Raw genomic sequence first — 144179 nt, 5'->3', positions numbered from 1 at the left:
TTTCAACTGCATGTGAGGACAAATAGCAATTTCAGTTAACATCAGCCTCTCCTTCCTCCCTGGTTAACATTGCCCCCTGCTGGAGTGTCTCTGAAGTTGCCATATTATGATTCTGAGGTGAAGTAGCTTCATCCCTGCAAAAAGGACAAAAGCAAAACTGCAAATTAAAAAACACCATTGAATATATTTTTTCTATCAAATACCCAGAGCCCAACATTCCATTTCCCATAGGTAAATGTGACATATTAGGTTGTTTGAATCATATGGAAAAGCTAAAAGTGTTTACATTGAGGTTATAAACATGACTTATATAGTCTAAGATTTTGGTGAGAATTAATACTAGCCAAGAAAAAAAGAAAAATGAGAAAAAGGCTTCTGTTCTAATGCTTACATATCAATTTACAATGACTGTTCTCTCTGGTATATCTTGAACTGAATCATTCCATGAAATCAGTGATCAAACTTGCTACTTGCATGAAAACATGTTACCATCAATAAAATAGCAAAACGTTTAACAGCAAAGTTAATCAGTGTCACTGCTGAATGTCAAAAGTTAAAGGTCTTATGGAGAAAAATTGATACTAAGCACTCTGAAGCTTAAAAACGTATACAATATTGATTTTATTAATAGGTGGGCAGATAGGTGCAAGTAGTTAAAGATGCTGTATTGGAAATGTTTTTTAGATTAATACATTTAGGAAAAAAATTAACTTTTTAAGAATTATTGACTTAAAGAGGGACAGAGTAAACCTTGCCGTCAGAAATGGTTGTTAACTGATTAAAATGAAATACAAAACAAATCAAATATTTAAAAGCAATTACTTATGATGAGATGTAACCTGCTCAAATTTCCACAGCATATAGAAAATACATTTTTGATTTGATTTTATAAAGGATTTTTGGACTTAAGCAGCTTTTATTAGAAAGTGTCGTGGAAGTTTTTCCTTTTACTTCTGAATGAAACAGAAACTTCTCCTGCCAGCCGACAAAGTTTTATTTTCTCTGCAAAGAAAAGAATCTACACATTTATAGGTGAGAAACGCCCCTTAGGAGGCAAGGAATGGGCTTTGATCTTGGGTCTTTGTTTGACTGTCACCTCACACTGGTCTGGAATTGGAAGTTGGAGGTTGCTTTTGGGCTCATTCAGAATGGTTTAGACTGATATCAATATATGATTTTTTGTAATACCTTGTAGGCTACACTCTGTTGTATATCTCAGTGTCCTTGGGTATCAAAAAAAGGCGATTACAAATAAAATGTATTATAATTATTATTATCATTAGTTCACATGACTGGCAACAAGGCTGTTAAATTTATATGAAAACTAAGTTCAAAATAGCATAACTACTTCACTTTTCTATTTCTTTATGTCTGAATGTAACCTAATAATATAGCTTTTATCTCTTTTGTCACTGATGTTGGCACTGCTGAAAAAGAGCAGACCACCCATAATAAGTAGGGAAAATGGCTTGAAAAGCATAACTAAGCATTCATTTTATATGCTTTTAAAGAATGTCCCCAGTACAACTCTTCCTGTTTGGCCTGCATGCTGAAGTGAATGTGCTGAGGGAAAAAATAAAAAAGCAATGGTGCCAGCATATTAATGTCTTCAGTGTGCATAAATAGCAAAGCTCTATCATCAAAGTGCTGAATATTCATTTCCCAGGATGCAGCATGGGCAAAATAAAACAGCTGACCTCATCTGTTGGATTGATTGATATCTGTCAAAAGTGGAAACGCAGCCAGATGGAGCACAGATTCACCTGACAGTGTTTAAAACACTCAAACCTCAACTCAAATTAGAAACCAACTCAACATTATGCAAACAGAAATGTGGTATGAGACCTTTCGCAATATTTTGTTATAATGTTGTAGGTTTTTTTCCAATACATGTCAGTTTGAGTTTGAAAATGACAAGTTTTCTTTGATAAAACTCCATGTTAAACAAAGGCTGAGATTCCTGACCTACATGTGTGTTGGTGCATGATTAATTGAAAGCCAGTTAGGGATGCATTAATTAGTCCAGAGTTCTTCCCTCCTCTGCCATTTGCTGCCATTATGAACATATCCTTCACAAAGTTCTTCATGTAATTGATATTGTGAAAAAAGATAATAAAATCTACCTAAATCAAGTAGAAAATAGTTAATTGGCCAACTTATTACATTTCATAGTGCATTATGAAGAATTACATGATATTCCTTTTCTCAAGGAGGTAATTGAATTTCTAATAGAACATTTAGTTTTTTAAATGACCTTTTTCAATTAAAAGTCTTTAATTGAATCTTTTTCAATCACCTAATGTCATTTAATTAAACCATATCATGGATATATAGGGCACTTTGGTTATCAAAGTGTTCATTGTTTTACATTTAAGTTTTTCTGAATATTTGTGACTTTAGCAAAGTGACACCTTAGAAAATAATATTCATATAATCTTGTCACTGATATTTACAGTAATAAAAATTATTTCACAGAAAATTCCTAAATGCACTTAAATATTTTTTTAGCTTATCAGACATTTTGACTGGACACAAGAAGAGCCAATGCCCCATCAACATTTGAACCCAGAGCAAACAAAAGGAAAGAAAATAACTGAATTACACCTCAGTCAAAGCTAACTTAAAAGTGTTGAAATAATGCAATGAACTACAGTCCTTAGCCAAACATAGATGACTGTCATAAATTCTTGCTTGCTTGTCAAATGAGAGCATCAAATCTGAATCCAAAAGTCATTATACTAGTGAAACAACAGTATTGGGATTCCAGGAGAAAAGTTGTCCTGTTGTGAATCATCAGCATAAGCTTGTTTGTGAAATGTGTGTACCAGCAGAAAACACAAAGTTGGCAGGTTATCATTCTTTTGGTTCCCGGGGACAGGAGTACGTTGTTAGGACCTTTCTGACCCCCAATTCACACTGATCAGCCACAACATAAAAACTACTGACAGGAGATGTGAACACTGATTTTATCATTACAATGTAGTGTTCTGCTGGGAAAACTGGTGTCCTAATGTGCATGTTGACGTTACTTTAATATGTGCCACCCAGTTAAACTTTATTGCAGAACATGGTGCCCTTTCCTCCTGTGACAGGGACATTCCCAAATAATCACTTTCAAGCTTTTCAGATTGCTGTTTCACAGCACTCAGCCATGGGCTACAGTAACATTGCTGATTATTGTGTGACTAATATCTGACATTATCAAAGCTGTGTGGACATGACGTCCACTCAACTCAGATTTTTAAATCTTACTTTTTACACTTTTGAATTGAAATTGGGTGTATATCTGATATTTGATAGAAATCTAGATTCCATGCTACCTTTTGCTTAAATGCTTGTGCTGCACATGCATATAAGGTGGCAACGGCAGGCAGTAAGGCAGCAATAGCTGTCTAGCTTTTCTTGGCTTTCTTAATTCTTCTTTGTGTCTTCCACAAATTGACTGTGAGTTCTATGACTTCTATCTCAGAATTGTTTGTGTGTCTCAGTCTAATTTTGCTAGGGCTCTCACAAATATGATGTCCTCTGTTGTTGTTGATAGAATCCCAACTGCAGAAAAGCACATGTTTTATTCACAATAGAACATCATAAGCATATCAAATATTGAAAGTGTTACATTTCGCTATTTCATTAAGAATATCTTATCTTGAGTTTGATAGCAGCAGCTCACACCAACATAAAAGTTGGGATGGGCCCAGCAAAAGGGTGGAAAAGTAAATGGTTCTGAAAAGAAACAGCTAGAGGAACTAATTAGGTTTATTGGTAACAGGTCAGTGACATGATTATGTAAAAAAAGAGATGTTTAGCATTGTGTAAAAGAAAAAAAAACATCTACAAATTGAAGAGCAATTTCACAATGAGGTCCCTCAACATAAAATTGAGAAAGCTCCATCATCTACCGAGTGTTATATCGTCAAAGATAGAGAATCTGGAGACATCTGTGTGCCGGTGACACAACCAAGAATCCATATTAGATGCCAGTGATCTTCAGGCCCACAGGTGCACTACGTTAAAAATAGGCATTCTGTCACAGAAATCACTGCACAGGTTCTGGAACACTTCCAGAGCTTATCGTCTATGAACACAGTTAATTGTGACAGCCCCAAATGCAGGTTAAAGCTCTATTATGCAAAGAAGGCATTTGTGAAGATGATTCAGTAATGCAACAATCTTCTCTGCAACAAAGTTCATTTAAAATGCTCTGAGGCATGGTTACTTTCACCAAAATGAACAAACTTGAATTTTGAAAAACAGAAAATTGTCCTGTCCTCGTGATTAGAATAGAATGAACAAAGTACCTCTGTCAAATGAAAAATCCAAATTAGAGAGTAAATAACAGAATGATATTTTACTGAACCTTTTGTAAATATTCCCAGTGGAACTGCTGCATATATTTTAGTAAAAAAACAAACAGCCACCGTTGGCTTGTTGCTTTCACTAAAAAAACAAGGTATACTTGCAAAAAAAATAAATAAATAAATAAATCAATCTGGCTCAATTAACTGAATTCTTTGAAAATATTCACAACAGAAAACAAATTCAGGTCCTCTATCTTCTGGTTTCAGAGGCAATCTACCGCAACTATTTTAGTTTAGACACACCACATTTAATTTAATTTTATCAAACTGCTTATCTTTTTTTTGTGTCATTAATTCACTAACTTCTACCAGCAACTATTTCATTATCTATTAGTCTGATTATTACTTAATCAGTTTGTCGTGAGTTGATTTGTTTGTCAGAAAATGTCAGAAAATTAAAGAACAAAAAATAGAAATACTTTAATTTTCCTTTTATGCCCAGGTTGCATTATTTCTTTGTATGTTTTTAGTACAAAACAATAAGGAGCAAACTGTCCTTATTGATGTGTTTGTGTGGGCTGTCCCACAATTTATATGATGAAAGGATGAAATTTGATATGAAGAGAGAAAACCAAGAAGGTGAAGTGAGAAATCCATCAACAGCAACAACATCTGACAAAGTGAACACCTTGCCCCATGGTGCTGTTACCCTGCAACATTTGTGTATTTTTGTGTCATCTTTCAGTGTTGCTCTGACATGCTCCATCCCTGTCGACTTCTCTTTCTTGCTGCAGCTGCTGTTGTTGCTCCCCGTGCCCCCCTCCTTCCTTTATTTTCTACCCAACCCCTTCAAAATCACCTTTTCTTTTCAAATCAAATTCAACATCTGAGGGAGGAGGAAGTCCCTGTTTTGGCTTTTGTTCTTTGTGTCAGCACAAATTTCAGGTGGTTAGGCATAATAATAACAACCTACTATGGAAGATAAATTCCATAGTAGAAATTTAGATTTAGGATACAGATTTAGGATATTTCCCTGAAACATGAGAATATTCAAATCTTATTCCTATTGAGTGGGACACTTATCTGAAGTATGTCACAGTGGTACTTGGTTGTCTCATTAAAACATTTGTCCATACCTCCTTGACAGACTAAAAAATTCTGACTGCAAAGAATATTTAATGATATATGAGTTGGTACAGTAATCTAGTGGCATATTCACTCTCTCCATAAAGGGACCTAATAATAGGGTCCTCAGTGGATTATGTCAACTTGAAGCCAAAACTCAACTGCAAGCAGTGCAGATCTTTGACAGAATCTGACCAAAAGGGACTAATAACTAGGGGAAAGAAACAAACATCAGGGTTCCACAGCCGAGCGGCAATTGTTTGTTTCTACTGTGTATCACCCCTGAGAATTCTGGATTCTTGTACATGCAATGTGACAAGACTTCCTCTATTCTTAACCTCTGCTTCTGTGCCTGCTGGGGAGGAGGAGAGCAGGGTTGGGGCTGGGGGTTAGCAAGCTCCTGGCTATGAAACGTCTGACACAGCCTCAGCCTCTCTGTTCCACGACTGTGTGCCTGCAAGACAGCACACAGCCATCTGCTGCATGCCCCCCTCCACCACCATATCCAACCACCTCACTCCAAATCCACCACTCACATCCGGATGCTGTTACAACCACTGATAACATAACAAGCTAATTAGGACACTTACTGTGCTAATTACACAAGCACAGAAGTGTTGTTGGAGATCTTTCTATTTGTGGCTCAGCTATACGCATGATTTCCCCTCGATTAAAGGCAAATGTAGCATGTAAAACTGTTTGATTCTCCTTTACACCCCTGCTTGATGCTGATTTTCAGTGACACCCGACAGACAGCTGGAATGGCTGAGGGCCACCTGACTTCTGAGAGCTGTAAGAAGAAGATGAGCTCCAAGCCCCTGCAACCAATGTGAGAAATGAGTTGTGTGGTGCGCTGAGGGGATGGTAGACTTGGGATAACTCCCACAATCCATAACAATGTGGTCTTCAATTAATAGACAACAATATTACTGCAAAGGCCAAAACAAGCCCACAGAATGGAATGCCTAACCAACAGAACCACTATTTTTCTTCAATTCAATTTTAGTGCAGAGTTCTTCAAAAGTTGCACAAAGTCCTAAAGGTGAAAAAAATATATATTGTAATTAAATGCATTCTCAAGCAACTGAGATGGCAGTGGTATTTTGAGAGCCCTTAACACAATAATGTATCATTTAAAATAGTGCAAAGTATAAATATATTTCACAGTGTATCTCCCACCTCTCTGACCCTGCTTTAATTAAAGTGAACCTACTCAAAGAGTTTCAAACAAGCAAGTGCTTATTTACACTCAGCAGATACAGTTGTATGTAAAATCCAAACCCAAGTGTCAGTACCAGAGAGGGATTCAGGACGCAGATGCAGGGTCGTGGTTTCAAGAGGGTTTTATTATAATAACACAAGACAAGATCGCGGCACTGCAGGGCGCTCTCCCGGCAGTGCAAACGAAAAGGCTAAAAAACTCCTAAGCGCTCTCCTCTGTAACTAAAGGGGAGGAGGAGCGCGGCTATGAAAATTAACAAACGTAAAATCTCTCCACAACGGGAGGAAAACCAAAAGCTATGAACTCTTAACAAAACAAAGTCACGCTCTCAAAGTGAGGCGGAATAAAACAAAGGCGCACTCTTTCAAAACAGAGGCTCTATGAAACTTTAACTTTAACTGAAAGCTCTCCTTTAACGGAGGCGACTTTGAATGGTTACAACGAAAAATCACTCCGTGAAAATGGAGGAAAAACAAAGCTATGAAACTTACCGTTCAATAAATAACTAAGGTTATAGTACAAGGATAAATTACGAAACAAGACCGCACTGCAGGAGAGTCGCTCGCTGCAGGCTCGAGGAAACTGTGGATTCTTGACAAGACAAGGACAGTGGCTGGTAATGAAGCTCGAACAGAGACAACATACTGGCACAAGACAAGGGAAACGCAGACTATTTGAACACACGAGGGACCAAGGGGAACAGGTGAAAACACTTGGAATCAGGGAAGACAATCAGACGCTTGACACGGGAGGAAGGGCAAGTCACCTGAAACGAGAGGACAAGGTTGCAAGACGTAAAACGTAAAATAAACCGTGACACTGTTAGCCCGATTTTTTCATTGGAAGCCCAAGAACAAGCTGGAGAAATCGTTTATTAAAAAAGTATTCATTAGTGGTCACAGGTAGAGTATATTGCAGCGCTGGACTCGGAGTGCCAGAGCTCCCGCAGGAAATCCGTCAGGCCGAGCCCCGTTATCCGGAACCATGTCATATTTATATTCAGCTTTATCTCAGTTGTATTCACACTTGTCAGAGTATAATTGGCCAGTTTTGAGTGGCATGATCAGGCCAGCTGCTGTCCTTGTTGTGTTCTTTGGATGTGATAAACAATGTGTGTGTATGTGTGAGTGCTGTTTTAGGCGTGGATCTAATGTACCAGACCTATCTGCCCTAATAGAGATGTTTTGTCTGACCCAGTTGTTTATGTCCTTCTAAGGTCTTGGACCATTTAAGGTCATCTGTTGTGCAGTATGAGCAAAGTGGAAAAGTACCAGCTAGGAACATAGCTTATTTAGGAAAATACAGAATATGAATTTATAATGTCTAAGATCAAAGCCAATTATAACAACACCAAGATTCTCTCTAAGTATTATGTACTCTCTAATAAGTCTATCAAATAAAGACCTAGACCAAAGCTGCCAACTTTCATGCACTGAGAATGAGACTCACAGAATAGGAGAATGACAGCTTTGACATTTCGATACTCAAAAGCTCCTTATTCGGTATCAGTTCCTTTTAGAATTTATAAATAATAATGTTATTAGCTGGCCCTATCATGTGACATGACTGCTGGTCTGTGTCACATAACTGTGAGAACTGAGTGCACAGTTGCACACTCTTACACGCTTCCTAATTAAAACTTGAGAGAGACAATGAGAGGTGGAGAATAGCAGAGAAGAACTGTAAAATGGTGTTGTGCTCATTTTCACCTGAAAATATAAATATGCAGCAAACTGTTTCAAAAGTTGACAAACATGGCACATTCAAGAGTTCAATCTAATGAATGAATGTTGCCCTGTCTTGCTTTTTTCTTAAAAATGATCAATAATTGTTTCTTTAGTGGTTGTTGTAAGGCATGCATGTTTTTGGGCAGTGTGAGGAAGCCAGAGTGCACTATCATTACAAGGGCTGCATGATGGTGTGGTGAGAACCATCCATCCATTTCCTATACCGTCAATCCGTCAGTCGGGTAGTGGGTGGGCTGGAGCCTATCCCAGCAGTCAGTGGGCGAAAGGCAGGGTACACCCTGGACAGGTCGTGGTGAGAACCAGAGATGGGAAAAAAAAAATCACTGTTTTGCAAGGTACAAGTAAGATTCAAATCTTTCCAATCAAGTGTCAAGTCAAATCACAAGTAAATTCAATTCAATTCAATTCAACTCCATTTATTTATATAACGCCAAATTACATTAAATGTCATCTTGTGACGGCTGCACCTACAGCTGCACAGCTAAATAGTCGGTAAACCCATGCACCGACACTTTCAGTTATGTTATGTGTATTTCTTGATATCATTTTGTTTACATATGTTTAAACTAAGTTGAAATGCATTATTTCTGTTTGTAAGCACGCACATTTAGATCTAATTGTATTTTCAACTTTGTTAAACTTGTTTTATGTTAAACCCATTTTCTTTTCTTCTATCGGTGTTGGGAGGAGCCATATGAGAGCTGGGAGGCAAAAGTGAGCACAAGCTGCAGGCAAAACCACATGCACAGGAAGTGCAATGAGCCTGTACCAAGGCAGCTTCATCAGGGGGGGACACGGTGTAGTTTACATCCTTTAGATGTTAAGATGTATTCCTTTAGATTTACAAGTAATTTGTTTATTTAGTTGTTGTTAATTCTTTGTTTGAGTAATTAAATTAACTGTTAGGTTCTGTTTCTTTATTTGTTAGTATGTGTTACCCCCTTTTGTGTTCAAAATTGGTCTGATCAGCCAGTATTTAAGTTCTCCTTTGTTTCCTGTTTGGGAGGTCAGTTTGGTTCTTTGTTAAGTTAGTATGGTTTCTGTGTTAAGTTACTTATCATTTGAACAGTTGGTTTGAAGTTATGACTTTACTTTGTTTTGTTCATTTGACCTCTTTTAGGGGCCCTGATGTTATGTTCTTTGGGTAAATAAAAACCCGTTTCTTTTTGAATTTATCTGCGTCCTCGTGCTTGACCAGCTCGGTCCCTCACACATCTCAAGGCACTTCAATAATATTGTCAAATTCAAGCCAGTTGGGATTAAATTAATTGTAATCAAATCCATCCATCATCTGCCGCTTCTCCGGGGATCAGGTTGCGGGGGCAGCAGCTTGAGCAGAGAAGCTCAGACGTCCCTGTCCCCAGCCACTTCCTGCAGCTCTTCTGCGGGGACCCCAAGGGGTTCCCAGGTCAGCCGAGAGATGTAGTTTCTCCAACATGTCCTCGGTCTTCCCATCTTCTTGTACGTGCAATGTGACAAGACTGTTTCTGTTTTTTATGTAGCCCCAAATGTCAAAGTTGGATGTTGTTGCCTCCTTATCTGTAATTTTCGACCTGCACATTTTGTATACTGCAGTTCGCTTCTTGTTAATCACTTGGTAATTTAGGTAAACAATCACCTTAGGTATCATTTTTCCCAACTGGGACCCAGTAACGTCACAATCTTCGTACCTTTCCTCTGTGACTCTGGGTAGTTAGTGTAAACGTACTGAATTTTGAGTTAGTTGAATTGAATAAGGGCTAAAAAGAAACACTGTGACATATCAAATATTTTCAAGTCAAAAGGCTCAAGTCTAAGTGAAGCCACTGATGTAAAAATCTGAGTCGGGTTCAGAGTCCTCCATGAGTCTGTCAAGTCAGAAGTCATTAGAATTGTGACTCAGGTCTGACTCGAGTCCATACCGCTGAACATGCAAACATGAATATGCAAACTCCACACAGAAAGGCCCCAGCCGAGATTTGAACCAGCAACCCTCTTGCTGGAAGCGACGGTGCTAACCACACTACTTGGCAGCCTTTTATCTTTTATGTGTAGTTCTACAATTCATGTCTGGACTTTGTGCTTTTTTCAGGCCTAATAATAAGGGTACTGAGACTTAATGTATTTTAAAATGTACTTTTTATGAGCCCATTAATTTATTATAGCTTCACAGCTTTGTGACTATTACAGTGATAAAATGTTTTATTTTGTTGCTGTTTATATATAGATATACTAGATATACACTTAACAAGAATAACTTGTTAAGTGAATTGATTTTTGTTGTTGTTTGTATTGAAAAACAAAACATTTTGAAATAATAAAGTGCAAAAAAGGAGAAAATTTTGAAGTATAAGTAAGCATATTAAAAAAAATTGTAACAAAAATATTGATAACATATCAAATTAAAAAAACACTGGTGTTGTCTATGTCTACTCAGGCAGGAGAGTAAGCAAGTTACCATGGTAATGCTACCCTGAAATATTATCTTACAGCTTTTCATATCACTTTTACAAGTTATTGGTTGTTTCAAACACATTTTTTAGATACCCAAATTAGATACCCAAACTATAGCGGACATTATTGTGTTGGCAAATAACTCACCAGTGTTGTTTATCATCAGACTTTTGAGGTTGTTGTGTTCAATACATGTAATGTTTATGTTTATGCACTTGGCAGATGCTTTTATTCAAAGTGACTTACACTCATATTCCAGGTAGGCAGGTAGCATAAGGAGGTCTTGCCTAAGGACCCCTACTGGAGATAATACCTTTCATGCAGATTGAAACCCCAGTCACCCACATGAAAAGCAGCAATCTTACCACTACACTGTCACTCTATTCTATTTGTGGATAAATTCATAACTCAAGGATAAAATACCTTCCGTAGTCTCATTAGTGGAATTTAGCTCTATTCAAGTCCCATATGTCAAGTCATTGTAGGGAGTTGTGCCAGGTTTTAGTAATGAGTACTAATACATGTATTTCCACAACTGAGCACGAATTTGCTGATGCTGACATTAAAATTAAACACATGCTGCTTACTTTATACACAGTGAGCAACAGTTATTAAGGAAGCAAAACATACATGCCATGAATAGTATATTTAATATAAATCTGTATAACTTGCAGCTTCTGTCACAAGTGAACCTGAAAAAGCTCCAGCAGAATGACATAACCTGGAGCGACTTTGTTAACCTTGATATAGGAAAACTCACCAACAATCAACTCCCAGATTTAATTATACTGGTTTAGCAACAAATTGTCATCAGGGGAAATGTTTGCAGAAAATAAAACCAACGATACCCATTATCTCCACTACCAATATCATGAAAATAAACAGAATCATAAATATCATCAGAAATCCTTTAAATCCTTGGGTATGAGGCCAAGAATGCAAAGAAAAAGATTCTTGAAAGCTGACTGAACAAACATACAAAAGAATGAACAAGCAGCTATCAACTGAGGACATTCTTTTTAGAAGCTCCACTGGCACAATGATCAGTTAATACAGATACTAACTCCACCAGTTGTTGTGGTAATGATTTATTGTCTTTGTGTTTAATTACAGAAGCAGACATTTTTTAAATTGGATCCTGTTGGAGCCAACATTGAGCTGTGGGGTTGGACTTTAAGACACTTCCACAGTGATTTACATCTAATAGCAAATAGTGTTGCACAATTTTTTTCTACAGGCTATGCATGAAGCCAAGTTAAGGATTAATTCAGTAAAGATGATCCATCCATTGTGGTGAGATGAGCAGTGTTGCTCACCTTTAGCTGTGACTAGTTTTGATGTTGTAGTTGATCGATAGAAACACACTCACTGTGAGTTCATCAGGTTAATGTCTCAGACAGAGACTGACCAACTGTCTCCTTCATGGTTATCTCCTTTAAGTTAAACTAACCAATTCCTGCCTGTGGTTACAAATTTATCAAACTGGTCAATTATTGACTTTTATATCTTTCTGTTGCTTGGAAAAAGTAAATCTGCTACCACAAATGTCAAACTATCCCAGTCACACAGAAATTTGCCAAACACACAGCCACAGTCCAGCTTTAACAAGCACAGTCAGGACAAAAATCACTTTGTGTACAGTAATCTTACCTCTAACCAGAGGTAAATGCTGAATCATTTTAAACACTGCAGGGCCAGCATAGCTGTCTGCACATTTCCACCTTATCACAGGCAGAAAAGAGTGGCAGGAAATGTTTGGAAGCCTACAGAGTCTCTAAATAAGAATGAACTTCTCCCTCGCATGGGAATGAAGGGAGCATCTCCGTTTCTTTTTCTCCCCTGTATTATGCTGGTTTGTTTTTTCAAAGAGTGTGTTTTTGAAAAATGAGCTGTAGCCAATTGCCTCTGGCACCAGGAAGAGGCATTTCCTCTTTTATATCTCAATGCCAGAATTCCTGGCATTGAGATATAAAAGCTGGCTGACAGAGTCCTGAGACCTGTTAGAAAAGTGTGTTGTTTTCAGCCCTGCACACCTCATTATCTGCCATATTTTTCTATACCTCTTTTGAATATTTTAGATTTAGATGTGTAAAGGTGGACAGCAAAGTTAGTTACAGAATACATTTTCAAGCAGTTGTTTAATATTTAGTCTCATGTTTATGCTTCTTAATGATGTATTTTGTCTTTAATGTAAAGCACTTTGAAATAACCTCTTGCCTAATTTACCAGGACTACATTTTAAGAAGTGTAGTGTCTGACACTTAACAGGGTTCAGAAAGGTATCAGGTTCGTGTGTCCAGACAGGAGATAAAGAATTTACCATTCTTATTCTGTTCAACATGAACATTTGGAGAAACACCCCATGCTTAACTCGCTCAGTTAAAAATGTCCAGGACAGCCACAACAGGGATATATAGATATACATATATCTTTCAGTCAGACTATTGAGCCCACCCAGGCTCACCAAATAGGGGATGGTTTTACCCTACATAAGGGGAGAAGCACCCCCAGTGAGGGAGAGATGACACAGACTTTTTGGCTTTGAGGATCTCTCCAAATTTGATGCATCATTCTGTAATTCTGATATGGACTTGGTTGACAATAGAATACTATTGTGTTCGACCAAGCTGTGTCAGCAGAGTTCTTCCTTTACCTTATACACATAGGCTGTTTGAAAGCGACCATCCCTTATACACCACAGAAGCAACACATAAAAATATTAAATTGACAAATGAAATAGCACATTACCGTCATGAAGCAACTTAAATATCTGTAAATGATATGTGGATGACACACAGAGATATCAGATAAGTTAATCTCTTTCATGACAATAACATGAGGAAACACGACTTCCATGACTCTCTTTGTCAGCTTCCATTTTCTTTTAGTCCAATTCACTTCAAGGCCCAACATATATGAGCCTAAGCAGCAGTTTAAGATGATAGTAGACACAGAGCTTTCTCTCTTTTTTTCCCATTTCCAGTATATAATAGTGACAGGTTAGTGGAGAATCTGACCACACTGGAATCCTTGTTTTAATTGCTTTTTAGCAGCAGTACCAAAGGAGTAATTTAGACCACATACAATAGTATTCTCAGCTGACCTGCCCTAGTTATTCCAGAACGAAACTTTTAATTCAAAGTGCTGTGTAGATTAATTTCCTGATGTGTTAAACATTGTTCTGCATACTAATTGACATTGTATTTTTTATTTTTTACTGTGCAATGCCAGTCTTTTCATGGAGGCATAATTAAAAAGGCTGTTGAGGCTTTTATGGCACACGTTAGATAAGATATTTGCCAATAATCATTTCTGTTTGAGTACTGAATGACCATCACTGCACCTTTTTTATGCACCCCTTTTTTAAAAATGGCTTTTAACCCATCCACTTAAATATTTAACATGACAAGGAAAAGTGACAGTGGAGAATAAATAACCAAACCGATCTGAACACAATCATGAACTACTATTAAAATCAACCATTGGAGAATAAATATGATCTTTTTTCCAAAATTTGGATGTTATTGCTACATTACTGGATTTATGTTCTTACTGATAGACTCTACAGAAAATCACATTCAATATACTTTCCGCCCTCCACAACCACAACATGACACTTTAAACTTTAAAATCAAGTCAAATCTAATTATTATTTGTCTATGACATTAATCCTTTTTCGAGAATCAAACTTAATACATGTTTTATTTTTCCATCAGTTCTTCTGTGCAATAATAATCTGCTATTAGATAGAATGATGCCTTTCGCCCGATGACTGCTGGGATAGGCTCCAGCCCACCCGCTACCCGATTAATGGATTGACGGTATAGAAAATGGATGGACGGATAGATAGAATGATAGTGTCACCTGGTGGTTGCATTTAATATAACAGATAAAAAAAAGATCCTATTTCAATCAAAATCAGTGATTCCTTTCTTTACCGGTAGGTCAAAGTGATATCTTTAATGCCATTCTTCACATCATGGGTACTAACTATACCAAACATACTGTATTTAACAGACCTAATACTACATTTAGGTGGTCTTTATAGTTTGTAATACACTACATGGTCCTTAAAACCATTCTCCATCACAAGTAGACATGGAATGAATGTGTCCAGAAAAGCATTCAAAGGATGGATAATCAAGATAAAAAGTTATAGACTGATGAGAAATATGTTCGATTTGGATGCCATGCACCCACTTACACCATGCACAAATAAAACACCTTCAACTAGTTGTTGTGAAAAAGAAGAACTAGGAAGTTTCCACTCGTAAGCATATGTAAGTGCTGATGAATCATACTGCACTACTGTGAAAACTTTGTCAGGCTGCAACATAACCGTAACACCCTCTGGTGTAGAAGTTAAAATAATACCTAATTTACACATGAGATCACGGCCCATCAGGTTAATGGGACACAACTTTGATAACAAAAATGAGTGTGTGAAGGAGAGCCCATCAGGAGTGATACACGCAATGGGCGTTATCATTTTCTCCTTCACAACCTGGCCTGATGCAGACTTAACTTTGGAAGACAATCAAACTCCCCTAACTGCACTACTGATGATGTAGCCCCAGAGTCAACCATAAATGTCACTTTTTCCCCCTTAACAATAAGTTGAAAAGTTGGAAAAGCTTTGTTGGCTTGTCAGAAAAATTCTCTCAAAATTAGGCTCAGAGTCGCTGGATACGATTAACACAAAACATTAATTTCTTGCAAGAAAGAGACAAGTCCGCACAACCTGTCAGGAAGCTGGCTCAGAGTTGTCTGACTAACAAAATGGTGCTATTTATATTGTTTATGCTTGCTGGCCACACAATGTTATGGGAAAGGGACATTCAATGTTATGGGAAAAGACATTACTAGCCATTTAATGTTATGGGAAGACGAGTTCAGACAGTCAAAACACTTTTGCTTGCTACAAAGTATTATGAGAACCAAAAGACAGGAGGAGCCCCCCCCCCCCATCACAGAAACTGTTATTCTTGCAGCTTTTCTCATAGTATAACTATATAATTTTTCTAACATGGCTTCAGATGTTAAATGAACATAAGTTCCTATCACCTGGGGTAAATATCTTTGCTCTAGGACGGAAATAGCATGCAAAACTTTACTACGTGAATCGCAGTCAGCAAGCGTTTCTTCACTGCACAGAGCAGGAAAATGTGTGTGTTAGAAAGGCTCCAGATTTCAATGATTAATATTGTTTGTTATCCGTCTTGGTAGTTCCACCTTAAGGGTTAACATTGAACAAGTAGTCCGCACTACCTTAAGAATGCAAGGTATTCTGGTTATTGTAGCGGTACCAGAGAAGTGAGCGCCCGTTAAGTTTAGTTTAGTCATCATTATATGCTGTTCAGCACCGACGTGCCAGTATGCGTCATTGTTGATTGTAAGTGCATTATTTCAATTCGGTAATATGTGTTTACTCATGTTGAGGTTTACTTCATTTACCGTTTCCAGTCATGGTTGTATGTGTTCACGTGAGTTCCTCATTGCGTGCCTTAAGCACCGCCTTCGATACTTCTCACTTGGAATTTAATGCGTTGTGAGAATTTGTCTAGGTTGATGTGCACATTTATAAACATGAAGCATTTATGCTGTTTCACATTGTGTTTTGTGTAGACGTGTGTTCGTGGGCGCCGCCCTTATGTCGCGCTGGTTAGATCTATCGCGGCGGGCCCTTTGATCGCTCGTTAAGCTTGTTAACGCCATTTAAGGCTATCGAGACCTTTATTTGATAACGGTTTATTGCTTACTTTATTTGTGGTCTATATAAGAGCTGGTATGGTAAATTGAGAGTGGTGAAGTTATTGCACTAATCAAGATTATTCCTCATATCTGATCTTATACTGTGACAACCTGTATAGTGTAAATGCTACACTATCAAATACTATATTATTGCAATTATGTAATATATTATGGTATTTGTGTTTATGCTCATAATGGTTTCCTTTTCTGTTTGTATTCTGCAGAACCACACACACTCACACACATTCAGACATCTATTCAGTGTTAGCACCGTCTCCTGCCATGTAAAGAGTCTCATGCCTGTAACTCACCTGTGCCTGCCTCTCATCAGTAAAACTGCCTAAACTGGATTCCAATCTCCTCTGTTTGTGTCCTGACCGACGCCCTGGGAGCGAATTTAGCTTAAACTCAGAACGTACCAACCCTATACAGTCCTTTATTCTAGTCTCACCAACAGTGTGTGTATGTTGTGCTATCACCCATTAGTGGAGGCTCCACTGGCGCATGACATCCAGAACCTGCCTCCCACCCTCAGTCAGCCTTTTGCCCAATTTCATCACTTTTCAGCTGTGGACAGTCCTTCTTCCAGTGTCCAGTCTGGCCACAGTAAAAGCAAATATTCGGGTCATAGCTCTGGCGTGGCCCATTTCGACCTCCTCGCCCACATCCATGTCCTCGACCTCGGCCTCGTCCTCTGTTAACACCAACTGCGTAATACATGGTCATGGCTGCCAAATGCAACTCCTTTTCACACTTGTCCCTTTTGGTTGTCTTACGTGTCTCAACTTGGTTCTGAGCATGGCGAGCATATCAGCGAACATCAGCCAAACGAGGACCCTCACACCAACCTACGTAAATGTTCTTTACTTCATTGGCGACATCTGGCATGAGGCCTTTAATTATTGCATTGCATGCAATACTCTCCCATGGTCCTGGTTCATTACCCAAATCCGTTAGTCTCTCGCTGTGCTTGCTGACTTCCTCAAGGATGCGGTGTACAAAATCATCAGTCCCTTCACCGGGTTTCTGTTCGCATTTTAGTTGGAAATTGAGTGGTGATGGCTTGACACAGTCTTTGGATGGCTGCTTCATATTGAACGTTGTCATTATGTCCTCGTTCACTGTTGGTAGGTCGCAAATCCATTCCGTCGGGCGGAATTGTGCGCAGAAATCTCGCAACTCGTCAGCGAAACGGGGTCCAGAATTCTCTGGATCTGGTAAGCATTGTGATGCTTCCATGATGTCAGTCTCAGTCCAGGGTCTATAAAACAGTAATGGTCCAGTGGGACCTGCAACTTAGGCATGGTTTGGATCTGGTTTTTGTTTTTTCTCACGTTTGGATCTCCGAAGTCCAGATTGTGGGGAAAGGATTTTTGTCACTTGCGTTAAAAGTTCTTGGGCGGGTACGCTGGTGAACCAAATGTCTTCCTTTTCCTCATCATCAGACTGATGTAACTGATGTTGTGAGGATGATGGAATTTCTCCCCAAGGGAGGACTGAAGAAGTCCCTTGTGGCAGGGCTGGCTGTTGTTGCTGCAGGCGTCGTGGAGGGCAGGAGTCCAGGTCTGGATCCGGCACAACAAGAGCGCTCAGGGTGGGATAAAGAGGTGCAGAAGGAGAAGAAGTGTTATCAGTGGAATATGGTGGTGGTTTAAATGAAGATTCAGTCTTAATCAGAGCTGAATTATCTTTTCGTCCACATACTAAATTATCATCATCATTCCGTCCTGGCATTTGTTTAGCATTTTTCTTTCTTTCTCTTAACACAATTTCTTTTTTCCAACATTCTATACCTTTCTTACATTCCAGCAACTGTTCCCAATCTTTAAACTTCATTTTCTTTTTTTTGCTTCATCTCTTTCTCATATTTGCAAAGCTTTTCTTCTAATTTTCTTATTTCTAACATACTAAAAGAACCTTCAGGTGGACACCCCAATTTTCTATCCAATATCTAGTCCATTTTACACTCTCTGGACCATATTTATTTTTCATTTCATCATGCTTAGGTCCCCCGGTAGGGTCAAAAGTCTGAGACACTGTTTCCCATTCTCGGACTTGGAATGGGGGAATATATTCCTTCACTCAAAGGATATCTCCAATGAGAACCTTAATCTGTACTCACACTTCTTCGGACCGCTTCAAAAGTTTCACTTACCCGTGAAATCTCTGTCTCACCAATGACACAACCGGGAAACCCTCTTTTATTCAAATAAAAACTGAAGAGCAATCTTATCGCCTGAGCCTATCATATTTAAAAAATGATCCCAGTGCTAGTATTCAGGAAATGGACCTGCCAGTCCTCTCTCTCCGAAAAGGCCCTGGAGGAATTAGGCATTAGGCTGGAACAGCTACTTCAGTCCAGGCTGGCCATGCACTGCGGTCCAGTCCAGAGACACCAGTCGAGGGATCCTGTTCGTGATGCCAAAATTGTAGTGTAAATTTAGTAACGCACAGAGTGAGTTATTTTCTTTTGAGGAGATAAGAGGCTTTAATAATAATATCTTGCAAGAGAGAACAACACAGTACAGAATACAGTACAATACGGTCATTTGCAGGTCATACACATTAACACTCAATACAATGCATATAAGAATTAATTTTCCATTACAACAGCTATCAGTTGGTTTCTATGCGCCCAGAGAGTTCCCATATACAGTCGTCATCGTTGTTTACATTCCACCGAGGGTAGCACTGACAACGGCATGTGACGTCATCCATGACGCCGTTGCCAGGATACAGACCCAGCGTCCTGAGGCTTTCATTGCGATCACAGGGGATTTCAACCACGTCTCTCTATCTTCCTGCCTGACTGGCTTTGTACAGTATGTGGACTGTCCAACACATGGATAAATGACATTAGATCTGTTTTATGCTAATGTGAAGGAGGCTTACAGGGCAGTGTCTCTTTCACCACCGCGGAACCGAGAGAGAGACCCAGTGGGACCCGCTGGCGATCACCTGTGGTTCGGAGCTGACCTAACCATAAGATCTGCCCCGTTCTTACATTTCAGACGGTATGCGGTGGGTGTCGAGAGAATTTGCTGTTAAAATGATAAACTAACCCAAGTTGATAGCCTTTGAATTCAAATAGTGTCATGGTTCATGTCTTTGGTCATATCATTTTAATAAATGGTTCATATATATATAAATATATAAAATCAACCGGCTTTTGTGTATGTGTTCTTTTACGTATGTGTGAGTCCAACAAAACGAGAATTCACGAGTAGCGACTATATGAGACTGAAATGTATTAGTTATTAATTAATAATTGATTATTAATTTAACATACCAGAATTGTAAGATTCTGTCTTTTTCCTTCGATTGAAGGTGGTGCCCTAAAACGAGGTTAAATAAGGCTTATTCAGATAGTGAGAACTTTTGGATAAATCCTTATATCTTATCACATCATGCTACGTGTGTCCGCTATAAATATATATTGTTGGTGCCTTGTCTGCCGGCGATATATCATTTGGCTACAACTGCTTTGATGTCACAGACTGGGCCGTACTGCTGGAGGAAGAAGAAATGGACATTGATGTGGATAGGAGGGTCAGCACCATCACTGACTACATTAACTTCTGTAAGGACACTGTGATTCCAGTGAGGACTGTAAGGTGCTATCCAAATAATAAACCATGGATCACCAGTGACATCAAAGACGTCCTGAACCAGAAAAAGATGGCATTCCAGAATGGGAATGGAGAAAGGCGGAGGAATGTACAACGGGAAGGTGATGATGACAGAGCCAATACTTTTAACCAATATTTCAACAGGTTTGATTGTGTGGCTTTTTCCACCGCTGCTGCTGCTCCCTCCACCCCCACAGCTGCTTCCTCTATACTGCTTCCACTGCACAGCTGTACTTCCACCTCAATGGCAACTCGCATCGCCAAACCTCCTCCTCCGCCTAACTGCACCTCCACCTCTGCAGCAACTCTCACCAACAGGCTTCTTCTTCTGTCCAGCTGTACCTCCACCTCTTTGGCAGCTTTCATCACCAGGTCTCCTGAGTCAAGCTGCACATCCACCTCTGCAGCAGTTTTCACCGCCAGACCTCCTGAACCGAGCCACACCGCCACCTCTGTTAGAGCCATGTGAGCTGAGCTGTTCTGCCTGTAAAGTGGATCAGAACAGGTCCCAGCAGCAGAGTCTAACAGTGGAAAGCTGAGAGTTTTAATGGAACATCACTAAACAGGGCTGTACGTTAACTTTTTCAGCACATAGCACTAGCGCTACAGAGGCTGACAGCTTTTTAGCACAGGACCAGAGAGTTGTAGCACACCCTGAAAATTCCTTTGTAACACCGGGTTAAATAATAGAACCAGTTATTAATGTAAAATAAATAAAATTGAAACTTAGATGTGTTATTCAAAAGATTAGATTCACTCTGGAGAAATGGGTGTGACTCATTAAAAAAAGTAAAAATGTAATTTATTTTAATATGAATTGATTATCTTCTATACAATAATAACACATAAGACAAAATCAGAAATACACAAACTATTCCCTCTTTTCCTTTATAAATCCACCTGTCAGGTAAGTATCTAAATTTGATGTCTAATTCTTAGTTTAGTGCTAATTTAGTTATTATTCTAATGGTCTAATTTAATTATAATTCTGTATTTTTAATCCTATTTTAGTGTATATCTTACTGACATCTTACATGTGGTTTCTTTAACTTATGCCTCTCTCAGTCAAAACAATAAACAAAGATAAATAAAAATACTAAATATATAAGAATAAAATAAAAATAATAGTATTTTGCGCACTATAAGGCTCACCTGATTATAAAGCGCACCTTCAATTATGGGGTCCATTTCTGTACTTAACCCATACATAAAGCGCACCTGATTATAAGGCATACGTATTACCTAATGTTTTCTGATTGGTTTATCGCTGCCAGCACACGTAGTGTATGTATTATGTCCCTGTGTCAGCGGGAAATGGTCCGACGGTCAAGGACAACATCGTCGGACGTTTTTACACTTATAAACTGCACGGTCTGCATCACCCATCTCAGACTGAAGAACAGGCACTCACTGGGACATGGGCAAAAGCATTAATGATGACACGATTCAATCGCTAAGTACAAGCTCCATACAATCTTTGTCCCATTCAGAGTGAATTTCTGGGATCCGCCTAACCCTGGATTCACACCGAACGCAAAGCAAGCAATGGAAGTGGCCAGTTGCCATTCTTTTCCAATGTACAGAGCGAAGAGGCGCAGCAAAAGTGAACGTTACAGTGGCGCGAAGGGAGAGCGGTGAGTGATGCGAGGGGGCTTAATGCCCCCGATAAATGCTTGAAAGCACAAGCCAGGAAAATAATCAATATCAATCTAAAACACACCTTCTAAATTATGTTATGTTATCATTAGATTACAATATTGTTTATGTTATTAATATAGAGTAAAAAAAACAAAAACAAAACACAGCTACCTATAATTACAAACCGGATCAGCTGACTATCACCTGATCCCAGCCAACAATGCTAACACTTTAGCCGTTAACATTTAACATTAGCCGTTGCTTGCTTGCCAACGTTTTTTTTGTATTTTTTCCTTGACAATCACTAAGCTACTTTTTCTTTTCAGTCACAGGGCTACTTTGTGACGGAATTAAAGGAACTGCCTTAGGCTGGTTTAAATCTTATTTATCTGATAGATTCCAGTTTGTTCTTGTAAATGAAGAATCTACCTCACACATTGGAGTAAGTCGTGGAGTTCCTTGGGGTTCTGTGCATACATTTCCATTGTTATGCTGATGATTCTCAGCTGTACTTATCTATGAAACCAATAGGTTGGTCAGACTACAAGCCTGTCTTAAAGACATAAAGACCTGGATGACTCAGAACTGTCTGCTTTTAAATTCAGACAAAACTGAAGTTGTTCTCTTTGGACCTGAGCGCTTCAGGGAGAAATTGTCTAGTTATATAGTTACTCTAGATGGTATTTCCTTGGCTTCTAGTTCTACAGTGAGGAACCTTGGAATTATTTTTGACCAGAATTTATCACATATATAACTTGTTTCTAGGACTGCCTTCTTTCACCTTCGTAATATTGCTAAAATCAGGAACATCCTGTCTCAAAGTGATGCAAAGAAACTAGTTCATGCATTTGTTACTTCAAGATTGGACTACTGTAATTCCTTATTATTGGGCTGTCCCACATATTCTCTGAAAAGCCTGCAGCTGATCCAAAATGCTGCAGTCAGGAGTTCTTATGAGAACTCAACTCTCAGTTGAGATCATGTTTCTCCAGTTTTAGCTTCTCTTCATTGGCTCCCTGTTAAATTCAGAATAGAATTTAAGATTCTTCTCCTCACATATAAAGCTCTTAATGACCAAGCTCCATCATATCTTAAAGATCTCATTGTAATATATTTTCATAACAGAGCACTTTGCTTACAAACTGCAGGTTTACTTGTTGTTCCCAGAGTTTCTAAAAGTAGAATGGGAGGTAGAGCCTTCAGTTATCAGGCCCTTCTCTTGTGGAATAAGCTGCCAGTAAATGTCCGGGAAGCAGACACCCTTTCCACTTTTAAGATTAGGCTTAAAACTTTCCTTTTTGATAAAGCTTATAGTTAGGGATGGCTCAGGTAAACCTGAAACATCCCATAGTTAAGCTGCTATAGGCTTAGACTGCTGGGGGACCTCATCTGTCACACCTTTCCTCACTTTGCTCTATTTTTTCCCCGTTTAATTTCTCAAATGATTTTATGTAGATGTGACATTCTCGTGGTTATTAACTTGTGGTCGAGGCGGATGGCCACCCTTCCTGAGTCTGGTTCTGCAAGAGGTTTCTTCCTGTTAAAAGGGAGTCGTTCCTTTCCACAGGCATGCTCAGGACGGGAGATTGGACTGAAGAATCTGTTGGTTTCCTTAGCTAGGATATTATTTTTTTGAATTGGCTCTATATGAATGAATTGGATTATTATTACAATTAATTGAATTCCAATTGGCTTGAATTGGACTATATCATTTAAGTGCCTTGAGATGACAATTGTAATTTGGCACTATAGAAATTGAATTGAATTGAATCTCCTGTAAACTGACAAAGTTTAAGAGGAAAAAACTGAAGAGGAAACTAATGATGACAGAAAAACCTAGACTAAGTAAAGAGAATCAAAAAAGGAAAGAAAGGGAAAAGTATGCTTCAGATGATATTTTTGGAGCAAAGAAAAGATCAAACGTGACATATCAAAATAATCTTGATTTTAGACAGAAGAAAATCCTGCACAATATCAATAACTATAAACACAACTCTGAATTAAGGGAAAAACACAGGAAAAATCTGAAAGTAACAGAGGAAAAAGAGAGAGATGAGGAATTCCTACAGGGAAAATGCTGAATTTAGACAGAAACGAAAACAGTATCTGAAGCAGTATGTTTCTAATGATTATAGTACAAACAAAGTGTTTCGAAATAGAAAAAAGATGAACAGGAGAAACCATTACAGACAAAGAGAAGCTTTTCGACAGAAACAGATAATCTACATGAGAAACCGATACAGTCAAAGTGAAGCTTTTCGACAGAGGCAGAGATCTTATATCACTCATCATTATGCAAATGACAGAGTATTCAAGCTCAGACACAGACAGCTGATGAAACAACGAATGAGAAAACGATATAACAATCGTTCATTTAGGATGATACATAACATCAGATGTACAGTGAGCATCAAAAGAAAATACAGACGGATGAACAGAAACACTCGGCGTGAAACAGAGACCAGAGAAACGCAGAGTCTGCAACATAAGACAGTTGAGAACAGTTTGATCAATGAAGCCATATCTGCATTCAGATCAAATATTAAGGCTGGTTCCACTTATGTCTGCACTGTGTGTCATAAGACCTCGTTTCCCAACCAGGTACGAACCTGCACAAGGTCAAATTATAACAAAAATCCAAATGTGGTTTCACAATGTCTGACAGGAAAATATGTTAATGTTTGTGATGAAGCCTGTAGAAATTAACCATGCACAGTTCCTGATGAGAGAAGGACACACATGCCACAATCATCTCAAGAAAGGATGCATGCCAAACCTCACGGCAGCTAATAAACTTAAGTTGTCTGAAATTCCCAGCGAATATCAGGACGTTACTATCAGAGATGAAGCGGTACTATGTGACCCAACACTTCCCTGATGAGGATGATGTTCACATAGGGGATGATGAGTGTGAGGAAGCAGATTTGATGCAAATTGACGTGTGAGAGAAATGCACTGTTTGACGCAGAAAATTAGCCTGAAAATGATCAGAACTGTGAATGTGAGCAACCACAGCAGCAGAGATATGATCAGAGAAGAAGGTGAAATGCCAAATGGAGGGTTTGCTTTAGAATCATGCCTTCAGCCTCTTGACATATCAGAAGAGATCCTTTGTTACAGTGATAATACTTGTTGTGTGGCTCCTGCACAAACAAACAGTCCAGTTAGCTTCTCCAGGTCTCCAAATTTGGGATCAATGTCATTCCCCGTACAATTTCCTACGGGTGAGAACACATTGGACCAAATGAAACACATTCAAGTCACCCCAAGTGACTATTTCAAGTCAAGGCTTTTTAATGAGCATGATCATTTTGACAGAGACCCAAACTACTTGTTATTTGCACAGATTGTGATGATATACACTTGGCTAATCACAGCATGATGATACAGCTGAGAAAAGCTAAAACTATGACCAGAGATGGACGCATGATAACCTCAGGCATGTTACAAGACAAATGAGAGGTTGAGAGACTGGTGAGAAATAAAGATGCAGTCAGATTCATGCAGGCACTGAGAGGGACTCCAGTATACTAGTAGAAAACCACTAAAGATCTGTTTGCCATGATTAGACAGTTGGGATCTCCAACGTTCTTCTTCACATAGTCAGCTGCTGAATTCAGATGAAGACAGATACATCTCAGCACAACTACCTGACCCAGAAAAACAACCTGAACTATTCCAGAAAGTCTCTGAAGTAAGTAAGAACCACACTAAGAGTTGCTTCAAGAGAGTGAACTCTCGTTGTCGGTTTGGTTTTCCAAAGCCACCTTGCACAAACACAATGATCACAAGTCTTGGTGAGGATGATAACACTGGAACTGCAAAGAGCAAACTTGACGCTGGCAGAGTATGAAAGGTACCTTCAGCGTGTGAACAGAAAGACTGCAATCTACCTGAAGCGTGATCTCAAAGACTGCTGGATAAACGGGTACAACCCACATCTGCTTAAAGCCTGGGACAGTAGCATTGATTTGTCCTTCATTCTGAATGCTTATCTCGTGTAGACAGTATCTGACAAAATACATCACAAAGAAGGAAAGTGGTCTGTCAGAGTACCTGAAAACAGTCATGAAGAATTCCAACATGGACAGAGTTAATGAGTGTGATGAGATGAGAGCTGTCATGCAGGCTTATTAAAAAAAAGAGAGAGATCAGTGCAGTGTGACTAGTGCATGTGGAATAAATGTGAAAAAGTGTTCACACAGTGTTGTGTTCATTCCTACTAATGACAATCCAGTGAAAATGAGTTGCCCCATGTCATTCCTGAAGGACACCCCGTCAAAGACTTGTAATGCCTGGATGACGAGTTTGAGTGACAAATACAAAGTCAAACCTGAGACACCAGAGTATGAGGAGATGTGTTTGGCTGATTTTGCTGCTACCTCAGGTTTGTCAGTGCAGACCACTCAAAGTGTGATGGTGTTTTCCCACTTCTGACTGAGGAGGAAAAATAATAAGCCCTCTGTCATTAGATATTACCACTGTTCAAAGGAGAAACACCCTGAGCAAAACAAACAGAAACAAATATGAGAAAAACACTGAGGAGATTGAGAATGCACTTGTAGAGTTTGAGGAGAGCAGAGACCATGTGATTGATGTAATCTTGCTCCTGAATTTTAAGTTGTGAGGTTGCCGTGTGATGATGAATTGCAGGAAAGAGAGCCACACCATGAACAGGAAAATGTGCCCGACTATTGTCCTCAGTCTGCTGCTGTAACAGAAATGAGAGCCGTCAGAGAACCCCCAGCTATGGATCCAGCTGTGCTACGACAGATGTATCAGAACCTGAACCAGAACCAGGACTTCTTCTTTCGCTCTCAACGAAGGCGGTCGCATTTCTACTCTCTCCTGATTCTGCCCTCTCCCATATCTCTCCTGCTTCTCTTGTCTTGTCCTGTCTCAACTTCAGTGCCTCTCACTGCATTGCTCTCAAACTAAATCATGGAATTGATCGGCTGGTCTCTAAACGCAATTGACAAAATCTTTGCTACAAGAAGCTCGGGTCCAGGGGACCCGCCTGTCCCCCTCCCTATGACGTACCCCAGGAAGGAGACGGAGAGAACGTGGAACTCACATTTCTCAGCCTTGACGAAGAGTGGATTCTCCAGCAGGCGTTGGAGAACTCTCTGGACCTGGTGAATTTGTTCATCCTTGGATCGGGAGAAGATCAGGATGTCATCGAGGTAGACGAAAACAAACTTGGTAAGCATGTCCCTGAGTACATCATTAACAAAGGCCTGGAAGACGGCAGGAGCATTGGAGAGGCCAAAAGGCATCACCAGGTACTCTGGCCTGTGGGGGTGTTAAACGCCGTCTTCCATTTGTCTCCCTCTCGGATCCGGACCAGGTGGTAGGCATTGCGTAGATAGAGTTTGGTGAAGATTGTGGCTCCCTCCAGGAGCTCGAATGCTGAGGCGATGAGGGGCAGGGGATAACGGTTCTTCACCATGTCATTTAGTCCTCGATAATATATACAAGGGCGGAGCGTCTTGTCCTTCTTTGCCACAAAGAAGAAGCCCGCCCCTGCCGGAGATGACGACGGTCGAATGATGCCTGCAGCCAAAGAGTCGTTAATGTAGGTGTCCATGGACTCTCTCTCAGAGGTGGAGTACAGGCGGCCTCTGGGTGGAGCAGAACCGGGCTGGAGATCGATAGCACAGTTGTAGGGTCTATGCAGGGGAAGAGAGGTTGCTTTGGCTTTGCTGAAGACCTCTCGGAAGTCTAGGTATTCTGCGGGGACCCCCGACATATCTGGAGCAGAACTGGAACAGGTAGATGACTGGGAAACGGTGGCTTGCTTAAGACAGACCTGATGACAAGTTGGGCTCCAACCCAGGATCGCCCCCATAGTCCAGTCTATGTGTGGGTTATGACGTCGGAGCCAGGAGAATCCCAGGAGGAGTGGGTGACGAGGACAGGGCAGGATGTGAAACTGGATAGTCTCGTGGTGGTTGCCAGACAGGAGCATGTGGATGGGCACCGTCTGGTGGGTGACAGTCCCCAGGTGGTGACCGTCCGGGGCATTGGCGGGAACAGGAACTGGTAGGCGAATCCGACCGACGCCCAGCTGAAGTGCTAGGTCATTGTCAATGATGTTAGCGTCTGAACCAGAGTCTATGAGTGTGGCGACAGTCTGAGAGCCTTGGGGTAGCAGTAGTCGGGCCTGACACAGGAGACGTGAGATGGAGGAGGGTTTTGATGTTTGCCTCACCAGGACCTCCCTCCTCACTGGTGGGGCTGACCTTTTGCCGGACACCTGGAAATGAAGCTGACCACAGTAGAGGCAGAGGTTCCTTCTGCGACGTCTCTCTCTCTCTTGTGGGGTTAGACTGGCCCGGCCAATCTGTGTGGGCTCAGAATCCCTCCTCGTTGTGCTGGTGGGCAGAGTTAATGATCTGGGAGGGGCTGGAGAAGCAGGAAGACGTTCCCCTCGTCCCTGCTGTTTCTCTCGGTGTCTAGCTTGAATCCGTCTGTCCACACGGGAAGCCAGCTCGATGATATCGTCGAGAGAGGCAGGAAGGTCGTAGGACACCAGCTCGTCCACCTGAGCCGCCTGGTTCCACTCGCTCCGGATGCGGAAGTCAATGGCGTAGTCAGTGACAGAGCAGGATCCCTGTCTGAGACCCAAGAGACCCCCGGAAGTGTCCGGACCTCTGGATGCTACACCGAACACTTTGCGGAGTTTGGTGGTGAAGGCGTTGAAAGTGAAGCAGGCTGGCGTGTGGCGTTCCCACTCGGCTGTTCCCCATAGCCGAGCATGACCCGTCAGGTCATTAATCGTGAACGCCACCTTAGCTTCCTCGGAGCCAAAAGTGTGGGGTTGCAGAGCAAAGAGGATTGAACAGTTTGTGATGAATGGATTGCAACCCTCCGGGTCCCCGGCGTAGCGTTCCAGGACTCCCACTCGAGCCTCTAGGATGGGACCAGGAGGTGTAGACAGAGGAGGATGACTCGGAGGACCTGGCAGAGAGATGGACTGGGTGAGGGTCGCGGTGAGTTGTTGAACCTGGGTGGATAACGTGGCTAGCGCTTGTTCCTGGTTAGCTGCTGCTAACTGAATGTCAGTGCCGTGGTGGAGGCTAACATCGCCTCTTGGTGCTGGAGCTGGGTCTCCACCCGGTGTAGGCGAGCCAGCGGATCAGAGCTGTGTGCTGGGTCCATTCTTTGGCCAGACTGTACTGTAACGGGTGTGGTTTGGACCCAATAGCAGCACAACGACAGGCAGGTATAGTTGGTCACAAACTTTATTATCACACGTCCAGGAAACAATGGCTGCAGGCAAAACAGTCTGTCTTCTGGCCGCTGGCCTTTAACAGTCTCTAGAGAGGTTTGGAGGTTAGGCCCAGCCGACCCAGACCAGGACACTGGTGAGTAATGTCTGTGAAACTCTGTCTTGTACTCACTCAGTGAAGAAATAATCAGAGTCACTGAACTGCAGGAAGCCACAGAGGAGAGAGGAGTAACACTCATTCTGTAGAGCTGAATCAGGTAATCACCGGATAGCCAAGGGAGCAGACAGGCAGAATCCAGAAAGGGACAGACGAGGATCGTGGTCGGGGACGGAAGGCTGAGGTTATTTCCAGGAGATTCGTGAGGCAGGGTAGTCAGAGGCAAGCAAGGTCGAAACCGGGAGATCAGGCAGAGAAACGCTGGAGAGTCTGGCGCAAGCATCGAGAACAATCTGGCAATGAGCGAGTGTGGAGCTGGGGCTTAAATACAGCCAGAGCAGAGCAAAGAGCACAGGTGAGTGGAGTTGGCTTGATGAGAGGGGTGTGTCTGATTGGCTGATTGAAGCAGGCAGGTGCAGAGTGGTGAGGCAGAGATGAACTGTGACACCTACTTAGTTAAAGGCCTCTTGGTTCTAACAATTGTTAGTTAAATAATCACAAATTTTTCCTAAAAATCACACTATTGCTCGCCAACAATAGAAACACAAAGGGTTCCTTACCATAAATCTACTGGTAAATCCAACAACGAAGAATCCAGCGAGTCTGGCCACTGATTCAAAAATAGATCCTGTCACCCTTCCTCCAGCCAGTGGCAGCCGGCCTCCATCAGAAACTCTGCTGAGAGGACTTCAGTTAGGAGTCCTGGACTCCCCCGTGCATGGTTTCAGCTCCGATCCTGGGAGGTGGAAAGGATTTTAGGATCCGGCTCGAAGGACCATTATGTCAGAAAAATTCTCTCAAAATTAGGCTCAGAGTCGCTGGATATGATTAACACAAAACATTTATTTCTTGCAAGAAAGAGACAAGTCCGCACAACCTGTCAGGAAGCTGGCTCAGAGTTGTCTCACTAACAAAATGATACTATTGCTATGTATATTGTTTATGTTTGCTGGCCACATAATGTTATGGGAAAGGGACATTCAATATTATGGGAAAAGGCATTACTAGCCATTTAATGTTATGGGAAGACGAGTTCAGACAGTCAAAACAATTTTGCTTGCTACATAGTATTATGAGAACCAAAAGACAGGAGGAGGCCTCCCCCCATCACAGAAAATTTTTCTAACAATCACTCTTTGCTGCTGGAATTTGTGTTCCTGTTGCAACTTGCAGTAAAGCGTATTGGTGATAATTAGGCCTATTGGTATAGAATAGGTAGACTGCAGACGCATCCAAACAGTTTCATATTTTTAATAATAAATAGCCTACCTGTGGCATTTCTGTGCCAAGACACAGTTTCATCATTGAATGCTCAAGATGTGCTGGGGCCATCAAACTGCAAACAAAGAAACACTGTAATTGTTGAAGAAGAAAATCACAGGGATGCATGAGATTCATAGTATTTCCATCGAAAGAAAATTAAATTGAATAAAACTACTCACACATGGGTTAGGGATGTCCTCTGTGGTCTGGGGATCAAGCAGACAGATGGTGTCTCCCACCACTGACAGATATAGGCACAACATCATTATAATTGAGAGACTGAGAATTTGAGAGAAAGTGATCAATACCCCACACTTTTGGGAACATATCCCGAGGAAGTCCCTAATTCTATTCCTTCCACCAGTGGCCGCCCTCGATTGCTGGTTAGAGCAAGTTCCTCTGCTGGTGTGAGATTTTCGGTTGGAAGACCCCCACCAGTGGCAGAGGCCTGTATTTTTTTGGTAGCTACAGTAAAACATATTTACAGCTCAACACATCTTTAGGACAAACTCATTTATTCAAAGGCTCCTCGCTCTATGTTCTTGTACTTTACTTTCACCTGCTGCCAGGTATGCTTTTGGCTGTTAAGATTGCTCCTGTTGAGATGTAACAGTGAAGAATTAATATGTGGGTCACACACTCACCATAATATTGTCACAAAGTATGATGGTGCGTGTTGATTATTGGGTTATTAATCAACTGAGCAGGGCCACTATATTTGTGCAGTACATCTCATACAGAGATAATTCAGCATGCTTCATGTAAAAAATGTAAAACCCAAAGAGGAGAGCATAAATACCTGAGGACAGTGAAATAAATATGTAACAATTGACCCTTCGCTAAGCCCCTCCCACAAACAGCTTCTGTCCAATCCTACGTTAGCAACCGTAAGTGTGCACAAAAGGCCAGTCAAGCTTTAGGCAGAAAGCAAGTGCCGTGCATACGGGACTTACAAGTTGTTATCAAAGAAGTTTGGTGGTGGTTGAATTATTTGCCTTCTCCAAGCCCACGACGCAACAAGAAAGATGCCGGGTGTGGATAAAGCAGTGTGGAATACCACACGAACAGCTGAATCCCTCCAAAATCAATAAGAGCACCTACGTTTGTTCTAAGGTAAAGTGCTAGTGTTAGCTAGCTAACCATAGCTTTGTGTGAGAACTTCAACAAAGATGTCTCTGTTAAACCTTGAGCCACTGTGTAATATGTGAGCAAAATAAATACTAATAGATAGAGACAAGTTCTGACATAGTGATATCTGTAGCAGCAATCTACGGGTCTCCGCTTGCGCTTTAAATTTAAAGAATAAATATTGAGTTATCAAGAACATTGTTGTTCTTGTATGTGCTGGTTTTTTATTCGAAGTGTCAACACATGTGGTGCCTGGCGCTTACATTGAGAGCTGTGTACTTTTCCCTCTATTTTGAGTTTCTCTTCGTTTGAACTTCGCCAACATTTAATCTGGTGAACTATCTTTCAAACGCATATTGGAGACCTTTTTGTCTGCTTCTCTGTGACACCTCTGAAGAATTTTGCCAGAAAATTTCAGATAATTCCTGAGGAATATGACTTAAGGTACCGGTAAAAACACTTCTCAATTTCTCGCTCAAGGAGGGAAAGCTTGACTGGCGTAGCAACAGCAACCGAGCGGGTGGGGCTTAGTGAAGGGTCAATTAACAATGGTATGAAACTTGTATAACTTACGCATTTAGTATGTCGGCAATTGTTTGCGGTCGTTTCCCTTATTTGTCATAGCTGTATTACCTTTTCTGTTGATCAGACTTTTAAAGTCATCATACAGCTCCATCAGCATTTTTTGTTCAGCTGACGAGAAGCTCTTGTCTTGCTCTCTTTTTCTGCCATTTCCTTTTTTCCACTATCCACTGTCAGGGCTTCTTACATTCTCGCACATAGCCAGTCTATGTAAGCCTCGCTTGAATTAGCCTAGATTATTTGCAGCTGAAATGTCTTAGTGGAACGACTTGAGGCTTTATTGGGACATAGCGTTAGTTTAAGCGAGGCTTTCCTGATACAGCCTGGCTTTCTTTAGCTACGTTCGTGGCACACCCCTCTGATAAGAAAGAGAAACACCAGTTCATGACAACAACAACGTCATATACACGGAGAAGAAAGAACAGAGTTAGGAGAGGTGCATCATGGGTGGTCCCCCAGCAGTCCAGGCCAATTCATCAGGACCATGACCATAGATATATACACTAGATGCCGCATCCGGGCTTGTCAGGCACGTCAACACGGCCGCCATCTTGGGACGGGGTTTCCGACAGCAGTCAGACTGTCAGAGCGGGTCTGACAACTGTGCATCTGGCAACATGCCAGCCTTTTGTGCCACTTTCGGATGTTCCTGTGAAAGAAACACATAAACAAATAAACTTGGAATAACATTTCGCAAATATAAGTTGTTTTATATTATTTAACTGTTATGAATGTGTTGAATTTGATGTATCTCTTGAGATAACATAAATGAAACGAGCTTATTACTAGCTTATGTCAGGACAAGAAAACAAAAGATGTTTTTGTTTGTAAGACATCAGTAAGATGATGAAAGTGACATTTGGCAATCAGCCTCTGTACATAATTGTGCTAAGTAGGCCATGTTATTACTAAATTATCTATTAAATCAGTTTCAGTTTGTAGGTACATAAGCACGGAGAAGTTAGCGTTGTTCAGAGGAAGTTGTTTTGTGTGTAGGTTTCCAAAAGATAAATGGAAGAGGCAGACATGTGCAGCAGCACTCAGGAGGAGAAGTTTTATCCCAAAGGAACGTTCAGTCGTCTGCAGCTGTCACTTTAAACCACAAGACTTTGACAGGACTGGACAGTCAACTCGTTTAAAGGAAGGAGTGAAACCATCACTTTTGAATTTTCCTGACCATCTTTGCAAAGTTAGTGTCATGACAAATTCTCATATAATCTTAATATTTCACTAACACAACGCAGTGCCCACTAAATGATAATAAAATACACTATTAGAAATTGTTCCTATTGAATGAACCCTTATATAAACCTTTAAAAACATCAGTGTCACCTCCCTGATGTTAAAATGCACAATTCTATTAACATAGAAGACATACTGTTTTTTTAAAACAACAACACATGATTGAGTTATCCTAAAATATCTGAAATATTTGTGTAAATAATCACATTTCTAATGTATGATATAATTAAAATCGTATAAAAATTTATCTATGTTGTATCACAAATATATGTCTGAAATTTATATCAAACCAAACGGCTTGAAAATCGGTTGAAAATTCAGTGAGTTATGGTGACTTTAATCGTTGATAGACCTCTGGCTCTGTTGACTAATGCAGTAAGTAGACATGGCTTCCCCCGTCCCAAGATGGCGGTCGCGTTGATGTTTAGTTCCAATGGACAGCAGCGTCTACGTGTATATATCTATGGACCATGACCATGTGGCGCACTGGAACAGTGATTTCGTGTGTGTTATGATTGGAGTGTGGAGATGGTTTGCTTAGTATGTGTTGCAGTTAATTCATATGGTGGTTATTGTTTCAGGATTGAATGTTGTTTGCCTGAATTTCTGCGTATGTTGAGTATTGGCAGTGTTTGTGCTGATCCTTTGGAGGGGGGTACTGTCTCTTTAAGAGGACGAGTAAAGTGGGTTGGTGTGAACTCATGCTAAAAAAAACGTATGCTTGTGTTGAACCGTGGACCGTTTCGATGGATTAAAAAGTTGCAAAAACTAAGATGGACGTGGTTTTTGGCTGTTCATTTTGAGGGTGCAACAACCACATGAAGTCACTGTATTTTTGCGCTGCCATATTTGCACTCAGGTCATATTGTCATGTTACCAGAACAAGTAGAGTAGGAGGAAAATCAGCCAGAGACCGAAAATTGACGTTATTTGAAAGATGCCAGGAATATGTTGGGCTGTTGACTGTGATAGCAGTCGACAAAGAAACCCTGAAATGCAGCTTTATTCCATCCGAAAGGACGTAGACCGGCGGAATAAGTGGTTGGCTGCAATAAGAAGAGACCACTGGCATGATCTGAATTAACCACAAACAGTTTACATTAAAAGTCGCACATACGTTTTCCTGCATGGATGTCAGCTGGCAACAAGCTAAAGTGGGAATGTAAACAAACATTACCCTTGTTAGCTAGCGAGTTTTTAGTTCCGGCGCTAGCAACTCGCTAGCTAACAAGGGTAATGTTAACGGCAAACTACTACCAAAACCACACGTTTAAATACGGTTATTGAATTATTTACATGTGCTGTGATGACATATCATTTCTTTGACTCCAGGTGCCATATGTTATGTTATGTTTATGTATTTAGCAGACACTTTTGTCCAAAGCAACTTACAGGTAGGGTAAGGGGGCTTTGCCTAAGGACCCCTACTGGAGGTAGTAGTACCTTTCATGCAGGGGATGAACCCAGGTCACCCACATGAAAGGTGGCAATCTTACCACTACACTACCCAGTCCCAAGTCCCATATATGTTGTCTCGACTAGGGGGAGGGATTGTGGATAAAAAAGAAAGAAATATCCAGGAACATGAGTTGGGGCAGGTGTTTAGCAGAGGTAAGCAGACAAAATCGTTGTCAACGTGACGTCAGTGGTACCCATGAATAGCAGCTTAACTATGGAATGTTTTAGGGTCACCTGAGCCACCCTTAACTAGGCTTTATCAAAAAGGAACGTTTTAAGCCTAATCCTAAAGTTAGAGAGGCTGTCTCCTTCCCAGACATATACTGGCAGCTGGTTCCACATGAGAGGGGCCTGATAACTGAAGGCTCTGACTCCCATTCTACTTTTAGAAAATCTGGGAACAACAAGTTGACCTGCAGTCTGAGAGCAAAGTGCTCTGTTTGGAAAATATTGCACTAAGAGAGTATGTATGACGGAGCTTGGTATTAAGAGCTTTATATGTCGGAAGAAGAATGTTTAATTATATTCTGAATTTAACAGGGAGCCAGTGAAGAGAAGCTAAAACTAGAGAAATATGATCTTTCCTGTTAGATCTCATCAGAACTCTGGCTGCAGCATTTTGGATCACTTGGACACATTTGGATTTTGGACAACCCAATAATAAAGAATTGCAATAGTCCAGTAACAAAGGCATGGAGCAGTTTTCAAACGGTATCAGCTCAAAAGTTGTCATTTAAAACGGCTTCAGCTCAAAAGTTGTAATTTAAAACGGTATCAGCTCAAAAGTTGTAATTTAAAACGGCATCAGCTCAAAAGTTGTCACACTAAACGGCTTCAGCTCAAAAGTTGTCATTTAAAACGGCATCAGCTCAAACGTTGTCATTTAAAACGGCATCAGCTCAAATGTTGTAATTTAAAACGGCATCAGCTCAAAAGTTGTTAATTAAAACGGCTTCAGCTCAAAAGTTCTCATTTAAAATGGCATCAGCTCAAGAGTTGTCATATAAAACGGCATCAGCTCAAAAGTTCTCATTTATAACGGCTTCAGCTCAAGAGTTGTAATTTAAAACAGCTTCAGCTCAAAAGTTCTCATTTAAAATGGCATCAGCTCAAGAGTTGTCATTTAAAACGGCATCAGCTCAAAAGTTGTCACACTAAACGGCATCAGCTCAAACGTTGTCATTTAAAACGGCATCAGCTCAAACGTTGTCATTTAAAACGGCATCGGCTCAAAAGTTTTCAATTAAAATGGCTTCAGCTCAAAAGTTCTCATTTAAAACGGCATCAGCTCAAGAGTTGTCATATAAAACGGCTTCAGCTCAAAAGTTGTCATTTAAAACGGCATCAGCTCACACGTTGTCATTTCAAACGGCATCAGCTCAAACGTCATTTAAAACGGCATCAGCTCAAAAGTTTTCAATTAAAATGGCTTCAGCTCAAAAGTTCTCATTTAAAACGGCATCAGCTCAAGAGTTCTCATATAAAACGGCTTCAGCTCAAAAGTTCTCATATATAACGGCTTCAGCTCAAAAGTTGTCATTTAAAACGGCATCAGCTCAAAAGTTGTCATTTAAAACGGCTTCAGCTCAAAAGTTCTCATATATAACGGCTTCAGCTCAAAAGTTGTCATTTAAAACGGCATCAGCTCAAAAGTTGTCATTTAAAACGGCTTCAGCTCAAAAGTTGTCATAAAACGGCATCAGCTCAAAAGTTCTCATATAAAACGGCTTCAGCTCAAAAGTTCTCATATAAAACAGCTTCAGCTCAAAAGTTCTCATATAAAACGGCTTCAGCTCAAAAGTTGTCAAAAACCTTTAAGTATTATGACAAGTAATTTAGTGTACTGAAATTGTAACTGTCTGTGCAATTCATTGAGGTATCAATAACTTGTGTTAGTCTGTCTGGTTTTTTTTTTAGTGAACACCACAGTTTGTGGAGGTGCTGGTGAAGGAGCAAACATGGATAAAGGGAGGACGCCGCACACTCAACTCCAAATGCAAAGTTTTACTTGATGTTTCGGACTGCAACAGGGCCATTGTCAAGTCATGCATGCTCATATAGCCAAATATGAGGGTGTGCAATGCCACTAATTGCATGTGTAACAGGTCCCAAGTGGAGTACCTGTACACAGATAAGGTTCCTGTAAAACAGGAGAAAGAATGAGACAGACGACTGTTTGCTTCTGGTCAGTGCAGCTTCGCTCAGTAGAATTTATTTATCAATTTATGAGATCTCTCTTTTCTTTTCTCTTTTATCCCATTTCTGTATTTTGTTTTTTCCATATTCAAGTGTCATTTAGCATCCACAATATCAGAAACAAAACCAAAATAAATATAGGCTAGTTGCAGCATAATCCTCATTTCCCAAATAAAACATACAGTTCCAAATTCTTCATTAAGAATAATCCTGAATTCAGGGGACCACTGCATTTATGCACCCTTATTCAGTCAATTAACTGAGCTACCATTTAGTTCACAACTACTGAAAATAAAACCATGAAATATAAAACATATAGGCCCTCACAGGTTCCCTTATTTAACCTCACTCGTAGTGCAAATAAAAAGAAACTAGCATTTTGCTCTTAAATGACTGTTGGTTCAAGATAAATGCCTGAGCTGAAGACTTGCCCGATATAACAATTTTAACTGCTTACAATATTAACAAAATACATATTCCTCTCTGTAACTGTAACATTCAATCAATTTACACATGTAACACAATACTGTACTCAACAGAATAGTTTTTAACCCAAAATGAAATGTGCTGGAGCCAGAAACTATGACATGGTTTGGTCACACGTGGAAAACAGTATCAGCTCAAAAGTTGTCATAAACGGCATCAGCTCAAAAGTTGTCATTTAAAACGGCATCAGCTCAAACGTTGTCATTTAAAACGGCATCTGCTCAAACGTCATTTAAAACGGCATCAGCTCAAAAGTTTTCAATTAAAATGGCTTCAGCTCAAAAGTTCTCATTTAAAACGGCATCAGCTCAAGAGTTGTCATATGAAACGGCATCAGCTCAAGAGTTCTCATATAAAACGGCTTCAGCTCAAAAGTTCTCATATATAACGGCTTCAGCTCAAAAGTTGTCATTTAAAACGGCATCAGCTCAAAAGTTGTCATTTAAAACGGCTTCAGCTCAAAAGTTGTCATAAAACGGCATCAGCTCAAAAGTTCTCATATAAAACGGCTTCAGCTCAAAAGTTCTCATATAAAACAGCTTCAGCTCAAAAGTTCTCATATAAAACGGCTTCAGCTCAAAAGTTGTCAAAAACCTTTAAGTATTATGACAAGTAATTTAGTGTACTGAAATTGTAACTGTCTGTGCAATTCATTGAGGTATCAATAACTTGTGTTAGTCTGTCTGTTTTTTTTTTTAGTGAACACCACAGTTTGTGGAGGTGCTGGTGAAGGAGCAAACATGGATAAAGGGAGGACGCCGCACACTCAACTCCAAATGCAAAGTTTTATTTGATGTTTCGGACTGCAACAGGGCCATTGTCAAGTCATGCATGCTCATATAGCCAAATATGAGGGTGTGCAATGCCACTAATTGCATGTGTAACAGGTCCCAAGTGGAGTACCTGTACACAGATAAGGTTCCTGTAAAACAGGAGAAAGAATGAGACAGACGACTGTTTGCTTCTGGTCAGTGCAGCTTCGCTCAGTAGAATTTATTTATCAATTTATGAGATCTCTCTTTTCTTTTCTCTTTTATCCCATTTCTGTATTTTGTTTTTTCCATATTCAAGTGTCATTTAGCATCCACAATATCAGAAACAAAACCAAAATAAATATAGGCTAGTTGCAGCATAATCCTCATTTCCCAAATAAAACATACAGTTCCAAATTCTTCATTAAGAATAATCCTGAATTCAGGGGACCACTGCATTTATGCACCCTTATTCAGTCAATTAACTGAGCTACCATTTAGTTCACAACTACTGAAAATAAAACCATGAAATATAAAACATATAGGCCCTCACAGGTTCCCTTATTTAACCTCACTCGTAGTGCAAATAAAAAGAAACTAGCATTTTGCTCTTAAATGACTGTTGGTTCAAGATAAATGCCTGAGCTGAAGACTTGCCCGATATAACAATTTTAACTGCTTACAATATTAACAAAATACATATTCCTCTCTGTAACTGTAACATTCAATCAATTTACACATGTAACACAATACTGTACTCAACAGAATAGTTTTTAACCCAAAATGAAATGTGCTGGAGCCAGAAACTATGACATGGTTTGGTCACGCGTGGAAAAAAGTATACAGCGGCGCCATCTTGAATCACGCCGAGAACCGTCTGTCTTGCCACTTGTTCAGAGACCCTTAAAACATTTTCAGTACCCTGAAATTGGTCTAACATCCTATTTAAATGTATAACACACATGCAGGTATATCTATAAGTTGTAAAACACCACCAACCTGTAAAACAGGAGAAAGAATGAGACATACGACTCAGTAGAATGAGGAAGTAAACAAAAGTCCGTTCACAAGGAGAGTCCGAGCCAAGAAGCAACTGGTCACACTGCCTCCTACTGGTGACACGGAATAACTCTCTCTTTGCTCTTACAACAGGTAATAATTGACCATTGTGGCACATATTAACATATTTCTTTCATAGAAATAATATTTTCAAAATAAAACAAACAAAACTACATAAAATGTGACTGCACATTTTATGAGGATAATACGCTCCCTGACAAAATCAAAATGGCTCCAGACATTTACAAACCTCTTAAACCTCAAACCTTTTCATCACTCATACATGCAAGGCAAGGTGAAAGAAAAAAAGTGGAAAAAATTATAATAATTGACTCAGAACAAGTCCTAACTGCAAAATAAGAAATAAAGCAAACCAGTGATAATGGACTGACAACACACTGGAAAATCAATATAACAAATATTTGTACATAAGTCTTATTCAGAAACAGTAAGTTTACACATTTCAGCATTGTGGATACTTCTTTCTGTCGGGGCTGACATCTTCTAAGAGTGTCTGAAAAAGATGTACAACAAGCAAAATGTTATTGCTCAACCACAGTGTGACATTTTTAAATAAAATTGGGTGCATGCCAATTACGAGAGTGTGTAAGATTCACTTTTCACTAAATCAACACAGTTTTATTATCTTTTAATTAAATTGCGTCTGTTTTCGGGGAAAGCATTTGTTTTAATCATAAACATATTTAATTGTGATGTAATAATTACGACCTACACAAATAATTAAAATATTTAGTGTATGTAGGTGTCTCAACTTACCCCAGAGGTATTTATTACTTTGTTACTATCTATTACTCCCCACAGCTAAAATGGTGCACTTTCATGCAAGGTCTACTGTTGTAGCTCACAGATAGTACCACAAGTCACATAAACAACATAGCTTAAAATGTCATCTACCGGTCTTTTAATTGATTACTTGCCGGCTCTGTTGTAAACAAATGCACATGGCCAGGAGGTGGTTTAGCAAAACTGCGCAAAAGTGACTGGACTTTCATAGTTCCCCTTTGGTTCACACCAAATAGCAAATTTTAGAGACAGTTTTGCGTTGTGAAAGAAAGAAAAATAAATCAAAATAAAATTTACGTTCGTGTCCTGTTCCAAATATGTTAGGTTGCTATTGCAGATACAGTCGCAACTTGATTGCAAAGTTCTCTCTGGACGACTTCATTTATTTCCGCGATCAAACCATGGATTATATTACATCCATGGGTCATTGCCTAGACTTTGCACCCATGACATTTTTTCCCGGTGCCGTTTTACAACCTTTTAGCTGATGCCTTTCAGTCTGACGTTTTTTTTTCCTGATGCCGTTCAGTGTGACAACTTTTGAGCTGAAGCCGTTTTATATGAGAACTTTTTAGCCGATACCGTTTTATATGAGAACTTTTGAGTTGATGCCGTTGTCTGACAACCTTTTAGCTGAAGCCGTTTTAAATGAGAACTTGTGAGCTGATGCCGTTTTAAATGAGAACTTTTGAGCTGATGCCGTTTTAAATGACAACTTTTGAGCTGAAACCGTTATATATGAGAACTTTTGAGCTGATGCCGTTTAGTGTGACAACTTTTTAGCTGATGCCGTTGAGTCTGACTTTTTTTTTTCTGAGACCGTTCATTGTGAAAAGTTTTTTTATGAAGCCTTTTGGTGCGAGTGTGACAGAGGTTTTCCTGAGACCTTATACCTTTTTGTCTGAGGTCTGACGCTGAAGCCTGATACTGAGGATGTCCTAAAATGTACACCGTACAGGGGATTATTGAGTGGCAGATTGAAATAACATAATTGTGAATAAGACAAGTTCAGCCTTGCTCCGGATAGGCTCGAACTGGGACAATAAAGATGCGCAAATTTGCTACATGAACAACCAGTACAACTGTTTTTTTTTGTGTGTGTTAAAGATAAAGATGGTCTTCTTTACTCGCATTTCTTAATTGGTTTGGAACATCTGTTCTTTTCTATATACATGGCACACACACACAGCTTCTTTGCTTTCTCAAAGCTGAGTACATACTAAAGGTATACAGTTTTCGGCAGTGAGGCAAGGTGAAAGAGAAAGTTAGCTGTAGATTATGTGAGTAGATTAAGATAAAACGTGATTAATCCTTAAATTCATATTTGAATTCAGTTTGTTTGCATTACATGCTAATTCAATGATGTGGAGTAGCTGTATTGTTCTGCAATATATTCTAAGGTGCCTGTTACCTTCTGTGCCCCTTAAATAGAGAATATTTCACAGTTAAGACAAAAAAGACAACATCTAATGATCAATTTAATTTCTGCAATGTCTCAAAGAAATGTTTTTTAAAACTGAGTGACAATACAACACAATTAAGATTGCACAAACAGAAAAAACATGTAAGAATGATGTAAGTGCATCAATGCATAAAGTGGTACAATATGGATCCTTTAGGGTACAACTTCTGTAAGTAAGGCAAATCCAAGCATTTCTACAGTGGAGGGAGTGGAGCCCCGTGGAAAATTCCCAGATCTAGTATGGTCTCAATTAAGGCTGTCTACGCCTCCATGAAATTGAGGGACCAGAGGAATGACTCAGCACTTCTTCTGTGCAGGGCACCAGTGAGTTGGTGAATAGATTAAATATTCATTCATGTCCAACTTTTGAGCTATGTGCCTATATGCCTTTTTTATGGCCCCTACAGATCCTGCATAGCCACATTCGTAGGGTTCAGTCAGCAGAAATACAAATAAGTTTTGCAGTTGTTTGAGGGTCACACATCTTGAATTCACGAGGCATGCACATGTCCTCTATTTAATGACTTTGTTTGATTGCAAGGGTAAAATTAATGGAGGTCTGAAAGAAACACAAACAAAAAGTAAACTAACAAACCACAGTTTTTGTAACTCCAACAGGCACTTCCAGTGTCCTGCTCCTTCAGCTAGTTGTTAGTATAGCTTCGGCACCTGGGTTCACATTACATAATGTCCACCATAGCTTTGTTGTGACAGCTTCCAACTGACAAGCACAAACACACTGACATTTACAATCAAACAACAAACATGCAATAATTTCAAATGATTTAGATTTTGTTTGCCTTTGGAAAAAAAAGTTGTTACATAAAACCATGTGTCATATTTTTCAATTCTGTTTCACCAGCCCACAACTGTGCATAACTGTTTGTAAAAAGAGCACAGATTTTCATGACATATTCATAAACTGGAGTATCACATCTTCCAGTTACAGCCTTTGGATAACACAATGGCTGTTGTCAGCATTCCTGAAAGCTTAACAGAGGAAGTTTACCAGTATACTTTATTGGTGATGTCCTTAAAACAGCAACAAGACAGGAAATATTCTCTGAGGTCAGAACTTGATTTTTATGGATGAACAATGCACAAGTGAATTTAAAATATAGCCGTGCTAGTGGGATTTGTGAAGGGTCCAATTTTGGTCTGCTCTACTGGGAAAATGTTCTGAGTGCGAACGAGCACTGTATATCTAATTCACCTTTTGGTTATCTAACACTTGAATACTGACTGCTTAATACCTGTCTGCCTCTACTGTGTACATTATAGCTGACGTTCCTTAGAGAGAACAACAACAACCAAAAAAACTAAACTAAACTCTCCTGCCTGTGGGTCAACAATGGTACACATGAAACAAAAACCATTAACGCCCACCATCCTTACTGAATTTTTGCAGTATGACTGAATAGTTCTCAGAATCATTAAAAGTAAAGGGATACTACAAGGTCACAAAACTGATCGTTTTTTCCACTTAATTTCCAAAGACATACAGGGAAAGCATGTGGAAAGCACACATGCTTTCCAAGATGAAATGTCCTCTGCTTTCAATCCTATAGAAGCAGTGATTTTCCAGCCTATGGCTCAGGAGCTGGGAAAAATGCCTGGTATACAGCGACATCTTGAGGCCATAATATAGTAATGCTTCAACTTAAATAGAACAGAACATTTCACTTGCTTTGTTTTGATATGAGACTATAATTAGTGATACTAAATGTTACCATCAGCAAGTGAGCTGCTTTAACATAATTTTATGAACAAATGTTGAAAAGCTTACAGGTAATTGAAAATGATCACCACATACAACGTATTTGAGCCCAATATAAAAATTTAAAAAATAATAGCTTTCACACACTTTTTATTTTTCCTAATTATTTAATGTATTGTATTAATCATTGCAAAATGTTTCACACAGTGTTTTTTTAAGGATGGCTGTGATAGTATGATTACTATCACTTTACTATAATTACCGTTGTAGCATCAAGACGGGATCACTTAAAAGTTGCATATTCGAACAACATCAACATTACCATCAGCCTTTTTAAATGGGCGAAATCGTTCGTTTCAGTCAATCAACTTTTTTTTTAACAAACCGACGAGCCAAAATGACTGTTTGAATACGAGCATGCTATAAGCTAAATTCACTGAAACTTGAGTAACTTTATATCTGGTGTGTGTTTCCGGGGCTTTTTAGGTCTCCGTCTCTGATATTACGCGTGTAACTCCGTTAACAGGCTGTGCAAACAGCTGGTAGGCTGTCGGTGGAGGTAAGGTGAGATGATATCATTGCTGCTGCTGCTGACTTGCAGGATAGATGCTGACCCAGAGACGCCTGCTGCCAAACTCCGCCCGTAAGCGCCACTTGACTTCTTGACTAGTTATTCAAGACTCCGAGCTAGTATATCTCCTGGACCTGACCTGTTCGGAGGGAGACCGCACGGTAAGCAGCTTTGTCAGATGTTTTCAGTCTGTCAACCTATATAATTATGAGTGCATTTTATTTTTTATAAAAATATATAAAATACTTCCTTACTATGATTTATTTTGGAGGTTTGTTATTCAGGTTTCACTTTAACTGCAATGTGCCAAAACGTGTAGGAATTAACCAACATGCTGCTGCATAAGTGGCATCAATTGTGAGTAAAATTAGATATTCTGTGATCCTGTAGATGTCTAACAGGACCGTTGTTAAAAGAAGAAATAGAAGAAAATGCCAAGGACGACACTGTGTGACCCATTCTCCCTCATATTGCCTCAGCAAAGGTGACACTTTCAGTGTGAAGACTGACTCTTCATTTGACAGTGTTGGTCCAGGTGTGGACTCTCTTGAAGAGAGCAGTGACAATGGAATCCTTTATCTGAACCCTCAAACACCAAATTGGTCTCTTGTGGAAAAGTTTGCTGAGCTTTCACCAGCAGGAGAAATAGAAATGAATGATGATCAAGACTATAACAGGGCCTTGTTACAATGCACTAAACACAATGAGACCAATAGAATTTATAACCCTAATGAAGTGCTGTTGGATGCTTTGCAGCAGAAAGAAAGAAACTACCTCAAACACTTAAAAAGCCAAAGCCATGTTCCGACCAAACAGAGGACATCTAATCTCAAAGAGCTCAAATTTAAGGAATATTCTCCAAACGAAGGAAGAAGTAAGACCAAAAAGAAGAATGTAAATAGTCCCACTGTTAAGAAGTTACTTAAAAAGTTTGAAGATGAAAAAATCCCTCGACTTTTGGTTGCAATGAAAAAACGGAGTGTAGTTGACACAGAGGACCGTCCATTCAAGTGCACACACTGCCATTGGGCTTTCAAGAAGCTCTGCAACCTGCAGAGTCACTTACAAACGCATACCGGCCTCAAGCCACATGTATGTGACATTTGTGGCAAGGCTTACTCTCATCAAGGCACGCTGCAGCAGCACAAGCGTTTGCACACAGGTGAAAGACCATATCACTGCCCCTTCTGTGTCAAAACATATATCTGGTCCTCAGACTACCGCAAGCATATTCGCACACACACTGGTGAGAAGCCCTACATCTGTGACACGTGCGGCAAGGATTTTATCCGCTCCTCTGACCTGCGGAAGCATGAGAGGAACATGCACACCAACGACAAGCCTTTCCCTTGCACGCACTGTGGTAAGACCTTCAATAAACCCCTCTCCCTGAAGCGTCATGAGCGTAAGCACCTGGGTGAGAGGCCCTTCTCCTGCCCCGACTGTGGGAAAGCATTCGCACTGGCCAGCCGCTTGGCGGAGCATCAAAAAATCCACAGAGGAGTACGTCCATATGTCTGTTCCGTGTGCTCCAAGTGTTTCACAAAGTCCTCCAACCTGACCGAGCATGAGGCCATTCACAGCGGAGTGCGGCCGTTTAAGTGTACGGAGTGCGGTATGGCATTTGCCATGGCTTCACGCCTGGTTCGTCACCAGTTCATACACAATAAACAGAAACCCCACAGCTGCACGGTCTGCAGCAAAAACTTCAGCCACATTGCACAACTGAAGCTTCACCAGGAGCAAACCTGTGCTGGGAGGATCTTTGTTTGCGTAGAGTGTGACAAGTCTTTTCAGTGTGCCACAAATCTTGCGCAGCATGTGCTGAAACACAGAGACAAAAGTGTGTGAGCCTCTTAAAGGACAGCTGCCAGTCACATCCTTCATGTTTGAGTGCAGGGAATGATGTGACCGGGAAGGGAAGGAGGCAATGAAGGATGGAACTGTATATCTTAATGCTGCTCTAAAATATTGATAAAATATTTAGCTGCACATGGACCCATTTGAGGTGATAGGGCACCCTACCTTCATAAACAGTAATTTTGAATCTGGTGGCCAAAATGGGATACAGTTTTTCACTTTAAGCAGTGTCCCTTCTTGAGAATGGTATTTCAAGGCTTATGACTTCCTCATCCTGGATTTAAAGATACACAGAGAATGAAATACTTCACTTTGGCATCAGTGAAATCAGCCAAACAGGTGAAGACAGCATTGCTATCCAATTTACATGGCAGGGAGCATATTGTTATCAGTGTACATCAACCAACATCAGCACTAACATCTGTAAAAATCAGCAGAATAGAACTCCAGTATAGAACGTCAGCACTGTATTTCCAGTAACTAGATACTTTGACACTTTCCACTTTAGTTTTAGAAGGTTCAGTGAAACTGGCTTATTGGTCAGTCTTTGCTTCAGCATTGCATGTGAAATTAGTGCACAATGATGCATTAATGATTGTTTTTATTCAAGGTTAACTTTGCCAGTACAATTAATTGCAACTTATTTCAGTCAGCCATAACGATACGAGTAGTTTATCTTTTATATAAAGTAGGAATTTAATTAAATCTGTATGTTGAAATGGATACCTTTTTTTGATCTTGTAAGAACACCTATTCAGTAAGATTTACTGGAGATCATATATGTATATATTATGTCTAATTGTATTCTATAATATCTGTGCATGCTTTGTCATCTGCTCAAAATTTTTTAATTATATTGCATGTTTGACTTTTTGAACAACATAAAACAAGATTGAAACCTGTAGAGTGGCCATCCTTCTGTGAAAGAATTTCAATAAATATTCTTTACAAAATGTTCGGTCTTATTGACGGTTTGATATTACCTTTTTTTTGTACATATTCATGCATTGTGCTTATACAGAGTTGATACACTCCTTTTTGAAGGGAACAAGCATTAACCCCACGGTGTGAAGGGTTAAAACAGGAAAGGGACTGAGTTTAGTGTTGAGAGAAACTGCTACATGCTTACAGGGAGAGTCAAAACAGCTGGGATGAAGCCTATAGTGGAAAATTATCGGACCCAGGGAGATAGGGAGGAGTTTTCCCACTCAGAGAGAAGACATCTGACTGGAGCAGAGATAGGGTACGAGGCTGATATCGGACCAAGGACCAATCAGGGAAAGCCAAGTCTAAACCACGGCTTCTCCCCAACTTTTGGACCAATGATATTCACATCATATTTGTATGACGATATAAAAGCTTATTTTACAAAAGAGTTTTACCTTTTTTCCCGATCAGACTGCCTGGCGGAGTGTAACTTGAACCATTCTGAACTGGTCTTGGAGTTTGTATTTCCTCTCTCAGACAAACGAACACAACAGTCTCTGAAGAGTCACAGAACACAGTGAGATTACGAAACCACAGTATAAACATTAAGGAGAAAAACATGGTATGCAGTCATTTGGAAACAGACTTAAGTCTGGGTAAAAAATTTATACATTATATTTTTTTTTACTGTCTGGAAGCTGATTGAAATGGTCGTTAATCATTCTATGCATGCTGAAAGTGCTTGTGCTGTGGCACATTACTGGCAGGCAGAAGGCAGTGACGCACATGCTGGCTGTCTGTGTGTGTTGGATTCCTGGCCAGTGTGTCCCACACAAACTTAAGTACTGCAAACTAATCGTAAAAGGAGACGGCACCTGCCATGTTGTCACTTAAGTTAGAGGTCCAAACTGGAATTGCAGTTATTTCTTGGCAAGGATTTATTTATTCAAAATGTGTTTATCACCAGATATGTACCAATTAAATAACAAACCAGTGGTATTTAAAGAAAAAATTAAAGTCATATCAAGATAGTGGACACAGACTTTAACATTTTATAGAACTGAATACTAATACAAAACTGAATTTCCTTTAAAGCAAAAATTCATTGATTAACTTACAATGATTCATTTCATGTGCTGGTGCAGAGGCACAAAAAAGGCAAAGACATAAAGTATACATTAATACTTTAAGTGCAAAGCCATATAACTCAATAATATCTCAATTACATTAAATAATGTTTACAAGGTGATAATAAAAAAGGTAGTCCTAAAATTAATTCCAAGGGTATATATTACATATAATAACAAAATATACATCTTTAAGGATCCTTATGGGTAGACAAACAATTTTATAGCAGAATTACTAAATTACTAAAGCCCTTTCTCAGATGAAGGCACTGCAGAAATCATCATCACATAAACAGTTGGGCTCTGTGAGTTAGCTTGGCAGCAGGGGTCTTTCCTGAACCCCTTCCCCCTCCTAACATGTGGTATCATCAATCGTGGCAGCTCAACAACTTGAGAACATACTATTCCAAGTTCATTTTTCTGTATATTTGCTGTTTAACAGCTACTGAACTTTACAGATGGAACTCATAAAAAGGCACAGGCCACACTGTTAGAAATGTATCATGCTTGTAAAATTGGGCTGCAGATTCCTTCCTTCTAAGATTGAAAAGGGGTTTTCATAAGCTTAGCAAATGACCACAGCATTTATTAATGTGTGTCCTACCTTTTAAAGTAATGGTAAGTGTACAGATGTTTTTGTCTTAATTCAATGGAATTTATAGCTCCAGCATATACAGATATGATACGTATACAGTTGCAGAATGAAGCATCAATTTGTTTTTCCTCAGTGGAACGTTATATACCATAGGTCACCACGTTTTCCACCAACTTTTTCTTCCACAGTGGAAGTTGCATCATTGCATTGTTGGTCCCAGTCCTCCCTTTCATATAGAAATGGTCTCCGGGCTCAGTGAAGCTATGCCTCTCCCAAAATATGTTCTGCATCCACTGGTATTTTCCCCACAGTCAGCTTTCAGGAAGTACACCTCAGCTGTTTTGGTCACTGCAATATGAGTTGCTAGTATTTCTGTATCTAACATGCAACATGGTGGTGGGAACACTGCAGGGGTTTAGAAGGACATCCCTGAAAAAGGAATGTAGGCCTTGGTGAGTATTATGGATCACACTGTTGTCCCTCCGGCCTCTGATAAAGCAAACACGAGGTAAATATACACTGTCAACGATCCAAAATGTTGCATTCTCATTCCTGTTTTAGTGGCACCAGCAATCCTACAACATAACACTTAATATTAAGTCCTTTCAATAATATCCATGTAATGATGTGGGGCTATATTAATCCTTAGGTAAGTTTACCTGTGATGGAGGCATGTGCCAGCGACCAGTTACTACTCCAGTTGCTGCCCTGTAACGAAGACATGAATATTTATAGAAAACTGCAAAGTTAAATTAAGTTAAAATGTCATCAATCACAGCCAAACCACTGTAATGTTTTAAATTTCAGTACTAAAAAAGTTGCAAGTAGCAAATCACGAGTGAAACTGGACACTGTGGTCAGTACATGTGTTAATGGCAGTGACACAGAGGAGATGCAGAGGGATCTGTGACCTCACAACATCTTATAGCACAAGACAAATGTGTACGCTGGTGACATGTTGGTGACATGATGATGTTCACTGTTAAAATATTTCATAAATAGCAATAATTGCTTAAAGCGGTCACAGTGTCACAATATTATGTAACTCACAACATGACTCACCTGCGTTTCTTGAGAAAGGATTTATCCCAGCAGTGCCAGGCTGGGATGGAAACATGCGGGGTGGGACTGCAGCAGGTTCGGGGGGTGGATACAGGCCAGCAGTGGGTGATAGCTCCTGTAAATACACACAAAGAAATATCACCAATAACATCACCTGATGGAACATCTCATCGAATCTTACCGTCTGAGCTGGTCCTCCTTGCTCTGAATTTTCTTTCTGGATGTCTTTGGGTTTTGATTTGAACCAACCACTGAGCCATCCTGTCTGTGTGCTCTGAATTCACAGAAAAAGTGTTATCCATGTTAAATTATTCAGCGGCTTAACAGGTTACAGGTTACAGCCCACCTGCTTAGGAGACTCAGTGGCCCCCTTGGAAACCCCCACAGCTTGAGGAATAATCTCCTGGCTTTGTGTTGACTGATGTTGACCTCAGGCATCTGCATTTTCACAGCATGCATTTTCACTACAATTGTTGTTATGCGATTAAATAATTGAACCAAGATTTTAGCATCTATCTGATCTTGCTTATTTTAATGAGAAGATTAAAAAATCATTTCTCACCATCCCTGCTCCAGGAGACAACTCTGCCTCTGTCAGGACAATAAACTCAATCCATCACACACGAGTAAATATCAGGACAGAGGCAGGAATGAATGGTGTCTATCATTTGGTTCCCACCCTCACCTGTGGATTTTACATTTCTAAGAGGACAATGTGGCAAAGCACTTTTGACTTCAGCACTATCTGTGTTATGATAACTGAAGTTCTGGCTCACAGCCACTGTGGGAACAGCATAAGCAACAGTTACTGGCACAGAGGAAGAATTGTTGTGTGGCCTAGACAGAGCAACAGAGAGAGAATGGTGATATTACAGGTTTTGTCAGGAAAAGAGTTCACATGTGAAGTCAAGTTGCCATCTGTGTGTATGACATAAGTGAACACATAAAAATGTCTGAAAATCCTGTACTCCTCTATCGCCACATGACAATGTTATCATTTCCTCTGTGTTTTGTCCAGTTTGATAGAGAAGGCTTTCTTGGTCCTCAGAGCCTCTATGATAAAGAAGTTCAGTCTCTGGACTCTGGATGTCACATCCTAAATCATCAAAGTCAGAATCTGTAGAGCAAAAATGTCTTTTTCCATCGACATATCCAATCTCAATTACAAAAATGTTGGGGTGTTGTGTAGAATGTTAAAAAACAGAAAGCAATGATATGCAAATATATAAATACTATTATTTATACATATATATATAAAACAATAAAAAAATAATATCTAATATATGAAATAATATCTGAATGCTTATAGAACAGAAATTTAGACATTTTTAATTTTATAAAAAGATTTTGCTCATTTCTAATTTGATGGCAGTAACACAAACAGCTACAAAAATAAGTGGCACTAAAAAGAAACATCTGGAGAAGCCTGCTGCAACTTCTGTAATTAGGTTATTGGTCATTTGAACAATAATCCTCAACATACAATTGCGAAAAATTTTGAATATTCCACCATCTACAATACATCAGTGCATTCTGGTTTTATATGCATATTATACTGCATCCCACCTTTTTAGGAATTTGGGTTGTAAATGAGAAAAACAAGAGATGTTGTCCAGAATTAAACAGGCCGCAAAGGCACCTGTTTAAGGAAAGGGGGCACTAAAATTTACCTGCACACACTTTGCTATCATCATAGGGCAAAGTACTGCTCGGAACAGCTGGCTGGTATGTTTCATTACAGTTGTAACTCCCTGTCTAAGTATGATAAAATCAAACATGACAAAAAGTGTAGCCAACAGTAAACTGTTACAAAAGCTGTATTAGCGCCTTTGTAAGCCTGTACAGTGGGAATGTCAGCATGCAATCACACTCATAACATTTCATTAGGTACATTGTTTACCATGTTAACTACAGTAGTAGAGCAAATGAGCATCATAATGAGTATCAAATTACAGTTGATTGGAACGTGATTGGTTTTGCAGGCATTCCATCACAAAGTATTATTGGGCATAATAAAAATTTGATCTGATAGTAGCTGTTAAAAAAAAGTCTGTCAGCCTAAAATAAAGTCTTATTTTAGGCTGACATGGAAATGAATCTCTGAATGAAGTTTCTTGGAAAGCCACTAAATATATGAAGGCATAAAGCTGAAAATTATATCAGCATCATGGCATACTGTTTGGTCATAAGTTAAGACATAACAATAAACCATCTGGGAGTTGTAAACATAAAACTTCATGGTAATCCATCCAAGAACTGTTGAGATATTTCATTCTGCACCAAAGTGGTGGACAGCCAATGCACCAGTCGAAAGGACAACATCAGTTACTGTCACGCACCCCAACCCACACTGCTGTGAAGTAGAAAAAAAAAACTTCACAGTAATTTGGAGGGTTGAGGGTAACTTTTTCATCAGTTGAATAATATTTGACTTAATTTTTTACTTTTAATTCAAAAGTTAAAGACCATTCAAGTATATGAATTAAACAATTGCGTTGTAACTTTTTAGCATGGTTTTTAAATCCTGAAACAAGAAATAAGAAAAACAAAAAAGAGACCGAAAAGCCAAAGCAAACATCCCTACATTTTTTAAATCAATTAGGACTTTAAGGTTTGCTTTTTGGTTGAATCCAGTATTATTTTGTCTTGTCAGCACAAATAAATACACTATAATAAAAATACCTAATGCCAAGAAAAAAAAAAAAATGTTATGTTTATCTAACCCATTAATTCCATCATTGATTGTCTCATTTAAATGATCATTAAAATAGCTTTATGTCCTTACAATTAATTGATCAATTGATTAATACATTTTTTTGTTAATAGCAAATAAAGGATTTATTGTGGAATTAGACCATGGTGGTCTTGTTGAATTGTTGCTGTTTGGTTGTTTGGTCTCTCCATCTACGTTTCTGCAGGTGCTCCTGATGATCCTGTGGATAGCTGCAGTGTGCTTTCTTTTCTCTCTACAGATGCAGTTGGATATCTGGTTTTTGGCTGCTGGTGTCTATCTTTTCAAGCTCTCTCCTTTCCTATTTTCTGTGATATCATGTGACAAATTGTGCTGAAAACTGATGAGATGGCGCTGTGGGCTTTGGCTTTGTTGATGCCTGTGCCTCTGAGTACAGCAAGAAAAAGTTTTAATTAAGGAGGATTAAATATGTGAAACCACATATTATTAATTTGTATTGCAAAATACAAACAGCAATTATCTTCACAAATAACTGAAAAAAGCTCCACTAACATTCACAAGTTACATTACTGAATAAAATATTCTGTGCTTGATAATATTTGCCCAATGAAAGCATGAATATGTGGGAATAAAGAAAATGGGGCAGGCATGATATAATCCTAACTCTTTCTTAGGTAACAACTGGTGTCCAACACGTGATTATGGATATTACTGAATACTGTTAAACCAATTAGAAATGGGGGTTTTTACCCTCTTTTCTTCAGTAATACAATTCTTTGACGTACAACCCTTAAGCTTTTCTTTCTCTTATAAAGGGTTGGTAAACATAGTGTGAATTTAAAGAACTGAGGAAGCTGCTCACCTGTAAACTGTAGCACCTTGTAAGTAGACATATCAGCCACTCAAGTTCCTGCCCAGCTCCACTAAAGCCTCCTTCACTGAACTCACCATATGAGTATCTAAGTCTGTCTGACAGCTGCAGAAGAAGACATATGCAAAGTATATCAAAGTACAACTTATTTGACAGATCATTTTAATTAGAGTAGTCTGATGTGTAAGATATCCTGTAACAGGTATGCATACCTACCTTTATAACCTCTCCTGTCAGCACAGAACAAGGCTCTCTCTACCTAAGGATTGCCTCTCTGACCACAATGGAAGGCCTGGGGTGAAAGGCCACAATCCAACAGACGACTGGCATACAAGAACTTATACACCTGAACACAGAACCGTACATCATCAGCATATCAATTATTTAAGAGTTAACTGATTGATTGTTTTTGCTGATGCAAATTTCAATAAGTGTGAACTACCTGAAAGGATGGTGTTGAAAAACTTTTGCCCCCAAGTGTTAGGCAGTTCTTGTATAATTCAGTGCACTGGATGGCAGAATTTGTGGCAAAATGTTCAAAAGATTGCCTAGGAAGGATCAGAGATGCATGTAGGCGAGAACTCTCAACTCAAAACAAAATTACAATAAAACTTATATGATTAAAAAAAATATCAAGATTTAAAAAGAAGGATTAGGAGAGATATAGAGTGATATATAGTGATAGAGATGTTTTCAGTGATAAAAGAAGGTGTTGCTCTAAATATGACAAGCTGAGCAGCAGTTTGAGTGACGAGTGGCAGGAAGCTGGAAGCATGGCTGACCTGTGGCTGCACCAGTCTCTGTGCCTTCTGTGTAAACATCCCAAAGGGAACACTGGCTGTCAGGTAACACAAATGAGCAGCTTCTATAAGGCCTCTGGAGGCTGCACAGAGAAGAGCAACATGAAACATCAGTTTGTATGTTTGCACATGACAACCTGTCAGTCAATCAGTCAGTCAGTCCGTGTATCTATACCAAGTGAGTCTCCCATTGTGATGATGGCCTTCTGCTGTACATTTGGATTTCCTGTCTCACTGGAGAGCATAACAGCCAGATGGGGCCTCCAGTCTCCCCAGTTTTCATTTCCACAGCACTGAGCACAGAACGTTATTGTTAAAACTCTTGTTGACTGTCATAACACTGTTTGGAATTTTAGAGCACAATTCAAGTCTGAGATGTGTACATTTAGTCAAGTTCTGGATATTTTACCATGGCTACAGTGGGGACAACAGCTGAAAGAGAGTCTGGAGGGGATCACTAGCCGTTAGCTGGCCTGTAAACCTGCCAACAGAAACGTTTATGTCACTTCATATCTTCACCAAGGCAAGTAGAGGTACTAGTATCCTAAAACAGAAACCATCCTATTTATAAAGCACCCCTTCTACCAGTGGATACAAAAAGTGAAACATCACACTGATAGCTCAAATTCTGCCCCTCTTGTCAATCACAAATTTTAATCAGCTGGGCGATCTGCCAGTCCTGTCCCCAGACATTCCCCACTGACAACCTGACAATCAGCCATATGCTGCTGTGCTGATTCTGAAATAGTCTGCACAAATGGGACAGGGTTACATGAACAGTTTGTAGAAAATGTTGTAGTTGTATGGTGAAACATTTCTTCTTATTCAAGAAAGATCCTCAACACACAAGGTTATTGTGGCTTGTTCTGAATGGACCACACTTAATAGATAAGTGTGCAGATTTAGAGATTTGTATATGTCTGTACGAATGATTTACACTTTACTAGGAAGTGTTGATGGTTTCTGCTATGTCATAAGGAAAAATAGATTCTATTTGATTAATTACAACTAAACTTTTTAAACATCTTATGTACCTTATGCAAACATATAAAGCTAATTTATCTTTTTTAACTCGAAGCGTGTCAGTGTTTCCAAGGTCAAACCTATTATTGTTTGCATTACCGTTCCTTCAACAAATTCTATATAAAGCTTATTCTATTTGAACAGTAAGAAAGCCACAACATAGTGCAGATTTTCAAACAGGTTCCTTATCATGTGCAACACAATGTCATAAATAAGTGCATGATTTAAATCTTTGTCCCTTATTTACAGCTACAGCTCTTTGATTTGTCTCATCGTTCAGGGAAGTGGTCAGTAAAAGTATTAAAAAGTAACTATTAAGTACGGCATTAAAGAGTCATTAAATGCTCATGGTGGTGCTCCAGGAGAAGTCAAACAATCACCAAAGTCACATGGATTTATTCTCTGTGCGCCATTAATGTCTGCTTTAAATTCCATCGCAGTAATCAAGTTAAGTCTGGACCAGTATAACTTCCTGATCGAAATACTGCACACATTTGATTCTAGCTGTAACATAAGTTTAGAGCAGACCAGGGGTATCTAAGTTTAGTCAGAGGGAGGATTTTTTCACAAATTACCACTGCATAGAGTTGTGTTCTGATTTCTTGCAGCTGTCGTGTTTCAAATGACTTAGCTCTTCTCACCTGTTCAGTACCGTGGTATATGACCTACTGCCCATTTTGCTGGCCAGAATAAGTGCGTGTCCCCATAAGCTGCTGGTCATAGCCAACTCCAGGGCCTCCTGGAAACCACATGGAACAAAGTGAGAGGAACACTCAGAGCCCAACACAGTACAATCCCAGTGTAGCAATAACATGTTGGTAAAGCAGTTCATATCCTATTTGGGGCATAACAACATTTCCATTGGTTCAGTGAATCCAACTAACTACAAGCTGAAATATACTTTTGAGGTATTTTTTATTTTGGATGATTCCATTTAATCAGACTTTATACTTATCCTGCGTATATTTCTGATGGAGACTATTATTATATTATTTTATACTATACTTTACTACTGTACTTTATTAGGTTTCATAGAGGAATGATGACTTGTGAAAACTGTTCGAAGTCTTAAGAGGTAAAACTCACTTATTTTATTTTCTTCTTTCCTGCTGTATCAAACAACTCATGACCAATATCAATTATTTTGGAACCATTAGATGCCACAGCAAATAAATGATAAAGAACAACTTTTTGCCAGCCAGCTGTAACTCAGTATAGCTCTGCAGGGCCTTTTGAGAGCTCTCAGGGTTAAAGCTGCTTGGGTCTCCTGTAAGGTCGTCTCCTTTAGAAAGTGGCGCCGCAGCTGTCATGTCCTCATTGAAGTCAATGAGGGTGGGAGCCCCAGTTTATATTTGAATGTGAGTCGTGCATCAGCAGCTCTTCAATATCTGACCCAACTATATGCTGAAACAATTGGAAAATGAAAACATTATGATTATTACCTCCGTGTTGTTTTTTTTTTTATGGCAGTCGCTACATAATAGATTTAAAATATATGATACACCTACTCCATTCTGTCTGCAAAGCGGTATCAATACATTCCACAAGAGGGCAGCAGAGCTCTTATCTGGCAGCTTTTCATTTCTCATGCAGGTTCCTGCCTTCTGGTGGGCAAATTCTATGGTATCTATTTTGTGCAAATCTTCCCTTAAAAACCACATAGAGCCATCAATATTTTACAACAGGATTTTTAAACACTTTCAGATTTGACTTACAACTGAATACAATCTTTTATTATTTTTTAAAACATTCATGATTGGTGAACATTTTTTTGCTAGCAGTACTGCACAGAAAACGACAAAGCAGTACCTGGTCAGGGGTCCTGGGAAGTTTCTCATCTCCTGTTGTTCCTGTGTCTCACTCAGAATGACCTGCGCAGATGTAAAATAATCTCTTGCATTCTTACTGAAGAAATACTGTTGTGTTGCAAGTGTTCTGTTCCAGGTCGAGCAGAATAATGAAAAAGAAAAAGAAAAACATTTTTCTCAATTTTACCGTCACTTCAAATTAAACATACTTACACCACCCCAGTTTTAAAAAAGTGGTAAACTTGTGTAAAACCACACTAAGCAGCATTTAGCTGTTATGCTGCAAACAAGTGGAACAAACTGCCAGTGGAGATTAAACTTTCACCAAATGTAGACATTTTTAAATCCAGGTTAAAAACATTTATTTTCTCATGTGTCTATGCATGAAATCTGCATGATATCTTTTATCAAGACTGTTGCTTGTTTTTATTCATTTTAATTATTTTATTTATTTCTCTTTATATTCTTTTACATATTTTTAGCATAGCATAGCAGGACGTGGTCACCAGAGGTGCATGATGCATTGAGAGACTGCTTTGATGTCACAGACTGGGCTGTACTGCTGGATGAAGAAGAAATGGAAATTGACATGGACAGGAGAGTCAGCACCACTACATTAACTTCTGTAGGGACACTGTGATTCCAGTGAGGACTGTAAGGTGCTATCCAAATGATAAACCATGGATCACCAGTGACATCAAAGACCTCCTGAACCAGAAAAAGAGGGCGTTTCAGAATGGGGATGGAGAAAGGCGGAGGAATGTACAACAGGAGCTTAAAAAGACACTACGTCAAGCTAAGGTGGAGTACAAAAAAAGGTAGAGAGACAGCTGGAGAACAATTACACCAAGGAGGTGTGGAGGGGCATGAGGACCAACACTGGATACAGACTGAAAACTCTCAGTCAGTGGAAGGTGATGTGGACAGAGCCAATACTTTTAACAAATATTTCAACAGGTTTGATAGTGTGCCTTTTTCCACCTCTGCTGATGCTCCCTCCACCCCCAAAGCTGCTTCCTCTATACTGCTTCCACTGCCCAGCTGTACTTCCACCTCAATGGCAACTTGCATCGCCAAGCCTCCTCCTCTGCGTGACTGCACCTCCACCTCGGCAGCAACTCTCACCAACAGGCTTCTTCTGTCCAGCTGTACCTCCACCTCTTCGGCAGCTTCCACTGCCAGGTCTCCTGAGTCAAGCTGCACATCCACCTCTGTGGCAGCTTCCACCGCCAGGCCTCCTAAATCCAGCTACACCTCCACCTCTGCGGCAGCATCCAGCACCAGGCATCCTGAGCACAGCTGCACCTCCATATCTGTAGCAGCTACCACATCCAGGCCCCCTGAGCCCAGCTGCACCTTCACATCTGTGGCTGCTCCCACTGCCTGGCCTCCTCAGTTCAGCTGCACCTCCACCTCTGCAGCAACTCCCACCACTAGCTCTCCTCTGTCTAGCTGCACCCCTACCCCCATCTCTATAATTGACAGTAACATCACTCCTGCCGCCATCCCTCTGCTACAAACTCTGTGTCTAACTATAGATGATAGAGGTTGGAGATGAGCTCAGGAGACTTCAGGCAGGGAGGGCTGCAGGCCCAGATGGAGTCTGTCCAAGGCTTCTGAGTGATTGTGCTGGTCAACTAGCATTCCCTCTTCAGAGGCTCTTCAATATGAGCCTTCAGATGGAAAAAGTCCCAGTGCTGTGGAAAACTTCTTGTCTCATACTAGGCCCAAATTGCCCAAATTAGGGCAACTGGGGGAGCTGAATGACTACAGACCGGTGGCTTTGACATCTCATATCATGAAGACCTTGGAGAGACTCCTTGTTCGCCGCATGAAATTGTAGGTTGCTGAGGATCTTGACCCCCTCCAGTCTGCCTACCAGAAACACATAGGAGTGGAAGACGCAATTCTGTACATGCTGCATCGGGCATATGCTTATGGATGTGCCTGGTTCATATGTGAGAATCATGTTCTTTGACTTCTCCAGTGCTTTCAACACCACACGGCCTCCCATACTGAAAGATAAGCTTCTATGTATAGGTGTGGCCCCCTCCCTGACATAATGGATTATAGACTATCTGACTGCCAGACCACAGTATGTCAGGATGGGGAGATGTGTTTCTGGAACACTGGAATGCAGTATTGGGGCTCCGTAGGGTACTGTTTTGGCTCCTTTTCTTTTCACCCTGTACACATCAGACTTCAGGTACAACTCAAAGTTCTGCCACATACAGAAGTATTCTGATGATGCGGCTGTTGTGGCATGTGTGCGCGGTGGACAGGTGAAGGAGTACAGGGACCTTGTGGAGTCCTTCTATGGGTGGACCAAAAAGAACTGTTTGCTCCTGAACACTACCAAGACCAAAGAGCTGGTGGTGGACTTCAGGAGATCTAAAACTCAATACCAGTCAGTCTGCATTGATGGAGGGGAGATAGAGAGTGTCCAGACCTGCAAATCCCTGGGGTGTTGATGGATAATAAACTGGAGTGGTCTGCCAACATAGAAACAGTGTGCAGGAGGGGCCAGAGTTGTCTCTTCTTCCTGAGACGGTTCAGGTTCTTCAATGTCTGTAGTGATATGATATGCATGTTTTATCACACTATCAATGAGAGTGCTCTGTTCTATGCTATTGTGTGCTGGGGGAGTTGCACTACAAACAAAAACTGTAGGCACCAGGGCAAACTGGTGAAAAAGGCCAGTTCTGTTGTAGGCAGAAGGATAGGCCCTCTCAATGCTATGGTGGAGCAATGGATTTTCTATTCTGTTTTGGAGAATAATAAACATCCTCTCCACAGCATCCTGGCAGGACAGAGGAGCAGCTGCAGTGAGAGGCTCATCTCACTGCGCTGCAGGACTGAGAAGTTAAGGAGGTCCTTTGTCCCCACAGCCATAAGGCTTTTTAACAGTGGCTGCTAACCAGTTTGCTGCAAGGCCCCCAAACAGAAATGAAAAGAAACAAAGTGTACAAGATGTTTGACCCGCCTTGGGTGTTCTGCTTAAGAGTATTTCCCTTCAACAAATATCTGCTCAATTTTAACAGAAGCTACTTTTGAACCTACTTCCATACTGTGAATCTCCAACTGAATGATATTCTCCTGTGTTGACAAGTTCGGAGTGACTCGTATGTGCTGGCCTGCAGCATGAGGGATGGAGTATTTCAGAGGTACTGAGATCTTATGCACAGGACCATTATCTGAGGTGGTTTTAAGCAAAAGAGAAGAGAGGGTAAACACTGAGTGAAGTGTTTATGTGTTGGCAACTTCAATGGTCCACCCACCTCTCTCAGAAGTGGGAGCAACCTGTGGGTCAGAATCACTATGTTCAGCTCCATTTATGTACTGACTCAACTCATGGCTGCTGGAAGACAGTCCGGAATTTTTGGAACTTTCTAGCATCCCAAGGTAGTAAGAGGAATTCTCATTAGAAGGATAATCCTTGTGGTCATTGAGGTGGTGCAGTGAGGTGTCTCTTCTCTGGTCATACCTAAAAAAATTACATTTACCCATGAATGGATGTTGGTTTGCCACTTACTTTTGTCGGGCCAATAACACAAATCTTATTGGGATATCGCAGGTAGCACAGGTCAGACGTCCCCACCATCAGGCAAAGTTTATGTTGGCTTTCACGTTTATTCTAAAATACTCATGGATTTTTATCTGTTAATTATTAATTATTACATTTCTTATAAAAAGATTTCTAAATGCGAGTTAGAAAGCGCGATAGTGTCATGATCCGACTTGGCTTGGAGGTGTGTTTCTGAGTTTCAGGCTGGGTGAGCAGGTTTCCTTGGTTACCAGGGCGGAGTCTGGTTGCCGCCTGCTGTTACACCTGTTCATCATCTACAGTCATCAAGATCCAGACTTAAGGAGCAGCAGGAGCATCAGTCTTCACCAGTTTGTTTTACCATTTCCGTGGTAATCAGGCTGCCTTATTCTCACTGAGATTAAGCAGTAGTTCTGTGTTACTTACCTTGTTGCCGTCATTCCAGCCACGTTCCTCCCAAGACTCTGTCGGATTTCCTGGTCGCCTTTCTCAGCTTACCTGCAACAGTGTCTTAGTCGGATCCTCCTCCGCGTCCACCTCACTACCTGCCTGCTCACCCGCCGTCTCTCTGGAACACACCCTCCAGTCAATCCAACTCTGCCCCACCCTCCAGTCAAAACCCACCAGCTCACAGTAAGGCTTTCTTCATTCCTATTTTTTTATCCTTTCTTGAACAAACTGAATTGCTTCTCTCTTCACCTTAGACCCTCCCAAATTCACCTGCCTCCATTTATCTTCAATATCTGCAGCTAAGCTTCTTAATACTTGGTTATGTCACCACATATACCGGTCTTGTGACAGACTAACATTACAACCTGACAAAATGTGCCTTAGAGTTGCAGTACCGGAACATAACGGGTCTCCATTTACCCAGAGTTTTAGGTTCTGGGTAGTTGGCAATACATCTATCAAAAATCTTATACTCCTTTCCTCCATACTCCACAGCTCTTTCCAACTAAGCTTTTTCTTCTCTACACCTTCCCAATTCAACCCCTGTCCCTGCTTAGCCTGAGCCACTGCCTTTGTACCTCTTAACATTTCCTCCTGTGTATGAACCTGCTCAAAACTAGCTTTCTTTTCCCCTTGGGACCTGCTCTACTCCACACCGGTTTGCCTGGGCCAAGCCTCCCTGACCTAATTGAACATTACCCACAATCTCTATATGTCTCAGAGTTGCTTCTGCCTCCTGAGTTGCCATTCTTGGATTCCATTTCCTCTTCTTGGTTGGGTTTGGAACCACCTTACTAACTACTGCCTTTCCCATACAGTGCCACAGTACTTAAGCATCAAGGAACACTTAGGCACTTCATAATGTAAAAGCTAACTAATTTATTTTATATTTTTTTTAAATCTACCTGATTTATCTTCTATCCAGTCCCTCAGCAACATCTTTCCAAAACTGCACTGCCTGCTTTCCATAATTTAATTCTTCTTGGTACCACCTACCTAAACTCTTTACTGCCTTTTCCCTAATTATTGGAAAAAAAATTCCCCATCTATTACAAACTTTCTGTCTCTTAATTTCCCTCTACTTTTATTGAGATACTTCTAGACTAGGAAATACTGCACAATACACAGAGTAGCAACACAACCTTTGGTAAGAACACCAGTGGACTGCTGCATCTTTCCACTGCAAAACATTTATCAGCTGCTTTTCAAGGAAAAAAACACAATATGAATATCATTTTATTCAAGATTTATTTTGGGAGGGTTTCATCTGTTTTATATGAATCTATTGTGTCCAAATTTTGGACAAACTTTGCTTTGCGTGGTCCTGATGTATTATATTCATCATCTGTTAGAAATTCTTATTGAAAAGAAGAGAACTAAAAAAATCAAATCTAAGTCATACCGAACAAGAAATAAATTGGCATTTCCACACTGAAATGACTAAATCAATCTGATATGACGAGTTTATATGACTGATTAACTGAAGAATCGATTATCTGACCGTCAGCTGTGGCTCACCTGTACTCCTCTACACTGAGGCTTCCTGTGTGATCTTACTTGTGTATTCTCTCATGGTACTGATTGCCTTACCATGTCTCCTGAGGTCCCCATTGTCCTCCATCTTAATAAGCAGAATAACATCATCTGTTTACATACAGCTCACAAGATTACCCATGAAAGCTTAGCTTGAGTTGTTTTGTATCTGTGTACCTTGTTGCTCATGTTGTCCTCTGTAATACTTGTAATAACCATAACTGTCAATAAAAGAGAATCCTGGTTTAGTAAATGCATTTGTGCATCTTGTTGAGATGTGAGGTTTTGCACTACCCAGCATACACGGGGCAGCAAGAAGAGATACAAACTTAGTGGTTTGAACCCCATCTTTGCATCATCTGCTTTTGCTGCATCAATACATCATAACTATAAAGTGTTATAACCTTTACCCTAATCATGATTAGATTTACTACAAACTGCTCAGGTCTAGAAGGTGTAACAGTAAAATGAGCAGGGTAGCAGGGATCAGAATGACCCCAATGTCGGGATGACGGCCCCTCTCTCTGGTGCTGACTCTGGGGTGAGTAGGGCTCCTTGTCTTTTGTTCTGTGAGAATGGCAGTCAGAACCGGGCCAGCCTCTCAGATCCAAGATGACTCCTTGAAGTGAGACTTTAACACCTGAATTGAATATTAGAAAACGTTTTAAAAAATCAATTCAGTGTTGACTTTGTCTTCAAAATGCAACTCAGATGAAAAATTGCTTTAAAGTTTTGCTTTGGGTACTTACAGATTGTGTATATATATATATCAGATGCAGTCAAAATATGAATACTTCTTATAACATTTTGCCAGTGCCCACTTAAATTACACAAATTTCTGACAATGCTGTCAACCTGGACTAGTCTAAGGGAGGAGGTTTTCACTACAGGACATCTTCACAATGACAGACACCAGCTCTGCAAATTTCAGAGCTCCTTTGAAGGCCAGGGAAGTTTTCACGAAAGTTTCACGAAAGAGGTTTGACGTGTTTTCTCACTTTTCCCAACACGTCTTTGAGTGATTTTATTACCACACACAATTCAATACTGTTTTTATATTATATCTAATAATATGGGCGTTTAAACTAGTGTAAAATAAACATACCAATAAACAAAGCTCTTGCAGTTTTGAAGCGTTATAAACTGCTAAAGCTAATAATTCTGAAAATGTCGAACTATTGTTGGTGTTGTTTGATTCTAATCCCAGAAACAATGTCTTTTCTGGGTATTTTGACAACACTCATCCTATTATGGTCACGGGGTGTCGCTAGATTTACAAGAACAAGCAGATTTCGAAATGGCATCTGACGACTAGTTAAAAATAATATTCACATGTGACCAATAAACCACCAATGGGATGGCTGTATGGAAATCATCTCTGTGCTGTAAGGCTGTCTTACTTTTTTTTTTTTTTTTTTTTTTTTTTCCCTTGTCCTGTTCAGCATTATGGCAGCAGAATTGTAGTCTGAATACCTTTGATGCCAAACAGATTTGCTTTGCCAAGGGAAGTTTTATAAATGTAAAGCTCCCCTTGATGCCCATTTATTTATTTTTGTTTACAATATATGACATGTAATAGAACTGAACCGGACCGGGGGACAAGGAAAGAAGAAGAGGAAAGAAGAGGAAACAGAACAAAAATAGAAACAAAAACCAGACAACCAGCTGCTACACCTGTAAAAAACAAAACAGACAACAATCCATGGCCTCTGAGGGGAATCCAGCCTTAGCGCCACCAGGAGCACCTGAAAGCAGACAAGCAGAGAAAAAACAAACACACAAACAAACAAAAACAAGCACAAGAAGCGGTAATCGCATACAACACAGCTGTGGATAGATGACCTGAGACGACATGATAACACATCAACTGCTTAGCGAGCATGCTACTGGGCTAATGAATGTGTGTGTGTGTGTGTGTGTGAGAACATGCAACACCCATGGCACAGGATCTACATGGTAACCGTGGTTAGTTATGAGTGTATAAGTGTACAGGGCCACAATCCACAGCCCCCCCCCCAGCAATCAGAAGCAGGCAGAGAGGGCCACAAGACCCAGGCCACCAGCAGCCCCCACGGAGCACAGAACCCAGGAAGCCCACCGCAGGGACAACCACGCATCCACCCAGAAGACTGCAGAGGAAGCCCCCGGATAGAGCCCCCATAAGCATAGGGCAGAGGCCCTCAGAGAGCCAGGGGCAACAGCCCACTGACCCCGCCAGGTCCCAGCCGCCCAGACATGGGCCGTGCACTGGACCCGGGCCCCGGGAGCCCGAGCGCCCCCAAACCCCCCGGCAGAGGCCCCACCCAATACCCAGGAGGGCCAAGTGCCCCAGACAGCCACGCAGTGGGTCAGCGCCTGCCCCAGCGCCCCTGGCCAAGTGCCCTGGGAGTCAGGACGTGCCCACAGGTGGGTGAAGTCGCGAGCAGCGGAGAGAGGCAATGCCGCCCCCCCATCGGGAGAAGCACAGGCAGGCCAGGCCAGGCCAGGCGACAGCAAGTCCCAGATCCAGGCCCAATCATTACCACACACACTTTCACGTCCCATACATCCACACGTCCTCCCTCCCTCAACTCCGCTGGGGTGTAGCGCAGCGGGCACACCAGGGGGCCAGCAGCCCCCCAGCCACCACAGACCCCGAACCAGCAGAACAATTAATTAATCCTCTTGGCCCCTCCCGCCTCGAGCAGCAACCAGGAAGCAGGGGTGTGGGAAGAAGACCCCTCCCCTCACCCTTCTGGCTCTTCAATATTTTCTAATAGTGAGCGATTAAAATTGAGGGGCAGCCAAACTTGTAGGACTGGGAGCGCGGCCCTCTGGGCAGCCTACATACCCAAAGAGCCCCGCCCACCAGATGCCACTCAGTGTAACCACCCCCCAAGACCTAATGTGTGTGTGTGAGTGTGTGTTTGATAAGTAGTAATGTCTAAGGTGTAATTAAAACAGGGGCGGGGAACTGCAGAGTGCAACCAAAGGGGACCACCTACGTGGCCCCATCCACTACACCCCACCGAACACACACGGCCCCAAAACCCTTCATGTGTGAGTGTGTGCTGTGTACAGGAGCCAGAAGGGAGAGGGGTATGGGGATATACACCGGGGGGAGCTACTCTCCCCCGGAGAAGGCAGCCAGGGACTGGCTGCAATAGGCATCCCCGCTACCTGGGAGCCAACACAGGGCAGGAGGGGCTGATGTCCACCAGGCTCGGGGCCTGCAGCGACCATATTGCGGGAGCTACTGTACCCCCAGAAGGTACCCATCCCGCCCCACCCCACCTCACCCCACCCCACCCCGGAGGACCTCTACAAACAACAAACAAACAACAACAAAAAACAAACAGACAAACAAACAAACCACCTGGTCACACCAGTCGCAGCAGCCCGGGCCTGAGACCCACCATCACCCAGACCATCACCCAGGCCCCCCCACCCACCCCCCCAACAGGGGAAAAGCACCGCCCCCCCCCACCGCACGCCCCAACACCCTGAAAAAAAAAACAACCATCTGCGGACACCTTGGAGGTCCCAGAGCAACAAGCCCGGCACCAGGACCTGCACCAACCCACCCATACTGTGGCGCGTCCAGGACAACCCAGCCCCCCCAGGCACAGGCAGGGCCCCCCCCCCGGGCGCAAGGCAGCGCCCAGCCACCAGGGCCCAGGCCCAGCACCACCACCCATGCCGGAGCGGCCCAGCCACCCGGCATAGAGCCAGCAGCCACCACCCCAAGGCCTCTAAGGGACCCCGCCCCACACCGCAAGACAGTCCCACCCGCAAGCCCCCAAAACTGCCCTCCAAGCCCGACACACAGTCCCCCCCAGCAATGACCAACCCGGTCCCCACGACCCGAGAGACCACCAGACGCCCGAAGCCACACAGCCCCCCCCAGCACACACCCAACCGCCCAGAGCGACGGGACAGCAACCCACCACCACCACTAAGTGATAAAGCTAATCAGCGGGAACCAGAGAGAATTAAATTCAGCCAATTGATGTTTTGAGGAGGCAGACATTGTTTCCATGCTAATATAATCTAAAAGAAAATTTCTAAACTGGTTAATACACAGATTGTTCTTCGCTTTCCAGTTCATGAGAATAGTTTTCTTTGCGATACATAACACTGTGAGAACCATGTGTGCTGAGTTAATTTCCATGTTGATGTTGTCTAAGTCACCCAGTATGCACAGTGTGGGGCATGCAGGAATGCTACACTTTAGCCATGTTGATAGGTCCGCACAGACTTCAAGCCAGAACTTCTGGACAGGCGCACAGAACCACAAAGCGTGTGCATAATCATCAGGTGTGTTATCTGTGCAATGTGAGCAGATGTTTGAGTGTGTTAGACCCATCCTGAACATCCTTTGTCCTGTATAGTGTGTTCTATGAAGGATTTTGTATTGTATGAGCTGTAAATTAGAATTCTGAGTCATTCTAAAGGTGTTCAAACATATTTGTGGCCAGAAGCTATGACTAGAACTGATGGATAAATCTGCCTCCCATTTTGAGGACGGTAGAGACATTGTGTCATCTATTTTAGACAATAATTTATATATTTTTGATAGTAGTTTTGGGGTGCAGATGCTTAGAAATTCTGCTACCCTAGTCGGGAGTTGTAAGTCTGGTTGGTGGGGGATATATTTCTTTGTTATTATAGACTTAAGTTGTTGATATTCTAGGAATTTATTGCTGCCTATCTCATGTTGTGATATGAGCTCATCAAATGAAATAAAATTTCCATTTTGGATTATATGTTCCAGATGTTTGATTCCTTTGATCTTCCACAGAGTAAAGTTTAGCATTTTTTTGTTTTGCAGTATGTCAGGATTGTTCCAGATGGGTGTAAGCTTACATGGGACAATTGAAGACTTTGTTATTTTAAGAAATTCCCACCAGGCTGTCAGAGAGGTGCTGATGTTAACGCTTTTGAAACATTTGTGATGTTTTACGTTTTGACTAATAAGTGGCAGGTCAGAGATTTCCAGATTATCACACAATGCTTGTTCTACATTTATCCATGGTTCATCTATTGGGCTAGGTTTAAACCATTTTGATATATACTGTAACCTATTGGCTAAGGAATAGTGCTGAAAATTAGGTAAATCTAATCCACCACAGTCCTTGGTCTTCTGTAGGGTTTTTAAACTAATACGTGGTGGTTTGTTTTTCCACAGAAATTTGGAGATGCAAGAATCTAGTGACTTAAACCAAGTAGCAGATGGTTTTATGGGGATCATTGAGAACAAATAATTAACTTTTGGTAGTATCATCATTTTAATGGTTGTAACTCTGACTATATAAGTGATATAGGTAAGGACTTCCAACGAGAGAGATCGTCCTCTACTGTCTTTAATAATTGCACATAATTTAGCTTTGTTAGCTCTGAGAGCCTGGAGGAAATGTTTATGCCTAAATATCTTTTCTGGGTATTTTGACAACACTCATCCTATTATGGTCACGGGGTGTCGCTAGATTTACAAGAACAAGCAGATTTCGAAATGGCATCTGACGACTAGTTAAAAATAATATTCACATGTGACCAATAAACCACCAATGGGATGGCTGTATGGAAATCATCTCTGTGCTGTAAGGCTGTCTTACTACTGGAGACTCAGTTGAAGCCGGGCAAACAGCGAGTCTGTGAGTACACACAACACAGAGGACCTCAGAATCTTCTGTGGACATCGTAGGACATCAAACCGCCTGGATGTGCAATATGACATTTGAAGAAACCGGCGGAGATAACTCAACCGAAAGGTTAGCTCGTGTTCAAATGTGCAGGTTTTGCATTCCTCTTCAAATTAATTCTGAAAATATGTACTTCTCTGTTATTTCAATAGGTTTTTTAACTATACTGTCAGCTGTTGTTGCCATGTGGTGACGTCGAGCAAACCTGTAATACGTCTGCTAAGCTTCAGTTATGCTATGCTAGTTTGCGCTGTTATTAGCCCAACTTTGTGACTGTTTCCCCGTTAATATTGTGACATGATGACTTCACGTGCTGTTACTGCTGTGTATGGGCTCATGCTACAGTTGTATTAGACGTGAAACGTTACATCATAACCTCATGTGACACGTATTTACAACTTGTGCTCCAAACTACAGTTAACTCTTACTGTTGTTTCTTGTTTTGCTCGCTGTATAAATATGTATTCGACTCATCCTCTCTCTTTCCCATCCCCAACTCCCCCAGGATGGAATCGGTGGCAGAGGCTTTAGAGGACGTCCTGAGTTCTGCATTGCCACAGGGTTGCATCACTGTCGGAGTCTACGAGGCAGCAAAGTCCCTCAATGCGTAAGCCGCTAATAACCCCAGTAGCTCTTGAAAATTGAGACACTATGACTGTGAAATGGCGGTTTCCTCACCACGATTTTTCTATGTTGCTTTTAGGGATCCAGACAATGTGGTGTTGTGTCTACTGGCCACAGATAATGAGGAGGATGTGGCTTTGCAGATTCACTTCACCTTGATCCAGGCGTTTTGCTGCGAGAATGACATCAACATCCTGCGGGTGGGCAACATGAGGCGTCTGGCAGAGATACTTGGTGGAGTGAAGCCTGGAGGAGAGCCCATGGACCTGCACTGTGTTCTAGTTACTGTAAGTGTCATTGTTCATGTCCGTTCATCATTAGACCTGTTGTACAATGTTCCTTACCCAATGAGCAATCAGCTGTATCAGGGCTTTATTGCTGCTCATTTTAAGTTCTTGGAAAGCACAGCTGATAGTATTGGTTATACTACTAATAATATAGGGTTAATAATAACTAATAATGTGAATGTCAGCACATGTCATAAACCAGCATATGTAAACTGCTGTGTTTCTTCTGCAGAATCCTCAGTTGTCCCTATGGAAGGACCCTGCACTGAGCAAAGTCAACCGATTCTGCAGAGACAGTCGCTGTTTGGATCAGTGGGTTCCTGTTATCAACCTTCCTGATCGATGAAACTATCTGGAATATCAATATATTGTGTGTATTCAGGGGAAAGTAACTGCACAAGGCCTGTGTCGATGTCTGTGTTGGACTGGTTTGGAACGCACCCCGGAGCGCGATGGGAGAGTTGTGGGGGAAAAATAAATCACAAATAACAAGGAAGAGAAACATTCCAACAGATTTACCGGGTCAGGATGAACTCTCAGGCCAAGGAAGAGTGACTCAGCAGACTTTGTTCCAGGATTTCCAGCCCATGACTACACCCTCTCTGCCGAGAAAGAATCCTTTTTGAGAGAACTGATTCATGTTAGCCGACAAGCTGCGGTGGTGAGCACAGGTGCAGGGACTGGGGAAAAGCAGACAGAGTTGATACTACTCCAAGAATTGGACCGTGCTGGGGTGGACCAGTCAGCTCTCCGCTTCAAGAACTCCCTATGAAAATTTACCAAATACAGACATTTCTTTAACATTACATTTATTTAATGGTATTTAAGACTTGTCACTTTTATAACTGAAAAGGGAGTTTTCACAGCTTATTATTAATAATATTATCTTAAGGGCAATATAATGTTTATACTTGTCCATTACCTGATGTTCTATTTGTGTTATTAATTTAATGAGTAATATTTATTGTGTATAGTTTACAGGATTCTGCATTGTTAAGTTGCATGAAATAAACAAAACAACCATCAGATCTTAGGGTGGTTTTGCGTCCATGATTTCCAGTCACTACAGGTTTAGTAGTTGTTCAATGTCTCATGGTGTGATTTACTTTGTGATTGTGTGCATGAAACTCAGCTTGTTGCCCCACAGCATTTGGATTTTGTTCTGGCACATCACTGGGAGGGGTAAACGACATATTTAACAGATGGCAAATCATTCTGCAGCTTGCCTCCTGATTTGAAATACATTGTTGTAACATAATACAGCAAACTTTTCTGCAGTTAGAAGATTCCTTGGAATAAACCTCACACTCACATGGGAGCTCAAGTGGAATTTGACAATTTGCACCTTTTGAAAGCTTGTGACTTTGAGACGAAGACAGTTTCTCTTTGTTAGTCGGTGTTGGATTTAGCTGGTTCTTTACAGCTTTCTGCGTTTATGCAATTCAAGTTAAATAGCAGAAGCAAGAAAAAAACAGTTGAAGACCCTTTTCAGGCTGCAAAAAGAGAGAACCAGAATTTATTGGTGCCTGAGCAGAAAAGGGAGGGACAAAGCGTTCCATACAGAGGGTCTCGACAATGGATGCATGAGTCAGGGCTATTCAGGTCTCTGTTGCTAGAGCTGTACAGTACTTTAGCTTCATGGCTAAAAATAGCCCCATGAATAGAGGTGTTCCCTCTAACCACTGCCACGCCGACAACAGTGGCACTTGCAATCAACAGGCGGCTTATGCACAAAGGCAGACCTGCTGCAGTGATGCCAGTTTGCAACCAGGATATCAAAAAGACAGCGAGCCTCTCTCAGATGGGAAGCAAAAACTGGGTCAAAACGCAGGGCCGATTGAAAACAAGAGAGGAATGAGAGATCTGATAGTGGCTGGAGGTTTTGTGCTCATAATTGTTCAATGTTTGAGAGAACAGTTAGAAAATGTGATAAAATGTGCACAGAAGCCAAAACATGCAGACACATCAGAGTCTCTGTGTAGTCAGTCAGGTTTAAACTTCTGTGTAATGCTTCACTTTTGTTTCTGAGGAAGCTGCTAGTCAGCAGAAATGCAACAGTTTTAAGTATGGAGGGCACTATGTGACAAGGGTTTAAGATCTGATGTTTCTAAGGATGTGGAACAGAGAAGGCTGTCCTGTCACACAGAGGAGTGGCCACTGAAAGTAGGGGAGATGCTAGAGATACCAGACTTTTAGCTTGCTGGTGGCTTCTTCAACAAACACAATAGTTTAAAATAAAGCAGCTACAAAGCCAAGTCCATCCATCATCTGATCCATGTATGGATTACATCGATGTGGGCCAACAAAAATCACTTGACCTGATTGTAGATGTAACATCAGACCTGAGCTAACAGAGAAAAGAGAGAGGGCTGGGAACAGGGCCAGGGATTATTACCGTACATAACAAGTATCTCATGGCTTGGGACACATAAACACTTGCACTGAGAAATGAGAGCAAATATGTATGTTTGTGCTTCTGACCCAGTTGGCTCATCCACCTGTTTGAACATTCAGACCTGTGACTGACAAAAACTATGTTTCTCCTTATACAATACAGAGTATTACTACAGATTGCATATAGTGGGTTTAATAGTGTTTACGTACCCTGTAAGCAAACGCTTTGGAGTGGATTAAGCCTTGGGCACTAAACTTTATTAACTTCCTGTAATATAAGATTGTCAGAAGTTTAATGAATTAAGTTTCAATTCGTTGGATTGATAGAGCTCTATTTAAATGAATGCAATAGAATATTCCTGTTAGTTTTTATTAGTATATAATCACTTGAAAATAAAAATCAGTGGTGAGTTCTTTATATCTAAAAGAGAAATGAAACAGGTCCTCTTCCAGTTCACCATGTTTTCACTGTTGTCCATAATGTACAAACTGAATACGAAGCACATATACATGAGACTAGAGAAAAAATAATGATTCTGTTAGTCTGACCAAAACTGACTTTTGAAAATGCAACACATTCAGATAATGCGTTTGGGGATCGGGTCACTTCCGCGTGTATATGCTTGACCTAAATAGACATAGGCTTTGCATTCAAACATCTCTAGAACACTTGCATCAATCTAGTGGGATACTTGCCAGACTTACCTACCGGTCTCTGTCAAACTGGTTCACTTGGCCTAATAACCCTTTCTGGAACACTTACTTTACTGACACATCTACCTGCTCACCCTCCAATAATCTCCACACCAAAAAGGTATTTTGCATTTTTGCATTTCAACTCCCACCACAGTTACTTGTCCAGGCTCGGAAGGGGAGAGTAAAATGAAAGGTTTTTACCAATGCTTGCAACTTCACAGCCACAAGTTGCTAAACACTTGTTGGCCACCAAGGGCAGGGAACAAACGGTAAACCCAACTCAACACCTTAACATGACCTTGTTAGTCAGACTTTCAGAGCACCTGCAAACGTGTTAGTCTGACTGAAATTTTACTATTCAGAACTTTTCAAAGTCAGATTAACACACCAAACTCGTTTGAAAGATGGATAACTTCTGCATGTATACATTCAGTTGGACATAAACTGGCTTAGTTTGCTCCACATGCTCTACAGTACCCTGGCTTTGATACAAAAGTCATTGAAGATTTACACAGAGGAAAAAGCAACAGAGAAAAAACAGTCAGGATAGCAGACATCTCATCTGTGAAAAGGCTAAAGTGTAAAGCTTGTTTAAAATGGACAGAAGCTGAGCTGTCAAGTTCACCGCTTAACTTGGTAGCAATTTTTCTACCACCTAAATTGTTTTTTCCGGTTGTTCTGGTTTGTGACGTACTAGGTCAACCAGAAAAAGCCCAATACTAACAAGCTGAAAGGGGACCATTTGCCACTTTTTGTAGCTGATTCAGACAAACTGCGATCATTAAATCGATTCCCCTCTTTGTATACTTAAACAAAGACCGTAGTTCAGTTTAATGGTTTATTAGGTTCAAACCACATTGCATATAAATGTACTGACTGACATTATTATTATGTCTTAATCAAGTAACTACAGCTAATGCGTTTGCAAAAGTAGCCTATTCCAGAAGACAGAGATAAACACCAGCGACCATTTTGAATCAAGTTTACACCTGATGAATGAAAGTTTAATCTGTCCTCTCCTTTTCAGCTCTGTTTTGGTCTTCTCTTGTTGTTTCATAACCTGCTTTTCAGCACATTTTGAACGGCTGCTCTTTGATGGTAATCAGGTACCATTCAGAGTGCTTTAAGGAACTCAAAACAACATGTCCTGTTGTGCCTATGAACCAGTGACAATGAAACACATTAAAGTATGATTTAAACACTTCAAATTTTCTCTGTGGGAGGTCATCATACATGTAAATACAGCCGAATTCACTGAGCAGATGTTGTCTTTTTATTACTTGAATGGTATTTCAAAAGCTTTTATAAGAACAGTGACAGTCTCAAAATGCTTTAAGCAACTGCAAGTATACACGTTGTCCTAAAGGGCTGATTTTCAGTCACAATTGCTGACATGTTTTGCCGTCTGACAAAGGAAACAGAAAAATATGGAACGAGAGCAGTTTTATTATTAGAAATACATACTTCGGACATGCTGTTCTTACAAACAAATGCATAAAGATGAAACCTTGGAGCATGTGCAGAGTGCCTAGACCCATTTGAGTCTAACTGAGCATATAAACAATGACTGTTTTTTACCAGTGTCATGTAAACATGGACACTCTTGCTGAAATTCTGTTATGTCAGATACTTCAGCTCAGTAAATACAACAGAAAAAATCCTTTAAGATATAAGTTTAATGTCGTACAAAACACGTTTCAATGTTTATCTGCATTTACTACAAAAAATGTCAAAAAGAAAAAAATTCAGAAAGAAACAGCAAGTTAACTACAGTCACTATGTGTGAGAACATTACATGCTCTGTTTTTATAACAAGAACACAGTGATATCATTAACATCACAAATGTGAGGTTTGATATAATTAGTACAGTCCTTAAAAGTACACAAAACTGTCACAGCCAACCACATACTGTGGGAGATGGACACTCACACTCACACAGATTTCAAGAGGTTGAAGCAGGTTCCCTACATTATTAAGGCCCTGTCTAGTAAAACTAGAAAACTAGGCTACTCATGTTTTTGCATGGATATAATGCACAAATGATAAAATTTCAGCAAAGTCAACACCACATTTATAGGGCAGCTGCTAACATTGAATGCCTCAAATGATAACAGTCGATTTCACAGTGCCTTAATAGTCCAGGATGAAACCTCAGGTCTGCAGACAGAAGCAAAGGAAGAAGATCTGATAACATTACACAAGTTTAAGTGTTCATTGAACTTAAAGTGTTCATTTCAGATAATGGCAAAAAATATTCACCATAATTCAAGTTGTAAAACCTCATGTCACGTACAAAGAAAAATGCACAGTGATCGGATCCATTTTTCTTTTCTTCTTTCTTTCTTGCACTCTTATTCATGCTGAAAGCTGCTACCTTCTTTCACGACATTTAGCTTTGCATTGAGTTCAGTTAACTTTGGAGCACTGCAGGATGTGTAAATATGTCCTGGCAAGTAATACCTCATAAGATTCTAATCCAGACATATTTGTCTCTGAAAGGCTTATCTGAAAACTGTATGTCAGGAAAATTGAGCCCAGGTGATTGCTCTGTCTGCGATTTGGAATCAACCTAATGATCAGTTTTCTAAGGACTTTTACTACTGACTGCAAATTTCTGACTGTAAAGCATGAGCTTCGTAGCCCTGGACCTCTACTCTTTGCATTTGTTGCTCTTTTATGAACAGCAGTCTGCCATTCCATCCACAGGATATCATTATCTTGGGTGTTCATGATCAGTAAAGCACAAACTACAACAGTTTCTTCAAGCGAGATGAAAGTAAGAGGTGAAAGCAAAAAACTTACATCTGATTGGGCCAATGATTAAGGAGGCTTGATTATGCATGCCGTGATAATTGTGGCCATAAGCGCTTCCATTCATGGCACAACTCCTCAGTCCGAGGTTTTGCGGTGTCACCACTGAGCCACCATTCACAATTTTAATCATCTTTGTTGGATATAAAGCTTCAATGTGAAGTCACAGCTACATAGGTTTGCCTGTTCTTTGGTGTCACTGTTATTTGAACAAAAGGCAAAGGAGAATTTATTATTTTCCAAACTGCAGAAGCATGAGTAAAAGTGAAGGAACACACTGGCCTTAAGGCAAGTTGTGAGCAGTTACTGTCGGCACTTGTACATGAAGATCAAAGCAGCAAGAGTTCAAGTATTCAGCTACAAAACAGTGCAGGGCTTCTTGTCCTTGAAAGGATTTTCTGAAGTGGGAATGAAAGGGTCGTTCTTGGCGTGCTCTCCACAGTAGTGCATCAGGTCTGATGAAGCACTGATATGACTCTGATATGACTTTCACATGCAAGTTTCAGAAGAAGCAAAAAGTAGGATACACATAGAAGTGGGTCAGATAGTCAGTATAGACACAACTTTATCCTCTCATTTCTGGCCTCTATCCTCAACTGCTGCACTGTCCACCCGGCCTGAGCTGTGCTACTGGAGCTCTGTACTTTTAATGACATCTCAGTTTTCACACAGCTGTGCTGAAACCTGCATGAGAAGAAAAAAAACACTTACTCAATGAATATTCATTTGTGTGGGGAGGCAGATGGTATTTCTACAAAGGAGAGCACAAGACCACAGTGGAAATAACCTATTTGAATGCAAATATGTGAGAGTAGATCAGCTGCAAAAGTGCCAGACTGCTGCAAAAAATACAATCAAGGCAATAACTGCCTTTATGGAAAGTAAACCAAAATATTGGCTGATGAACAGTGAGTTGTTTATTTTTTAAAGTAACAAGTCACTTTATTTGGAAATCAAGATCTCCTTCTTTATGTAGCTTGACACCAATCTGCAATTCAACCCATATAGGAGTGGTGGTGGTGGTGAGGGCGGGGATCAAACCTTAGATGCATTAAGATAGGGAAAGAGGGAAGATTCTGAATTGATTAACAAATGCCAAAAATTAATTTTCTGAATGTTAATTGATAATATAATGTTAACAGGATGCAAAACACAGAACTTGGAAAAAGCTAAAGTGAAGCACCTAAATACATTTCAAAGAGAAAGATTGTACTTTCACCCAACTAATTATGGAACCATTTCAGTTACTATTTTTAGGAAAAGGATTAGACATAAATAATAATATGACAAAGTTTGACATTATAACACGAGTTAAGATTCTAAGTTAAATAAGTAGGCTCCATCATGTGGAAACCATTAAGCTTTGCAGATTGTGTGCCTTAATATCTTTTCAAGAGGAAACTCTCAACATCTAAAACTAAATGTTGGAAAACAGAAACTTTAAGGTGTAGAGTTTCTTTTATCACTAAATAGTAACACCATGTGTTGTTCTGGCCACAATGCATGTTTACACAAAAATGCCATTGTAATCTGTTTTATATCAGTTAAGATGGTCTGGTCAGTTAATAATTGACTAGCTAATGATAAAAATCCAGTAGGGGAAAAAAAGATTTAGCAATATGACTGTTAATATAGGAAACAAAGTAACACTTAAGTCTTTACTATTTCGCTCAACATTTCTAAGCCATTAATCTTAGAAATTACTAAGAAATGTCAAAACTCAATGTACTGTATAACTTCTCAGAAGTGACTGTTGGCCTAATCTGAAACTGACTCATTGTACGTAAAAGATTCAACCTAACAGACTCCTGTTGCACAATTCCCACTTCCTTGGTTGTGCTTTTACATCACTCCCTGAACTGCTCAAAGGGGAGGCTGCAGAGTTGCTATTTTCTACATTTCATTTGCGCCAACTGCTGAGCACAGCTCTAATAACTTGAATGAGAAGCAGACCCTATTTAAAGCCTTAATTTTCCTGTCTGTTTTCTGCACACACTGTCACTTATTAAAAAGACCAACCGCTTCTAATGCAAGACAAACACAACACGGTGTGTACTTAGTTTATAGTGGAACACAGCGCACTGTTGTGCAATAAATAAGAAATCCTCTGTGTCTGCAATGATGGCACACCTCTGATAATTCATAGCTCTTGTTCCTGGAACAAATGAAGACAACCTACCGGAAAGTGTCTCAGTGGGACTGACCAAAATCATCTCTGGCATGTGGTGGAGTAAATGTTTGTTTTGTGTTCTGATGTGCAGGATATCATGGAGGAAGGGAGCATGCTGAAACGGAAGTGAGATGAATCATGGGCAACTGCAGACCCGACTACAGAGAGGAGACAAGATCGAGTCCCTCTAATCCCCCCACCCACTCCCCTTCCACTTCCTGCACAGGAAACAGTATTGCCAGTTACCTTACAATGTATAAATGATTAAATATGGGGTGGAGGCCTTGGAAAAATAAGCAACACAAAGAGTAGTAACCATAGAAAGAGTGCTGTAGCTGCAATTAATAATAAATTGAATTGGAATTCTGCAACATTTTTTAAGGTAGCTTTCCTCAAGACTATATGCTGACATTAAAAACACAAGCAATTTACAGTTTACAGTCAGACTGGATTACATAATCTGTTGCTTTAGGTTTTGCTTTCGTGACCTTTGGGCTCATTGTTTCAAGGAACTTCGCACTTCATCTTGTGCCTCTCGTGTCAACACAGCTGGTGCGTTTAAATACAGAATTGCAGCAATAAGGGGTGTGTGCCTGCAAGGGAAAACCATAAACCTCATAGCAGTACTGGTAATTAGCCCTCTACAATGTCTGCACAGACAATGGGTGACGTCAGCTATTATAATGCAAGATCCTTGAAAGTGGAACTTTTTGAACTTGTGACCTCAGAGCACTTGGTCATACAGACTTATTGATGGTCAAATGTTTCTAGCCTTTTGATTTTTGATATGCAATTCTAAATAATCCCTTTATGAGATAAAATCAAAATGAAGAAGATGTTACAGACAATAATTAATGCATCCATACCCGTTCTAGTGTGACCAGTATATCAAAAATTGAAGTTAAGTGGATTAAGATGGAAACAATGCTAATCTAAGTTCACCTTTAGGCCTTACCATGTAATGCCTAAATTGCAAAAAAAAAAAACACACCTCTATGCCACTCTACTGTCCTCAGTTAGCATGTTAACTGTTAAAGTTTATGAGGGTACAAGTAGAAAAAGAAAGAAGAGGACTTTTTTGTAAGGGTTGCCAAGATAACTCAATCTTATTGCACTCAATGCGGTTACATGTGCGCCATCGGATCGGATTAATGGCTAAATTACAATAAAATTGAGTTATTCAGTTCATGTAGACACCTTAATCTAACAAGAAATCGAATCGGATTGGGTTAATTGCGATCGAATGAAGCCCCCGAGATAACTCGATCCAAATGCCCACTGAACGTGCATGTGGACGACAGTGGATCGGATCGACGGTCTGCGCATGCTCGAGATTTTTTCCCGCAATCGTCACGCGGAAGTCCAAGGAGACAATCTTACCTGTTATTGTCGCCACCGTCGGAAAGAAATAAACAACGCGATGGAGAATGCGCTGTTGTGCATCGCGTTTGTGCCATAACCATACTCATCATAAATGTAGAGGGATGTAGCTTCATCTTACTCTTCGTTTGCCATCTTTCTCGAATGCCTTAGTTTTGTTGTTGTTGTTGGTGGTGAAGATGTCAACCGGACTGTGGCTCTATTAGCGATAGTTGAAATGGGTACAGCACTACCTATCTTGACATGCTTTGTACCAGTGATTCGATTCATTCATCACCATATATCCTTGGATAATTACCCTTGCTCAGATAAGGAGCATAACCCAACTATAGCTATAATCGAGTTAATCTCATCATGTAGACCCACTGAATGCTGCAAACATGAGTGGATCAAAATTTCTCCACAGCAACATGAGAGACCGATAACATCATACAGAAAACAGTTACTTTCAAGTTTTTCTGCTATGGTTTTACAAGCTGTTGTGTCATGCAGTGCACGTAATTTTGCACACACTCCTTCTACAGTTTGGCTTAGTTTTTGTTAAATATGTGGTCAAAATTTTCAGCTGACCCTATGTTAAAGCAGAGGGCACTATGCCACCAAGCAATACTACACAAGAAATTATTTAAAATATTCTCAAATATACCAAGAAACAAAAGCAAAATGTTCAGTTGATTTATAGATAGCTGATACTTCATCTACGCATCATTAGAATCTGTTTAAAATTAACAATGCCAGATGACAATGCTAGTTTTCTTACATGGTAGAACACTGAACATCTTTGGACTGTTGATTTGATAAAACAGGCCATTCGATGACATCACCTTAGATTTTGCTCAAATTATCATGGACGTTTTGGTAAATTTTTCAACATTTTAAAGTATTATTAAAATTATATCTTTCAGATTAACTGTGCATGTGAATTTAGCCTTCTTATTTGTAGTACTGTGTTTTACCAGTCAGTGCCTGTTCAACACAGCTCGTTCTGTGACTGTGTCAAAAAGAGAAATGCATACAATCTCTGTGATTGTACTGGAGTTGACGGAAATGCAGGTATTTGAGAATGTTCCTGCCACTCCACTCAGTGTGGTACATGGCTGTGAGAACTCTCAAGCTGTTTGCTCTCTCATATGGTGACAACATGTTTTAAAGATTGAGTGTAATTCTATTGAAACCCTAGCTGAAACTTCCCTTTTTGCCAGTGACTGATATCTTTATAAATCATGGGAAATGTCTCAACATCAAGTAAGATAATTCCAGAGTCACCATACAACATATAAAATTTCATAAGAAGAAAAAGTTACTCATTTTAACCCTTTAGCCCTATGGACCATGTAAATTAAGTAAACCCTTGCTGAAGGGTTTCTCTTAGTAAAACGATACCCATGAACCTTAAAGAGCCCATGTTATGATCATAACGGTCACCCACAAGTTTACAACATAATACAATAAACTCTCCCTGCTACCTACAAACTTGCCTCAGGACAACGGAAGCTCAAAAGCGTACCTCCCTGCAACAATTCATTACCAGCTGCTAGATTTTGTTAATTGCTTAGGAGCGTCTCTGCTGAGTTCAATAAATAACTGCAGGGTCATATAACAGCAGGATTCATATTTGCAACTCCAAAGCAAGATCAGTGTATGTATTCAATAATAAGTTCATTGAATATTCAGAAGTATGTATTCCTGACACAAAGAAAAGATCAATCAGGACCTAACTGTTCTTCTCTACACCTCAGCAGGTAAGCTGTCACACACAAAGTCACAGTATTATAGTATTTAGCCTTCAGATTAAAATACCTTTAATATGCACGTGAATGTTTCATGAAACTATATAGGATGTGACCTCTTTTATTACACTTGTTGGTACATAAACTAATGAAACTAACTTGTGAGTAAACAGTGGGCTGATTTGGACTAATAAGTCCAAAATTATTTAGTCTATCTTATGTGTTGTGGATCAGGATTAGACAGTGAAGGCTCATTCTTTCAGGGCAAAGTTGCCTGATTTGACATATTGTCTACATATTGAGTCAGAATGCCATCCCATATCTTCTCTTCTTGTTTGCATCTCTTGGTCTTGTTGGCACGTAGTTGAAACTTACTCCAGCTGGAAAATGTGTCTGAGGACAGACCATGTGTGTTTCATCTCACATACGCTTATCTTGACAGCAGAAGTATCTGAACCATGCACCGTGATTCAGCTTTTGGTCATTTTTGCAAACAAGCTTCCAAGAGAAAGGTGAAAACCATTTGCAGCAATAAAATCTTTCTGGAAAAATTGAGGTTGTTTAATGTGATTCACATATCAAGATATTATCACACTGCAACATGTAAAAAATAGGGGTAAGAAATAGAGATAGACCGATATGTTTTTTTCAGGGCTGATACCGATTATTAGTAGCCAAGGAGGTGAATAACCGATATTTGGAGACAATATTGACTTGCAGTAAAAGTGACAATATTGGCGTCAAAATTTTGAATAATACAAACTCCAACACTTAGATTTGTTTAAATGCCTTTAAGCATTTGTTTATTCAACAGATTTTCAAATGACAGAACATTTTAAAGTTTTTTTTTCTTAGAATTTTAAAACAAAAATGTCTAGTCTAACAAAAAGTGCAGGGAGCTTCAAGGCTCAGTAGCACCTCTTATAAAGTTAAATAAATAAATAGCTTCCAGAAATTTTATAAAGTAAATACAACAAAGTTAATAAAATCTGCGCAGAAATGTGATCTCAAATCAATTAGTAGTCCCAACTGAACAGCACCAGATTGTGGTGTAAAAAGCATAGTTGTTCAGCGTGCTCTCCAGTGAGACGGCTTCTCTTGCTCTCATAAATTGCAGAGACTTCACAGAAGACGTGCTGACTTGGGACTGATGATGGTGGTGCACAAACTAGCACTACTTATTAGTTTTGCAAGTAGCTTGAAGAGCGATTCATTATGTCTCCACCAATGGAGTGGGTCCCCTTTCCACCTTTCACCACAAATTGCAAGGTGTGCGCTGTGCAGCCGAGGTCTGGCTGAGGTCAGCAAGCCTCATTTCCTTCATATTCAATATTTCAATATTTGCTCCAATGTCTCGAAGCACTAGTGCTACACAGTCTTCAAGCATACTGAAGAATGTCTCCTTCAGGTATTCCCCAGTTTGAGACCTATGCATCGCTATTGTGTTTAAGACGACATGCTTTCTTGTCCATTCAGTGTTAATGAAATGGCATGTCAGGCTCATGAGAGACTCTGTCATACCAGACCAGCAGTCTGTGGTGAAGTAGAAATAGTAGCCAGCATTCTCTGATTGAATCAGGGCTTTGATCTAGTCCATAACCTTGTGGTGAACTTCTTGCAGCTTTTCAATTCTGTAATACTTTTCACTTTTCAGTGCATATCGTGGCTCTGCTGCAGCCATGAGGCGATTAAAGCCGACATCAGACACCACCGTGACTAGTTTGTCCATTAGTTTCGACCTGTCATCTGCTTTTGTCCACTTTTGTTGTTTCTGAAACATGTCCTTTATTGTTGGCTGAGATGAATTTGCATCATCCTGAAAATAGTAAGATTCTCGTTTCAGGGTGATGAATCCTAAGATGGGACCACAGGTTTGAAGTATTTTTGTTTTTTCCCCATTGTTGCTGCCATGCTGACACTTTCATTGCATATATTACAAACTTCCTTCCCTGGTGTTGGGTAATACTCCCATACTGCACTTTTAAACTTAAGTCTAACCATCTGCAAAAAGGGTTTGAAAAAAAGAGAGAGAGTTAACAGTGGCCACATGCTGACTCATCATGCTTAATTTCTTAATTTATTACAGCATTTGGGAAGCCCGTAGTTGATTTTATTATGTAAATGTTATATTTTAATATGTGATAGCAGGCATCTGGGGTTGAAAGTCTCGATAAAGCATAAGGTTGAAAGAGCCGCACGCGGCTTGTAGCCGCGGGTTGCCAATTCAATTCAATTTATATAGTGCCAGATTACAACAATTGTCATCTCAAGGCACTTAAATAATATAGTCCAATTCAAGCCAATTGGAATTCAATTCATTGTAATCATAATCCAATTAATTCATATAGAGCCAATTCAAAAAATAATATCCTAGCTAAGGAAACCAACAGATTGCAACGAAACTTGTCTTCAGTCCAATCTCCCGTCCTGAGCTTGCCTGTGGTGACTGTGGAAAGGAACGACTCCCTTTTAACAGGAAGAAACCTCCGTCAGAACCAGACTCAGGAAGGGTGGCCATCCGCCTCGACCAGCTGGGGTTTGAGAAGACAGAAAAGAGGGGGGAAAAATACCATAATACCATTCAAAGGATACCTGTTGGAACAGGGAAACACAAGTTAATAACCACAATAATGTCACATGTACATAAAATCAATTGTGAAATTAAACAGGGGGAAAAAGAGAGCAAAGTGAGGAAAGGTGTGACAGATGAGGTCCCCCAGCAGTCTAAGCCTATAGCAGCTTAACTATGGGATGTTTCAGGTTTACCTGAGCCATCCCTAACTATAAGCTTTATCAAAAAGGAAAGTTTTAAGCCTAATCTTAAAAGTGGAAAGGGTGTCTGCTTCCCGGACATTTACTGGCAGCTTATTCCACAAGAGAGGGGCCTGATAACTGAAGGCTCTACCTCCCATTCTACTTTTAGAAACTCTGGGAACAACAAGTAAACCTGCAGTTTGGGAGCAAAGTGCTCTATTAGGAAAATATCTTGCAATGAGATCTTTAAGATATGATGGAGCTCGTTCATTAAGAGCTTTATATGCGAGGAGAAGAATCTTAAATTCTCTTCTGAATTTAACAGGGAGCCAATGAAGAGAAGCTAAAACTGGAGAAACATGATCTCTCCTGTTAGTTCTAATCAGAACTCTGGCTGCAGCATTTTGGATCAGCTGGAGGCTTTTCAGAGAATATGTGGGACAGCCCAATAATAAGGAATTACAGTAGTCCAATCTTGAAGTAACAAATGCATATACTCATTTCTCTGCATCACCCTGAGACAGGATGTTCCTGATTTTAGCAATGTTACGAAGGTGAAAGAAGGCAGTCCTCGAAACCAGTTTTATATGTGCGCCAAATGATAAATTCTGGTCAAAAATAATTCCAAGGTTCCTCACTGTAGAACTAGAAGCCAAGGAAATACCATCTAGAGTAACTATATAACTACACAATTTCTCCCTGAAGCGCTCAGGTCCAAAGAGAACAACTTCAGTTTTGTCTGAATTTAAAAGCAGACGGTTCTGAGTCATCCAGGTCTTTATGTCTTTAAGACAGGCTTGTAGTCTGACCAACCTGTTGGTTTCATCTGGTTTCATAGATAAGTACAGCTGAGTATCATCAGCATAACAATGGAAATTTATGCCATGCTGTCTAATAATGTTACCTAATGGAAGCATGTACAAAGTAAAAAGAATTGGTCCAAGCACAGAACCCTGAGGAACTCCATAACTTACTCCAATGTGTGAGAAAGATTCTTCATTTACAAGAACAAACTGGAATCTATCCGATAAATATGACTTAAACCAGCCTAATGCAGTTCCTTTAACCCCAATAACATGTTCAAGTCTCTGTAACAGAATGCTGTGATCGATCGTATCAAATGTAGCACTGAGATCCAACAGGACAAGCACAGAAACAAGTCCGCTATCAGAGGCTAAGAGGAGATCATTGGTAACTTTCACCAGTGCTGTTTCTGTGCTATGATGCACTCTGAATCCTGACTGAAACTCTTCAAACAGATTATTTCTATGTAAATGATCACAAAGTTGAACTGCAACTATTTTTTCAAGAACTTTATACAAAAAAGGGAGATTGGATATAGGTTGATAATTAGCCAACACTTCTGAATCAAGAGTAGGTTTTTTAAGTAAAGGTTTAATTACAGCAACCTTAAAAGTCTGAGGTACATATCCTGTCAACAAAGACCGATTGATCAAATCCAATATGAAAGTGTCAATAAAGGGGAAAACCTCCTTGAACAGTCTGGTTGAGATTGGGTCTAAAATACAAGTTGATGGTTTAGAAGAGACTGTTGCTGTTGTTAGGTCAGAAAGATCAACTGCTTTACGAAGTGCTTTCTTATACGTTATTAAACTATCTTTCCAGACTAATTGAGACTCTTCTAAATTAGAGGAACGCCACTGTCTATAGCCACGATCCCTGCTATAGCTAAGAAATAGTACAATAGCAATAGGAGAGACTCACACTATTCTGTGGCCATCCCCTTAACGTGCTTCCCTGCAATAAAACTGGACTGAATTGAGTTCATTAGGTTTTTACTCTCTATCTCACTCACTCACTCACATACATACATCTGGAGGGATTGCGAGCGAGCTGTTTATATAACATTATTTGGCTCACAGGAACGTTACTAGTAGTTGTGAGTTATGGAGGGCTAAGATGTTTATTACAATTTCGAGAGAGTTTGCTGACTTAAATTACTTCCGAGACATATATCTGCTCTTCTCTTCTCTTCTCTTCTCGACAAAACAGTTTCTCTCTGTCGTGTGCATGCACAGCTCTCACTGTTGATTGGCTGTTACCTGGCTCTGTGTATAACCAATCAGATGGTTCCGTGGGTGGGACAATGCTGGAGACAGAGTAGAGACTACTGGCGGAGAGGCGCGGCTGCATCAAAGTCAAAATAACCCGGTGTGAAATTCATCTCTTATCGGCCATCAGATTAAAAAAAAAAAAAAAAAAAAAGGCCGAAAATCGGCTCCGATAATCGGCCCGGTCAATAATCGGTCTATCCCTTGTAAGAACATGTATGCATTGTAAATGAAAATGTGACAGAAATGTGCTCAAATGTGGATATTCTGAGTGGCTGGTTATAGTTCAGTGGTTCACTTGACTGCCCTATGCGTACTGGTATCAAAAGGACATTTTGCTGTTTTCGTGGTTGGATTGATAACAGCTGCCATGATTACTTTGACATATTGGAAAGTGGCCAACTTTCTCTACTCAAAAGACTGAATGAATTCAGATGGTAAATTAAGTTTGTTTTAAAGCTATGTCTTGGGATGTATTGGCAATGTCATCAAGGCCTTATTTTTTTTGTTCATAGTTTCAAATAAAAAAAAGAATAAGAAAAAAATCAGTGTTAATCACCACAACATCACGCAGCTATGGTAAATGATAGCATACTCTGGCTTCCTCCCATCATCTAAAAACAAGTTAGATTAATTGGTAATTCTAAACTGACCCTGGGTTTGAGTGTGACAGTGCATGGTTGTTTGTCTCACTTGTCTCTGTGTGGCCCTGTGATGGACTGGCGATCTGACCAGGATGAATCCTTTCACCCTGGGATAGGCTCCTGTGACCCTGAAGGTTGTTTAAGGAAAACAGATAAATAAATGCATTTTTTTTTTTTTTTTTTAAATAAAACGTCAGTCTAATAAATACATGAAAAAGGAAACCACTATCCAGTAAAACAAACACAAACAAGCAGGGAATATTTAACAAGACAGGGTGTGTGATTCTCCAGATGTCGCCTGTGACTTTAAAATCCTACTAGTTGAAAGAAAGTCTGCAATGCCTTCAGCTATGGTGAGCCTGTCTGCATCTAGCGTGAGTTCTTATGCGTAGCAAATGTAAACATGTGGCACACTGAAAGCATTGATTGAGTCTTTCATCAGAGATGTTTCTTTGATATGGCTTCAAGGATTTCCACAGGTGGGCTCTCACTGTGCCAGCAGAAAGGACCTGAAGAGTTGGCCCTGTGCTTTGTAACACTACACAGTGCTTAGATCTGCTGCCTAAACAAAAACTCTTAACATTCTTTCACTAGATTAAAATGAGCCAGGACTAATGAACTTCATTACCTGACAGAATTTATTCTGTCATCATCTGAGCCTTTGTACAATTTGTTGGACAACTCAAGCAACTTAGGTATCAGTATCTTAAAAATGGTATGATTACTGTTATCACTACATGCATTTCAATTTTGTTTTTAGTAACATGACAAATTTTTACATTAGCTGAGCATAAACTTATTTTTTTTTTTTAAAACAGTATTTATTTTCCTAAATTTAAATGTTTTAATTGTTCAAATGAATACAATAATAAACAACTGGATAACAATATCTTGTGGTAGGAAGACACAGAAGATATATAGATTTTCAGACTAATTTGATGAGCATTCTATAGTGGACAACTGGTGCATGACCAATGTTGCAGGTGGAGGTTGCACTCGAGACTTTTTATTCTGGGTGGCAAGGACAGACTTTTTGGTGAAAATTGTTTTGATTACAGAGAATATCAAGCACAGATCTATTGTGAACATCTTGTCCAAAATGGGGGGGGGGGGGGGGGGGGGGGGGCATGGATGGTACTGACTAGGTACTTTAGATCCTCTAAATGCGGCAAAGACAAAATGTTGAAATCTTACATTCCTATAATTCAAGTGTTTCTCAATCAAAAGAGCTCCGTTTTACGACAAGATTTTCACATACCAATATTTTGTGATGTCACTTTCCACTCTGCATCAAATACTGCAGTTGGTGCATTACATGACTGATGCCAGAGAACTGTGTTTACTGAGGAACATTGAGATAATGCGTGCCTGTGGTTTGGACAAATATAAAATGGTAATATGCAACTTAGGTATCTCCGTCACCATATCATATCAATCTGTTGTTCACAGACTATTATGGCTGAAATGTTTCACCAACTAAAAAAAAAAAATAAAAATGTCTTGCATAACGTCAGGGACATCAGGACACAAATGCAGGGCCTTTTCAGATTCAAAAAGTTTTCTTTAAATAAACAGCACAGCAAGGCAAGAGGAGGATCTCCAAGCAGAGCAAAGAATAAGGCTGTGGAAGTCCTAAGCGCTCTCCTCAGTAACTATGGCGGAGGACGAGCGCAGCTATGAAAGTTACAAAACATAAACCGCTCCAACTCAGGAGGAAAACAGAAACGCTATGAACAATAACAAACAAACTCTCACGCTCTCCTAGTGAGGTGGATTTAAACGAAAGACGCACTCTTAAAAACAGAGGCACTATTAAACTAAACAATGACTATAGGCACACCTTTAACGGCGGCATAAAAGATCTTTACGAACAAAACACAAATCGCTCTAACGGAGGTTTCTATGAAACATTAACCAAACCAAAAATCTCTCCAAATGGGAGGAACAAAACAATGAAACTATGAAACTTACCGTTTTGAATAAATAAACTATGAATAAGAATAAATAACAAAACAAGATGGCTCTGCAGGAGGCTCGCTTCACTGCAGGCTCGTGGAAACTGTGAAATCTATGGCTCAAGACAAAGCTAGTAGTAAAGCTCGTGACGGAGACAACATATTGGCACAAGACAAGGGCAACGCAGACTATTTGAACACATGAGGGACCAAGGGGAACAGGTGGAAACACTTGGGAATCAGGGAAGACAATGAGACGCTTGACACGGGAGGAAGGGCAAAGATACCTGAAACGAGAGGGGAAAGTTAGTGATTTTTCAAAATAATGACGAGACAAGACATGAAACAGAACGTAAATCGTGACACATAACTTGCATCCATAGTGTAATAGAAGAACATGCAAAAAAAAAAAACTCTTCCCAAAGTGAAAGCAGGCTTTTGTGTCACCAAAATGATTAGTTATCAGCTGCGCAGTTCTAAAAATGTTGGCCCCGGGACACAGCTCCGTTTTCTGTCTGATACACTGCTAAATTGCCTAGCAACAACAGAGGTGGCCTCCACAGTCCGAGTCAGGATCTGTGTTTGCCTCTACAATAAGCTCTGAGGCTTTGGCACATTTGAGAGGCACAGTGACAATGCAGACAGTCTATTTGTATTGTGCCACACTCGCAACGGTTGTTTGTGAATTGTGTAGAATAGAGGCAACTGGGGTGGGAGTCCAGAGCTTTTACAAGTTTAACTGTGCCCTCATGAGCTCTAATCTCAGACAGCCTGATACTATCTGGGAGCCAGACTGTCCAGTCAGGCGTGCAGGGGAAAGAGAGGGAGGCCTCCCAAACAGAAACAAACACACAGTGTCTCTGTGAAATTTTAGTGGTGACAACTTGCATGACTAAGGCAGCAATAGTCCAATGTGTGTAAGAATATTATCAATTACCAGCTTTGATTGTGACAGATTTTTTTAAAAAGTTTCATGGGTGCTGTCCAAACTGCTTTCAAGACCTAACTGTGTGAAGTCGGTCAGTTTCCACAAGAAAAAAGTTATTCTCCAACACTTCATACACATCGTGCAGAGAGTTATAATGAATGACATCCATGGATTAGCACTGTCTTTGAAGTTTTGGCAAATTTTCGTTTACACATGTGTAATTAAATTGAAGCCAAGCAGAAAGAAAGCCTCAAATAAGGCACTGCTCCCTTCTACTATCACATCATGCAAAAGCTCAGTTTCCTCACTGCTGTGTTTTGATTGTTTTCCAAAAAACTGTAGCTTCACTTTTTTAGGTTATAAGCTTTTATTTGCGACATGCAGAAAAAGAAAGAGGATGACATGAAGAAAGTGCTTCACCAGGTCAGGAGTTAAATCTGGACTGCCAGATGCAACACAGTGTGCCAGCAGCTGCTTCTATAAAAACAGAAATGCTGTCAAACAGATGTATGAGGGTAGGAGTTATCAAGCAAACCCATTGTATGCAGAAGTCATGTTGAACAACTGATAAAATATCACTACAACTGCTTGCAGGACTTTCAAACTTTTTATACATACATTAGTGTCTCCCAGAGGCTGACTTGTAATGACTTTGGCGTTCTGCTAACTTTCCTTCTAGCAACATCATGATGTTGGCATTGCTAGCAATGGAAGCTTTACCCTGTTCTGTGTTACTGCTAGCAGATGTTAGGATGCCAACATACTATAATGGCAAACATGGTTAAATCCATCGTACAGCAACACAGAGCTACTAGCGTGACTAAAGACTTACAGGGGACACTCAATGCAAGCAAACAAATTTAATATTTTGGGGGACAAGATAAAGGCCATTCATTTGAATGATAACTAATAATCTGATATGATAAAATGTGTATATATACATTTATACACACATGTATATAATATGTATAAATGTATTTCCTTGTTTGTCATGAAGTGAAGAAGAGGTTTAATTGCGAACTATTGTCTGGGGGAAAAGTAAATCCAATTTTAAAATCAGTTTCTTGATGACAATGAAAACTAGACTACTGAGCAACGATCTTGGAACCACAAGTTAGGTTGGGAACATTCTTCGTAATGTAACAGACTGCCTTGGAGTTTTTAATAAGTTAATTAATTAACTAATATTTCTAAAACTGTATATATTTAAAATACAGCCTACTCATTAAAAGTCTTCAGCCTGTAAGGATGGAGAAATTTAAACAATTTCGAAGGAAATGCAGTTTGGGATTGGGGCTCTGCAAGGTTAATTCTGTCTTGTCCCAAACTTTAATATCTTACTTAGATATTAGAAACTTGTTTTTTTAACACAGCAAACAGGGAAGTTTCTTGGCTCCAGTGGAATGCCACAAAAGGCTCCATTAGAGAGTCCTCAGGGAACCGCTGAGTGTAACAGTTAATGAACCCTTAGTCTGGCCTGTCTGTTCCATGATCTGACACTATGTGAACCGTCATGCTGCCTTTGCTTTGCTTTGCTTTGCTTTGTCTTGACATTCACAATTAGTCAGAGATAACAAAGGTACACAAAGTGGCTCCAAGAGCAGAGAGCTAAAAATCTGTTTTTCATGTGATTTTGCTTCACAAGGTAAAACACGAGTGTGTGTGGCCGTCTGTGCATCGGTGCTTGTGAATTCTCTACATCCAAGGTGTGTCATACTTTTTCTTGAGTGGGAGACATGAAAGTGGTGTGTTTTTTTTGTGGAGTTGATATCACCGCACAAATACACCAAGCTGTCTCCACCCTACCATAGGAGAAAAACTCCCACCACTAAGAAAAAAAAAAAAACATTCAGCAATAGTCTGCTTTTGTTGAAATCCCCCTAGGAAGGAAAAGTGAGTGGGATGGAAAAAGAGAGAAAAAAAGACTCTCCAACTAACTACTATTTCCTGGAGCAGTCCTAGAACTACAATTGTCTCTCCGACAACTGAGCTTTGTCTAGACAGAAACTAACGCTCTGCTCACCAGATAGGAATTTAGTGAACCCACAGCTCCTCACACCACCTTTAGCCTGCTGCTCTCACATGGAACAGAACAAACAAGTCACAGCTCCATTGTCACAATAATTCAGCACTTGCAGTCCCACCCAACTGCATGTCTCCATCACATAGAAACACAATATAAAATATTCTTTAAGAGTGCTTTCTGGACATAAAAATCAACCCTTTTAACTTTAAACAGGCAGAAAATTCACCTCAAATTGAGACACACTGATCAACTCATCACACTTTGCTTTTCTTAACATACAGCTTCAAAGCAAGTATCACACGTCGCATGATGTGATCTGAGGAGCATGAAGAAGCAAATAAGTTTTTAAACATGGTCGTTTGCTTAAGGATAAAGATCAACAACTCTTCCTGATACCGTTACATATACAGTACAGCTGATGCTTTCATGCCTCCAAGCTTATTAAAAACAAGTACTCTCACCTTTTCCACATTACCCCACACTAACATGCTCAAGTAAAAGCACCAAAACACACACACATATAGACATCACTTTTAATGCTTTCAGATTTAAGGGAATGAGAGTTCATGATGTCACAGGCTGCCTGCAGGGTGTAAAATTTTGTAATTTTGTAATTTTATCATATTACGAAATACCTCATGTGTAATTCTGTTTAACTCCTATAAGTTGCATACTCCCCCTCCATACCACCTTAGTTTCTCATTTTACATAGAAAATAAACAAACCCAAAAACGCAAATTTAGACCTGGTGCTTACATCCATGCATTTTTGGTGGTGATACAGTCACAAGTGGACAGTGCTAAATACAGGTGCAATCTTATCACTCAGGTCACATTCAGAGGTAGTCCAGGACACTTCTGTCTGCATTCTCATGATAATCTGAACTCAATCCGTCCTGGGAACACATTCTGGGACCGTTTACTAATCTGATGAGACTCCACACTGTCAGAAACCAGCAGGACACAGGATACAGATGCAGGGTTTTCACAATAAGTCAGTTTATTAATATAAACCACTTATAAGTCTCCAGGACAGAGAAATCAAGAGGCTGTGAAATACTAACACACTAAACTTACAAAATAACTAAACACACTCTCCTAAAGAGGCGGTACAAAATCAAAGACGCTCTCTCGGTAAACGGAGGCATGAAGAATAATACGAAACACAAAATCACTCCTTTAACGGAGGCACTATGGAAACTTAACAAGAACTATAACGCAATCGCTCCTTTAACGGCGGTGCTTTGAAACTTTAGCAAACAAAAGATCACTCCTAACGGAGGAAACCAAACATGCTGTGAAACTTGACGAGGCTAAACTATGGCTATGGATCAAAAGCTTACAAACAAAAACCACTCTGTTGGAGGGAACGCTTTCTCGCTTGGTCATGGAATATGTGAGTGAGGATAGCTGTATAAGGTGATATCCTGTATAACCGACTTGCTCATTTCTGTGCTTGCACAGCAGCCTGATAAGGAAATATCTCTGAGAACAACAGGTTGTAAAACTAGGACCGCACCCACAACGGTCTTCTGAAAGTAACGCCTTATACCAGTACACATACGCACACACATAGAGGAAGAGATAAGATATTGACGCACACACATCTCATAAGGCGGAGACTGAACTCAAGTCTATATAACATCACACCCCTAGACAACGACAGAGCTTTTCCGTACTTTGTGCTGTTCGCATGCATTGTACTGAACTGCTCTCCGCACTTTGCAAACTGCGCAAATAAAACTGTGATGATTCTTATATCGTCTCCTCTGTCTTCCTCCTTCACTGCATCAACGGACTCGGAAAGAGGTACAGGTTGACCTCAACAATTTTGGGGGCTCGTCCGGGATGTGGTGAGGAGAGGACGGAGTTCATTCGGATAAAAGATTCCTTCACGGTGACAGAGACGGGACACGAGCCGGCACGTTAACACAGAGGTAAGCAGAACCTGTTTTATCAAACTCTGCACATTGAATATTTTAAAACAACGTGTCCTGTCCTGAAACTGGTGGTTGAATCAGCAAAAGACGATAAGAATTAATGTCGAGAACTGCGTAAAAAAAAAAAAAAAAAAAAAAAAAAACTATAAAAGAAAAGTGAATATAAAAAGAGGATAAAACAGACTGTCTTTGGTCGTGGCGGACCCCACCGGTTGCCTGACGAGGAACCGGAAGCCTGAGAGGCTGCTGGGTTAGAGTCCCGGGGAGGTGAAGACACCCCGAATTCTACTGGGTTTGAGTCCCTGGGGTTAGAGTCCCCTAAAGTAGTATACTCTACGGAGTTGGGTTAGAGTCCCTTGAGGTTATACTCCTCATAAATTCTTGAAGTCTGTTTGGGGTTAGAGTCCCCTAAAGTAGTATACTCTACGGAGTTGGGTTAGAGTCCCTTGAGGTTATACTCCTCATAAATTCTTGAAGTCTGTTTGGGGCTAGAGTCCCCTATACTAGAGTACAGGAACAGGGTTCCTGAGGTATTTTTCTATAAGTGCATTTTGAAAAAGTTTGTGAAGATTTTAACGTGCTTTGTGTGTTTTGTATTTGTTTGAGAGAAATAAGGAGAAGCGGGCTGTGGGAAAAATAAAATTCTGAGGTGTCTAAAGGTGAATGGGTACATAAAACGGTGTCTTGACAAACTCGACAATCAGACAGAGGAAACCTAACGGTGATAACGTAATCTGTCTGAGCCATCGAAACCTAGCGGTGCTAACATAAGTGGCTTGGTTTGTCAAAAGGGTCAGTTGCTCGGGTGTTATGCCATACAAACTGACTGGCCGTTAATAAATCATCACCTTACAAGGCCTGTTGCTCGGACGTACGTCATACAAACCGGCTGGCCTCAGAATTTAGAAAAAGAGAAGTAAAATGGAGGGAGAGTTTGACAGGGAAATAGATGATGGGGGATGGGGCCCAGGTATGGGTGCCTGGAGGCCCCTCGAGCTGCAGTTAGAGAAATACCTTAAAAGCAGCAGGGGCAGTGTTACCTAAAAAGGGTAGGGACAGGAAATTAGCCGACATAAAGGGACAAGTGGAACAATTGGTGAGATATAAGGGCAAGAAAATGTCAGACCCCGGTCCGTTAGGGGCCTGGTTGTGGGAAAAGGAGAAAGAATGTAAGGTGAGGAAAGAAGAGCTGGCAGAGCAGGGACAAAAGGCAGGTGTGCTGCAACGTTCAAAATTAAAAAAGGAGGCGAAAGAGCAGGAGGAGCGACGACGGGGCTGGTCTGAGCTGGCGGTCTTCTGGCAAAGTGTGAGACATCTCCATGAGAACGCAGGAAAACCAGGAGGCAAACAAATGGTAACTGCACCTGACACTCCTACATGCCCACCTCCATATGCACCGCCTGCTGCACCGACACCAGGGTTATATCCCACACTATATGTGACTAGTGGTACACTTCAGGTTGGAGCCTCAGAAGAGACACTTGTAAGTGACAGTGTGACTGACGCAAGTGCAGCCACTCCTACAGCATCAATCTCTGAGACTTCAGTAAGGACAGGGACGACGTCCAAATCTTCTTATAACCCCTTCACAGGTGATAACCTTTCGGCGCCCCCAGACCCATTCTCGCAGAGACAGGCAAGAGAACAGGCTCCACAGCCCACGGTAGAACGAGAAGTCACACCACAGCCACGGAGGCAGGTCATGAGGGGAAGTGAGATTTCAGATTGTGAGGAGGAAGCAGAAGCAGCAGGGACAGCTTCTTTTCAAGGAAAGGGACAGTGGGAAGGTGAAAGACAAGAAGTACCAGTAAGTTTTAGCTTGGCAGGAACATGGAGGGAAGAGGAGGAAGATTCAGCCGTCAGGAAAGAGAGAGAGCTAGATGAGTTATGTCGGAGAGAGATAGAAGAGCTCTGTCAAAAAAGGGACGGACTGATGAGAAGTGTAGAGAAAGAAATGAAGGTGGCAGAGGAACTGACAGATACGATAGGCAGAAGAGTTAGCCAGCGCCGACGTGGTGGGACAATCCTTCCGGTCACAATGTACCCACTAACAGCAGTACCAGGACAAGGTGACCGGTACCGACCATTTACTATAGGGGACATACAGGCCATAGTGGAGAAATTACCACCTGTAGCCGAGGGTGGAAATTTGTGGCTCAGCAAATTGGATTCTCTGACGGCAGGACAGAAATTGGCATTGGGGGACTTTAGAGCTATTGCAGGACGATGCATGACGGGTGGGGACATGAGAGAAATTGAGACTATCGCTCATACAGACAGGGTGACAGATGACACCCCTTTCACGCATCATAGCACTGAAATAGGGAAAGCTATGAGAGAAAAATATCCACTACCTAACGCCACCGTAATGCCAAAGATGAGATGGGACCCCAAACAAAATCCCAGGGAGTATGTGGATCAGAGCAAGGATTTATGGTTGAAACACACAGGATGCCACCCAGGGAGAGCTGGAGCTCAGAGGGAGTGGTTTAGACAGGCTATACTGGATGGAGTGCCGGAGAATGTCAAAACAGCCATGGTTAATAACCCGGACATGCTCGGTGCTGAATCACATGTCTGGGAGAAACACTTAATTCACCATCTCACCCGTGCACAAGATAATACACAGAAAGAACAGGATGACTTAAAAGAATTGCAGGTTCAGCTGTTAAAATTACAATTAACGGAAGCCAGACAGAAATGTAATGATAAAAATAAAAAACAAAAAGGGGAAGCTGCGAGGGTCATGTTGGCTGCCGAGCCACCACAGGTTCCTGATTTGTTTCCGGTCCCACCATGGGTACCGCAGCCCCCATCAGGCGGGAGAAGACATGGGGGAGGACCAATGCGGGGTGGAGGCTTTGGGGGAAGAGGTCGGGGACTAAGGGGCGGTACAGGAAGAGGACAGTCAGGGGAGACTCGTTGTTGTTATCTCTGTGGAGACCCTAATCATTGGATAAGAAGCTGCCCACATAATCCAAGAGCACAGAAAGGTGTGGATAGTGGTCCTCCTGGGAGAGGCAGGGGTCGCGGCTCCGGACCTCCTGTTACTGCACCTATGTATCCTCAGCAGCCTTGGGGAGCAGCTGCTGCTGGTCAGTTCCCATTGTGGGACAATGGGGAGAACCCTGACCAGTCCGGTCAGTATTGACACACCCCACAGAGACTCTCAGACAGCATCACTACGGCAGAACCGATGCTGTCAGTTCAGATTGAGAAAAAAGATCTGCCTTTCTTGGTTGACACCGGAGCCACATGTTCCACATTGAAAGCTGTACCATCTGGTTCCCTGTCATCACGTACCATCACGCTTATGGGCTTCTCTGGGGAGAAAAAGACACTGCCGTTCACTAAGCCGCTACTCACCCAGGTGGGAAAACAGACTGTGACACATCCATTTGTACATTCACCTTCTGTACCGATGAACTTGCTGGGAAGAGATCTCCTGATAAAACTGGGGGTCACGATACTCTGCAGCGCCGATGGCCTGGTTGTTGTCATGCCTGATGGATCTCATTTGCCGTGCTCTGGACCGATGGAGAACATCACTGGTCAATATCTTGTGCAGCCAGTGAATGAACAATACGCGGACATATACTGGGGTCTATTACAGCCTGAAACATCTGAGCGGCGTGGTATCCTCTCGGCTTACCTCCAGTGGAAACCCTGGATTTCCCAACCCGAACCCTATGTCTCACCTCCCGATTCCCCCCATGTTACTCTATTTTATGATGGGTTACAGACAGATTGGTATCAGGAAAATTTAGTGGTTTACCTGCATTGACTTGGCTAATGCATTCTTTTGTCTTCCCTTGGCGGAAGACTGCAGGCACATTTTCTCGTTTTCGTATCAGCACAAGCAGCTACAGTACACCAGGCTGCCACAAGGGTTCGCTTTGTCCCCAGGGATTTTTAACCAGGTTTTAAAAGATATCCTGAGTGATTGCCCACTACCAGAGCAGGTGACTCTCGTTCAGTATGTAGATGATTTGTTGTTGGCAGCGCCCACTGCGGCTCTGTGTTTGGAAGCAACTAAAAATGTCCTTTTACATCTTGCAAGAACAAGGTTCAAGGTCAGCAAAGCCAAACTTCAGGTTGCACGGCGGCAGGTAGCGTTTTTGGGCAGGCAAATTTCCCAAAAAGGAGCAGGGCTCTCCCCTCAGCACAGGTCTACTATTCTCCATCACTCTAAGCCAGTGAAGGTAAAGGACATGTTGTCTTTCTTAGGGTTGACGGGCTATAGTAGGACTTACATAGCCAATTACACCGGCTTAACTAGACCTCTGCGGGCCCTAGTGAAAGAACAAGGCATGCGCAACCTGTCAGCGACCCTGAATTGGACTCAGGAGGCGGAGGAAGCCTTTATTGCACTAAAACAGGCCCTCTCCACAGCAGCAGACCTAGCTATATCCGATTATAGCTTACCATTCTACTTGGATGTCTCTGGAACAGAACTTTGCACTAATGGCGTCCTGTTCCAGAGAAAAGGGGGTGAGAGAGTAGTACTAATGTATATCAGTGTGATGCTAGACAATATGGAAAAGCGCCATCCTATGTGTACACAACAGGCAGCAGGGATAGCAAAGCTCATTCAAAAAACTGCACACATTGTCATGGGACATCAACTGCACATTCTGACCACACATAGCGTTGTGGCCTATGTGAACTCACAGACTTTTACGCTGACTGCTCTGAGACAAAGACGACTGAGCAAAATTCTCGAGGCACCAAACCTGACTTTCACTCATGAAGGCATAAACATGGCAGATCAGCTAGGAACAGGTGAGCCACATGAGTGTACGGACAGAGTGCAGAAAGAGGAGAAAGTACGACTGGACCTACAAACAGAACCGATACCAGGGGCCAGAGAACTGTACACAGACGGCTGTTGCTTCAGGGATGAACGAGAAGGACTGAAAGCAGCATATGCAGTTGTAGAAGACGTGCAAGGGGAACTGATCACACGACAAGCAGAGAGACTGGAAGGACAGCAGTCAGCACAAAGAGCAGAAGTATTGGCAGTAATAGCAGCACTGAGGCTAGGGGAAGGGCAGGAAGTAAAGCTAAAATCTGTGCACAGACCAAAATGAATTGGCTAGATGCGTTGCCCTTAGCCTTAATGTCCATCAGGAGCTCTGTTAATCAGTCCACAAGGTGTACACCACATGAGCTCCAGACAGGGAGAGCTTTTCCTGGACCTCAATTTAAGTTGCCAGGAACAGGACATATTGAACAACACCTAACCCACAAAATGTATTTCCATGAACTCCAAAGTCTCGTTGCAGAATTTTCAAAGCAGGTGGCGAGTAGCAGAGGAGAGGGCCAACCAGCGCCGGCTCCAGAGGCTGAGTGGGTATTGCTGAGGGTCATCAAAAGAAAGTGGTCGGAGCCAAGGTGGACGGGGCCCTATCAGGTGACCGAAAGGACCTCCCACGCAGTCCGAGTCAAAGGGAAAGGTGATACGTGGTTCCATTGGAGCCAGTGTGCGGCAGCCGAGGAACCTCAACGCTCCCTAGCAGCGACTCACCAGGCGCTGAAAGATTTGCACACTGTACCGGCTGGTACAGAGGAAAAGACCACCAACCAACAAGGGGCAGAATAATCCCCTGGTGGCATTTTGCAGGCAGAAGTAGTACACTTCTGCCTCCTTGCAACGACATCATTTACGAGCAGGAAGGGTGTTAGACCCGGGCTCCAACTCAACCCTCATCTGGAAACGTCAGCCCTCACCTTCTTCATATTACCAGCGACTGACTTTCCTTAAAGAGCACCCGGAGTTGTGCTTCTCAGAAGAACGGGACCAGATGACGTCATCGCAATTGAATTCTTTTATTTTTGGATTTGTTATAATCATAATCGTGTTTGCTTGGGCTTTGCTTAAACTTGCTCTTACAGGTCATACCAAATTATAAACATTGCAGTATCACCCTTATGTTATCTTTTTAATAATGTGTGCTATTTGCTAAGGAGTTGGGTAATGTTGACAAACTATAAGGTTTTAAGCTCCTCTAGGGGTAACCCCGCCTAGAGCACCCTGATAGATAAGGTCTGACTTACCAAGAAAGTTTTGCTTGCTATTTTTATCATACTTGAGACACAGTGAAACATATTAGAATGTTATTGTTTGGGAGTTGGAAAATTCTCACATGTTGTGCAGCCATCACGTGCGTGATTGTCCCCCTGATCTTCTTGTTATGTGAACCCAGTCCTGCACACAAACGACCCAAACGACAAACTCAAAAACAAGATTTTTGTTTGAATCAATATGGCGGCTTGGAGTTGAATTATACAGTAGGCTCCACCACAGCGTTTCAATTCGATTTGTGCGACGTTATTAAATGCGGAGGCAATGCAGCGGGTTGGAGAGGATATGATGTTTATCTCTGTGCTGACTCCTTTGTAAGTGAAGATTGCGCAAGGCGCCGAACGCCAGGTGGCTCCACGTGGTGGAAGCGTCTGTGCCACTCGTGGGGTCAGGCGGTGGGTTATACAGGGCCATGGACGCCCACTTATACGTATGGGAATGCAACCAAAGCTGCGAAAGTCGCCTTAGCCAGAGAAGGATGGGTTAATGATAAGCAAGGTCTGAACCCTCTCATGTTATCAATTGATAAAATGACAGGCGGATTTCACCCGGAAGGGCAAAATCATGACAAAACAGTGTATTTCATTCTCGGGGTGGAGACCTCAGGTAATGACCCTCAGGCTTTTGTAAAAGTCAATTTCATCACACCACCAGTCAATTTAACTAGCACCCCTTCGCCAGACACAACTGTAAACCCACCAGTTGGACAGGATAAGAAACTGGCCGAATCGGTAATCCAAGACAGCAATTCTAAGTTTAAGGTAATTGACTTTGCTCAACTGAAACCCGCAGATGTAGTGCGTATGGCCACTGGCGTCTCAGAGGAAAATTTATGGCTATCTTGGGTAGCTCAAACTGCTCAGGAAAATAGTAAAGGAGATTGCGTGGCCTGTGCGTCTGCGCGCCCTAAACTGGTTACCGTCCCAGCTCCTCTAATTACTAATGACACATCAGGGTATCAATGTATGATGAATCTCACTTGGGGCAGAGATACAAGCTGCCAGACTCTGGGCAGTCTTTTCCCACCGATTAGCAACAAGACTATAGTTGGCCCATTTACGCCAGAGAAGGGTAATGGTTCGTATGTGTGCTTTAACATTACAACCCCGCGCTGCACGGTTAATCATACCAAGCCATCACCCGATGTTCAGTTAGGCGCTATAGATCCCTCATGGTGTCGGGGGATGAGGCCAGGTAATGAATTAGGAGGGTGGGCGAGAGCAGGATTGTATTTCTATTGTGGTCAACCTAAATTACATGTCAGGGTCCCACCTCACAGCAGGGGGGTTTGCGCGATGGTCAGATTACGTACTCCTCTTATCCTGTTAGGAGATAGGTTAAGACATTTACATGGGGAACGGGACAGCAGTGCGGCTTTGACTCGCCGACGACGTCGCCATATTCTTACACGGCGCAGCACACACAATTTTGATTTATCAGTTGATAACCCCACATACATGGATGCTATAGGAGTACCACGTGGAGTTCCTAACGAATTTAAATTGGCGGATCAAGTTGCGGCAGGATTCGAGAATATTCCTATTATAGCGGCCTTCTTTCCGGTGACTCCGAATAAAAATGTGGATCGGATTAATTATGTACATTATAACGTGTTGCGACTGACCAATTTGACCAGGGATGCTGTTGCAGGTTTGGCAGAACAGACAGCTCCCACCTCGCTCATGGCGGTGCAAAATAGGATGGCCTTAGACATGTTGTTAGCGGAAAAAGGTGGTGTTTGTGCCATGTTTGGGGACATGTGTTGCACATTTATCCCCAATAATACGGCTCCAGATGGTTCGGTATCGAAGGCCCTAGAAGGATTGCGTACGCTCTCCAAAACAATGCATGAACACTCGGGGATTGACAATCCGCTGGATGAATGGCTGACCAAGGTGTTTGGGAAATGGAAGACTCTGATAATGTCACTTTTTGTATCTCTTGCTATATTCGTCGCTATTTTGGTGACTTGTGGTTGCTGCTGTATCCCATGTATTCGTTCACTTGCCATTAGACTTATAACTACCACTATAGAGGGGAAGGCTCCCTCCCCTTTGGTAATGCCACTGCTGAACCCTCCCGATCCTGATATAGATGAAGACGATATCATCAGAATGTCAGAGATTGTGTGATCACCTTGTAGTGATCAAAAGGGGGCGTGAGGTTTTTCAATTTATTTTTAGTCATGTATTGTTACTCAGCTATTTGTGTGATCTCTTAATAGAGATCAAAAGGGGGTATTGTGAGTGAGGATAGCTGTATAAGGTGATATCCTGTATAACCGACTTGCTCATTTCTGTGCTTGCACAGCAGCCTGATAAGGAAATATCTCTGAGAACAACAGGTTGTAAAACTAGGACCGCACCCACAACGGTCTTCTGAAAGTAACGCCTTATACCAGTACACATACGCACACACATAGAGGAAGAGATAAGATATTGACGCACACACATCTCATAAGGCGGAGACTGAACTCAAGTCTATATAACATCACACCCCTAGACAACGACAGAGCTTTTCCGTACTTTGTGCTGTTCGCATGCATTGTACTGAACTGCTCTCCGCACTTTGCAAACTGCGCAAATAAAACTGTGATGATTCTTATATCGTCTCCTCTGTCTTCCTCCTTCACTGCATCAACGGACTCGGAAAGAGGTACAGGTTGACCTCAACAAATACAAGGCTGGGGATTCAAGGTAAGGCTAGGATGAAGAACTCTCACTGGGATTGTTACAACACACTGAAACGAGACAGAGGGAGACGTAGACTATAAATACACATGAGGGAAAATGGGGAACAGGTGGAAACACTCTCATCAGGGATCAGGGAAGACAATCAGACAGGTGACACACGAGGAAGGGCAAGTGACCCGAAACGAGAGGGAAGATTAATCTTTCAAAATAAAACAGGAAATGACGAGAGAAGACAAGGTACAAAACAAAAGACCTCACCGGGTCATGACACATGCAAGCAGAGTTACCACCTGCATGTTTTTTTTAGCTCTACTTCTTTCCTCAACAAAAAATACACTGTGCAAAAAGAAGTATCAAAATGATGAATTAATCACACAAAAGCTCCTGATTGTCTTTGGTGTTCATTTCTGCAGAGATAGTTAGAGAGGGGTGAGAAAAATTTACACCATTTGTACAATAAATGCGACCGGTTTAAACAGTCATTTTTTACCTGGGTACACCCACTAAAACAATTCAGTTAAATTATTACCTATTTCCAGAAATAGTCATTTTAACCTCAATGCTCTGAGGACTACGACTTTCCCAGGGGATAAGACTATGTTGTGAACCTCCTTAACTGAAGTCATTCATGTCATGATCATGCTTGGCTGTTGTTGCTGTTTGGTTTCTGAGTCTTAGGTGAGGGTGGGGCAGGTTTCCTGGGAGTCTGGGGCGAAAGCTGGATCACTCCTGCCGTCACACCTGATCTTCATCTACCCTCATCAGAACACCCTTTTTAAGGATCTGCAGGAGCTGCCAGATTATCTCACTTCCTGAGTGGTAATACGGCTCCCTTCTATCTCGTCAGAGAAAAGGTTTTCTCAGCGTTACATACTCAGTGGGTCTATATGATGAGATTAACTCGATTGTAGCTATAGTTGGGTTATGCTCCTTATCTGAGCGAGGGTAATTATCCTTGGATATATGACGATGAATGAATCAAATCACTGGCACAAAGCATGTCATACCCCGATATGATAGGTGGCGCTGTATCCATTTCAACCATCGCTAATAGAGCCACTTCCAGTTGACTACCAACAACAACAAAAAACTTAGGCATTTGGGAAAAGATGGCGAACAAAGAGCAAGATGAGGCTGCGTCCCTCTACATTTTATTCTTGGTGAGCATGGTTATTGCACAAACGTGATGCACAACTGTGCTCTTGATTGCAATGATTATGGAGGTGTGAATACTTGTGCAGTATGAATGTGCTTTATGGCAGTAGTGCAAACAGGCAAGTAGTGCAAGGCTGGTAGAGAATCCAGCATTAAATATGGACAATATAAAATCTATAGCAGTGCAAGAATAGAGTTTGGAAAGACAAAATCAACTGTCAATATTGAGGTTTAAAGTGATGGGTGTGTACAGTTTGAGTCCAAGGTTCAAAATGAGCCTACAGCTGGGTGTAGTGAGAAGTGGATGGTCCTGAGAACCCATAACCAGGATATGGATCGTACAGTGGATAGGTGGGTGCGGGTGGCCCCTGTGAATGCTCTGGGGGATAGGAGGGTGATGGTGTGGCCTGTGAACGGTTTGGGGGACAGGAGTATGTGTTCCCATGGAAGTTCCGCATACCCTCCATGAGTGTAGCAACCATTGATGCATTGCTCTAGAGGATGGTTGCAATAAATCGGTCCTCCCGCACCTCACTCCTTTCCATATGCCCTTCCCATCTTTGATTCATGTCCCGAATCTCCTGGAAAAGGACATCAATGTCCCTCTGGTGTCTCCTTGTTGCTGATTGCTGGGCCCTTGTCCCTTATGAAATAACAGGTATAAAGTCAGTTATGTATCCCTACTGATCAGGCATGTGATAGTATCATGTAATCATCTTGAAATCAGCTGTTTGTTAGGCTACACAAAATGTGTGACAGGTCCCTGGACTGGCAACCTGTCCAGGGTGTACCCCGCCTCTTGCCAAATGACCACTGGGATAGGCTCCTGCAACCTGACCAACAGATTAAGCGGGTATGGAAAATGGATGGACGGAGTCCTGGCCCTATTAAAAATCAGTTGGCGTTTAAACGTTGGTGTCATTTCCATCATTGCTGTATCTGAACTGATAAATACCCGTGACCACTATATAGTTATATACGAGGTACTCAATGGCAATTATGCACTGAAAAGCCAGATTTACAAGAGTGTTTGTGGGTTTTTGGACCACGAAAGTTCTTTGCAGAATCCACAAATTTATTTGGATTATTAAGGATTTATTAAAGATTAAGTTTATGTATTACAATTTCCTCGCAAGGTTGACGCACTAAAAACTACTAGTTAGCGTTCAGAACGACACATGGTCAGGGTTAAACTCCACCACTTAATCCAGCCTGTCGAGCAATAATAAAGATATACTACTTCACTCTTGACATGGTGCATTGATAAGTGATTACAGGGGTTGAGGGAGAACAGCATTATGACCTGTGACAATAAAACCTGATCCAGTGAAAACATACATTAATATAAAAACGGTAAGCGCTTTGTGTTTTATTGATTTCAACATGAAAATCCCTTTTTTCATACTTCCACTCACTGTGACCAAAAAGGTTATATTTTCTTGTCAGTATTCAGAACCTGTTTTCAAAATGCATCAGACTTATTTAGATGTTCATTTGAAAATCAGGAAGATCTTATTTGAAATTAAATGAAACAGTAAAGACATTTTGGAAGTATTTTGCTGTATAAATGAAAAATCCCCCAAAAGAGAGCTTAAAGACTTTATTATTTATGCCACTTGCCAAAACTAAGCACTACCCTAAACATTTATATTGCAAAACAATAAACTTAATTTAGGTGCTGAACATCACTTATTTTTTAGCGACTGTATTTATGCAACAAAAACAATGGACACACCATACTAGTGAAAACGTCTTGCTCTAGGCTCTCAAACCTAACGTACTTTTACTCTGCAGTGATGAGGAGGGACAGAGAGATACTGTAGGCTCTGTTTCAAGTGGGTCTTTATTTCTTCTTTAGAGGCAGAAAACATAGTCCACTGTTTTTATCCATGAACCTCGCCTATTAGAAACTCCATAACTAATTTTAAGTTATTTAATTACTTTAGTTATAATACACCTATGGTTATTCTTTATGTACTAGCTGTATGTATGTTCTGCTAATAGACTGTATCTACAGAATGGATGTGGCCACTGTGATGTCATCTTTGGATTTGTGAGCTGCTGTTTTGAGGCCTTGAATTTAGCATTTAGTTTTTGATTGTTGGATCCCATTTGACCCATGTGCTCTTATTTGTCACTCTATTAATGTGTATAATGTGTACGACAACATTTCCATGCAAAATGTAGAATATAGAAATGTATATTTAGGAATGTATGAAAGAATTTGCATAGCTCTGACAATGCTTACGCACATAATCTAGAACTGCAGATATAAATCACTGCTGGAGCAGCATCCAATTTCAGCACCTGCATTTCTTTATTTCCTCAAATTAATAATTACTCAGCTGTTGTGTTTAATTAGAAACAGATATGTTGCCTAAATTTTGTCATCACTTAGACACTTGTATTTGAAAACATAATGGCTGATCTGAGCTGTGCCCTATGTTTTCAGAGAACGCACTAATCTGTTTTGTGTAAGCACACAGAAGCTTCTGAGCAAAAAACACTTCACAAAAGAGATCCTGTTGAGATTTAGGCTGTTGTATGAAAGCTATTCTGGTGAATATCCATGTTTTGTCCAGCATGGTTTTTTTGGCTGCAAGCACTTTCCAGATCATTGAGCCAGATTCTTACACAGATGTTGGATGCTGTCAGTTATCTGAGCCAAAAATACATTACCGTAAGTTCCTCTGGACAAATAGACAACAGACCAAAATCAAACTGGAAAGAACTGTTTCTCCATTGAAGTTATATTTTTTGAGATGTAGTTTGATAGCGAGTCATATCCTTTTCTTTTCTTTTTTTCTGATACAGATCTATCCTCTGATCATGTGGCATTAAGTGCACTTGTCACTGCAGTGCTTTTTCTTTTTTTCTCCGCTTGCACTTTCATAAGTGTGTTCCAAATTTTTTAGTTTTTTTTATTTGCGTAAAGCCCATTTGAGGCCTTGTATATGAAATGCACTACATCAATAAATTTGACCTGACTGAGCTGTGTGAACTAAACAGCAGCTTTTGGTTGTTTTCAATCTCCTCAACAAGCAACTTGATCTCTCTTTCAGTAGCTTTTTTTCTTCACTCTCTTGGCCAATATTCAAGCAAGGAACATCAACAACTTGCATGTAGTTTTTAAATCACGTTTTTATTCATATATGGTTGACTGAGGGCATTTTTACGGAATCCAACATCTGATTATTTACTAAGGTGCATATGACCGAGAATGGGCATGTTTTATACAACCATCCATTTTTCTATACCTGCTTAATGCAACCCAGGGAGGGAGTGCTGGAGCCTATCCCAACTGTCACTGAGTGAGAGGCAGGGTACACCCTGGACAGGTCAACAGTCCATCAAAGGGCCACATAGAGACAAACGAGACAAAAAACTCCTAGGGTCAATTTAGAGTCATCAATTAACCTAACATGCATGTTTTTGGGCAGTGGGAGGAAGCCGGAATACCTGCAAAGAACCCATGCATACATGGGGAGAACATGCAAACTCCACACAGAAAAAAAATCCCCAGCTGGGATTTGAACCAGGAACCCTCTTGGTGTGAGGTGATGGTGCCAACCACCACACCAAAACCACTGCCATGCAGCCCATGTTTTACACATTCACAAGACAGAGCTCAGAACATTTAATTCATAAGCTTGATAAATGAGGGCTCAGGACACTGTGCACAGCTGTAGTCAGCAATAGATACCAAAAGTCTTTTTGTGACAGGCTGTAAACATATTCCTCCTGTAAATGTGGGCATGTTAACATAGGGGAAAATGTGTTCCAACTATTTTTTTAAATCAGTTGCCATTCAAGGTACTTCAGTTTTTTGCAGCTGCATGCTCGATGTTTTCAGCTCAACTGGTTGCCGTTAAGTGTTGCTCTGCAGCGTCCCTTCAGAGAATTTAATCTAGCATCAACTGTTACTCACTCATACACACTCCCCTTAACAGCTAGCTCACACAGGGGTTACCCTCAGTACCAATGCAAGAAATGTTGTGTTTACTCTTCTTAATAAAAATGTCCTTTCAATGAAAAATCATCAATTAACGGTAAAACTTCAGTAGATTATAAAATTTAATTAATGTGATAGACCACATTTAAAAAGTTACTAAACATTAGCAACCTCAGGATGAAGCTGTTTTATAAGTTTTGTACACTTTCCAGGTATATTGTACACAATTAGGAGACTACTGTGTAACATGCTTGAGCAGCAGTAACTAAACCAAATGAACAGAGACAAAAATGAAAGTGAAACCCAGGGTGCAGCCTTTCACTCATAAATCTCTCTCGGATCAACAGGCCAATTTGAACTTAGGTTGTATCTCTCTCTCGGGTGGGAGGTCTTTTTAACTTAGGAAAGTGCATTATTCCGTGAAGAAAACTTAGAACTTTGCTCACTCTGTTGCAATGAACAGTTAGGATAAAGAAATATTGCATCATGCAGTTAAAGCATGCAAAACCTGTTTGTGAGTGCATCAAGGTCAGAATAGCTATAAAATTAGAGAAACCTTTTGCTTTGTTGGCAAAAAGGTTGATCTAATCAGAACTTGCCTGTGATTTAGAGAAGGTGATAGTAAATGATGCCACCAGATCTCTTATCATGATGAACAAGTGGCAAAGAGAAGGAGACAGAAAAAGGGGGAGCAACGAAAAAAAAACAGTCCTCTGACCTCAGTAAAAAGAATGACTCTGCTCTTCCCCACCTCCTTCTCCTCCTCCCTGTGAACTTTGGAGTACCCCAGAGCTGAGTTTGCACTACAGTGCATATAATGAGCAACTGTGGGGGAGGCAGGAGAGGCCTGCAGACATAAGAGTGCCTTATAGGGAGACTCAAGTGGCTGCAGCTTACTTGAATATGATCCTCTTTTCTGAAAGCCGTCCTATTGTCAGCTTGCAGTCTTGACGCATTGGTAACATGCCCTTTGGCCTCAATTACCTGTAATAAAACAAGTACTATTAATTCAAAAGAAATCTCAAAAATTCACCTCACCTTGCCCAGTGTGGGGCAAGGGTCACTATGGGAAACAAGTACGAAGGGAAGTTCAAAGTTGCATTTCAATGTCCCGCGCGCTTCTGCAGCACAGCTTATTTCCTCGGTGCTCTGTGACAGTTGGCTAACTTCACACGTAGTGTGCTACTGATAGTTTTGTGTGACATGGCAGGATATTTATCAGATTTTGACGATGTGGACGACAACTTTAAGATGTACAGCCTTACCGGAGTGAATGAGCTGTGCTGCAGCAGCGGGCGTCGATGACATCATCCCAGTAGATGAGTGTGTAGAAAACCCTCTTATAAGCCCCCTGATAGCCGCCAGTAACAACAACATTACAGCTATGAACTAACAGTGCAATAGTAAGCGTTCATTCATTCATTTTAAAGTATTGGTGAAATAAAGACTGATAATGCCTTATTTAAAGGCTGCATCATCTATGCCCCATTCACTCTGTTATATGGATCTGGAGGAATCTAAATATCTTTCGAAGGACGCTGACTTTCACCAAACTGCTCTCGGTGAGTAGATGAAAGTAATTCATGCCAGAAATAAGGTCTAGGTTTAAAAATACCGGAGTTCCCCTTTAAGTGGTGGAGTTTAACCCTGACCATATGGTGTTCTGAGCGCTAACTAGTAGTTTTTAGTGCTTCAACCTTGCGATGAAATTGTAATACATAAACTTAACCCTTAACTAACCACAACAACCAAATAAATTTGTGGATTTCGTGGTCCAAAAACCCACAAACGCTCTTGTAAATCTGGCTTTTCAGTGCATTGGGAAAGTGCTTAATTGCCATTGAGTACCTCATAAATAACTCTACAGTGGTCACAGGTATTTATCAGTTCAGGTACAGCAATGATGGAAACGACACCAATGTTTAAACACTGATTTTTAATAGGGCCGGGACTCGATTAAAAATAATTATCTAATTAATTAGAAGCTTTGTAATTAATTAATCGAAATGAATCGGATTTGAATCGTATATAAATATTTGAACTGAAAACAGTGAGAAGCAATTTTTTTCACATGGATCTTAGTATACCATTGAATAATGACTGAATACATAAGCTTAAGCAACAAAACATCATTTGTTTTTTTTCAAGGTGGTACTTAACCAACCATGCTGTTATCGATTTTTTTTTTTTTAATGCCTTTTAGAGACAGAAAGCAGAGAGAGGGGGAATAACACACAGTAAAAGGCCATCTAATGACGACGCTGAAGTTGGCTTCCGATTCGCCACCTCAAATTCAGCACTTAAGGGGAAAGTTAAGGGGAAATTAACTTATCGTGCAGTGCGACTGTTTATTTATGTTTATGTTTATGTATTTAGCAGACGCTTTTATCCAAAGCAACTTACAAATGACGATATAACAAGCTATATAAAAAGCTATCAATAAACTACATAGAAGGAACCCACGAGTCCGACTCTGTCAGAGGTGACAGAATTTGATGCGGGCGGCTAAGGGTAGCCAGTGAAGTTCAATGAACAGAGGGGTGACGTGTGCTCTTTTAGGCTGATCGAAGACCAGACGCGCCGCCGCGTTCTGGACCATCTGCAGAGGTTTCATAGTACAGGCTGGGAGACCATTTAGGAGAGCATTGCAGTAGTCAAGGCGGGAGATGACCATGGCCTGCACCAGGAGTTGGTGCGGTCTGGTCTGATCTTTCTTATGTTTAGTAATGCAAAGCGGCATGAACGAGCAACCGAGGTAACGAAGGTTAGTTGGTCATCAATCATGACACCCAAGTTTCTAGCAACCTTTGATGGAGCAAGAGATAGGGATTCAGTTTGGATGCAGATGCTGTGTTGTATGCTTGGTTTGGCTGGGAAGACAAGCAGTTCAGTTTTTGGGAGGTTAAGTTGGAGGTGATGGGCTTTCATCCATGTTGATATGTCAGAGAGACAGTCTGAGATTCGTGCTGAGACCGTGTGGTCGTCAGGTGAGAATGACAGATAGAGCTGGGTATCATCAGCATAACATTGGTATGAGAAGCCATGTGATCGGATATCTGTCCCAGTGAGTTAGTGTATATGGCAAATGTTTGTATATGTGTATATGTTTGTATAGGTGTATATGTTTGTCCACCGACTGACTGTTTTTTAGTGTAACTTCTTGATGTGCAAACTTTTTAGACATTTTAGGTAAGACATCAGCTTTGACTGACACCTACTATTGTATCTGTGTAACTTTTATTCAGTTTGTGAAAATGCTAAAGGGGAGATTTCACCGTTTTTATTTTATACAAAGACCATATTAGACTAGGTACAGATCAAAAACAACTGTACCCAGACTTCTCAAATCTGGACTAGATTATCATACAGAGGCTACATATTCTTTTAAACACAGTCTCTGATTTGTAAAACCTTTATTCTAATTGTAAAAATGCAATAAAGGCACATTTCAGCGTTTTTTCAGCATATAGACCACTTTGGACCAGGTCTAGATCAAAAACCACTTTGCCTAGACCTCTCAAATTTAGACTGGATTAATGTTCGGACTCTACAGATACATAAAAACACAGTCTCTGGTTTGTGAAACCATTATTATATTTGTGAAAATGCAAAAAAGACACATTTCACAGAATTTTCAGCATATAAACCACATTTGACCAGGTCCAGGAAAAAAACACAGTACCTACACCTCTCAAATCTGGACTGGATTAATGTACAGACCCTGAAGTTTCATGAAAAGACCTGTGAAACCTTTATTCAAAGTAAAGGAACAAAAACGGGACATTTTCATTATTTTAACATATTTTCTTTCATGTCAAACCCTGTCTCTCCATCTCATTGGACATGAAAAGGTCGTCTTTCTCACTACAAAACCGTAAAAAAGTAAAAATGTTATGTTTATCTCTTGAGAAACATTAAACACATCTTCATTGATTGTTCAATTGGGAAACATCCTATAAAAGTCATGATTTGCACTTACCTTTCCTCTATCTGGCCATGGTCCACTTTTGCCACAGCTTTCGTCACCGTCAGTTTGCAGACCTCTTCCATAGCCTTTATTGTTGCCTGTGTTAGAACCACTTTTATTATTAGAGCTATTATTTATCATTTGAACAATACAATTACAGTAATTAGCAAATATGAATACCTGATTGATTAAAATAGTTTGTTGGCTTTACTAACATCTGCCATCATTCCAGACCCTGTTCTTGTTCTCCCGGCCACCAGTTGTCCTCTTTGTGTTCCTCCCTTTCCTCATCACCTGACCAACTATCTACCTACAGACATGATCCTGACCCTACCCGATTGTCCTTAGTTTAAAAATATTAAGTTTGTCCTGCTTATCATTTGTCACAGTATATCTCCTACAGACTCCTACAGACATTTTTACAAAAATGAAGCTAATTCAGGTGTTATATTTGTTCACTATTAATTATTGAGGTGTGTTGTAAGTACATCCATTGCATACCAGATTACATTTATTTTTGTAAGGCTGTAGCCACCCTATGTTGCATGAACTGCCTTCCTGCAGTCTTACCTACCTTTTTTAAAAGCTCTTTCCTGCTCGACCCTGTAGTTTTTCAGTTTGTTGGTGTCTTGTACAACTGCTAACAAATTAAACCTTTGTCTCTAAATCCTCCATTTTCCTGGGTTTCTGATTCATCTTTTCTGTTAAAGGCAACATTTCAAGTTTTCCTTTATCTTACTGTCACATCACATATTTATGTGGTTCTCTCACTTGTCCTTTTTCCTTTTGCTCATTTTACTATTCCCCTTCTATTTAATCCTTCCTTTTGTTAAATTATATTTAGGGCACACTTAGAGATACTATTTATTACAGAAAAATGTGTTTACAATAATAATAACTCACTTTGTGTAACTTATCTGAAAATGTACTGCACTATACGGTTAAGCAGAAGGTTAAAAGATTGACATTAGAAATATTTGATCTTCAAAGAACAGAAAAGCACACATCTTCTGCGGTCAAACCTTTACTACCAATGCTTCTCTTCACTTTACTTAATTAATAGGAATACTCTCCATCCATCCATTTTCTATACCCACTTAATCCGTCAGTCGGATTGCTGGGGGGCTGGAGCCTATCCCAGCGGCCATCGGACGAGAGGCAGGGTACACCCTGGACAGGTCGCCAGTCCATCACAGGGCCGCACAGAGGCAAACGAGACAAACAACCACACACATGCTCACACTCACTCCTAAGGACAATTTTAAGAGACACCAATTAACCTAACATGCAATGGGCAATGGGAGGAAGCCGGAGAAAACCCACACATACACAGGGAGAACATGCAAACTCCACACAGAAAGGCCCCAGCTGGCAGCTGAACCTGGAACCCTCTCGCTGTGATGGTGCTAACCACCACACCATTGTGCAGCCCCTCCTTTCCAAATTGAGAGCACTCAGATTGCTGTCTACTACAGGTAAGACATTAGATTTTTCACACTCAAACACCACAGATTTTCGGGAGAATGTACAGGCAATGTGGTCTGGATGTTTTTTAACAGGAATGGATATTAGGCTCCTTGTTGTGTTGGTATCAATATTACATGCTTTCGTATGTATCCACAATAATACAGGCCTGCAAAGAGGAGACTGAAAGAGCAATTCTTACCAGGAAACCGACACGCGAATATTTGCTGTGACGTTAACATGTTGTTTCACCAGCTCTGAATTTTCCGGAGATTTTACTAGGGAGCCAGGTGGACAGTCTCCACCAGGAGTCTGAAGTGAATGATGCAGAAATTTGTAAATGCCACCATTCCAGAAAATCTCTACATTTCAAGACACCAGTGCATATGGGAAAATGACTATTGACTACTCATAAGTATTTCACACAGCCCCAATAAATAAATAATGAAATAAATTCACTGTAAGTAAGGGTACTTTTACTCTTTTGACATTTAGTACAATAATTTACGAAACTAAATAAATTACTTTATCTGGGAACATGTAAGTGTACATTCATTCTAGACCAATCCACAGGACTAATCAATCGTTAACTGAGTGCGACCCTGGAGCAAAACCTGTATGTCCTCTTGGGTGTATCACTCATGCACAAAGATATGTCTGCAGTATGCACAGCAGCAGCAAGTGATGCCACCTGATACTGACAGTTGTCATTAGGAGTTACAGCTGTTATGGAAGTTTTTAATCGCTTCCTTCCTAATACCTCTGATGAGCAATGAAATAGAGAAACTTACTTTTTCTGCCGGCCGGCTAAGTTTTTTATTCTTCGTTGCAAGGAAAAAGATCAGTCCACACCATTCAGCGGCAATGGTATGAAAAGATACAGACAAAAGAAATACAGAGTATTTATACCTGAAGATGGGGGGCTTTGTTCTTTAGATGTGTAATCACATCTCCGGGGGGGGGGGGGGGGGCAGGATGCAGTCTTGATGGTAATTAAGAAACAGGAGGTTAAAACAATTATCTTGTCTGAGTGTTAATTAAGAGGTAAATAGTCTGGGTGATACAAATGGTTAATGTGGATTGGAGAGTCTGTCAGTCCTGAGACAGAAATTTTACCATCACAATTCTCCCTTTTGATTATTAATTAATCACTAACAGAAAACAAACTTAAGAAAAATAAAATGGATGAAAACTAAATGCAAGAGAATACTTAAGTATCCGGTACGCTATTTGAAAATGTATCATTGTGGTAGTTGATTAGAGCAGAGAAAAGACTAACAAAACAAAGCAAACAAAAAAAACAACCCAAAAAAAACAAAATGAAATAAAATTTTACAGACTGTTATCAAAGTTAGAGTCTTAGCTGGGGTAAAATATCGGAGTCAGGAATATGAGGAGAGGTTGAATTTTGATCAGCATTATTGGCGTTCACCTGAACATGTGTGGAGGAATAAGGCATCTCTTTCATGAGCACGTTAGACAGCCTTTTCAATACACATGGAATTAAGGTGCAGAGCAAAAGGAAAATCATTACATATGGGATTATTGTTAAAAACCATGCTGGCCATCCTTGGCCCAAAGATTTCAGCCAAGGGAACCATGAGTCATTTATTACAGGAGGGAGTTGAATGGCATCTTTCATGTGTTTGATAATGTTGGTAATGTTCTCATATTCGTCGGAGTGGTTGTCTTCAATTCCAGAGGTCAACATGACCATGTTCACATCTGACAGCATGTTAAGTAGGGCGTCATGTGGGTCTGGTGGCCCATTGACTATGACTGTGAGTTGTCTGTACATATCCGAGCTTGGATATTCAATTCCACACCAATACGTGCCTGCATCAGTGGGTTTGACATCAGAGATGGTGATCTGGGCTCCGTTGGAATTTGGAGGTTTTGTTATTGTGAAGCGGTTTGGAGCAATGGTTTTGTCAGTGGTGGCAACGATCAAGTGCCAATCGTGTGGGCCGCAGGGGTCTCTGCATAGGTATACTTGGCATAATATGCCTGAACCCGTCCTGATCGCCAAATTTCAGGGTAAACGAGGCAGGTGAATGTTGCACTTTGACCTTCTGTCAAAGTGACAGTCCTGGCAGGTTTGTAGGTGTAAGCCTCCATCAGCTGTGCCAAACATGACAGCATCAGAATCAGGTGATGCATGGTGGAGTTTGGTGGAACACGTCTAGTTGGTGTTTGTTGAATCCACAGGGCCAATTCCACGGGTCGTCCTTTTTGGCGTCTGTGCGTCCTTGCACCGTCCGTCGTCTTTGGCCTCTGCTCGTCCTCGTGTCGTCCGTCACCGTCCGTCCTCTGTGCGTCCTCGTGTCGTCCGTCACCGTCCGTCCTCGCGTCGATCACGTTGGCAGCTGGGCTCCTCCGTTGGCTCAGGGATCTTCCTGCAGTGGATGGCGTGAACCCACGTTGCCCTCTCGGCTATCTTCGCAATGGTATGCGTTGTCAGAATGGATCTCGTCACCGTTTGGAATTCCAGTGCTCCTTTCTGAAGTCGTTTCTCACCACCCAGGTTGGAAGTCTGCAGAGAGAGAGAGAGAGAATAAGTTTTTTGCAATATTGTAGCATATTGTCTTCACATAGGCCAGTGGAGGGGAGTGGCCTGGTTACAGGTTTTACTCCCAGAGATGGAGGTCTGCCAAAATTGAAATTTTGATTTCAGAGTGCCATTTTCTCGTTTGACAACGTCTCTACTGGCAGGATGTTATATACAATGTTGTCTGAGGTTAATGGTAAGAAATTTACTAATTTGGGTTATTGCAGAATTGACAAAGTGAGAGCCATTATCGCTGCTCAGTTTTGGTGTAGTTGTAGTTCCCAGATGGGGAGTAATCTCTGTTAGCAGAGCCTTTGCTACCACTTGGCTACTCTGGTGTTTTGCTGGAAATACTTCCATCTATTTTGACCACATCAACTATTACTAAGCAGCGTTTCTTTCCTTCTGCTGGTGACAGTTCTCTGAAATCCATCATTAAGTGTTCGAATGGTCTGTCTGGTGATGGGTGAGCGATGTGTGTGATTGCTTTGGTTTTACCTGTTATGCGTTGCACAAACCATACGCGGGTGACTGATCTTCTGCTGCATGAACTGAAAATCCTTTGGTGAACCAGTGCTGGGTTATGGCATCCATTGTCCCCCCTTTTGACACATGGTCCAATCCATGTGTCAATTTCGCGAAATGAGGGAAAAAATGTTTAGGTAGACAAGGCTTATTATCGGTTCCTCGCCACACATCTTCCTGTGGTGTGGCAAAAGATTGCACCGTTGTGAAAGAGGTGGAAATAGTGACAGGGATCAATTATAGTGGGTAGGAGTGTAGCTTCTTTTTCAGCAGCATCCACTCTTGCATTTCCTTGAGAGACAGGACCTGTGTTGTTAGTGTGAGCAAAGCATTTACAAACAGAGATTGACTTTTTGGAGTAAAATGGCATCAAGAAGAGCTGTGACTTTGTCATGATGGAGAATGGGTTTGCCGTTAGATTTTAGGAATTGTCTGTGTTTCCACAGAGTGTCAAAATCTTGGACAACCCAAACATGTGTCTGGAATCAGATTAGATGGTTACTGCTTTGTTGTTAGCTAGTCTGCATGCCTCTGTCATTGCTATCAGTTCTGCCACCTGTGCAGAATGGTGAGGAGGGAGTGAGCTGGGGAGAAGAGTTTCATGGTTAGTGACAACAGTAAAACCAACTCTGTTGTGACCCGTTTGTGGGTCACGTGAAGCTGATCCATCTGCAAAGAGAACCAAATCAGGATTTGTTAATGGTGTTTCTTGTAGATCAGGCCTTGGTGAACAAGCCTGTTGGAGGACAGCAACACAGTTATGCTGTTCTCCATCGTCTGGTGTGGGGAGCAGAGTGGCAGGGTTTAACACATTACAGCGTTCGACAGTAATGTTAGACATTTCTAAAAGTACTGTGTTGTATCGTAGCCAGCGTGCTGTGGAGAGATGGGAAGTTTTTTTGTTCAAGTAGAATCATGGACACAGCATGTGAGACCAGGAGAGCTACATCAGAATAGGCCACAATATCACTGGAGGCCATAACTGCCTTTTCAGCTGCCGCCACATATCTGAATATATCTTGGGAGACCTGCAGCCACGGGGTCCAGTTTTGAAGAAAAATAAGCTACAGGCCGCAGCTTATTTCCATGATCCTGCAACAAAACAGAAGTCATACATCCATCTTTTTCATCTACTGTTTGAATGAACGGTCTGGTAGGGTCAGGCAGGCCCAAAGTTGGAGTGCTTTGTAAAGCAAGTTTTAGTTCTGTGAAAGATTGTTCTGCTTCAGGAGTCCATTTGATCTCATGTTTTGCTTGCAGGCCCTTGCCATGAATGAGGGAGGCGAGTGGAGCTTCAAGAATGGCATAGTTAGAAATTAATTGTCGACAGTAAGAGTACATACCAAGAAATGACATCATCTGCTTCTTTGTGATGGGTTTTGGAAGGTTCTGAATTGCATCCACTCTTTTTGGTGAAAGAGTTTTACCTTCAGAAGTGATGACATGACCTAAGAAGACAACCCTTTCCTGGACAAATTGGAGTTTTGTCAAGCTGGCTTTGTGACCAGTTTGTGCCAGATGTTTCAAGAGTGTGACTGTGTTGGCTTCACACTGCTCTTTAGTCGGACTGCAGATCATGAGGTCATCCACATACTGTAACAAAGCAGTGTCTGGGGAAAGAACAAAGGGTTCAAGACTGTCTGAGAGCTTCAATGCAAATGGTGGGACTTTCACAGTATCCTTGGCACAGACGTGTGAATGTGTAGCCCCTCCTATTGAATTTGAAAGCAAACCAGAATTAGCTTCCTGGGTGACCTGGAACACTGGAGGTGTCTGAAAGGTTGACCACTGAAAAGAATTTTGCATTAGTTGGTTGCATCACCTGCTTGCAGATCCTGAATATAGCGCCAGTCTGTTGGTTGATCTTTGCCTCTGATTTTAAACAAAGGCGTGTGTATTGGAGAATCGTTACGTGGAACAATTACTCCTGCTGCCTTAAGAGACTCAAAGAATGGTGGTATATTAACAATGGCTTTTTGTTTAAGTGAGTATTGAGCCTTGCAAGGTTTAAAGTCTGATTTTAGAATGATGACAACATTTTCACAATTTTTGACAAGGTTAACATCATACTTACTGTTGACTGTTCTTTGTGTGTGCACAAAAGATGTCAGTGAAGGTGAAAAAATAATAGATCTATCAGATGTTTGTTGCCTTTCGGCTGTAGGCTTACACAATTTCATAACTGGGCTCAAATCTTCCCAGCTATCCGATGTGTGTTTTTCTAGTGGGATGTGTGGGACTGAGTAGTCCATGGTGTACATGTTACGTTAAGCTGGTGTGAGAGAGACTGACACAGCGCATTTATGTTCTGTCCAAAAAATGTGTGTCAGTGTAAGTTTGTCAAACCTCTCCCTTAACCAGCTTTCCTCGTACGATTCGTCAGATTCTGGTGACAGATGGGAGGTACACTGCAGGTCCTCTTTGGCCATGAAGTCTGTTGAAATGATGTTTTTTGCTGAAACAAACTCAGGGAAGGTTGTTAGTGGTTGCAGATGCATATGTCATGTTCGAGGTGTGGAAGACAACTGGGGTTGGGATTATCATTTACACATCCAGTTCCTGCCTGTCAGGTTACTGGGACAGATTTTAGAAAGCAACATTTTTATTTTTTTTTTAAATCAGTTTCTCTTCTAGTTTTTCCGTTTTTCTTTGTTTTTTTTTCTTTTAAACTAAGGGACCCCCCTAATGGGAATCTGAGCTCATTTGTCCATAAATTTTAATATTTTAAGCTTTTATCCCCAAATCTCTTTTTCATGATTTCCACGATGGGCCCCTCCGGAGGCTCAACCACCTCAACGGAAAATCTCCCCATGCCCAATGGGGATGGGGAGGCCGTACGACAAATCCAGTCCAGACGTCTCTGTACTGGGTGCTTTTTTCAAATGCCAAGTCACAAATGCTAACTGTTTCGTATTTTGGCCACAAACAGCAAAAAACCCCTTCCTTTTGTGTTTTCTTTTCTTCTTTTTCTTTGTCCAAAGGATACCAGCAACAAACGGAATTATTACGTGTTCGTTTTAAAAGAGAAAGAATAGAAATAAAGAAAATAAAAAGAAGCCCTGTTACTTGTTTATCCAAGCACGTTCATCCACGTTCATCCAAGTTTATCCTTCGTCTTATTTAAACTGCTACAAGTAACAAAAAGCATGGCCACTTCGTCTCAACGCTACAAGTGGCAAAAAGCTGGCCAACTGTGGAGACCATGAAAAAACTCAAATGTGCCTAATTAAAACCCAAATTTGAAAGACAATGTATTAAGTCAATATTTCAAAACTCACCAGACGAGCTTCGCTGAACTCTGTTCTTGGAACCCCGGTGGCAGCGACTCAGGACGTGTTACCGGTTAGCCCTCCCGTCTCACAAATTAATTGAGGTTTGGAGGCTGGAAATTATCTATTTCTCCAGGTTGGCCTGTCGCTTTCCGTGCCTCGTCCCGGCTGCTCACGGGGTCCTGCCAACAACGCCAAACTGTTATGGAAGTTTTTAATCGCTTCCTTCCTAATACCTCTGATGAGCAATGAAATAGAGAAACTTAGTTTTTCTGCCGGCCGGCTAAGTTTTTATTCTTCGTTGCAAGGAAAAAGATCAGTCCACACCATTCAGCGGCAATGGTATGAAAAGATACAGACAAAAGAAATACAGAGTATTTATACCTGAAGATGGGGGGCTTTGTTCTTTAGATGTGTAATCACATCTCCGGGGGGGGGGGGGGGGGGGGGGGGGGGGGGCAGGATGCAGTCTTGATGGTAATTAAGAAACGGGAGGTTAAAACAATTATCTTGTCTGAGTGTTAATTAAGAGGTAAATAGTTTAAAACAATTAGCGTGTCTGGGTGATACAAATGGTTAATGTGGATTGGAGAGTCTGTCAGTCCTGAGACAGAAATTTTACCATCACACAGCAAACAGAAGATAAGAAAAAAAGCATACACATGTAAAGCACAGATATTGGTTACTAGGTATGCATTTTTAACAAAGGGCTGCATGCATGCACATCAACTAAAACAGTTCATGAAACCAAGATAGAGAATTTGCAGACTTCACAATTTCAATGTGAGCTGGTCTGCATGCTCTGACCTGCTGTGTCATTGTCACTGACTTCCCAATAAAAGTTAAACTGAGCACTCTGGAATACACATAATCAGAAACCAGTGACTTATTAACAGGAGTGGAAAAGACTGATGCCAACATTAGGTCATGGAGACCTAGACATGTCAGCTTTTTCAGAAGAGAAGAAATATGTAGTTTAATGGCACTGCAAACCAGTTCATTGTAGCATATGAGATCTGCTTTACCCCAGTCAACTGATCATCAACTACTTGACACTTGATTCAGTCCTTGTCTGGTGGAAAATTCAGATAGTGACTGAGCCTTTTTCAGTCATGCATTTTGGAGCATTATAATGCTATATTCATTCAAAGCACTGACCAGGATCTCACAGGGAAAGTATGTGCGGGCTGGTTGGAGCAGTTTGTTTTCAGAACAGTGTAACTCCAATGGAATGCAGTTGTAATGCCGAGCAACATACCATCCTGTTTCGCCCCAAATGAACATCAATGAAAAGCGCATTTTTACAGACCACCAAGTGTATACTTGCAAGGCAAAGCGATTAACTTATTTCTGGACTGGAAAATATTTCCTTTGCCGCTGTCTTCTGAGGGTAAAGAAAAAAAAGAAAAAAAAATTAAAGAAGTAAAGACCAGCTTGTAGAGAAGAATCCCAGGCATGTAACTGGCAGCTAGGCAACTTTTCAGGGCAGGGTGACATCCTGTCTACTGCTTGGGCTTCCTCTCTTAACAGCCAGACCCCTTGTGTTTGTTAACTTGAGGCCAACATTCCCCATAACGGCTAAGAACAGCAAAGATCAGGGTTCTTGAAATTCTTGTCTGATAGACACGTGGCACAGGAGCCTCTCAAAGTGGACACAGCAGTGCATGTAGACCGATAAAAGAAGCTGTGAACTGTTTATTGTCAAGACGCTGCAGCCATGATTAGAGAAGACATTCTGTTGCCATGCGGAATAATTTTCTGAACAACTTGTATAGTGACAGAAACATAATAAAATTGACAGCTACCTTGGGTGATCTATCTGTGCCTGCACAGGAAGCATGCAGGCACGACACAGTAATGTGGATGTCCAAGGTGTTGGAGCCACTCAGAGGCCAATGCTCAATGGGTGCAATTACACATCTGAAAAAGAAAAAAGGATCCTTGACGCATAGAAATAGGCATAGAAAAATTCCTGCCCTGATCCAGCTTTGGCAAGCATGCAAACTGATTACTACAGGAGCATTAGTGTTTCACCAGACAATGGGAAATGGACAACTGAAAAACAGAGTCAAAAACTTCCTGTGTTAATACAGCTTAAGAGTCTACAACCGTTACAACTACTCTGTTAGGCTGCACCTACATTGTGGAGCTTTGGGGTAATTACTAACACCAGCATGATATTCTCCATGTCATTCTAACCTGATGTCAAGCTAACATCCGCATGGTAGTACTACAGAAAGGCAAGAGAATCACCAACATCATTAGCATATTGAATCAAAGTTTGTGCCATACTCACACAGCATTCACCCTCTTGTCAGTGTGTTCAGTAGTAATTTAAAGCACTCCTCTGATGGACAGGTAAATCAAATAAATGCAGCAGAGGCTTTTTTTTTTGTTAATTGTTTTCTCATTGTGCCTAGTATAAACCCAAGATATTAAATTCCCTTTATTGATGTAGCACCAATTCACATCAAATTTGGAGATTTTATTGCCCAGCCCCTGACACACATTTTGTCAGGAACCTCCAGTACATAGGACGCAGGTGCAAGGTCAAGTTCGAAGCAAAGATGTTTATTTATAAAGTAAACACACAGCAGGCAGAAAAGGTCGAGGATCTCTGCTCAGAGCGACAGAATAGGCTGTGAAAAGCCCAAGCGCTCTTCTCAATAAACTAAAGGCAGAGATCGAGCGCGGCTGTAAAATTTAACAAACATAAATTCACTCCACCCTGGGAGGAAAACAAAAGGCTATGAACAATTATAAAGTAAGGGCACGCACTCCTTAATGAGGCGGATTTAAACCAAAGACGCACTCTTCAGAAACAGAGGCACTATGAATGTTAACTGTAAACTTAAGGCTCGCCTTAACGGTGGCACGAAATATTTTCATAAAACAAAACACAAAAACGCTCCGCTAATCGGAGGTGGCTATGAACCTTTACAAACTCAAAACTCTCCAAACGGGAGGACCAAAGACAAAGCTACGAAACTTACCGTTATAATAAATAATCTAGACTGGCAATAAATTACAAAGAAAACGGCTCTGCAGGAGAACACTTGACTGCAAGCTCGAGGGAGAAACTCAGGACAATGGGGAACATGGAAGGAACACGGGTTTCAGGGGCTTAAGAGAGGCTCAAGAATGAGACACAACACACTCGCATGGGACAAAGGGAGAGGAAGACTATTTAAAACATGAGGATTCCAGGGGAACAAGTGGAAACACTTAGGGAATCAGGGAAGACAACCAGACACTGGACACGGGAGGAAGGGCAAGTTATCTGAAACGAGAGGAGAAGTCATTATTTCAAAATAAAACAGGAAGTGACAAGACAATACATGAAACAAAACCCTAAATCCTGACACATTCTTAATCTGTGCTTGGACACAAATGTTGTTCCTCTGCCATTCCTCTCTGAAAAGGGATTATCCCTGTTTTAATTTATTATAGGCCTATCTCCAGCCTATGTGTCCTGGCCAAACTTCTTGAGTCTCAGTCTCAGTGTCTATGTGCTCTTGAACTGTTTATCAAGGGGCTCTGAGGTTCATCACTAATTTTACATCTCTCATCCATCACTGTTTATTTTACGAACGTGTTGGATGGTCCTCCTTGTCAATGTGTTGGCTAAAACATTGGCATAATCTTATTTTCAAGGCTGCTCTTGTTCTACTCCTTGACCTTCCTCTGCCTGAAGAGTTCAGGGCCTTATAGCCTTCGTTCACAGGTTTTTAAAAAAAAATCTTTTTCAGTCCCAAAGGTACAGTCTGAGATGGGAAGAACCGCTTTCATGTATGCTGGTCCCTTTGTTTGGAACAAACTGCAAAAAGACTTGGAACTTCATGATATGGTCTCATTGGAGGCAGATACATCTGTTTGTTGACGTTCTGTCTGATTTTCAGGTTTGATTGTGATACATCAGCAAGTTTGTATTCTATGTACAGTGTGCTGCTGTTTTGGCCAGGGCACTCTTGGAAAAGAGATTTTTTATCTCAATGAGGCTTTTCCTGGTTAATTAAACATTTTTTAAAAAGCATTACCTCAAGGCACCAAAGAGTACTACCAGCTGTGTGTAAGTTAAGTACCTTGCTGTTACTTCACGTGTTAGAGCTTGAGTTAACTTTAAGATTATTCCCCATAACTGTTACTGTCCTGCATTTCAGTTAGTGAATTTTGAAATTTTGGTAAGTTCTTGTGACCCACAAGGTAGTAGCAGTAGCTACTTCTGTAACAGAGAAAGCTACCCCCTTTGGTGCATTATCAGAGCTTGCTTAAGTTGGGGTACTTCCCAGCCACATCACAAAGTCTCTGAAGAAGCAGCACTCACTGCGGTTACATGCGGGCCATCGGATCGGATTAATGGCTAAATCACAATAAGATTGAGTTATTCCGTTCTTGTAGACACCTTAATCTGACAAGAAATCAAATCGGATCAGGTTACTTGCGATCGAATTAAGACCCCGGGATAACTCAATCCAAATGCCCACTGAACGTGCATGTAGACGACAGTGGTTCAGATCGAGCGTTCTGCGCATGCTCGAGATTTTTTCCCACGATCATCACCCGGAAGTCGAAGGAGACGATATTACTGTTGTTGTCACCGCCATCAGAAAGAACCAAACAACGCGATGGAGAATGCACCGTTGTGCATCGTGTTTGTGCCATAACCATGCTCATCACAAATGTAGAGGGACGTAGCTACATCTTGCTCTTCGTTCGCCATCTTTCTCAAATGCCTTAGTTTTGTTGTTGTTGTTGGTGAAGACGTCAACAAGAAGTGGCTCTATTAGCGATAGTTGAAATGGGTACATATATCCGAGGATAATTACTCTTGCTCAGATAAGGAGCATAACCCAACTATAGCCACAATCGAGTTAATGACTATAGCAAACAAAACTGCTTTGGTAAAAACTAAAGAGCTTCACACCAGACAACTTTTTTAAAGCTCACTCTCCATCCCAGACCTGATAATGGATACCTGAGTTTATCAGCGGTTTAAGTTTTGGTGAGTGCACAGAAGAAACAAACTCACTACTTGGTAACGGGTATGGTGTGCAGACCACTTTTCAAAAGCTTGTTTCTGAATTTTCACAGGCAGAGCATCCTTGCCATTCAGGGCAAGGCAACTTGAGAAAACAAAGTAGAAATCCTTAGAGTGCAAAACGCAAGTCTCCCGCATGAGGTCCAGACTGCAAGTAAGTAAGCCACGAAGAACTTGAGTTCATTAGATACTGAACATTTTGATCCAGACAAATGTGATCAAAACACGATAACTCTTTTACAAACTTAGATTTTAATCTGGTTGACCTTCCCAATGCAACTAAAAGGGAGAAAGTCACAATTGTGTGGAAAACCATTTGTACATTTGTTAAAGTACATAGGAATTCTTGTGCAGAGGACACACATGTACAAACATGAGAAGGAGTAAACATTAAAAACTAAAACAACAATAAAAATAATAAAATAACAATAAATATCAATAAATATCAGATGCTTTACAGTTCACCAAAGATATTGCACGTTTCCCGGTTGATTGTCAATGAATAGAGGTAGATCGGTCAAGAGGACTGATGGTACTTTTGCCATCAGTCTCACTGCAGCAGAGAAGAAACTGTTGTAAAAGCGTGTTTTCCCTGTGATGATACTGTCCGTTCTGCTTTGTCTAAGGCTGTATGTAGAGTGTTTATGTTTGAGGAAGTTGTGTGCTGGGTGATGTGTGTCTCTGATGATGCAATGTGCCTTCTTCGTGCAGCGTTGTGTGTAAATAGTGTCCATAGAGGGAAGTTTTATTTTTATGATCCTCTCTGCAGTCTTGATCACCCTCTGAAGAGCCCTCCTCTCTGTCTGGGTGGTATTACCGTATCACACAGTGATGCCGGTTGTGAGGATGCTCTCCACCAAACCTTTGTATGCTTGGGTGAGGGGGTGGAGGCTCAGGCCAGCCTTCCTGAGCAGTCTGATTAAGTGCAGCCGCTGCTGGGCCTTTTTCACTGTGGCAGTGGTGTTTGCAGACCAGCTAAGATTTGCCGCTAACAGAAGACCAAGGGACCTGTAGCTGACCACTCTCTCCACCTCAGTCCCCCTGATGTTAAAGGGCTGCAGAGGGGGGGCTTTCTTCCTAAAGTCCATTATAAGGTTTTGTCTACGTTGAGGATAATGCATCCTCACAACCTGAGGATTCACAACACAGGACAAAGTCCCAAGCCATACACAGAAACTATGGCCCAGAATTCTGACCTGTCAGATGACAACCACAGCCTCTCTTTATTTTTTTTTCTTCTTGTACATAGGTGCAAGTGATGGTGAGTGTGTCCTTCACCAGCCCTCTTTGACCATCTAATCTAGCCAGCTTTACTGTTTCAAAAAACCTTGATTTAGTCAGAGAGGACTAGAATCGCCAACAATGGAACACAAAAGGACAGGACAAATAAAGACAATAGACAGAAAACAGACAATGACAGGTGTGTGTGTAAGGTGTACTGTGGTGCATATAGATGAATGTGTGGAAGTTTGTGTTGTGGTCTGTAGGTAACCTCCTTATACATCAAAATATAAAGCCTTCCAGCAGTCAGATATAGAGCAGTGATGTTGACCTTTAACACTTACTAAACATCAACCAGTGACAGGCTGGAGCACAGCTGGTGCTGGTGTGTTGGGCCAGTGCCATGCACCTCCACCAGTGCTCTGAATTGCCCCTCAGTCCCAGCAGGAACCATGCAGCCCAGCTAGACCCTGCCAGCAATTAAGCCAGCCAGGGCATGGGCCCCCCCAACCCCAGGGGCAACAGGAAAAAGGACCTGTCCAGAATCCAGGAAAGACACCAACCAGGACAACCTGAGTAAACCAGCGGGTATGGTACGGAGGGTAGGGGGAGGGTAGCATCCCCGGCCTCATCATCGTAACCCCACCGAGGGCAAGGTGCACCCAACCCATGGGGAGGGACCAGGAGCCGACACATCCCTCCAGTCAGGAGGGGGCCACCAACCCCCGTGGGGATCCTGTTGGTAAACATCCTGGTTGGGCTTGATGGAAAAGCACCAGAGGGAGGGAGCGACCAAGGCAAAACCAGGGTCAGGGTCCCCCAAGCCAGGGGGACAGAGGGGGAGATCGAGGTGATAGAAAACATACCTGTCCCCAGCCACATCGAGCAGGTCCACACCCCAATAGCCTCGAGACACTAACCCATAACCTATGTGTTGGTGACGTTGAAGTTTAGGCTGTTTTATAATTACCAAATCAGAATACAGAATGTGCTACCAAAACCTGTGCTGTGTGAACCCCAACTAATTGACTAAGGATAGGTGATGCTTTAAAATTGGAGGGCTGGTGAAGGTGGGTCTCGCCCGATGACCGCTGGGATAGGCTCCAGCTCCCCTGCGACCCGACCGACGGATTAAGCGGGTACAGAAAACGGATGGATGGAATATATTTACTGAATATTAATAACTGTCTTTACACATTTATCAATACTTGTTGATTTTAGCAACTTTAGATGATGCTGCAGTTGTTGTAATTTAGAAGTGGTAAGCTGAAGATATTTGCTTTGAAATGTAGCCCATATAAGTAACAGTTTAAATGTTACCCATTAAAAACTCAAACAAAACGCAAATGAATGGATAATGAAGGAATCTTAACGTGTTTTCAAAGATGTAATTAACTAGTTGTTCTGCAGTGCATGTTTTAAAAGCTTTGGCCAATTCAACACATGATTTTCTATCAGATTGGCCCTAAAAGAAGGATTAGTAGCATATGAGCTGTCCATGGTTCAACTGCAGATGAGGGAAATCTGAGTATTTTAGAATAAAATTGCCAATCAAGTATTTTTCAGTTTGCTGTGAGGTTTGAAAACTGAAAAAGAAGAGAAGGGCAGAGAGGAGTCAACTAGGTCACGTCAAGCTCCTACAATGATCAGCTTGAATGAGGTATAAAAATCAATGGAAGAAAAATAAGTTGCTGTAGTGTCTGTCTGGGGTATTGTAAACAAAGCATGTGATTTCATTAAGAACTCAGAAAATTGTGACAGCTTGTGGAAAAAAAGACAATATGTTGTAAGATTGAATGGCAACATTACAAAGTGGTAAAAGCTTTTCTGTCCAAGCTTCTTTTGCAATGTGTTGCAGGCCTAACGATGTAGAAATGGAGGGCTGTATAACTTATCAGCCTCTAATTTCTTTAAAAAAATTACATCTTTTTACATTGCTGTAGCAGCTCTACAATTTGTGCAGCTTTCTCATACACACAGAGGGTTATATGCAAAACAAGAGCACTTTTTTCTCAGTCATTAAAAACATTGTGCTGACATCAGGTGAAAAATTTGAGGACCTAAAGTCAGTCGAGGTGTGGCCTCACAGGATCATGAAAATCTGTGCAAAAATCCAGCCACATGCCTATCCAGTCATGATTTATTATAGTCTAATTAAAGATAATAGACCAGAAGTGGATTGTTACATACATAATACATAAAAGTGATGCTTGCAGTTCCTTTCACACAGAGGTGAAATCAAAGCCTGGCAGGCAGTTGTGTGAAAATTCTATTCATGGAAACAAATCTGCCATGACCCAGTTGTTGCGTGAGCTGATAATGTCCCAAGGGGGACAAAAAGGAGGGTGACATGGTAATCACACATCTAAAACTGCAATAATAATTCAGTCTTGCAGATGTTTCTATGTAGCCATGTTACACATTTTGTACACCTTTCGTGATACTCTCTGTACCCTGAGGCTAGGGCTGGGATAAAAATCATATCATGATATATTTTTTTATATCTGTCGATATCGATATATATCGGATCCATAACTTTTAGCATCCACTTGAACCCCTTATTTTCCACCATGCTTATTGGGTAGCATGTATTTTGTAACACAATAAGCTACTGCATTTGTAATATCATGGTGTCTTTTTGATTTTTTTGTCATATGGCATGGCGCAGGATAAAGCAGACTCTATGGTCTTCTGTTGCTGCTGCACAGGTCTTGTTATTAGGGGAAGACAAATGGGTGGCGCTGCTTCAGGTGACAAAAAAGATTAGTGGTATTCCCTGTCTTTCTCGGAACATGTGGTCGACATAATTTGCAGTGCACACTACTCTGTTTCGTGTCGAACAGAAAAAATACCTCTACATCACCGAACTTTTCGGGCCCTTCTTATCAACAATATCATTCCTTACGCCTTGGGCTGTGTCCTCCGTCGTTTCTTCCGAGGCAGTGTTGCCAGGTGTACGATAATTATCGTATTTGTACGATAATTTTGTCCTGTGTACGATGTATGATCAATAATCCCCAAAAAGGCCAAATATAAGATAATTTGACCATTCTGCGAATGTGTGGTTGTAATTGGTTGTAATCAGCCTGTCGCAACTGTCTGTGACAAGTTTCATGCCAATCGTGCTTTTCTGTGTGAGCTACGAGTGACATGCATGCATTTGCCTCCGAAGTTCCTAACAGTAGGTGGCCTCCAGGCCTTATGATTTGGCTCATTAGATCCATTCCGTACTCACACAAAGCCGTGAGTGCCTGTTAGACGTTATTCAACACTAGAGTGACTATAGCGCATCATAATTTTGGTTATGACGGGTGTACGATAATTTCCCTAAAAAAACGATAATTTTATGTCTCTGGTACGATAATACTACATTTCTCACCTGGCAACACTGTACCGAGGGAGCACTGATTTTCTTCTTTTGTACGGCTGCATCAGCACAAACAAACACGCCACGACTAGCTGCTGGCATGGCTCTATTCCAGCATTGAACTGATTCTGATTGGTTCAGCGCGGCGCAACTCTCGTTGTCATTGGCTATTCATATTGTCCGTTAAAAGATGGACGAACGTAATCTATCTATAAGTATATTGACCATGTTTCATATCTCTATCGAGGAAAAGTTATTCCTCGATAGCTATCGTTTTGTTTTATCGATCAGAATTACCTGATCCAAAAACTTGATGACTCTGTTTGTCCTACTTCAAAGCCAACATGTGTCCACATTATAGCTTTCCAGACAGGACAGCTAACCAAAGTGGTATCCACATGCACCCAGCGCTCTCAAATGCTACCCAGAGAAACACTGATCCTGCTTTGAATTCCCAGAATTAGAGCTACATAAAAACAATTAAGAACATAAATCTTTGTTAGTCTAAGATTTATATTTACAAGCGACACAGATGTCCTTCTTTGTCCTACAGATCGAAAAAAAGTTTATTCCCCACCAGGAGCAGTTTGAAGTGTGGCATGCATGGTATGAAAAAAAGGAAGAGCCTCACATGCAGATATAGGACATCAGTGTGAATATATGGTTATAGACAGACACTGCTTCCACCAAAGAAAAGATTATAAATAAATAAATCAACCCAAAATACACACAACCAGCGCTGATTATGAAAATAAACCACCAAAACTTGTGATCAAATGAGCATTAATGACACTACTTCCTGAAGGGGAACAGTCACTCTGCCCATAACTAACCACTGTGAGTAGGAGTGTGTGATTGTCTATGTGTGTGTATGTTTATGTGTGATTTGGGGTGAGAGGAAGTTTTTTTTTTTAGAAGAGTGCCTGTGCATGCAACCAAAGGAAGGGAGGATGTCCATATATGGGCATATACTTCTGCAACAGGGTGGAGGACAGGTTTCACAGGCTTGTTCTCAATCCTGAAGCCCTCCTTTGGGTGTGACAATAACGCAGTAAATGTGTAAACCTCTTACACTTGTAAAAACACTTGTAAAATTGTTTTAAAATGTTTTCTCAATTATCATGTAAACTCTTCAGCTGACAGCCTTCTGTTTCTGCCAACAGCCTTAAAAATGTTGCTTCCTCTTTGCCTAAAACAAATTCTAAAGCTTTATTTGTTTTGTTGGTTGGTTTGCAATTTTGACTGCCCTGCATGTGATCTATGTATGCATCTAATTTAATCTGACTTCTTGGATTATCTCATCCTGTACGCATACATGAATATGAAGACTAAGACCTGTTCGAATAACTGTGTATGTACAGATGGGGTCAATATGAAACCTAAAATGAATGTCCTTCACACTAGAAAATTCCAACCCAACTGGAAACAGAGCGGTACGTGCAAGAACCCTTAAGGCATTGAACTGATTCTGATTCATAATGTTTCAATTGCATTAGAGAAAAGTTTTCTTTTTAATTAAAGTGTGTAATTTTAACAACTGTTTAGTGTGACCATTTAGGAGGCTATCTCAGACTTAAGCACTTGAAATGAACTAATAGACTGCCCAATACTGCCACCATGTGGTGAATTATTTATTAATTTATTTGTTACAATTTTTTTATTAAAATATTTATTTGTTTCAGTCCATTTTCTAACTGAAGTCTGTCTGAATCGCTCTCTTGCTTTCTACACTTTCATTAATGCAGAAATTAATATCTGTAGAATGGGAAATGTTTGTCAGGTTGAACAAAAAAGTATTATCATTTCAAATTATAAAAATGTTCAAATAATTGATGGTCACAATACAGATAGTAAAGTACAAGTTTCCTTTGTAGTAAATTACTTTACTAATAATCAAACGATTATTAAATTATGCAGTTTATACAGAGCATTGTCTATGGTGTAGCTTTAACTTTGAAAACAAAGACTCTTTTGCAAATAAAATCCTCATAAATATATTATTAGGATATTAAAGACATGAAATCAAACAATCTAGTAAATATATCCAAGACTTTTGCCATATTTAGTTTTAGACATTATTACATTTGGTGCTTAACAATCAGGCTACATATCACCCGAATATATGTTCATATACAGCATTCCTCCTGGCTTGTAAATTAATACAAGTGATGGGCAGACTAATACTCTTCCAGTATAGCAAATTTCTCTTTCAAAGTATGAGAAGAAACTTCAGCAGTCAGGAGATATTGCTCCGTCTGTGCCACAGTACAGCCACAGTTTCAAGCTCCGGAGGGCAGCACTTCACAGATGGTCCTCAGAGTTGGACTGAATGTAGGAAATACTTGGGGGAACCAGGCCTGATTAATAATCTGGATAAGCTGGGGGACCAATATGTAGGGAAACAACTGGAGGTGCCCTACAATCATAGTAAAAGCTGAGAACACCAGTGGCAACAAACACACTGCTGACCTGTGTGGGACATGTTCTTGAGGAGCATGTGTTCTTGGCTGCATGCTCGGCTTAAATCTGGAAAGAGAAAGCAAAGGAAATGTAACTAACTTACCATGGGGGCTAAATAAACTGTGAGACAATCAGAAACACTGATGGATTTATGCGAATATGGGTAATTATTCCAAGACAGGGTAAACAAGACCTTGAGGGAACGAGCTTCCAGAGTGTGATGAATGCCTGTTCACTGATGCCACTTTTTTCATCAGATGTTAAGCACTGACTTCCAACTGTTGTGGGTGGAGTATAATCTACTCTCTGTTCTGTGCATTCATTATTGCATTACAGTGAAAGCAGTTAGATGGTCAGTTCTTTGGTCTGACAACCTTCTGTGTGTCAGCAACCGAGTGGAGGCAGAATTTGATGTGAACTCCAGAAATCAGTGCAAAATTTTTTTGCTTTCATCACTCATGTTTCTCCACATTAAAAACTTAAAACCTAAGAGTTATTAGCTTTTGACATTTTCAACTTTTTTTCACGTAAACATAATTTAAAAAAAACCTTTTTTGTTGTTTGGATGCTTTGCTGCTTTAGAGATTCCTGCACTTTCTATCATATGTTTTAACTGACTTAGCTTTACAAAGCCAAAGTATTGATAGTCATGTCTGAAATGAGATCCCAAATGCAGAGAAGTTCAAAAGGATATGTTGCTCATGTAGGGAAGGAGCAAAACAGAAGACAATGTGGAGGAAGTTTAAACCATTTCACCACTCAAACTGGCTAACAAAGTGGTTAAGCTTAAATTTGTTGTGCTGTACTCATTGAATAATTGTGCGCGTACAGATGGGGCCACGGTGAAACCAAAGAGGATTGTTTTATCAGAAATACAATATTCTGTGTTTCACTGAGACATTGCCGCAGAAACTAATTCTGGACTCCTTACACCTCTTTATCCAGCACAAAGACTATTCGGCCAAACAGAAACTGCGCAATGTTAAAAAAATGGAGGCATATCAATATTTGTTAACAAAAGACAGTGTAAACCAGAATGTTGTTGTCACTCCATGTTGTCTACAAAGAGAGTTCACCTGTGTTATGCTACACATGGCATCATCAACTGCAAAGACAACACCCCAAAAAATTAACGGTGCAAAGCTTTCAAATTTTCAGCTACACTTTCAACTTTATCTATATAAATTTTATGTATTTTCCCCTAATAATTCATACTACAACAATATATTTTCCTTTGAGGATTAATCAAATATTATTCAGCTTAATTAGATTTAATTCACTACACATTCTATTTATGAGGGTAAATTAGTACAGGACACTTTTTAAATACATCATTAAATAGATTTTCTGAAATTGAGTTTCTTCTTCCCAGGATCAGGAAATGTACTCCTTAAAACTTTAGGTTCATAACAAAGTTATTGGTAAACACATGTTTATGTAAAGAAAAAGTGAGCTGTGCTGTGACATAAGGTCTATGTTAGCATCAACGCCTACAACGTCCACAAATAAATATCCATGATTACTTGAATTCACTGCTTAGTTATTTAATGTGGGACTGAATACTGATCAAACACTTTCCTATCACACTGAAAATCCCAATCAGTGGGGTTACATGATGAGATTAATTCGATTATAGCTATAGTTGGGTCATGCTCCTTATTTGAGCAAGGGTAATTATCTTTGGCTATATGGTGGTAAATTAATCGAATCACTGGCACAAAGCATGTAATACCCCGGTATGATAGGTGGCGCTGTACCCATTTCAACTATCACTAATAGAGACCTCTTCACCACCACCAACAACAAAAAACTCAGGTATTCGAGAAAGATGGCAAACGAAGAGCAAGATGAAGCTACGTCCCTTGCCATTCGTTTGTGATGAGCATGGTTATGGCACAAACGCGATGCACAAGGGCACATTCTTCATCAACAACAACAGTAATATCGTCTCCTTCGAATTCCAGGTGACGATTCCGGGAAAAAAATCTGGAGCATGCACAGAACGCTCAATCCAATCCACCACGTGCTTCTGCCGCCTACATGCACTGTTCGTGTACGTTCGAGTTATCTCGGGGTCTTAATCCGATCGCGAGTAACCCGATTCAATTTTTTTGTCAGATTAAGGTGTCTACATGAATTTAATAACTCAATTTTATTGTAATTTAGCCATTAATCCGATCTGATGGCACTCTACATGACTCTACCCTACTGAATGTTGTCACATCTGAACTAGCTTTTTGACCAGTCCAAAGAGTGCTAAATATTCACTCACCTGCAAGCTAGCTTTTTTTGCCTTTTTTTTTTCCTTCTTAAAAATCAATGTTTGCCTAAGTAATAGCATGTTGCTCTCAAGGAGTGAGCAACATCTTTCACATCATACTTTGTTTCATTATCATAACAATATGGATTAGTACAGCCTTATGTAAAATATAATCATATGTTGCTCCTTTAATAAATTATTATAAAATATCAACAAAAACTTGTGCCCTCACTGAGATCTGAAACAAAAAACCTGTTATCAAAATGTTGTCAAACAGATCAATACACAGTCGTTAACGCCATTAAGTTACAGAATGTTTTTGTTTTAAGACATTATGAGAGGTGTGTTGCATTAATAATACAATACAGAGAGAAGTACAACAGCCCATTCTCACCAGGTTGTAATAAAAACACATCTTTAGCAGTATATACCTCAACATTAAATGGTTTTAAAACAATTATTCACAAGATCAGAAGCCATTATGGTCAGTTATACTTGCAATGTTCTGAGCCATTACTACAAAATAAAATGAGTGGCAGAGAAGTGGTCTATTTATATCTACAGTGAACATAAATTAGTAATATACCATATACCATTTTATTACTTCCTGTGTTTCAGTTGCTTTGCAACCACTGTTTACTTTGTCTGGTTTATAATTGCCCAAACTGTCCAGTATCAGTGAGGGGTGTCGAAGAGTTGCTACAGGTTAGTACAACCAATAATGTTGCCTGAAGAGAACCACACAAAGGAAAAAAAAAAAAAGATAATGTTTTACACAAACTGTAACCCACATGTAACAGTATTGCTATGGCATAAGTCATCAAACTACAGCCAGTCCAATACTAGAGCACTATTACATATTCATATATATTACACTAAAAATACTGATGATTTTGCTGTTACTATGAAACGCTTAATAGACCAAAAACAAAACAAGATACAACAAGACAGACAAAAATTATTTTGGGCAATAGGCTCCAATATGCTTCCCAGTTTCACACATGGAGTGCTGCAACCAGAGATGTTCCTGGAAGTGCACTTCTTCAGGACTGTCAGTAATGAAGCTGCAGATCCATTAAGTCAGGCTCAGGCTCCCTCCAAGCCTGAGGAGGAACAGTACTGCCATTGTGTCATCTACATCATCTCAGCATGATCGTCTCAGCAAAATCATGGGTCATTAGTGTGCACACTGAGCTCTGAACAGGTAGCAGGCCTTGTGTACCAAGGTCATGAAACTAGACTAGACTAGATTAGATGTTGTGGAACGGTTTGGTCAGCCGTCAGACTGCACGGGATCAAGATTGGGTGGAAGGTCTTTCAAGATCCAACATGCACAAAATTTCAGATAATAGCCATGTCTGGATAAACTGGGACACTAAAATCAGGAAATGCAAGTTCATGGTACATTTAGAGTTGCCATAGCATGTGTATTTGATTATAATGGCAGAAAGACAACAGGTAGGACTGAACAGCAAAACTGTTCTGGGCTGCAACTACAGAATCACGATAAATTTAGGATTCTGATATATATATTTTTCTAATTTAAGTCTTTAACTTAACTGGAACACGCTAAGGTGCTTTACATATACCAACCAAACTGACCATAAGTCAGTGAATAATTCAAGCACAGGAAGCAGTGGAAGCATAAAGATAATAACATTTATGGCAATGACTTTATCAAGAGGGTTAGTCCTTTGATGCACAGATGTAGTGGTTGTTGAGCGACTACCATTGTTATTGTTAATTTCATCTGTGGTGCTGTCAAGTTGACTACAGCTAACATCTTTTTGACATTAGCATCCGTATCCCCGTGAAGTTGATTTTTCATCCCTTCCAAAAGGAAATTTAGGAGTCCTCACCTTTCACACTCACCACAAGATACGAACAGTCTGAGAGTAATTTCTAATTACGCTCTGCTATGTTCAGCTTAAAAGACACATGTTGTCAATTACACAACAATTTAAAACGTAAGAGGTCTGTCTATAAAAATAGAACACAAGAAAAGCATGAAATAAGTAGAAGCATTCTCTGAAGGGCTTTGTGTCCAGAGCAGTGACGCACAGGGGCGTTTCCCTGAGACAGGGCATGGAATTTGAGTCAAGGGATAGAAGGAGGGGAGGAGGGCAACACTTTCACAAGATTAAACCATGCTAAGGTCTGCACCAGTGGCTGCAGGGTAACCAGGCAACCTGACCCTAACCCACGTCAGCACCATGACCCCACTAAAGTAAAGTCCCACAGACTGCAAGAAGCCATGAAAGAATATTCTAAAAGCTGAAGAAAAATGAGTCACAAATACTTTAGATCCTGTGAACACAAATTCTGTTTAAAAACATGTTTATATAATAACATAAAAATATATTGTCCTAAAGCACAGAATGGTCAATGCACTACAAAAGTCACAATACAAAAATCAGCCACGAAGAAAGTGAGCATCGTTCAGGTCTTGGCACTGTTATGCCGGTGTTCCATCGAGCCGCGTTGCCCCGTCAGATACGGTTTCCCCTGCATCTCTTCGCTGCAAAGAGCGCGCGTGCCTGTTCAGCGCTCGTGGATAGATGGATAGATGGATAGATGGATTTACAATAACATTTATTGGTGAACAGAGTCAAATACCAGTACAAGACACTTAGGAAAACGTCAAATCAAAAAAGCCAAAACCTAAAGAAACAAACAAATAAATTTAAATCAAAAGTTAAAAACTAAATCATTCCCAAACACTGAACAAATAGCATCTTCACAGCACCAACGATCAGTAAAGACATCCAAAGAACCCATTGTCTTGTAGAAACAAAATTCCAGTGAAACCCTCGACATAAGGAGATTCTTAAGGATCGCCACAGCCTCATAACCTGGTGTCTGGTTAACTTTATTCTTGCGACTTAAATAAATAGCAAGCTTTGCCTGCCCAACAATAAAGTTAATCAGGCAACACTTTGTGTTACGTTTTTGACAGTAAGGGAACCCAAGAATAAACCTTTGCCTTGAACACATCACCCCCAATGGGCGAAGTAACCCATTCAAAAAAATAAACATAGGAAGAAGCCTGTCACACCCCATAAAACAATGAAACACTGTTTCCCTCTCGTCACAAAATGGACATTTATCACTTGCTCCTGGATTGATTGCAGCAGTAAGTGCATTAACAGCTATGGCCCCATGCAAGATCCTCCACTGAAGATCTCCTGTCAGTTTTGTCAATGGTGGTTTGTATAGAACCCTCCAAGCTGGCTTACTCTTTCCATCAATTTGCAATTTCTCTCTCCACACCGTATCAGGTCTATCTTTTAGTTGGTTCACATTCAGAATCTTCACCATCATTCTGTACATTGCTTTCCCATCAGCTGAACGCAGGTTAAGGTTGCCACGGATCCCTAGGTCCAGCAGTGGACTAGTGTAGCTGGACTCACGGAAACCAGAACTAAAAACAATGTCAGGAAAAGGATCTTCATCATTTGGCTGAAGGATACCTGAACAGTACCCCTCTAAGAGGGCCCTCTCCCCACCATTCAAAAGTGCAGCCATTTTGTCTAAAAGCCTATGAGCATACCTCACAGACCTCAGTCCCAAAGAAGAGGCAAAAGCCTCTGCATCCTGTAAACTGTTCCCAGCTTTTTCAAAGACATGTCGCAATTGAAAGCAGTTACACGCACACAATATATTCTTCAGTCCTGGGGTGTCATCCCCACACAAATCAAAACGAGCCCCCAAGATGACCGGTTCTTCAAACAACCAATGTAGAGAAACCACTGGATTCAGCCAGCGGTGCTTGATCAGGCCCCAGACCTTGAAGCAACTCTGGTAGAAGGGTGACAGTCCACTTAAAGCAAGTCTCTTAGGATCCACCAGGAACAAGGCACAATCCATCCTCAGCGTGTCCACCTCCCGCAGAATAGCCAGCGACAGGGGGCGGCAAACCATGCTTTCTGGCCCCAGCAAAAGCTTCTGGATGAACTGTAGGCGGAAGGTGGCCTTTCTGCTTATCAAGTTCCTGCCCGCCCTCATCCTTGGGCAGGAAGAGCACACTCTGAGGGGCCCAATGTAGCTTGTCCCAGAAAAAGTCAACCATGAGTCTTTGGATTTGGGTCAAGAGTCCAGCAGGCGGTTCATCACAGGCTAACTTGTGCCACAGCGAAGAAGCGACCAAGTTGTTGATCACCAAGGTTCGCCCCCTATAGGACAAACGGGGAAGAATCCATTTCCACCTTTCCAGACGACCCTTGACCCGATCCACAATGCCCTCCCAGTTCTTCTGAGGAAAAGCGTCATGACCCAAAAAAACCCCAAGGTACTTAAAACCATCCCTTTTCCAGATCAGCCCACCAGGCAAGCTGGGGGGCTGCCCGTTCCAGTTTCCCATCAATAACGCTTCACTCTTCCCCCAGTTAACTGTTGCAGAAGATAAGCTGTTAAAAACTTCCACAATACATTCAAGTTTGCGCACATCATCAGCACAGGTGACAAAAACTGTTACATCATCAGCATAAGCAGACAAATAAAAGCAGCTGTTGCAGTCAGGAAATGTCAGACCATTCAATTCAGATCGCAGTTTGTGAAGCAATGGTTCTATAGCCAAGGAATAAAGCATCCCTGACATAGCACAACCCTGCCTAACTCCCCTACAGACTTTAAAAGGAGCGCTCAAACCACCATTGACCTTAAGCACACTCTCAATGTCCCTGTACATTGTTTTTATCATGGCACTAAAACCAGGGCTAAAGCCAAAAGCATCTAACGTTTGCCAAAGATACACATGTTCGACCCTGTCAAAAGCTTTTTGTTGGTCCAATGAAATCAAGCCAGCTTTAATGCCCTTTTTGTGAGAGAGATCCAGAAGATCGCGAACCAGAGCAATATTATCAAAAATTGACCTCTGTGGTATACAGTAAGTCTGATCGATGTGTACAACTTGTTCAATTACCCCACGCATTCTTGTGGCCAAGGCCTTGGAAGCTATTTTAAAATCTACACACAGGAGAGAAACCGGACGCCAGTTTGCTATATTTCGTAAGTCACCTTTCTTGGGTAGTAAGGTGATAGCAGCTCTTCTGCAACTTTGTGGTAGTAGGCCTTTTTTAAAACTATCAAGCAGGACACCCAACAAGTCCTGCCCAATCACTGGCCAAAAACATTTATAAAACTCTACTGATAAACCATCAATTCCTGGCGCTTTACCGTTGTCCATACTCATAAGTGCAGAGTGGAGTTCATGAAGGGACAGAGGTTCATCCAAAGCAGTGGTGGCGGATTTTTTTAGTTTGGGTAACCCATCATAAAAATCACTGGCTATATCTGCTGCATTAGCAAGCTCGCATTTATACAGACCAGCATAAAAACCTAAAGCGTGCTTACGAATATCAGTAAGATCAGTGAGCTCATGCCCAGTGTCTGAGAGCAGGCAGCGGATAAGTCTACCCTGCCCATTCTTCCTCTCCAGATTAAAGAAGAACTTGGAGGGTGCATCCATCTGGGTGACGCATTGAAACCTAGAACGCACCAGGGCTCCCTGGGCTCTTGTACCTAACAAATCAGACAACATGTTCTGTTTACGCTTAAGTACTGTAGAATGTTCTTCATATTCAGTGGCAGCTACCAGCCCTTGCAGATCAAGGATTTCGTTCTCCAGGGCTGTCATCGCTTGAGCCATTTCTTTTGTTACATTCAGTGTATACTGTTGGCAAAGCTGCTTAATTTGTACTTTTCCACAATCCCACCACTGCTGCGGGGAGGAATACGTTCCTCTTTCCTTCCTAAAAGTTTCCCAAAAAAAGGCAAAAATGTCCAGAAAGTGCTTATCATCTAACAAAGACACGTTGAAATGCCAGTAGGCACTTTTAGGCTTAATCGGCTCCATAATTACACTACAAATTACTGCACTATGATCAGAGAAGCCAGCAGGGGATATTTTGCACAATTTCATAGAGCTTAAATGATGGTTAAAAACATATAGTCTATCCAATCTTGCAAGAGATACAAGGTTGTCTTTACTATGCGCCCAAGTGTACTGTCTAGTGTTCTGGTGGAAACTTCTCCAAACATCACAAAGGTCATTGGCTTCAGTCAGTTGTATAAGAGCCCTTTGAGAAGCAGAGTGGGGCTCCGAGTGGTTTCTATCCAAAGTGTCGTTCTCAGTGCAAAATAACAAGTCATCTGTACATGCATCTTTCAAAATATTATTAACTACATTCAAAAACAGAACTCTCTCTGGACCTAACGTAGGTGCGTATATATTTAAGAAAATCATGGTCGCACCATCAAATTTGGCCACAACCTTTAAACATCGTCCCTTAACAATCTCATCTATCTCATAGTGAAGCGGCACAGAGGTCTTAGAAAAAAGCACAGCCACGCCCCCACTCACGGAGGACTTGTGACTTAGCACAGACAAACCCTCCCATTCCCTTCTCCAGTCAACCTCATTGACCCCATCACTATGTGTTTCCTGCACAAAACATACATCGATACGCCTCAATTTCAGAAACTCATAAAGCATCATTCTCTTTTTAATGTCCCTTGCACCATTTAAGTTAATAGTTCCAATAGTGAAGTTCCTCACAATGTTGAAACAAGCCTAGTGGAGATATTATGAACCACGGTCAACCGATAAACCGAAATGTCACTTAGAAGCATCTTTACCGTGCAGTTGTTTTCGAATCTGGCTAACCTTTGCTCGAAGTCGATAAAATTCTGGCTTGGGAATGACACCCTCCCTCATCCATAAAGTCGCATCATTAACAAACTGTGGGAGATCAGGGAATTTATTTTCAAAGTCAACACCTCTTTCCCCTTTATGGGTTCTAAGGAAACTCAATATTTCTTCAGACGTATAAACGGTGTTTGATGCATCAGTCTGAACACTCCGACCAGCTAGACTCCCCAGTGTCAGAGGGGTCAACACTATCCTCCCCCCTCGTCATTTTGCTGGCATTTTTTAGAGTTCTCTGTGGCTTTCTCTTTCTGTCTGGTACCTTAAACTGTGCGTCTGCCTCCATATCAGACACTATATCTGTCATTAGATCATCCACCTGCTCTACCTGCTTAACAGGCCCAGGGGGGCAACCAGCGTTGGGTTCAGGTGAAATATATTTTGCAACATCACAGTCGACTATCGCAGGTCCAGGCACCATCCTGTTTGCCAGGGCAGCCCACTTACGAACGACACTGTCTTTGACAGCTTCAGTTCCAGCAGACCCACCCGGTCCCTGCTCCGCAGATGTTGCTATAGTTACAGCAGCCGAGGGGTCTCTCACAGAGAATACAAGATCACCATGAGAAACATTTTTCAGGGGAACCAGTCTTAGAAGGACCGGCTGCATCAGTAGACGCTGGGGGGTCAGTTACGCATCCTGCAGATTCTGTCGCAGCCGCTCCCCCCTGCTCCGTGCTTGGTTCATCACCGGCGGCCGCTGCCTGCTCACCAGGGCAGTCGCGCACCAAATGCCCGACTCTGCCGCAACCAAAACATTTCAGTGCTACATTCGAGGTAACAAAGGCTACATAGTCAAAACCATCATCATTAAATTTAATCGTTAGGTCCAGCTCATTTTGACCATGATTCAAAACCATGTAGACTTGTCTCCTAAAAGACACAAGGTGTTTGAGCAGAGGTGACTTGCAACCAGCGGGGATCTTTCTTATCGGAGATACCAGTTTTCCGAAACGTGATAATTCACGGGCAATATGCTCATCTTTTAGAAAGGGGGGGGGGGGGAGGGGGGGGGAGGGGACATTTGACAGAATTATCTTCCGTGAGGGACTACTCAAGGGGAGAACAGGTGTCAAGGAACCCTGAATAACAATACCATGTTGAGTGGCATCATTCTGGCACAGAACAACAAGAGTTGAAGTTTCGGCGGTCTGACGGCTTTGCTTTGCGGTAAGACGTATTGCATCACTTCCTGTTGCTTTGTGTTTGTGCACTGTGACAGTTCTCGCTCTTCTTGAACTACTAATAATCACCTTATTTCTCCCTATAATTTACACATCTTGCATAGTTAACTCTATCCCATACTTGTTATATTCTAACGCTCACTCTTACAGATCTTTAGTTTTTATTTTTCACTTTTTAGCGGTGTGTCTGGTTCTCTAGCTTAGCATGGCTACCAGTTCTCTTCCTCTATCTCCTGCTTTCACCTGCTCCGTGTGTCAGATGTTTAGTTACTCCTCTGCCTCCTTTAGTGGTAATGGTACATGTAACAAATGTAGTCTTTTTGTAGTTTTGGAGGCAAGGTTATCTGAATTGGAAGCTCGGCTCTGCACTGTTGAAAACCACCCGATAGCGAGCCAGGCCCCTTTAGTCAGTGCGGAGCCACCTAGCGTAGCTAGCTCTGTTAGTCGTCCCCGAGCAGATCCCGAGCAGCCGGGACTTAAGAGTGGCTGGGTGACTGTCAGGAAGAGGAGTCATAGTCCTAAAGTCAAGCCCGTGGTTCACCATCAACCTGTCCACGTTTCTAATAGATTTTCTCCACTCAGCGACACACCCGCTGAGGACAAAACCCTGGTAATTGGCAGCTCTATAGTCAGAAACGTGGCATTAGAGACACCAGCGACCATAGTCAAATGCATTCCAGGGGCCAGAGCGGGCGACATAGAATCCTATTTAAAACTGCTGGCTAAGGATAAACGTAAATACGGTAAAATAGTTATTCACGTCGGCGGTAATGACACCCGGTTACGCCAATCGGAGGTCACTAAAATTAATGTTGCATCGGTGTGTAATTTTGCCAAAACAATGTCGGACTCCGTAGTTTTCTCTGGACCCCTGCCAAATCTGACCAGTGATGACATGTTTAGCCGCATGTCCTCATTCAATCGCTGGTTGTCTAGATGGTGTCCAGCAAACAACGTGGGCTACATAGATAATTGGCAATCTTTCTGGAGAAAACCTGGTCTGATGAGGAGAGACGGCATCCATCCCACTTTGGAAGGAGCGGCTCTCATTTCTAGAAATATGGACGAATTTATTAGTCATCCAAAAACATGACATCCCAGGGTTGAGACCAGGATGCAGAGTTGTAGTCTTACACACTTCTCTGCGGCTTCCCACCTGATGCTGCCCCCCCCCCCCCCCTCAATCAAAAAACACAAAAGGAGCAAATCCTCTTGTGCAAAAAAAATTTAAAACAAAAACTTTAACTGAACAAAAACATCAAACTATTAAATGTGGTTTGCTGAATATTAGATCTCTCCCTTTGAAGTCTCTGTTAGTGAATGATTTGATTTGTGATCATCATATATTGATATATTTTGTCTTACAGAAACCTGGCTGCAGCAGGAGGATCATGTTAGCATTAATGAATCAACTCCCTCTGACTATTTAAATGTTCATGTTCCTAGAACCACAGGTAGAGGAGGAGGAGTGGCAGCTATCTTCAGATCAGGGTTACTAATCAGTCCTAGACCCAAGATTAGTTTTAGCTCTTTTGAATCTCTGATTCTCAGTTTTTCCCACCCAAAGTGGAAATCACAAAAACCTCTTGTGTTTGTTGTCGTGTATCGTCCACCTGGCCCTTATTCTGAGTTTCTGTCTGAATTCTCAGAGTTTTTATCCCAGTTAGTGGTGAGTACAGATAAAGTCATTGTAGTGGGTGACTTTAATATTCATGTAGATGTTGAAAATGACAGCCTAAATATTAACTTTAATTCTATATTAGACTCTATTGGATTTTCTCAAAGTGTTCACAGACCTACTCACTGCTTTAATCATACCCTTGACCTTGTGCTGACTTATGGCATTGAGAGTGAACAGTTAACAGTGTTCCCTCATAACCCTGTCTTGTCTGACCATTTTTTAATAACTTTTGAATTTACATTACTTGACTACACGGTTTCTGAGAAGAATTCTACATATAGAAGGTGTCTGTCAGAGAATGCTGTAACCAGATTTAAAGAGTTGATTTCATCATCCTTTTCTTCACTGCCATGTGCTGATATGACACAGGATGGCTACCTGAATTTTACTCCAGTAGAACTTGACTCTCTTGTTGACAGCACTACAGCTTCAATGCGTACAACACTGGACAATGTTGCCCCTCTGAAAAGGAAGGTAATCTGTCAGAAGAGGTTGGCTCCTTGGTATAATTCACAGCTGCGTGCGTTAAAGCAGACTGCAAGAAAGCTGGAGAGACAGTGGCGTTCCTCTAATTTAGAAGAGTCTCAATTAGTCTGGAAAGATAGTTTAATAACGTATAAGAAAGCACTTCGTAAAGCTAGAACTGCGTATTATTCATTATTGATAGAAGAGAATAAGAATAATCCCAGGTTTCTTTTCAGCACTGTTGCCAGGCTGACAAAGAGTCCGACCTCTGTTGAGCCATGTATTCCTTTAACTCTCAGCAGTGATGATTTCATGAGATTCTTCATCAATAAAATTGTTTCTATCAGAGAGAAGATTAATGGAATCCTTCCCATTATTATCACTGATGTATCATCAAGTAGAGGAGCTTTAGAAGTATCTTTCGAACCTGAATTGTATTTAGACAGCTTCTGTCCAGTTGATCTTTCTGAGCTAACAACAGCAATAGTCTCTTCTAAACCATCAACTTGTATGTTAGACCCAATCCCAACCAGACTGTTCAAGGAGGTTTTCCCCTTAATTGACACTTCCATATTGGATTTGATCAATCGGTCTTTGTTTATAGGATATGTACCTCAGACTTTTAAGGTTGCTGTAATTAAACCTTTACTTAAAAAACCTACTCTTGATTCAGAAGTGTTGGCTAATTATCGACCTATATCCAATCTCCCTTTTTTGTCCAAAGTTCTTGAAAAAATAGTTGCAGTTCAACTTTGTGATCATTTACATAGAAATAATCTGTTTGAAGAGTTTCAGTCAGGATTCAGAGTGCATCATAGCACAGAAACGGCACTGGTGAAAGTTACCAATGATCTCCTGTTAGCTTCTGATAGCGGACTTGTTTCTGTGCTTGTCCTGTTGGATCTCAGTGCTGCATTTGATACAATCGATCACAGCATTCTGTTACAGAGACTTGAACATGTTATTGGGATTAAAGGAACTGCATTAGGCTGGTTTAAGTAATATTTATCTGATAGATTCCAGTTTGTTCTTGTAAATGAGGAATCTTCCTCACACGTTGGAGTAAGTCATGGAGTTCCTCAGGGTTCTGTGCTTGGACCGATTCTTTTTACTTTATACATGCTTCCATTAGGTAACATTATCAGACAGCATGGCATAAATTTCCATTGTTATGCTGATGATACTCAGCTGTACTTATCTATGGACCTGAGCGCTTCAGGGAGAAATTGTCTAGTTATATAGTTACTCTAGATGGTAGTTCCTTGGCTTCTAGTTCTACAGTGAGGAACCTTGGAGTTATTTTTGACCAGAATTTATCATTTGACGCACATATAAAACTGGTTTCTAGGACTGCCTTCTTTCACCTTCGTAATATTGCCAAAATCAGGAACATCCTGTCTCAAGGTGATGCAGAGAAACTAGTTCATGCATTTGTTACTTCAAGATTGGACTACTGTAATTCCTTATTATTGGGCTGTCCCACATATTCTCTGAAAAGCCCCCAGCTGATCCAAAATGCTGCAGCCAGAGTTCTGATGAGAACTAACAGGAGAGATCATGTTTCTCCAGTTTTAGCTTCTCTTCATTGGCTCCCTGTTAAATTCAGAATAGAATTTAAGATTCTTCTTCTCACATATAAAGTTCTTAATGACCGAGCTCCATCATATCTTAAAGATTTAATTGTAAGATATTTTCCTAACAGAGCACTTTGCTCCCAAACTGCAGGTTTACTTGTTGTTCCCAGAGTTTCTAAAAGTAGAATGGGAGGTAGAGCCTTCAGTTATCAGGCCCCTCTCTTGTGGA

At 41.0% G+C, this 144179-nt stretch overlaps 4 protein-coding genes across 4 annotated transcripts; 2 read left to right on the top strand and 2 right to left on the bottom strand.

Moving 5' to 3' along the window:
* The first annotated feature begins 44918 nt into the window (after positions 1–44918).
* On the top strand, positions 44919–45803 carry znf648 (zinc finger protein 648). Its single transcript, XM_072390290.1, has one exon. It carries the CDS (start codon positions 44919–44921, stop codon positions 45801–45803), a length of 885 nt encoding a protein of 294 aa, XP_072246391.1.
* A 2184-nt stretch (positions 45804–47987) lies between these two features.
* On the bottom strand, positions 47988–62592 carry sec16b (SEC16 homolog B, endoplasmic reticulum export factor). The gene is given in 27 exon segments (XM_072390289.1): positions 47988–48950; positions 49121–49169; positions 49524–49638; positions 49705–49801; positions 49870–49961; positions 50086–50114; positions 50203–50361; positions 50482–50640; positions 51194–51278; positions 53078–53191; positions 53303–53369; positions 53371–53432; positions 53529–53637; positions 53861–53969; positions 54062–54207; positions 54305–54367; positions 55551–55648; positions 55915–55918; positions 56098–56250; positions 56252–56313; positions 56418–56556; positions 56719–56780; positions 59778–59911; positions 59996–60201; positions 62230–62332; positions 62422–62465; positions 62588–62592. Coding segments are annotated over 26 exon segments (2433 nt in total). The 3' UTR covers positions 47988–48950; positions 49121–49152.
* A 5239-nt stretch (positions 62593–67831) lies between these two features.
* gadd45ab (growth arrest and DNA-damage-inducible, alpha, b) lies at positions 67832–70283 on the top strand. The gene is made up of 4 exons (XM_072390181.1): positions 67832–67994; positions 68431–68532; positions 68629–68836; positions 69069–70283. Exons 1-4 carry the CDS (start codon positions 67945–67947, stop codon positions 69180–69182), a joined length of 474 nt encoding a protein of 157 aa, XP_072246282.1. The 5' UTR covers positions 67832–67944; the 3' UTR covers positions 69183–70283.
* A 4559-nt stretch (positions 70284–74842) lies between these two features.
* gng12b (guanine nucleotide binding protein (G protein), gamma 12b) lies at positions 74843–130149 on the bottom strand. Its single transcript, XM_072390182.1, has 4 exons — positions 130090–130149; positions 107119–107205; positions 75303–75422; positions 74843–75213 (listed from the first exon to the last, which is right to left on the bottom strand). The coding sequence occupies exons 2-4, from the start codon at positions 107184–107186 to the stop codon at positions 75096–75098; spliced, it is 306 nt and encodes a 101-aa protein (XP_072246283.1). The 5' UTR covers positions 107187–107205; positions 130090–130149; the 3' UTR covers positions 74843–75095.
* Positions 130150–144179: the final 14030 nt, after the last annotated feature.

Source organism: Leuresthes tenuis, unplaced genomic scaffold (assembly GCF_036924035.1).
Source record: "Leuresthes tenuis unplaced genomic scaffold, fLeuTen1.0.hap1 SCAF_7, whole genome shotgun sequence".
NCBI lineage: Eukaryota > Metazoa > Chordata > Actinopteri > Atheriniformes > Atherinopsidae > Leuresthes > Leuresthes tenuis.
This window is presented reverse-complemented; position numbering and strand designations above follow the sequence as displayed.

Bases quoted from the DNA above. Each gene is read 5' to 3' on its own strand.
- znf648 (XM_072390290.1), top strand. From the start codon at position 44,919: ATGAAAAAACGGAGTGTAGTTGACACAGAGGACCGTCCATTCAAGTGC.
- gadd45ab (XM_072390181.1), top strand. From the start codon at position 67,945: ATGTGCAATATGACATTTGAAGAAACCGGCGGAGATAACTCAACCGAA. The intron at 68,533-68,628 runs GTAAGCCGCTAA...TGTTGCTTTTAG, and splicing joins GCAGCAAAGTCCCTCAATGC to GGATCCAGACAATGTGGTGT. The intron at 68,837-69,068 runs GTAAGTGTCATT...TTTCTTCTGCAG, and splicing joins TGCACTGTGTTCTAGTTACT to AATCCTCAGTTGTCCCTATG.
- gng12b (XM_072390182.1), bottom strand. From the start codon at position 107,186: ATGTTACCAATGCGTCAAGACTGCAAGCTGACAATAGGACGGCTTTCA. The intron at 75,423-107,118 runs GTAAGCTGCAGC...CTTCTCATGCAG, and splicing joins GAAAAGAGGATCATATTCAA to GTTTCAGCACAGCTGTGTGA. The intron at 75,214-75,302 runs GTTGTGTCTATA...GTCATATCAGAG, and splicing joins GCCAGAAATGAGAGGATAAA to TCATATCAGTGCTTCATCAG.